This window comes from Cavia porcellus, unplaced genomic scaffold (assembly GCF_034190915.1).
Source record: "Cavia porcellus strain 051 isolate PalLab524CR breed Dunkin Hartley unplaced genomic scaffold, mCavPor4.1 scaffold_3, whole genome shotgun sequence".
Taxonomy (NCBI): domain Eukaryota; kingdom Metazoa; phylum Chordata; class Mammalia; order Rodentia; family Caviidae; genus Cavia; species Cavia porcellus.
This window is the reverse complement of record NW_026947486.1, coordinates 61,855,382-61,982,163: the sequence shown is the minus strand read 5'-3', so window position 1 is coordinate 61,982,163 and position 126,782 is coordinate 61,855,382. Positions and strand designations below refer to the sequence as shown.

General features: G+C 37.8%; 2 protein-coding genes and 1 pseudogene across 8 annotated transcripts; 1 reads left to right on the top strand and 2 right to left on the bottom strand.

Annotated features, from left to right (window-relative positions):
* Nucleotides 1-15,944: 15,944 nt before the first annotated feature.
* Nucleotides 15,945-124,845, bottom strand: LOC100716734 (nuclear RNA export factor 2). 7 transcript variants are annotated; one of them, XM_063246204.1, is made up of 27 exons: nt 124,735-124,845; nt 124,126-124,195; nt 99,339-99,461; nt 39,786-40,083; nt 38,268-38,354; nt 32,991-33,129; nt 30,069-30,107; nt 27,575-27,755; nt 27,202-27,355; nt 26,832-26,915; nt 26,616-26,720; nt 26,426-26,506; nt 26,233-26,302; nt 25,980-26,068; nt 25,752-25,859; nt 25,466-25,575; nt 24,014-24,050; nt 23,541-23,609; nt 23,399-23,454; nt 23,151-23,258; nt 22,972-23,030; nt 22,740-22,855; nt 22,603-22,645; nt 21,949-22,021; nt 21,249-21,431; nt 16,340-16,400; nt 15,945-16,214 (listed from the first exon to the last, which is right to left on the bottom strand). In XM_063246204.1, the coding sequence occupies exons 7-27, from the start codon at nt 30,079-30,081 to the stop codon at nt 16,179-16,181; spliced, it is 1,836 nt and encodes a 611-aa protein (XP_063102274.1). In that variant the 5' UTR covers nt 30,082-30,107; nt 32,991-33,129; nt 38,268-38,354; nt 39,786-40,083; nt 99,339-99,461; nt 124,126-124,195; nt 124,735-124,845; the 3' UTR covers nt 15,945-16,178. The 7 variants fall into 7 exon arrangements, with proteins under 7 accessions (XP_063102274.1, XP_063102271.1, XP_063102276.1 ...); XM_063246201.1 differs by lacking the exon at nt 32,991-33,129; XM_063246206.1 differs by lacking the exon at nt 39,786-40,083.
* LOC101788759 (transcription elongation factor A protein-like 4) lies at nt 110,788-112,924 on the top strand (annotated as a pseudogene).
* Nucleotides 122,974-123,818, bottom strand: LOC100721711 (transcription elongation factor A protein-like 3). The gene has a single exon (XM_063246209.1). It carries the CDS (start codon nt 123,816-123,818, stop codon nt 123,216-123,218), a length of 603 nt encoding a protein of 200 aa, XP_063102279.1. The 3' UTR covers nt 122,974-123,215.
* Nucleotides 124,846-126,782: the final 1,937 nt, after the last annotated feature.

Genomic DNA, 126,782 nt, shown 5'->3' with positions numbered 1-126,782 from the left:
GATGACTGACCCCTGGCCATACAGTGACCTCATAAGGAACCACCTCAGGAGAATAACCCTTTCCAGGGTTAGAAGGGGCAATATTAGTTCATCCAGGAGCTTCAAATGAAAGACCAGAGCTCTGCACCTTGAGCAGACCAAACTAACTTAGTATTTGGAACATCCCAAAATACATAAAAGTGAACAGCTGGCTCAATGTTGGCATTCTGGGAAGGAGTCACCATAAGGAACACATTTGGACTCAAAATACTTACTTAGATAAAAGTCTTCAAGCAACCAACAGATAAGCTTTTAACAGTCTGATAACACTACTACAGAAACTGGTTATTCAAGGCTGCTTACAGGGTATCCTCAGGCAACCCTAACTAATATGCAGGAGTTAAAACTCTGAAATAAAGAATAAAAGGTTTAAGAAGTCCTCCTTAAAACCCAGATATTGCTATATTAACTGCTGATATCAACCTTAAAATTTTCAAACAAGAATCTTAAAATCTGGAAAGATAAATGCTGCGTATTCTCTTGTTTAATGTATGTGTGCATGTTTTTATTTACAACATTTGGATACATCTCATATGATGTCTATATGGTACAACTCTCCAAAAATTTCCTTTAAATTTGCTTATAGGTAAGTAAATGCATACATAATTAGATTCAAATGCCTTCTGTTACTATGACTTAGGTAAATCTTAAGCTAATTTAAAACATTCATGATAGGACCATAATTCGCATGTCTGACTACCAGGTGGTTTGTATTAAAGACAGTTGAATTAGTAGGCAGTCAGACAGGGCTAGGTCCTCAAGACGTCAGTACAAAAGATGAAAACGCAGTACAACTGTCACTGGAAGTGCATCTGTCAATGGCCAGGCCTCAGGATAAAGACAAAATGACCATGAAAAAGTGCCTCCCAAAAGATAAGCAATAAATTAGAGATTACACTATAATTAGTATCATCTGGTCCAAAAAATTCTAGGTAGACAGGTGAGTAACTACAATCTCCAGATCCATTTTTTCCTAAAAAGATCCTTGTTTTTGCAATGTACCCTTGCTATGTGACCTGCCTCCCTACTGGATCAACATTGCCTGGGCAGCTGATCTTATAATCTTATTGGTTGATCATAGTTTTGGCCCACATTGAACTCACCTTATGATTTTGTACCCACCTTGTAATTTTTGCTCTATAAAACTTCCTCTGTGAGGTGGGTGCTGTGATAACCCACTTTTAGATCTCTTATCTCTCAGGAGCTATCTCTCTCAATAAAGATTTTCTACTCTTCACCTCTGTTGTTCCTTAGAATTAATTCTTCAATTTTGAGAAACACAATGTAGAAATATCTGACATCTGGCAGGAGCAGAGTTGTATTTTTCCCTATATCAGTATTACATGCATGACTGTCACATGGGGTACCATTTGATTAATTTCATTATTTTATTTTTATTTAATAAATTAATTTATTAATTTTATCAATTTTATTATATTTATTTTTAAAAACTGATAAAAGTGATTAAAGCCATTTGTAACACTAGTGGTGCAAACTTCTCAATAAGAGTCAGGTATGTTGAAACTGGTGGGAATATTTTAAATGGATTGGTAAGATAAGAGTTACAGTTTTCTTCAAAGTTGTTAACACACCTTTTGTCTAGGTTGTTAGCCAATCAGAATAATGTTTCTTTTTTAACAGTTTTGTTGTTCTGTCCATTTTTAAAATTTAAGTTTATTGGTACAATTTATATATAAATAAGAACCACATTCACTACAGGGAATTTTTAGCTGTATATGATATGTCCTGACTCCTCTTTTTCTTTCGTATTCCAAGCCTCTCTTTTTTCCCCTTTCCAATCCCCTCCCAGTTCACAAAGTTCAATTTTCATTTTATACTTCTTTTCTCTTTTTTCTTTTGGTTCCTTTCTTTTACTTTTCCCCATTCCCCTTTTCCTTTTGAACAGTTTCTTCCTATTTCACAATATCATTTGTATATTTATGTTCTCATTTACATTTCCAGCTTCTCACACTAGGGAGATAATGCAATATTTACAAATGTATGTCTGATTTGTTTTGCTTATAATTATGGTCTTAAGTTCTAATTTTATCTTTCTTTATGGTTGAGTAATATTCCACTATAATGAAGAAGAAAATTGGTGTATTTTTAAGGGCCTTACTCTGTTTCTGGGAAGCATGCTGCAAGCACACTCCCTGATCCCTCTTCCAACCGAGGTTACACTTTGATATGCTAATAGTGTGATTTCACAAGTTCTCTGTAGCTGCTCCTTTCCCTCCTGTATCACTCTCTAATTTGCAAGCCTTTCCCCCACCTCCTCATCTTAGGTTAGATTCCCTACCTGAGTATAGGCAAATGGCTAGAGCTATAAATCTGTTGTTTTTTAATAACTGCTTTTGTTTTGGGCTTGTTTTCTCATTGCAAATTTAATAAAGACTGCTGACACCATCTTCTGGGCTCAGACATTATGAAACAAGCTCCTCTGAGCCAGGATAGTCAAATGAAAACCTTTCTCTACCATTCTGGAGTTCACTCTTGGTTTCTTACACCATCTAAAAAAGTCAGTATTTTGTTTTCCACAATTATAAAAAGTATCTTTATTTATCCATTCACCCATTGGTGGGCATTTGGGCTGTATCCAAGATTTAGCTATTACAAACTGTGCTGTTGTAAACATAGGTGCACATATGTTTCTGTGGCATGAAGATGTTAATTCTTCTAGGAAGATACCCAGAAGGGGAATAGTTGGGTTGAATAGAGTCCCTAATCCTGGTTTTTGAGGCATCTCCACACTGTTGTACCAGCCTATACTCCCACCAACAGACATACTCATTTTTCCCCACAGTTCTGTAGCATTTGTTATTAGTTGCTTTCCTACTGATAGCCACTCTTTCTGGAGGGAGTTGGAAGTTCAGTATGCTTTTAATTTGTATTTCTTGAGTGACCAGTGATGGTGAACATTTTTTCATACATGTATGCACCATTTTAATTTTGAGAAATGTCTATTTATCTCAGATGGCCATTTTAGAATTGGGTCTTTGTATTTGGATGGTTTGATTTTTTTCCATTTTTCATATGTTCTAGGTATTAGTCCCTTGCCTGAAGATCAACTGGAATAATTTTTTTCTCACTGTGTTGGTTGTCTTTTCCCTCTGTGGGTAATGTCTTTTACTGTGCAAAAGCTTCTTAATAGGATGAGAATCAAGTTGTTGGTTCTTTGTGATAGTCCCTGTGAGATCTGGACTTTGTTCATAAAGTCTATACCTGTGTCTTCTGCAGTTCTACTTCTCTTCCATCACATTTGGGGTTTCTGTTTTAGTATTTAGAGCTTTGATCCATTCTGATTTTTATTTTAGTGCATGGTGATATACATGGGTCTAGTTTTAGTCCTCAGCATATAGAAAACCACCATTTGTTAAAGAGGCTATCCTTCCAGTGAATATGTTTGGACCCTTTGTGAAAGATCAGATGGCTGAGTACATTTGGAGTTGTTTCTGCATCTTGTTATCTGTTCTATTGACGCTCAGATCTCAGTATCATGCTGACTTTATCACAGTAGCTCTGTAGCTACTGTGATGCCTCCTGCCTTTCCTTGGCTAACCAGAGTTGCTTTGGTGTTTTTGGGTCTCTTCTGGTTCCCAATGAGTATTTGAGATGGTTTTCTTTAAATATTTGAGTCCATTTCTGATATCTTCTTTTTCAGAATTCGTAGTTTTGAATGTAAAGGCTTGTTTGATTGATTCTTAAATATTTCATTTTTTGATGCTACTGTGAAGGATGTTGTTTCCCTAATTTCACTCTTAGTGAGTTTGGTATTTGTGTACAGGAATATAATTGATTTTTGAGTGTTGCATTTGTATCCAGCTGCTCTAATAAATCTGGTTATTAAATATAGAATTCTTTTGGTGGAGTTTTGGGGATCTTTTTGTAGAGTATCATGTCATCTATACATGATGATAACTTAACTTCTTCCTTTCATATCACTATTCTTTTTACTTCAGTCTCATGTCTAATTATTCTCACCAATGTTTCCAGAGCTATATCAAATAGGCATGATGGTAGTGGATATACTTGTCTTTTTCTTAATTTTAGAGAAACTTTTCAGTGTTTTACCCTTTAGTATGATACTACCTCTTACTTTATCATAGATTGTTTTTATCATACTGAGATAAACAACATCTATTTCGATTTTCTGTAGGGTTTTATCATGAATGGGTGTTGAATTTTGTCAAATACTTTTTTCTGTGTCTATTGATATGATAATGTGATTTTTTTCTTTCACTACTTTGGTATGGTATTCCATTCATTGATTTCATATGTTGAACAAGCCCTACATCACTGGAACCAATCCTACTTGGTCATGGTGTATAATACTTTCATTGATTTTATGGCATTCTTTTTGTCAATATCTTATGAAGTTTTGCATGTATGTTCATTAGGAAGATTGTCCTGTGGTTCTCTTTTTTAGTTAGACACTTCTCTGGTTTTGGTATCAAGGTAATACTTCTTCCAGGAATGTTTTCAGAGTATTGCTTCTCTTTCTATTTCATTGAAGACTTTGAGGAATAATGGCACTATATTCTCTCTAAATGTTTTGTAGAACTCATCTATGAATACACAGGACTTGGATATTTCTTTACTGGTAGGTTTCTCATTCTACTTTCAATTTCATTGACATATTGGGTTACTGAGAATTTTTGTATCTTCTTGATTCAGCTTTGGTAGTTCATATCTAGGAATTAGTCAATTTTATCTGTGTTTTCTATTATATCACAAGTTTCTCAAAGTAGTTATTATTAACTTCTGGATTTTTCAGGATCTTTGTGAATGTACACTTTTTACTGCTGATTGCATGATTTTGTGTCTTTTCTTTCCTTTTTTGATAAGATTGACTAAGAGTTTATCAATTTTATTTAATCTTTCAAAGAACCCTTTGATCCAAAGGGTTCAGCTCCCAGACCTTTGATTTCAACTCTTTGATTCATCAATTCTTTGTATTGTTTTATTAGTCTCAATTGTATTAATTTCTGCTCTCATCTTTACAATTTATTGGTTCAAATGAGCTTTGAGCTTGATTTGTTCTTCCTTTTCTAGAACTTTGAAAGTCTAGATGAGGTTGTTTGACCTTTTTCTGTCTTCCTAACACAGGTATTCACTGTTATAAATTTGCTTCATGGATAATTGGAGTTCTACGTGTCTCACTTAAACTTGATGTCAAATTCCGTTTCATGGTTGGGAAGTTTTCTGCCATTACTTTTGTGAACAGTTTTTTTTTAAAATGTCATTTGTGTTGGTTCCTCCTTTTTTCACTGACCCTAATAAATCTTATGTTATTCTTCTTTGCATCATCTTTAAGCTTTTTAATTGTTTTTTTTCATAAACCCTAGTTGTTTTTTAAGTTATCTTTCTTTCTGTGACCACTAGCCACAATTATATTTTCTAGGTCTTAAATTCTATCTTCACTTCATTCATGCAAATTTGCAAACTTTAAGTGTAAATTTAAATTTCCTGGATATCTGTTTGAATTGTTACATGAACTCCATTTCTTTCCCATGTTGGACATTCATGGTTTCCACCATTTTCTGTGGTCCTGTATTTTTTTTTTTATGTATGCCTACTCTAGACTTGCTGAGTAAGACTTTCATTATATGCATCATCTTTTTTTAACCTGGGATATTACTTCTGATCTGATTCCTTCTATATTGTCATGAACCTCTTTTTGAACTTTTGGAATATCATTTCAGATGGTGGCTTCCATTTTATTCTAACTCATTGTCCCTTGGACTTGTTCTGGGTGAGCTGGAGGTCTGGGGTTAGGTATTACTGCTGTGTCTTGTCATTTTCTATTTATTTTATCTTTTTTTCTGAGTTGATGCTTGTATATTTCTTATATTATGCTATTTCATCACTAACATTGACTCCTCCCTAGGAAATATGTGTTATTCAGAGGTGTCGTCTATGAATATTTTTGGCTTTTGCATCTTTCCCAAAATCCTACCTTCCCAATTTTTTGAGGATGAGTTGTTGCTTTTTGGTTCAGCTCCTAGTCCTTTGAGATTAGACTGTTGTGATAGTTATGATCTCCAAGTTACGATATTTTTATTCAAGGGACAACAACTGATTACAACGAGTATGGCATCCTGACTAATATATTACAATTAGCAATATAATAGCATCACCCACAGCCTAAAAATTGATACTGTGTTGTAACTCTTGATTTGGTATCTTTAATATTTAGATCTTTGATCCATTTCAAATGTAGCTTAGTGAATCATGAAAGATATGGGTCTTATTTTAATCTTCAGCATGTGCAAAGCCAGTTTTCCAGCATCATTTATTAAAGATGCTTTCTTCCATGAATATGTTTAACACCTTTATCAGAAATAAGGTGGCTGAGAATTTCTGCATCTTCTAATATGTTCTGTTGCTCTTTGGGTCTGTTTCTTTCCTAACACCATGCTGTTTTTATCACAGTAGCCTTATAGTATAATTTAAAGTTGAGGATTTTTATGCCTCCACTTTGCCTTTGTTTCATGAAATAGCCTTTGCTGTTCCACATGATTCTAGGTTTGTTTTTTCTAATTCTTTGAGATATACTGTTGCAATTTTGATCGGAATTGCATTAAATCTGTACAACAGTTTGAAAAGTATGACCATTTTCACTATACTGGCTCTTCCTATCCAAGAACAAGGTATAGTTTTTTTTCTTTTTTTATATTATATTCAATCTCCTTTTTCAAAGTTTTCAGTGTATACATCATTCATTAGACTCCTAGGAATTTCATTTTTTCTGCTATTGTGAAAATTTTTGTTTCCCTAACATCTCTCTTGGTGAGTTTCTTATTTTTGTACAGGAGTGCTGAGTAGTGACTTTGTATCCAGACATACTACTGAATTTGCTTATTAAATTTAACAGTGTTTTAGTGGAGTTTTGAGATCTTCTATGTAGAGTATCATGTCATCTACAAAGAATGATAATTTAACTTCTTTCTTTCCTACCCATGTTTCTTTCACTTTTTTCTTGGCTAATTGCTCTGGCCAAAGACTCCAGGACTATGTTGAATAGGATTGGAGACAGGGAGATAAAATTTTCACTTTTGTCCATTTAGTATAATGTTGGCTGTTGGTTTGTTAGAGATGGCTTTTATCAGACTGATATTCTAAATTTCTTTAGGGTTTTTATCATGAATGGGTACTGGAATTTGTCAAAACCTGTTCTGCATCTATTGAGATGATCATATTGTTTTTGTCTCTGGCTCTGTTAGTATGGTGTAGTACTTTTATTGATTTACATATGTTCAACCATCCCTGCATCCCTGGAATGAATCCCAATTGTTTATAGTGTGTAATCTTCTTGATGATTTGCTGCATTCTGTTCGCCAGTATTTTATCGAGGATATTGCATCTATGTTCATTAGGGAAATTTGCCTGTGATTTTCTTTCTCAGTTGGGTTTTTCCCTCCAGTATTACTATCAGAGTAATGCTCAATTCCAGAAATGAATTTGTGAGATTCTTTCCTAATTTCATTAAAGAGTTTGAAAAGTAGTGGTATTAGGTCTCTAAATTTCTTGTGACGTTCTGTAGTGAGTTCATTAGGGTCTAGGCTTTTCTTTGTTTGCAGGTTTTATTCACATCTTCAATTTTATTGATAGATATTGGTTTTCTTACAGTTTTTATATATTCTTTGTTCAACTTTAGCAATTCATATGAGTCTAGGTATCTGTCCATTTCTTCTACATTTCCCATATTATTAGAACAGAAGTTCTCAAAGTGTATATAGATGATTTTCTATATTTCTGTAGGGTCCATTGTGATTTCACTCTTTTCATTCCTAACTGCATGGATTTGAGTTTTTTCTTTCCTTTCTTTTGATAAGCTTGGATAAGGTTTTTTATATTATTTAATCTTTCAAAGAACTAACTCTTTCATTCATTATTCTTTGTACTGTTTTCTTAGCCTCCAACAAATTAATTTCTACTCTAAGTTTTATAATTTCTACCCTCATGTGAGTTTGGGTTTTGCTTGCTTTTATTTCTCAAGAAGTTTGAGGTTGAAGAGTAAGTTTTAATTTGTATTCTCTCTGTTTTCCTGATATTTATATATGCTGCTATAAATTGCCCTCTTAGTACTGCTTTCCTTGTGTCCCATAAGTCCTGATAGTTGTATTGTCATTAGCATTAAATTGTAGAAGGAGCTGGGGATTTAGGTTAGCGGCACATTCGCCTGCCTGGCAATTGTGAAATCATGAATTCGATCCCTTGTACAAAAAAAAAAAAAAAAAAAAAAAAAAGCTACAAATGTAGAAACTGTCTAATTTCTTTAATACCATGTGTGGCAAATTTGTTGTTCAGGAGAGTGTTATTTAATTTTAATGTGCTTATGAAGTTGTTGTGTTTGCTTATGCCATTGGTTTCCAATTTCATTGTAGTATAATCTGATAATATGCATGAGATAAATTGAATCTGATAATACATATAGAATAATTTCAATTTTTTTGCATTTACTTAAGCATGTTCTGTGAGCTACCATGTGGTTTATTTTGGACAAAGTTCTATGTGCAACTGACAAGAATGTGTATTCTGATGTGGGGTGGAACGTTCTGTAGACATGCACTAATTCCATTTGTTCTAAAGTTTGCTTTAGTTCTAATATTTTGCTGTTGACTTATTGTCTAGTTGATCTGTCTTGTGACAGTGAAGTATTAAGATTTCCTCAATGCAATTGTATTAGTGCTTATTTGATTTTTCATAGCCATTGCCATTTGTTTTATGTAGTTGAGTGCTCTGGCATTTGTTGCATATACATTTATGATTATTATATTTTCCTTTTGGGTTGCTCCATTTAGAAGGATATAGTTCCTTTCTTTGTGTCTCTTTATCTGTCTTGACTTGAAATTTACTTTGTCTTCAAATATCATAGCCAGTCCTGATTTTTTTCTGGATTCCTGTCACATGGAGTATTGTTTTTCCATTCTTTCACTTTCAGTCTATCAATTTCTTAGATATGTTTCATCAGATATGTTTCTTTTATGAAGCATGTTGTTGGATCTTGCTTCTTGATCCATTCTGCCAGTCTATGTCCTTTGATTGGTGAATTAAGACCTTTCATATTGATGGTTACAACTGATACATATTGATTTATCCTTGTCATATTATTTTCTTGTTATTGGAGCTACTTTTTTTCCTGTCTGTATAATTTTTTGTCTTGTCTTGTGAATTCTTTCCATTGGGGTTCATGGAGTTGTAGTCCTTGTTATATCTTTGCAACATTTCCTTCCAAACATTTTAGAGTGCTGGTTTGGTGGTCATAAATTCCCTCGGGTGTTCTTGGTTATGGAATGATCTTATTTCTCTATCAGTTTTGAAAGACAGTTTTGTGGCATATGCCATTCTGAGTTGAAGGTCATTTTCCTTTAGAACTTGAAATACTTCAAGCTCTCCTTGACTTTAGCATTTGTCCTGAGAAGTCAGTTGTGATCATGATGAGGTTTCCTTTATAGGTGACTCTTTTCCATAACAGCATTTAATATTCTGGTTTTTGTTGAATTTCTGAAATCTTGCCTATGATATACTTAACTGTAGATTTTATTTTTAATCATGGCTAATTGGAGTACTACATGACTTACTTATCTGGATGTCAAATTCTTTTTCCCTACCAGGGAGTTCTCTGTCATGACATCTGTGAAAAGATTTTTATTTTTAATATCATTTGTGCTCTCTCCTGCTTTTTCAATAACACCAATTAATCTTTATTCTATTTTGTATCATATATCACCTTCTAGATTGATTTTTAATGTTGATTGATAGTTTTAAGAAATCTTTTTTTTTTTCATGAGTGTTAACTGCAAGCCTGTTTTCTATATCTGAAATCCTCTCTTCACATTGACTGATTCTGATGCAGATACTCAGTGCAATTTTTATTCTCCTGGATATCTGCCTGTATCTGTCTTAGGAATTCCATTTTTTCTGTATGCTGAGCATTTATGGCCACCATTATTTTCTTAAAATCATCTATTTTTTTTAAATCTGTGTCTGCCTTAGAGTTACTAAGCATGGTTTTCCCTGTGGATACCATCTATGAATTTATCTGAGAAATTATTCCTGATTTGAGATTTTTCTAGAGCCTCATTCAGTTGCTTTATTGTTACCACTTCAGAGAAACCAGGTGGTTGACTTTTGGATTGCCTCACCTTATTGCTCCGGGCTTTGCCTTTAGTGAACTGGATGTCTGGAGTTGTATATTGTTTTCTTTTCTTTTATTTTTCTTTAATTTTATTTATTTTTAGGGTAATTCCTGGGTTGATGTTTTTAATTGCCTATTGTGAGTTGCTTTATTGTTAGTATTTAAAACCCTTAGGAAATGATTACTTCTCTGAGGTGTCTTTCAGGTGTAATTGGTTTTTACATTTTCAATCTGCTGCAAGATCCTACTTCTTCAGTTTTGGGGGGATAAGAAGCTGCTGCCTGCTTGGCCTGCCCCCTAGTTGTTTGGCATTCTGCTACAATATTTTCTTTGACTCTTAGTCACTTAGTCTTGGAATACCAGAAAAAACAGCTGGTTACAACAATTATGTCACTTTGGGCTAATCAGCAATAACAGTAGCAACAAATAACCTACAATATGCGAAAGTGAGGTAACCATTAGTTTCTTATGTTTAACCATATGAACTAGATTGGTGGTTATATAACAAAATCTTAAAAAAACAAAAAAAAATCATATGCAGTGTATTAATCCTTCGTATGTCAGTTTTAACCTCAGAGGTTAAAATTTAAAAAGGGTTAGGGAGAAAATGGAAATGTACGAGAGGAAGAGATGAGAAGTAAGTCTAGAGGACAAAGGGAGATCATGCTAACTTTGGGAAACTGGTGCAGAAGACTGGAGGTGAAGAGAGAAGAAAGAGATAAAGGGAAGAACAAAATAGAATAACAACCATGAAAAACCAGAGGATATATTAGCTAAGAGGACAGCCAATAATGAGTTACCCAATCTGCCATTCAGGAAGTTTGGAAGAACAGAGAGAAAGATCTCGCCCAAGTGCATTCTGCAATTAGGAAGTTATCAAAAAGCAAAATGTTATCAATATTTCAAAGGTAAACCATAGACCAGAAAGGTCTTACAAATCACACAACTGGTGGATGTAAAGAAGTGAAAGAATTACTGGATCCCACACAAGGTCCCAAATGTAACACATGGGGAGAACTCATTGATAGTAACAAAAATTAAAAAAAAATAATTTTGCCAGATAAAGGGGTTACATATTTTGTTTGAACATCCAGCAAGAAATTACTAAAGACAAATGTGGTTATAAAGGAAAAATTGTACAAAGACAATTAAAAGGAAAAGACAATGTTCCTTTTAATAAAACTCCAGATGTGACCAGATATTGAACTCTTTTTTCCATCCTCTTCAAGGTCCAGAAAGTTTATATTTGTAATCCCATGGAGACATTATTGGAATTCTAGTGAATTAATTCCAACCTATCACTTCCAGTGCATCCCATAGTGAGAATGAAAACACTAAGACATTTACAGTTTCTTGGCAGTCAAGGTGTCCTGGGTCTATTCCAGGTGAGGGTTCATTAAACCAAGGCCTCAACCCAGAGCTTATGCCATTTATTAATTCGTGAATACAAGAGTGGCTAGAGAATGAGTGACAGTGAGAATGGCAGGAATTACATGAGTAATGTGAGCTGAGCTATTTGGAGGGCATAAAGCACCTCTGTAATATACAGAGAGAAGGATATACATAAAGACCAATCTGCAGGACACAATTGAGTTAGCATTTAATGTTTAGGTGTCTGGTGCTTCAGTTATGATATGCAAACTTTTTCTTCCCTGATAAGTCATACCTCTTATCTTGAGGCTCCAACCCAGTTGAAGGTCCTGGAGCAATGGCTCTGCCATCACACTGGGCTCAATCATTATAGTGGGAGACCTTATGTGAGAAAACAGAATGGTTGCTTGGCTTTAAAGATTACACATCAATATCTCAGCTAGCCCTATTTACATTGCTTACAGCCAATAAAAGGGAAAAGGAAATAGCTTAGCCAGCTCTGTACATACCAGTACATCGAGAAAGGCCCAGGTTTAGATAAAGTGAAGGTATCTTCTGTATTTAAGGAAAGCTGTCTACAATCAGGCATTCTGGAAACTCAACACTAAGCATATTCTCTTCTCATATACCACTTTGATACCTGACCAAAAACCTGGCAAAACTAGATTGACCAACCCCCTAAATCCCTCAGGATTGAAGAATTAACTAAGTCCAGGTTGGATTTTTAACAAGGACCTAGTAACAGGACCTGAAGATACACAATGAGTAAATAAAATGAGGATAAATCTTTGCCTTTCAGACTTATTTTTGTCTCCTACACTACTTTAAAAATTTGAGTCAGAGCCAGGCATGGTGGTCTATTCCTTTAATTCCAGCATTCAAGAGGCTTAGGCGGGAGAATTGTTGTAAGTTCAAGACCAGTCTGGGCTACAAAGTGAGCCTAAGGCCAGCTTGGACTGTGCAGTTAAACCCTGTCTCAAAAAATTGAGTCAGAATTCTGCTCAACTCTATCCATAGGCTTGTTTCTCATTTAAGGATTGCCTGTGTTACAAGATTTATTAGTTCTACACTTAAATAGTCTAACTCATCCTGCTTTGAAATTGAGAATACCATGGAAAGAGGCTTACAGGAATACTCAGCAACATCCACCCATAAGGCTCTGTTACCTTAAATCATGGATTTCAGGAAAGGAAGAGCCTTGTGACTAGGTAACACCCCCAAAAGCAAGCAAAATTATGCTATTACAGAAACTGAAGCTGCCCACAGACCTTAGTAAGAATAATCATCTCAAAGGATCCAAATTGCTTCTCAATCCATAGAAACTCCTTCAGAAATAGGAAATCAAGGCTGAGAGAGTGATCAGTTTAACCCGGTTCACTACAGCACCCCACGAAACAGGTCCCCCTTCTTGGGTTGGTGAAAATTATATATATACTTTATACATTCATCTTTTGTTGATCAGTCAGGCTGGTGTCCATGTCTTGACTACTCTAAATTGTGCAGTGATAAACATAGATATGAATGTATCTTCACAGTGAGCTGATTTGAATGCTTTCAGGTATACACTAAGGAAAGGTAGAACTCAGTGAAACTGTAGATCTATTTTTAGCTTATGCAGAATCTCCACAATGATTTTGGTAGTGGTTATGCTAATATACATTATAACTAGGAGGAAAAAGGTTCCACGTTTCCTTGTTAGCACATGTTTTTCTTATACTTTATGATTTCTATTGTGACTGGAGTCTAAGGGAATTTCAGTGTAGTTTTGATTTGAATATATTTAATGATTAAGATGTTGAACATTTTTTATATATTAACTATTTAGACTCGAACATTTGAAAAAAGGCCTGGTCAGTGTACGTGCTTTTTTACTGAGTGGCCTCTTTAAATATTTTCTGTTAAAATTTTAAAATTTTTATTTATTCTAGTTATTAATTCTAGTTCTATTTTCAAATGCACTTAGCTCACTATTATGACAACTTTCTGAAGGAGCTCCTGAATCCTCGTTCGTGTCTCTACTGTGTGATAAAAAAAAAAAAAAAAAAAAAAAAAAAAAAAAAAAAAAAAAACAAAACAATAGGAGAGCGATGCTGTTGAGTATCATCAAACGTAAAGGAGGCTTCTAAAAAGGTGATGGTGTTTCTTTATCTATTTTATTCACTGGATGTCGCTGTGAGACTTCAGGTTCTTCCAAAGTCATAGAAAATGACATTGCTACACAGTTAAACACACACCACGGATTTTGATCACTCCTTGGGAAATATACTATACCCACACAATGGAGTATTTTACAGCCTAAGAGTGAAGCCATCTCATTCATAGGAAAGCAGATGCTCTTGAAAGACAGCATGTGTGTTAGTCAGCTTTTCATCGCAGAGGCAAAATGTTTGACACCACCAACTAAAAGGAGGAGACATTTACATTGGGCTTGAGGTTTTAGAGGAGTCAGTCCGTGGGAAGAGAGCCCCAGAGAAGACACGGCATGCTGATGGACTGATGGGAGGAAAGCTGCTCAACCCATGACAGTCATGAAGCAGAGAGAGGAAAGAGCCAGATCACCAGAGATCCCTCCAGAGGTATGTCCCCAGCCACCTCCTCGACCTCCTGACAATACATGTAACTGCAAACTCATCAATAGACTAATGTAGCACCCCCATGACCAAATAGCCTTTCAAAAGCTTCACCTCTGAACACATGAGACTTTTGTGTGACATTCTGGATCCAAGCTATAATATTGAGAAAAAGAAATCAAATGCAGAAGGACAACTATTATAATATGTTTTTCTCCATATGCATGTGGGGATGTGGGGAACTGGCAAGTAGAAAAGTGTCCATTAGAGACAGGACAGGGGGCCCGTGGATAGGGGATTGAGAGAGGAGATTGAAAGGGAGATTGTGGATATGATCAATGTATGACAGATAGATATGTGTATGGAAATGTCACAGTGAAAACCATTAACTTGTAAAACAAAAATGTATGAATCATAGGAAAGTTATTATAAATAACTTTGTCAGTAAATTTTACATCTTAGATAAAATGCATACAAAATGTATCAGCATTATGACTCCACTCCTATAAAGCTTTGTGTGCACATTCACTTATGTGTGCATTCACGATTACATTATTCCAAAAGATTATGAAAGAATGGCTTACGCCAATTTAAATGCAATCTAAGAGTAGGTCGTGCCTCCTCATCCAATTTGAGAAATAATCTAGGGAAGTGGATTCTTTGCCTCATCGTGTGAGACTGGTTCTGTTACTCACAGTGAAGCTGAGCTATGTAAGAAGACCCTTGATTAAAACAATCACAGGAGCTTGTCTCTGACCACTGAGGCCCTAAGGGAAGTACAGAGTTGATATTATTCTTTGCGTCATGTCATCAATCCCCTCAGTGTCTGCTTTTCAGAAATTGTCTCTCTGACCTATGGCTCCCTGATGAAAATGTACTTCAAGAATTGAAAAGTTACCAGTGCTAAGATAGCAACTTCTGCCAAACACAAAACAGCGCAGGCACAATTTGTCGACCGGTGGTACTTCACCTGTGTCAAGCTCTATGATGGTAACTTGAAAACTTCGTACTGCTACCATCTTAATTTCAAAGCTTAAGGCTGCGTGTTGTCTAAAGAGCAAGTATTACCCAAATGCGGGACATAAATTGTGCAGATGATATTTGCAACACTTGCCTGAAATTCAGACCTGCTAATTGCCAGTTGTTTATTGTGAACGATCCCACAGAACCAACCATAAAGCAAGATTCTGCACTATTGCTGTTGCTGTTTGCAGTTGAAAAACCAGTGGGCAAAGTTCCCAAGAATGTGGAGATGGAGCACTCAGCTGGCATCACCTCTGTGTGCAGGATGCTCTGGGCAGACGGGCTGACTCTTCCTCCCTCTGCAGATTTGTAGAATGAGAGGCCTCACAGAGCACCTTCAGAAAGGGGCGTGGGTGTGGCAATGCACAGGAGGACAGATGAAAGCCTGCAGAGAGCTGGGAAAATGTCCATTTCCCATTCACTTGAGTGAAACTCATAAAACTGATCATGGTGTGCTCCACGAACATGCTCAAATGTTTAGGCATGAGAAGTAAAAATCTGTGTGCCTTCACCTCCCTTACTTCCCACATCCCCTACTACCTAGGAGTCAACTCTTTTGTAAATCCCATTGTGCCAGGGTGTGTGCCTGCTTCCATAAGATCCAATCTGACAGAGGCCCGGGCCCTCCCAAAGGCCAGTCTCTGGAAGAAGCACACGTCCTCTCTTATGAGGATTTCTTCACAAAGTACCTATGGGGACCAGCTTGGTGGATCTGCTTAAGGACAGCCAGGTGTACAAGGCCTTCTGCCCTGATGGCACACAGCTGGGGCAGGGGAAAGAGCAATCCAGGACACGCAATATGCAACCTGCGATGTCACTCTTTATTGTGAGTGTAAACAGCCGTCTTGAACGGAGACAACACAGAGAACTACTGGCTATTTGGATGGTTATATTACTTGGACTACAAGTTAACCTTGGATTATTGGTGAGTCAGGCCTCCAAGCCCAGCTAGGGGTATGATTATGTGCTGGAGAACGAAAAACGATGAGGTAGATGAAGAGCAATAAGACATCCAAAGGCTCCTTTTGGGGCATTCATTTGAAGGCTTCTGCTGGGATCTTGCCCTGGGTCTGAAGGGAAGAAGTTGGGCTGTCAGAAGAGCCAGGAGCCCTGAGTACCATCCCCTGGCCGCCCCAGCCTCTACCTTCCTGAAGGCCCAGAGGCATCCATCTTTCACTCCATTCCCAGACCTCACCTGGAGCACTGTGAAGATCTGACCAGCTTTGCTGTAGTTCCACTCATTGTCCTCAAGACATCTGGAGTGAGAGAAGAAGAGGTGATCTTTGTCACTATAGGACAGACACACTGGCCACACACTGGCAAGTCTTAACCTAGGCCACTCTTTTGCTGGGGCACATTCCAGAATCAGCATTGCTATGACAAAGAAAGAATGTGAAATTCAAAACAACTGTCACTAATATGCGTGCATTGCTAGAATTCAAAGAGGAAAAATAAGTGTCTTCAAAGTAATTAATGAGCTTAATAAGTAACAATAAAAAACGCTCAAGGAAATAACAAATGGAAGTTAAGAACCAAATCATTCCAATCATTTTAAAGGTGAGATCCAAAACACATTCTGTAATACTTAACATTTGACGGTGTAGTTTTCTCATATATTCACAGGATCCTACGTATCTAATTGTGAAACATTTTTCAACTCAAAAAGAAACACTTTACAATTAGAGACCATTTCCTATTTTCCCACTTCGCACAGAATCTGACCACCACTATCCTCCTCCTCTCCTTTGTGTTCTTTATGGATGTGTCTATTCTAGACATTGCATATATATGCAATCATACGGTGTGTGCCCCTTTGAAACTGGTCTTTCAGAGAACACTGCTTTCAAGTTTCACGCATGTCATACCACGCATCAAGATTGTATTATTTTTCACGACTAAACACTATCCTCCCGTATATATGTTCCACACTGATTCCGTCCATGCATCAGCTAAAAGATTAAATTTGTGTCCTTTCCATTTTTTGCCTATTGTAAGTATCAGGGATTTCTTTTGAGGAAATTTATTTTCACAGCAGAGAATATATACGTAGAGGAATAGAATTAAGAGGTTGTATGGTTAACCGTGCATTCAACATTTTGGGGAACTGCCAATGTGTTTTCCCCAGTGACTCCTCCATTTTGTAATACTTCAAGTTTGGCAGGAGATTTCCAATTTCCCCACATCCTCACCAAAATGTGCTACCTTTCATTTTATTGGTTTAAAGCCATCCTACTGGACATGAAGCAGCAATTCATTATGGCTTAGATTTGCATGTCCCTAATGTCTAATGTTGAGAAATTTTTGTTGTGCCTGTTGGCATCTGTGTACCTTCGGGAAAATGGTGAAAATGTCAATTCAAGTCCTGTTCCTATGTTTCAGTTGGGTTGGTTGTCTTTTTATTGTAGATTTGTAAGGATTCTTCATGTATTCCTGTCAGAGTTGGGGCTTGACCATTCTGTCACTTGGCTCTGCACCTTCTTGGGAGTGTCCATTGATACTCAATAGCTTTTAATTTGACAAAGTCCAAGTTAGGTATTTTTCTTTTTGATGGTATGAAATCAATTTTAGTGATGTGCTGTCACTCTTCTCGCCAGGGCTGGTGTGTGTGCACACACTGAGGCCTGTTCTAAAACTGGGCAGCTGAGATAAATTCACACTTCTCAGAGGAAGAAATACAAATGGAAAATAAACATATAAAGTTCTTAACATCGTTGTTTACTAGAGAGATGTAAATCAAAACAATGCTGAGATTCTATCTCACTCCAGAAAGAATGGCTAGTGTCCAGAAACCAATCAATAACAAATGTTGGATAGGCTGTACGCTAAAGATACCTTCTCCACTATTGGTGGGTGTAGACTGGTGCAACTGCTGTGGAAATAAGTGTGGAGATTCCTCAAAAAAACAGGACTAGCTGTCGCATTTGACCCAGCTATTCTTCTTCTTGGTATCTTCACTGAAGAATTAAAAATATCATACTACAGAGATGTATGTGCACCCATGTTTATAACCGCAGAGTTTGTAAATAGCTAAATCTTGGAAACAACCCAAATGCCCATCAACTGAGCAATGGATACAAAAGATGTGCTCTTGTTGTACAACGGAGTACTACTCTGCCATAAAGAAGGATAAACCTAAGACATCTTTAGGTAAATGGATGCAACTTGAAACCTTACACTTAAGTGAAATAAATTGGAATCCTATGTATAAGCTTTGCACTGTCTCTCTGGTGTGAGAAAATCAAAGACCAAATGAGGACCCAAATGTACAACAGATATTAAGAAATGGGAAGAAATTATTCCAAAGGAAAGAGGAACTAAGGTAGTAAAGGGGGGAAGGGTAAAACGGAAAAAATGATTTAAAAGGAATAAACTGACAACAAAGTTTTTTTTTAAATAGGAAGGGGAAGAGGCATTGAAGGGAGGAGAGGGAATCAGAAAAAAAAAGAAGAATCAAAATATACCACGTAGGCGTATAAATTTCCTATGGTGAATATGATCATTATGTGTATCTATAATGTGCCAATGGAGTTAATTTTTAATAAATCAGTTTTACTGTTTAGGTGCTATAGCACAGTCAGAGATTTCAGTTCATCTTTTAGACTCCTACACAGTGTCGTTGATTTTATTCTGGAGTTGTTTTTTTTGTTTGTTTGTTTGTTTACTTTTATTAGTAGATGTTTGCAGTACACGTTTACCTTCACCATAGGCATAGCCCATTTCAGTTCCTTCATTTTGCACACTCCTTCTACTGCTTTTTATTTTATTCAGCATGAGATTGACTTATCTATGATACCATATAAGGTTAATTACCATATGTACACCAATAGTCCAAAGAACATATGAAACATGTAAGATAATTGTATTAAGTCAAGGTACACTTTTACATACACTGTCTGCACTGGAGTATAATACCACTTTTTTCTCCTTTACTACTCTGTCGTAAAAAAAGAATAAATGAGTTATTTGTAGGAAAATGGATACAGTTTGAGACCATTAGTAATGTTAAGTAAACATAGACACAGAAGCTTAAATATTGCATGGTTTCTCTTACATGCAAAAGTCACTCTCTCACTTTCTCTCCCAATATGAAAGAAGGAAGGAAGGAAGGGAGAAAGATAGGGAAAGAAAGAAAGAAAGACAGAAAGACAGAAAGACAGAAAGAAAGAAAAAAGGAAGGAAGGAAGAAAGAAAAGGGAAAGAATTAAAGGACAGATAATAGGATGGAAGAGAAAAAAAGATATTCTAACTTATTTCTTTTGGTGACTTACGGTTTTGGTGTCACATACAATGTATGTCATATTAAGTCTTCATGTTCTTGAATTGTCATGAATTATGTCAATTCAAGATCATGAAGACTTAACATCTGTGTTTCTAGTTGTTGGGTTTTATCCATGTAGCTGCTGATTTTTTGTTATTGATCCATTTTCAGTCAGTGTTTGTGTGCGGTTAGAGTTCGGTGCGGTGCTTAAAAATTCACTGTTTTGCAAGTGGATATCCACCATCATTATTCAGAGGACAATCTTTTTTTATTTTTATTTTTGTAGTCTGCATAACAATGCATCAAACATAAATGTGAGTGAGGGTCAGTTCAGTGAGGGGGTTCTATTCAATTACATCTTGCTGACTCTTGTGCCTGTCTATATGCGCTACCATACAGCCTTGAACACTGAAGCTTTGTAGCAGGTTTTGAAACTGAGAAGTGTGAGTCTTTGAACTTTTTCTTTCTCTTTCAAGATTGCTTTGGCTATTCCAGGTCCATTTCACTTCCTTTGGAAATTTAAGAAGACCTTAAAACTTTTCGCAAAGAAGCCATCTAGGATTTCGATAGGCATTGTATTGGGGCTGAGGATTCCTGTAGGCAATGTTATACTCTAACCACATGAAGTCTTCTGACCTATGGAGATGAGATGGCTATTCACTTGTTTAGGGTTTCTATAACTTTTTTGCAGTCATGTTTTGTCAGTGTCGGAGTGTTAAGTTTTGGGCTTCTGTTTTTCCTTAGGAAGGAAGGAAGGAAGGAAGGAAGGAAGGAAGGAAGGAAGGAAAGAAGGGAGACAGATACTATTGTAAATTCATTTGTTTGTTCATTGCCTAATTGTCACTACAAGTACACAGAAATAGAAATGACTTGGTACATTGTTTATGCACATTGCAACCTTACTGAAATTATTTGTTAGTTCTACTGGTTTGTTGTGATGAATTCTTTTGGATTTTCCACTTGAAAGTTGTCTTGGTTGCTTTCTCATTGTTGGGACAAAATGCCCAACACTCATACAATAAAGGAGGAAATGTTCATTTTTGCTCACAGTTTGTACAATTTTCAATCCATCGCTGGCTGGCTCGAAGGCACAGTGGTATGGCAGTGGGGCATGGCAGAGAAGAAAAGAGTTTATGATGGCTCGGCAGGCAGAAAGCAGAGAGGAAAAGGTACAGACATATATACATATATATATATATATATATTATGAATATGTGTATGTATGTGTATGTATAAATATGTATGTGTATATATGCATATATATGTGTCTGTATATATGTGTAAACATGTATATGTATATGTATACAGAGATGTGTATATATTTATCTGTATTTATGCATGTATAAATATGTGTATATGTGTATGTATATCTATATATCTATATGTATATCTGTATCTATCTATCTATCTCTCTATATATATCTGCAATCCCAGGCCAAGACCACAGTGGCCCACCTCTTCCCACCAGTCTTCGCCTCCCGGCATCACGTCCAGGTACGAAACCCATCAGTGGAATAATATCGTAACACCTACCTGTGATGTAGTATCACATACTCACCACCCAGTCACCTCCCAAAAGCGCCACCTAGGAGCTATGAGTGTAGAAGGCTTTGAGGTGACACCCAGATTTAAGTCATAACAAAAAGAGAATGTCACTTGAGCATCACACTACTTAAAAAATTCTTTAAATACAGCAGTAAAAAGGTATGATGCCATTTTCATGGACCCATGTTTCGGGGAAACAAAACGTTCACACGTTATTTTCCCAAATCTCATACGAGTGTCTACTAGTCACTCCCCTGCTGGTTCAGCTTCACTACACTCATGCGTGTGACCTGGCACTCACTTCTGAGCCCACTGGAGTTTCATTCCAGACTGTATGGAGAAAGCGTGCGCCATTCTCTGATGCTCCTGGGACAAGGTGGACGTGGAGCTGGAGCAAGGTGTGGCCACGGGTATGGAGAAGGCACTCTGGATCTCATCAGGCCTGGCATCCCTCACAAACAGGTGGTCATTCACAATGCATAGACTGGAGGAAAAACAGCCCCTGAAGCAACTGAACAAGGCGACAACCCCTGTGCCACTGCCACCAAGATCCTTCTTAACGACTGTCACTCAGCAATGGGATTCCTTCCATACCCCTACTGAACTTGATGCCCAGGTTACATGGCTGGCACCCATGGAGCCTACCTTTGGAGAGACTGTCTACCAACTTCACTGGACTTACAGATTTAATGCCAGTGAATTTACACTTATACCACAGACCAAGGACGGGGATGTTCTTATCCCTATTTTCAGAGAAAGACACCGAGTCACACAGAGGTCGAGTAATTTGACCAAGGACAGTGTTAGCAAGTTTGGGGGCCAGGAACTGAAGTGGCATTCCAATTCTAGAGCCATTACTCTTAACACCTTAGGCTAGACTGCTCCTTGGATCTATGTGTTGACCTTTCACATTGAGACTACCCCGAGCTCAGCACCACCACATTCCTGTGCCACTGGCCCCAGGCTGAGATGAGTGCTCCCCTCTACAACACAGCACTTACCGGGTGCTGCTGCCAGGAGTAGCGATGAATGTCCGGGTGAAGGCATGAACACAACCCTGAGACGTTCCCTGTACTTCAAGGCCAACAAACAGCAATACCCTCTTAGGGTTCCACATGCTTCACCCACTCACACAGCATTCCCCAGCCAAGGACTTGTACTGAAAGGAGCAGGACCCAAACAGTTGTTCATCCGTAGACATGAAGTTGTGGTGGGAACGGGAAGGCCACAACAGAAACAATCCTCTCCCAGTGGTGGGTCCCCTATACTTTGGGGGGAAAATCACTTCAAAAGTGAAAACCACTTCAAAAATTCACTTGATTCCCACCTCATATCTGTGTGAGAGATGAGTACTAGCTCTTCACAAATACAGGGGATGGAGAGGTCAAGTAAATGCCCATGATCACAGAGGTAACGACCTGGGAGGGGAACCGTCAAACTCCACAGCCCGTGTCCCCAGTGACTGAGGCACAGGCATGGGTCTAGGTCCGACCAGGTTGGTTTGTGTGCTGAGTGAGGGTAGGTGAACACAGAGAGGAGGACGGGCAGGAAAGGCATAGAATCACAAAGGGTGGGAGACTGTTGGGAGGGTTGGGTTCCCACCCAGGGAAGAAGAGCAGCAGGGCATCTGGGCAGGGCCTTCTACAGACACTTACTTTCCTTGAACACTCCATTCACAGAAAAGCAAAGCATCTTTTCCTGAAAGGGGAGAAAACAGGAGCTCAGGGTCCTGCTTAACTTCCTACTGTCTCCAGCTTTCCGACCGTGCCCCAGGGAGGAGGCAGGTGTTTACCGTCTGGAGCCACATGTCCACCACAAAGGTATCGCAGTCATGCCGAGTTTTGGGCAACACACAGAGGCAATCTACAATGTCTCGCTTCGTGTACTTCAGCAGCTGTCTCCGCAAGTCTGTAGAAAAGAGCAGAGGGGAAGATCAGCACACTGCCACATCCGGTCCCTTGGCTCCTATGACTGTCCCCCTCACATGACCTTCCTCTGTACAGTCTTCCCCCTCACACCCGTACCTGGTTCTTTGAGCGTCTTCAAATTCCTGCTATACTTGAAATACTCACACAAGTTGCTCCTAGGGGAGAAAAATAAAAGAAACAAGAGGTGCTCCAGTCTGCACGTGTGTTTCCAGAAGCTGTCCCATGTCTGCTGGGAAGTCACAGGCCGAGACCAGAGTCTGAGCTATAATACTCACGTGTCTAGGTCCATAGCGTTGAGGGGAATGGTCAGGGAGAAGCAGGCTTCATTGTGGTAAGCACTGAGGAGACCCTGTCGCTCTCCATAGTCATAGATCAAGTAATACCTACAGGGGAGCAAAGGGGACAGGGCAACTCTGTGATCAGAACTCCAAATGAGATCTGAAAGGCCCTAGCTATACACCAGTGCTAAGGAGGCCGATCCCATCCCAGCACTCCGCATCCTCGTAGTCCCAGGGAATCTTACTCCTGCAGGAACTGTAGAATCAGATTCTTCAAGGTCTCAGATCCTTTGTAGCTTTCCTAGAAAAACAAATCATTTTTAGGCTCTGCGGCTGACAAAACCTCCCCAGCAACACTCCAAAGCTCTCTTTGTCCCTCTTCCTCACCTTGCAGGATTCTACTAACTTGCGCAGATCAATGTCATTGACAGTTGGTGGGCGTAACTCCTGGCCATCCTGGAGAAGGAAAAGAGGAAGTCAGCAGTGCAGAGCGAGCACACGAGTGGTGCTGGATGACCAAAGAGACTGACAGGCCTAAGGGTGAACAACGGGAAGAGATGAACTGGGCAGTGGTCCTGGAAATTCCATGGGCAAGGGTACCAGGGGCACCTGTGTCATGGGGGTCTTGGAAATCTCTACTACTCGTACGCGGCTTTTGTGTGCATATGTGTCTCTGTGTGTGCTTGTAGGCATGTTTTCCAGGGAGATCACTCACCCTGTCTTTCAGGAATCCACATACTCTGAAATGGATGAGGTGCTGGTGCAAACATGTGGGCTAGCCACATCCCAAAGGGTTTGTGGGCAGGTGTGGAGGCCACGTATGAACAAAAGGAGAGACAGTGACAAAGGTAGGTACTTACCAGGCGTAACAACTTGGGGAAAAAATCCTGGATGGCACTGTCCAAAACCAAAAATCAAATAGAGTGATTTGTCTGTTCAGGGGTGCTCAGTCTCTCTCCTTCTGCCTCTTCCTCTTGCTCTCCTCCCTCTCCATGCCCCTGGGTAGGTCCCACATACACTGGCCTGATCCCCTTCCTCAGGACCAGAAGTTGACCTGGGAACCCAGGCTCCAGGGCTTGCTGCCCCTCCCTGCCTCCCTTACCTTCCTCAGAGTCCCCACAGAAGGCTTTGCAAGGAGCAGGGACCTGGGGTGGGAGCCCAGGGCTCTGCCATGATGCTGAGAGTCCAGCACGGAAGCAGGGCCATGGGGGCCATGGCAATAGAGAGGACTTGAAGGCAGGGAAGGGAGGGAGGGATGTGGGAAACAAAGGAGACTACTACTACAGACAAGCAAGAAAGGGGAAGCAAAGCCCTGTCTTGGCACTAGGGATCAGGGCTAAGAGAGAAAGACAGTGGCTCTCTTGCTGTGGCCTTTTCCTTTACCATCCCTGGCTGGCCCTGGGGCCTGAGGAAGAAAGAGAGTCCTGCTGGCTGAAGTTTGAACCTTTGTCTCCTGTGTGAGCCAAGTCTGAGCCAGACACGGGGAGCAAGGGGGCTGGGGGAGTATGGGGGTAGGGAGAGCGGGGGGTGGGGGGTGGGAGGAGCAGGGGGATGGGAGGAGCAGGGGGTCAATCCCCAGATCCAGAGAGACTGAAGGGTCTGGCTGCTCAGCTCAGCATGGGTCAGAGGGCCTGTGCCTTGCCCAAGGAATCATACTTGTCTGAAGCTGTCCGGGGCTCCTTTGAGGAACCAGCTAGTAGGATGCTGATGTAGCAGAAGAGGGGAGCTGCAGGACCCCTGAAAGGCCTATTCTTCTGCCTCTCCCACCTCCTCTGTCCTGTGCCTTCCCTTCCTCCCTCAGGCTGCCCCCTTGCTCTCTGCTCGCTACTGATGGCCCACTTTCGGCTCACTGATGCAGGGAATGGAGATTCCTCCCTGAGGAAGGCAGAGCTCTCAGCAATGGCCTAGAGGAGTGGACGCCGTGTTGGAAGCCACTCAGGGTCTCAGTGCTCAGCATGGGGCAGGAAAACTTCCATGTTAATCTGGGCCAGGTGGGGGGACCGTTTTGGGGCAAGGGAAGGAGGGCTCCTCTCGGGACCAGGGAGAGAAACCAGTATCATCTTGTGGGAGCTATGGGAGAACATGCTGGAGGAAGAGGAGGACGGGTGCAGAGAGGTGGAAAACACATTCCACACCAGGTCCGATGAAGGGAGAAGATACCTGTAAACACAGCCAAAGAACACAGATGGCAAGGGCAATGGGGTGCGGTGCACCTAGAGGACCGGGTTGCCTCCTAACACACAGTCACATCGGGGGAGAGCTCGTGCTCTTGGGCACACAGGTCCCGAGGCAGGGACAAAGGCATTGCCTACCTCACATAAGCAGATTGGTCCGCGTACTTGCTGCAAAAGGGGTTCCCTTGTAGCCACAACTCTTCAAGCTTCAGGCCTTTCACCTTGTCTAACTCCCTGATTGACTTCAGCTGCAAAACACAGCGATGCAACTGGTAAAGGAGTCCCCGGGAAAGAGGGGCATTTGGCGCCAGGTACCCCAGCCCCCCCCCCCCCCCGCCCTCACCCTGCCTGCCTCTTCCCATCACTCCAGAGGGTGCGCTCAAGCACCTCCCAACCCCAGTTTCATCTGGCTCCCTGTACTCACTTCATTTTCGGAAAGGTTCAGAATCTTCACTTGCGGGCCCTTCTCCACGATGTCCGACAGGCCATCCAGTTTGTATAATTTGTTGTTTTGCAAGTTCAAGGACAACAGCTTTTAGGAAGGGAGGGTTAAAGTGATGATTCCCATCTAGGGCCTGGGGCACAAACTTGCACCGCACCGGACCCCGCCTGCCCCTCTACCTAAATTCCGGTAGTGGGCCTAAGGACTCACCTCAGGGAAATTTCTTTCAATGATCTTCAGGGCGGCAACCATGCAACTTCTTCGATTCAGGATTATGTCAATCTCATGGTCCATCAAGTCTTCAGGAGACCGAGAAAGAGACAGAAGCAAGTGAGAAGGCTGAAAAGGGTCTGGCTGGACCAGCGCCAGTACAGACCCTCTGCAAGTTGCCTTCCATGTGTCGGCCTCCCAGGCAGATCCCTCTGCTCTCACCTGGCCTAGAGTTAGTGTGGGTCAGCCATACCTGGGTCAAAGCGGAGCTTCTGAAGATTGAGAGCCTTCTGGGAGACATCATAGCGTTTCTTCATGGTCAGCTGAGGAGACAGAGGGAATGGCTGTGAGGCTGTGTGGCTGGCAGCGACAAGAGCACCAGGGCCTGAAGGAAGAAGAGGTGTGTAAGGAAAGTGGGTACGCAGCATGCTTTGAGTCTGCATTACCTTTAGCTGCTTCATTTGTTCTGGTGTGAACTTATTCTGCACAGAGTAGGGTACAGCAGAAGGATTGACAAAGATACGTATCTGTGGGAAGGAGAGGATCTCTGATCACCAAGACGACAACCAGCAGTCAGCCTCTGGCCTGCTCACCAGCTCCAAGACTAGGGTGCAAGGAATGGCCCCCAGCACGCACCTTTTGGTTCTCCTCATCATAAATCTTGTTGCTGGCATCTTTTATTGCGGAGGCGGTGCTCACACCCTGGACGAAGAACAGGGCCCTATTTTCGATGTAGTGGAACTACAGGCAGAGATGGCAGAAACAGTGGTGTCAGATGCCAGTGGCCCCTGCGGAGACACGCCTCCCTGCTTCCCTGGGGCCCACTCGGCTGGGTTCCCTGTCCTCTCTTACATCAACCGGGCTGAAGGAGACACTGCAATGGCACTGGATTAAATTCATTAGCCAGGTCTTGTCGTATGTTCTGCCAAGTGGAATCTAAAGGTAAAATCAGGAATAGGAGAAAGAGACACCACACAGGATTAGGATGGAGAACACACTCAACTAAGTGTGCTTTTCTGACTTTCTGCATAGCTTTAAAGGACTTCTGACAGGAATGCTGGCATGATTCCTTGTTTCTGTGCCCAGTAGGGATTTCCTAATCTTCCTTTCTCTCTATCTAGGGGTTCTTCTCCACATTACCAACATACCATGGTTAATGCAATCTTCCTTCTGTTAGGTTCCAAAATACTCTAGCTAAGGTAGACTCTGCCAGGACACTCACTGTGACCTTGAACCAGCTCTGCCGGGTTCCATCCCGTGTGTCCATCTTCATTTCTCTGTCTCTCAGCTGTGGATCTCTGCACACATTAACACGGCTTTTGTGCACATCACACCCTCTCCCTCTGCTCCTGTGGTGTTGTCTGACGTAAGGAATGCTGGCCAAGGGGAGAGAAAGAAAGTGTCCATAGGTGCAAAGAATGTCTTCTATACACCCTCCTCGATCCAATATCAGGGCCACAACTTGGACTGCTCAACAAGTAATACACATCCCCCACTCTTCAGCTGTCCAGTGAGAGACAACAAAGAAGACCGCATGGAGTGAAGGAGTCATGCGGTTCTGGGCCTGCTACTGGCCCACCAGGCTGATCACTTACTATCTCACTCTGCGATCCTCATAAAAATCCTTTATCGCATTTGAATCATCCTTCGGGAAGTGTGAAGACAGAAGCCCATGCCGACTATGTTCATGACGAGTGCTCCTTCTGTCAAAATTACCATAGGAAGCCCTCCCATTTCCCCTTCTTCTTCGAAGAGCACTGGTGCCATCACCATATCCTGAAACAGGGAACAAAGATACAAGCTCAAAGACATGTCCACGGTCCACCTACCAGACACCACATCATGAGCTAACAGTGCGGCAGGATAAGCAAAGGGCCAACCTGCCCGCAGGGACCAAATTGCACAAGCCCCAGAGAGCCAACTTCTCTGTCTGTCCCGACATGAGAAGCTTATCCCAACAGGTTGAACAATCAGGAGAAGTATCTTTGGAGGAGGAAGCAACCATGTTGAACCTTCTACAAAGTGGAACAAGACTGCTAAGGAACAGGGGTGTGTGTGCCCATAGGTCACCTAAACAACAGCTGCACACACCAGGAAGCTGCCCAAATCTTGGCCTCTCTCAGGCTTCCCTCCTCCTAACAATTATGTAACACCAACAGCTGGGAGGCCACCTCTCACACCTCCCAAACCCTCTCAGCCACGGAACTGATTTGGTGAAGGTTCAGGAAGCTGTACTTCCTTTGCAGGTGCACTACCAACTTTAATGACTGGTGGGATGCAGGAAACAGCCTCCTGAACTCTCCCCAGGTCAGGGAATTCGTTCTATATGACTTCAGTTGTTTCAAATTTGTCCAAGTTGACTTGAGGGTCCGGAAGAGTCTCTGTCTTTGTGATTGCAACATGACCCTTTAGTGTATTCTGCTATTCTTGGGTGGAGTTTCTAGCTAGGTGATTTAGATCCTGTTACTGTAACATATTATTCAGATCTCCGACATCCTAGCTGATCTTCTGTCCCATAATTCTAGAGATTAGGGTGTTCAAGGCCCCAGCTCTCCCTGTGGCTTCAGCTATTTCTCCGTCCACCAGGGATTGCTTCACGTACTTTGTGTCTCTGTTGCTTGGTGTGTACGCACTTAGGACCCTTCCAGCTCCCTGGAGGATGATCCTTTTACCATTATGTAGTGCCCTCTTTGTCTTGCTAGCCTCAAGTACACTTATAAAATGTTTTGGTTATATCTCACCCTGTATTCACTCCCAGAAGTTGCTTTTGTTTTTCGATCCCCCCACACTCCCCATCGACGTATCTAATTCACCAGCTACCAAGATTTGGAGGTCTGCTGCTGTTGTTTTTCACACTCAGAAGAAATAATAGCACCTCAGTTCTTTCTCCCACAGGTCGAATCACTACGGACATTTTATTTTGAGCACAGTCGACTGAAACCATGTACCAGCAGCGAGTAATGTTAGTACTTTGGGAGGCATGAGGATTAAGATAAATCAGACCATCATGAACCAGCTTCCTCACAGACTGCAACATTTAAGGTTCTTCATGTTTGTGAGCTTCACGATTTGTGCATTAATTATTCCACATTGCCTCTGGACACACTTATGGATAAAAACTGGCTCATTCCCAATCACTTTACAATGCACTGATGGTGAACTCACTGCTTTCACGGTGCGACTCACCATCAGGACAGTCCTTCTGAGAACTTTAGCACTTCTCTTATGTGGGAGAAGGGGCTGGAAATGAAATCAAAGACAGCAGGCCACTTGACCCACACATTCTACTTGCTTGTCCTCAAAAACTTGGGTGCGGCCTGGAGTGCTCACTTTTCATCACACTCCACATTCAACGAATCCAGATATTTCTCTTAGCCCTCCTTCAAAATGTACCCGGAGTCCATCCAATTCTCACCTCCTCCAGGGCCACCGCCACCACCCTGGCCAGGTCACCATCATCTATCTCCTGGATTATACTGCCTTCCAATTGGGATTGCTGTTTGTACACTGCCCCCCTTACCATCTATTTTTCAACACAGAAGGAAGAGTGATTAAGAAAAGAAAGGAAAAAAAAAAAAAGCACATGTCAAATCTTGTCACTCCTCTGCTCAAAATTTTATAATGCGGGTTTGCAGCCCATTCATATGTTAAACAAACACAAGTCTGTAACAATACTCTAAAACAGAAACAAAAAGATCTTTGTTGGGGACATCTGAAGAATGCCAGGAAAACAAGGTGTTTTCACCATAATTCATTACCAAAAGCCAAACATCAGATATTTTAAGTGCAGGTTAACAAGACACTCGCTCCGTGATGGAGTACAGCAAGGGTCTGAGTCCACTTGGAGAACTAGTATTACTTCACACAAAACATCACCGAGGGAAAAGTGGGAAAGTGAGCTAGCTGAAAGCCACAGCTACAATCTCAGTCAAGGCCCCATGTTGGTAATCACACTGGACAGACAGCATGATAAAAAAACAAAAACAAAAACAAAAAACAGAAAGAAAAGATAAATGAAAGTCACAGAAGGATTCGATAGAGAGAGACAACACTGAAGACAAAACGCACGGTAGACCCGTGCCCACTTACTGAACTGCTGCATCTCAGCCCAGTCCTTGGCTTGTGGCCCTGTGGTGAGAATCAAAAGCAACAGCAGGGTTATTACAAAGTAGCTAGTGCCTCTCACTGTCAGCCTGGGTTGACCTCAGGCTCCACCACCTCCCGCACAGAAACACAATGGGTGTCATTTATGACACCAAGAGGCTTCCTAAGACACCTCCCATGACACTTTGGAATTCTAACTACCTCAGTGCCATGCTGCCGAGTACAGGACAGCAACACTCCTGCTGACCAGGGTAAAAAGGAAACCCTCACTTGCCCAGTGACAACCCCTAGCTGCTCCGTGTTGGGCACACTCTTCTCTGTTTCTCTTGACCTGCTCACAGTGCTCTTGACCTGCTCGTGTGCTCACATGGGCACGTAGCTGTGTGTTGTATTATGTGCTTTTATAATTAGGTTACAGATACATACGTTCCAAGTGTATGTTGCTAACTATGTGGCTACACAAAACAGGATTCCACTACAGTTTCTTTTCATGGCCAAATGTTGTTCCTTGTTTTGAATGTGCTTTTTACATCTCTTCTCACCTCTTGGTATTTTAATATATGTTTGCTTCTAGTTAAGCAAGTAATCAAAATGTGACCATGTGATTATGGTCACAGGGTCACAGGGTCACAGGGTCACAGTAATCAAATTCTCTGTTCAAGACAACAGGAAACCAATACTCATGGGTTGCCCAGAATAACAGAGCATCCCCTTTAGCGTGGAGCACGCTAAAGGGCCCAGTGGACCAGAGCATGGGCTTCAGAGTAGATCCAGGATCTTCCACCTCTGCTCTAGTTTTCCAGGAGACATACATGAAAAAATTTAAGTACAAGCGATAGCTTCCTATGGATACCCAATGACACCAAGCATATTTCATCTACTTGTGTGAGCCTCACTCCCGAGAACACATCTCATGATCCAGAATTCATTCTTTGAAGCAGACATCTCACATTTTGTATTTATCAACAATAGACTCTGTTTAAATACATTCACATACTTTCATGGCTCTGCTTTGAAGACTCTTTAAGACAGAAGTGTTATGGAGCCAAAGAGTGGCTGATATTTTTCAGAACCGAGGCAGAAATGATTGATCTCGCAATGGAATATACACGGAAAAGAAGAGGATGTCATGAGTTCACGACATACAGAGTGAAAAGGGGAGGTCTGCAGGTCAGAAAGATGAGGGTGCGTGCTGCAAAAAGCATGGAAAATACACTGAAAAAGCTCGCAGCGAAGTCAGTTCATCCTGGAGACATGCACCCCTCCACTTCACCCTCAAGTCGAAGACTAGAGAAACAATTCCTGCACAGTCTAAGAAAAACAGAGACACTGCAGGGAAACAGCATTCACTGACGGGTCTCTTGGGAAGAAGACCTGGAGCCAGAGGTCTTGGTCTTAGGAGTCCCGTGTATTCATCACTGTCTGGATATTGAGTCTTGCCCAAACACTCACTTCTGACCCAACACAGATGCATGTGATTATGGTCACAGGGTCTGAGGTCAGATGACGTCGGGGATTTGAAGCCTGATGTTAATTCTGTGGTTCAGGGTAAGTAACGCTGTCCTCACACTCCCATAAGTTCTTGCTTTGTTTGTTCCTTTGTTCTAACTGAGGGGGGGGAGGGGGGTAGGTTGTTGTTGTTGTCATCACCCGTATGGGGTTATTGTGAAAAGTGTGTTAACACGTGAACATACGTGGAAAGAATCTGGAGAAATGTCTGCATATTATAAGTATGTTGGCTACTACTAGGTCAAGTACCTAGCACAACTTCCAATCCTTAGTGAGATATGGATACATGCTAGCTGCACTCCTTGCTAACTAGTCCTAGAAGTGACAACCACCAACCAACTGGGTAAAGGGGAGCAGGCCACATGTCAGCTATTACTGTATTGTACAGAATGACAGTACTAAACACGGCAGTCCCGCTAGAACAGGATAAGGGAACCAAAATGGAAAGTGCCGATACTGGAGCACTTATGTGGAAGGATTCAGCAATGGGGTTGTTTCCACTTCCAATCTTTGGGCAGAAAAGTATTATCACTCCAGAAAGGCCTGAGGTTTAAGTGGTTGACTCTAAGAAGCAAGACAGACTATTCATCACATGACTTTTGCCACATGACACCAGGCCAAAAAAACCCCTGTCAGGTAACAAAGCTGTGCACTACGGTATGTTTCTTCAGAAGAAAGTATGGATGGAAGTTATGGTATTTGTGTGAAAATATAATCCCGAAAAGGTCAGTCAAAGGAACACAGGAGATTGTCAACTGTGTGTCTAAGTGAGCGGTTTGGAAGCAGAACAGTTGCATTTTCACTTCTGTGCTTTCCTTGTCTAAAAGTGTCTTTCTGCCTGTGTTGGAGATTTGCCATACTTGCAGAAAAGCACTATTTCTCTTGACTCCACTCCACATATAACAGAAACAATTTATTATTGATAACCAGATGTATCTTCTCTGTGATAAATGAGCTACCTTTCTTTCAAAGATTCACCCAGCATCTCCTGAGCCCAAGTTCCTGACATGTAAAACTCAGGGATAGGGCTAGCCACCACCTCAGTCAAAGTGTAGAACATACATCACACACACCAGAATGGTCCCACTGAAACTCTTTTTTTGCCCCTGGTCCCATGCAGGCCTTGATTTGCTCTACGTTACTGTATGTCAGTTTTATTCTTTTATAATTTCGTGTAAATGGAATTGAAAACCCTATACCCCCTTGGCTCTGGCATCCTTTAGCCAGCATAAATGCTTTAGAGATCCATCCACATCCTTCCCTTGTTACTGCAGGAACATAGTGCACCATAGAGACACCAGGTGGTGAGCCTGTGGCACCCGTTCTGGAGCCAATTGTTTGCTACACTGAAAGCTCTAAAAGGTGCGCTATCATTAGCATAGACCAAAGATTGTTTACCTTCGATGCCTTTGTTAGAATGAAGCTTCAGGAGGAAGAAGACGTAGGTCTTTTTGTTCAATCAACCGTCATTCTTGGACAGTCTCTAGTCCTTCATTTTCATGAGCATAGCTTCCCTTTTTATTGCTCCTTTATGTCTCTGTGGAAATCGCATCACAAAGTTGTTTTCAGTCTTTTCTGTTCTTTTCTTTTTCATTTCTTTCTTCCTTTTTTCTCTTCCCTCAGAACCCATCTTTGGATTTCATGAATCTGAGCTGTCCCTTCCTTGCTGATCCTGGCTTGGGCTTGTGACTGTCCCCTGCAGCAGCAGCTTCACTGTTGAATCAGCCCTGGTTCCCAGACCCTTTGCTCTAGCCTTGCCAGCAGTTTTGCTTCATCCCAAACCCAAGCTGCAGTGGCTGGTGCTTTACCACTGTGTTTTCCCAATTCCTTGCTCCTTCAAAGAGACAGTCTTTCAATTATGTACGATTCAATTATTCCATTTCATAGTTTTCCAATGTAGCTGTTTACTTGCTATGATTGGAACATTATTAATCCAAAGCCCAATTATAAAAGTTGCAAATACTGTGCCACAATGGAACTCTAATCATTTAAATTGTTCAAGTAGTTGCCAACCCTGAATACACATCACAGCTACTTGGGGAGACGGGAAAAGTCATCAGGATGAGAGGTTCCACCCAGAATGCTGAGAGAGAATCTGGTTCAGACCAGGTGAGCTCCTCTCTAAGCTCTTCCTGTCACTGCACTATGCAACCAATGTTACAAAGGATAGGAGCATGTAGAAATGTTTGCTTTCGAGCTGTTCTTGCCAGATGGTGACAGAAGTGGCTACCACCTCAATTTGATGACCTTATGCTCAGGAATTTCTTAGAAATCTAAGGAGTCTATTAGATTTGTGGGGGGTGGGGATCAGCAAAGTTCATCGTGTGGTCAGAATCTGGCCCACAGCTTCTTGTTGTGCAGCCTGAAGTCTGAGATGTGAGTTATATATTTTAATGGCTGAAAAGGTAAAGAGAAGGGTCTTTTACACAGATGCCTGAAAATTATTTGAAATTCATGTCACCAAACCCAGGCTGATCCTAAGATCCTTCAGCATCCCTTGCTTGCAGCATCCCTTGCTTCCAAAAACTGTCACTGGCCATACCAGCCATATTTATGCTGGGGCTATGACTGCTTTGGCTCTACAAAGGCAGAGTTGAAGAATTTGAGCAGAGACTTAATGGCCTGAAAAGCCGCAAGTGTTCATGATCAGGCCCTCTCAAGGGCAAGTGCTTTGAGCTCTGTCTCAGCCCAAAGATTTGTAGAGCAAGCTCACGGCAACTCTGGGACATGACTGCGAGTTCCACTGGCTAAGCCTAGGAGGAAGTTGCGCTCCAGTTCCCTGTGTCTTAATTGTAGGGTCTTCTGCAGTAGATTCTTCTACAAAGGTGCTCTGGGACAGGTATGGGAGCAGCATAAGGGGTGGTCATTGACCCTCAAAACTTGAAACTCACCATAGAGTTTCTTTCATTCTTATTTTCTTCATTTATTAGAAACATGTCATATTCTAGAGAAATACCCATAATGTTGTACTTATTTTTAATGGATCAAATGTAAACTTAAGATAATATTTGAATATTTCAAGATCCAGGGAACCTAAGGACCAACCAACCAATTTCACAGATCACTGTAGGTCAGACTGTCATTGCTACCCTTCCAGCCTTACTGCCTATCTAGATTAGCAGCATGTTGGTTAATCCCGAAGATTCAGTGCTATCACTGCACCTCTGGCCCCAGGGTGCATTCATCAACAATAAAATGGGAGTGACTACAATGGCAGAATCTCCTGCCTTAGCTGGTGCCTACAGAAGTCTACCACTGCAGAGCACTTTAATGATGACAGCACCCTCCTCAATCACAGGATGCTCAAGACCACAGGGAAAGGAGTGTCACTGGCATCTCTCAAAGTAGCTGCTTTGTCCACCTGTTCACTGACAGCAAACATGTCCTTTCAAGTGACCACAAGTGACAAACTGCATGCCACAGAACACCTGTATCTCTTCCTCTCCTGTGAATTGGACTTTTGTCATCTTTGTGCCTATTGAAGTCACCAAACCCAGGCTGATCCTAAGATCCTTCAGCATCCCTTGCTTGCAGTGAACTTTGGTGTCAGTTATTGTATTAACCAAGGTTCCAATTTGCCTATGCCAGAAATCACTCCAGCTGTTTTATGAAGACGAGACATACTTTAAATATTATGTCATATTGATTACATAAACTCTGTAAGGACAAGAAGAGCAGGATCAGATATTGCCAGGCCAAGGGAAAACTCTTGCATGCTATGTGACTGTCACCACTGAAATGCCACCACTACCTTTTAACTGACCTGTATGACAGAAACTAAATTCCAGAATCTTTTCCCTTAAACTGAGACAGCTCTCTCATTACAAGTAGCTGACTCCGTACGCTGGTCCTACATGACTCAGCGTCCGCTCTGAGACTCAAGTTCGCATATGTGTTTAATGTGATTGATCTTTCCTTTGCAATACAAACCCGAAGGGCTCCTGGAAAATATGCATGCCAGAATGTCCCTGTGAGCTCCTAGGTGCATCTCCGTGTAACTTTCCAGTTTCTACCATCTAGGAAAACATATGAGACTGTTTAAGAGAACGAGATGGTTTCTGAGTGAACCAATGGATCCTATATTTCACAAAGCATTATATATTATATGCTCTTCTAAATGATATATTCATCATGAACATGTCTGTGTTGTTTGGTTTTGTGCATATTACTCTTACACTCAACAAACATGTCAGTGTGTTTACCCTTAATGTTCCGCAGCCTTTCTTGAGGTTTCGAGGAAGACAACCATGTGGGCAGCTCTTTATTTCTATGCTTGTACATGTAATCATTTAAATCTGTATATACACAGGCATGTGACATGCCTTTGCTCTGCTGCCTGTTACAATGTACAGCTTACTGCAGTAGATTCACAGTGATGTTGATGAGAGATCCTCATAAGGAGTCATCCAAATCCAACTGTAAATGGAACACTTTCAATGTTTTACAACTAAGTGTGGTATTTGGTGTGCCTTTTTACTTTGTACTGCCGGTCAATGGACAGAAGTATTATTCTGTTTCTGACTTGGTGGGAATCACTCTTACTGCTATGCTTGCTAATTTACTTCGTGTCTTTTTTTAGTGGGTCTTTACGAAAATCACCCTTTTCTACTTGCATTCTTCCGGTAATGTGTTAAATCACATTGTGAACCTCTTAAAAATGATGAACTAACTTCCTGAGCTTGGGGTTGAACACAATTAAATCAAGCTGTGTTATGCTGCTTTAGTCATGGTTGGCTTGGCTCTGCTACTGATTTCTTTGATCATTTCTCATGAATGTAGCTAATGCAACTACTGCCCAGTAATTTTGCCATTGCATGGATTACTTGCAATGAGTGCTTTAGCAGTGGTAAGGTTTTTCTTCTACATCAGGCTTGAAAGTTGTAATTTCTCCTGGGATAGTATCTACCTAATTCAAAATTTTAAATTCCAAGCACATCTTTATCTTCTGATCTATTCAGGCCTTTCTGTAACTGCATGCACGACACTTTCTTCATAAGCCAAGTGTGGCTTTTCTTTGCCTTTTCTCTAATTTTCTCCAGCCATGGAGAAGGTTTTATTGTCATCCTATCTGCAAAACCCTGATATTTACCATTTTTTTTGAACTACATTTCCTGTGTAACCAGTTCCACTTAATGTCTATGGTTAGTGTTGTTAATTTTCCTGGCAATATGTAAAGACACAAGATCAATAAACGGTCCTTTCACTTACCACTGAGTTTTATTTTTTTTTATAATTTTTATTCTTAAATACAATGGATAGTCTAGTATATGATGTATTCACTTGTTTGGACAAGGCCTGAGGCTTATCAGTATTGGTGTTTTTGACCAGAGTCATCATATCTAATTGAAGCAACTCTCAGAGTATCACAGGGTTAAGCAATATCAGGAATTCTATCACAGAAGTAAAGGAATTTTTATTAGAAATAGGTATGAACCCCATTTAAGAGAATTGCGTGAGATGTGGAAGGAAACATAAAGGACGCCGACTTTGAAATCGCACCTTTCTGGATTCAAACTGTAGTTCTGTCACCTATGGCCTCTGTGACACTAGGCAAGTCCTTAACCTCTCTGAGCTTCCATTTCTCCACACAGCGCAGCGCCGCTGTACACCAAGGGCTTTCACTGTCCCTTCTTCCAGGCACTGTCCTGATAGAAATGCAGCTCCCAATTGCATTTGATTGGGTAGGTTGTGTGAGTGAATAGCTCTGGCCAGGCCCATTGTGAATGTCTGTGCTATTCCTAAACCAGAACATTGGGTTCCAGTTTGACACACTCTGGGGCTCTCTCCCCATCTGGCACAGTGAGTGACCATTTTCAACCTAGATAGTGGCTTCTCCATCAGTTTGGGTGGCCAAAGTATTGCACTAGGAGCCAGCCACTCAAGGCCCCAGCATCCACCATCGATGCAGGATTCACACCTGCCCTGAATATGCCCATGCGCTACAAGGCCCCCAGATGTGGTGCTTGCCTATAACCCTGTCACAACCCAACTTCTCCTGACTCATAAGTAAATTAAGAGAGCGATCTCTCAGAATTTTTCTGTGGGTGACTTGAGACAATTACATGACAGTATTATCATGGTGCTTGCCATAGAACAGGGACTCGAAATACAGCTGCTGTAGTTACTAAAGGTTAGTAAGACAGTTTTCAAAAAGGTGGCTCATTCATATAAAACGAGGGGTAATGAGCACACTCATCCTCACAGGTAAGTTGCTAACCAATGAGACACTTCATTTGATGCAACAGATAACACTTCCTAATGACTTACATTGATGTGGTGATTTTACCACCATGATTTCAGAAGCATACTTAAAATTGGGGGTACTTCTCAGGCAGGAAAAAAAAAAGACAAAATCAAGAGGGAGAGAAACTGCCTAATGAAACAAGATGAATGAAGGAGCACTAAGTAATCTCTCAATGAGAAAAGCAGGTTATAATTATTATAAACATGCACTGCATTATTCTTAGTAAAGAGCAGCACACGGATTTAAGTCGGCAAAAGAGTTACACTAGTTTGAACAACATTTCCTGAAGAACATGAGCACCTCCAAGCCTCTGTGGGAAAAACATTTCATTCCCATAGGAGCTAGAGGAAACTACCCCTCCCTTGGAGATTCCTGTTTTATATCAGTGCATTATGCAAAAAAATTATTGTACAATATGGAAATTTATTTACCTTTATTTCTGAATGTCCCAAACTCCTTTCTCTGTGAACACATTTTTATTGTTGCTGTCTCTTGACCCTAGAGTTTTGCAGAACAGACTTGGAAATGCAGAAATGAGAGAAAAATAGAATAGATTAGTTAAGCTATCTACATCACGAAAGTATCATAACTGACAATATTAATGAACTACCTGCCAACAGTAGTTACAGCCCTCTCCAGGTAAGCAGAATCTTCCTATTGGCTCAACATTACTCACCCAATACCGTTTTCATGATGCACCATGTCTGTCACCTATGATTCCACTCTGTATTTTTCTTAAAAATATGTTAACTCTATTCACTCTAATTTTCCACAAGAACAAATATAAGTTTTGGAGAAGGAGTCTAAGCATGCTTAGAAGAGGAGGGGAAAAAAAATTATAAGCCCAAACTGCATAGCGGTGTGTTTTAAGCCATTCAGAGATTCTAAGAACAGAAAAGCTGTCTCTCTGCCCACCTCCAAAAGTCTTTGTGAAACTGATGACCTTCAAATTAAGTGTAATAACTTCTGAATCTTCACATCTTGCCTACCGTGAAATTTCTGTCGAAATATCCACCATTTAAAATCTTTCCTTCTCTCCTCCACTCCAGTCCTCCCTCTCTCCCTGCACCTCCCTCCGCCTCCCTCCCCACACTGCCCATTCCCTGAGAGTATGTTTGGCTGCAGGAAAGTAAGTCACGGGGGACAAAGAGAATTTTTACAAAATCAAACAAGAGGCGGAGACTAAGATGGGATTTGGAATCGTCTGTGCCACGAACTACCAGACTGGCATCTAGGAGGTCTCCGGGGTACGTAGAAAAACCCTGGGCAGAGGAGGGCATCCCGTTCCAAAGACAGTGAAGTACCCCAGGTGATAAGCAAGGGTAGCTATTTTTCAAGGGATGAGGGAAGGGAGGCTTGTTCTATCAGGCCCCCTGCCGTGCACATACAGACGACTGATGAGCCAGGGCCTAGTATGGCTTTCCACCTCCCTGCCCCAGCCCCAGTGCTCTGCCTCCTTGGCCTCACTCTCTACCAACAACAGATCCCGGGAGTGTAGGATTGGTTCCAGACTGGCATACAGAAGTGAAGGCCTAGGCCAACCCCGCCTCCTCGCCCCGCCCCTTCCTCCGCCCCGCCCCTTCCGCCGCCCCGCCCCTCCGCCCCCTCCCCCTGTTCCCCCGCCGCCCCGCCCCCTCAGCCCCCCGCCCCCCTCCTCCCGCCCTCCCTCACACAGCCTTCCCTGGCGGCAGGCGAGGTGTAAAAAAGTTCTTCTAAGCTCGAAAACTCTTGGCCTCACATCCTCCCAACCACTTTTACTCGCAGCCTGTGCTGTTTGGTAGCCATTAGCTTATCCATTTAAGCAGGACACTCTGAGAAATCTCACTGCTACAGGTCGTGCCCCTCCCATCGGAAAACGACCTAAGAGCCTGTGGAAATTCTGGGACCCAGATCAAAATTCAGCCAGATCAAAATTCAGCCAGAGTGCAGGAACCACTTAGAGTTCTGACCTTTGGTAGTTCCGACTCCTCGGAGTTCCGACCTTCGGTAGTTTCGACTCCTTGGAAGGCCACCTTCTGGAGGCTTCAGGCACGCGAAGGGCAGATCCTGGTACTTGACCTGGAGGGGACGTCCGCTGACGCTCGAGCCACGTGACTCACGGGAGTCAGGCCTGATGGGTCGTTGGTAACTGAGAGGGCCGAGCTTCACGTGACACGACTGCACCATGTGACCCCCGCCACGAGACAGCTCCCCTAGTGGTGTGATCAATAGCAGGACCTTTGCGTGCCGCGCGATGATAGGCGCCCCCTGACGGAAGAAGGTGGAGCTGCAGAGTTCCGTTCTTCACAGTGCTTACTTTAAGGAGTAGGCAATTCAAAACCCATGGTGTTAACAGGTCCAGTAGATCTGGGCTTGAACATGACCTTAGTGTCTACGTTATGACAGCACCCACCTGAGCCACAGCCTTAGAAACTCAAAATGTTCACGGGCTTGGGAGGTCTAGATCTGTGTGTTTAAAAGCTGGAGCAATGGCTTTGGGGTCTCCAGATGTATGTGTTTCAGGAGATCATTCTTCTCTTTTTAAATTTTGTTTTTATTGATTTATTTTTGGTGGTTTTTTTTTTTTTTTTTTTTTTTGCGATACCTGAGGTCGAACTCACAGCCTTGTGCTTGCCAGACAGGCGCTTATGCCACTGAGCTAAATTCCCGGCCCTCTTCTCTTTATAGCGCCTGGAGATCTGAGGTTGCCCACATCACTGGACTCTTCAGTGAGTTCTCCCAACCCCGTTTTTCTATAGCAGATTTTTTTTCACGTACCACATGAAATTTAATACATAACAATGAAATGAAATAGAGCGCCTCTAAAACTGTAATTATAGCAAACTTATTGCAAGAGTCTAAGCAGTTAGTACAAGAGTCTAAGCAGTTCGCGCTGTTGAATTTGTTTCATGTTGGTCCAAAGTAATCTAAAGCAAACCTAATGTGTTTATTGTTGTTAATTTGTCAAACAAAATATGTAGTTATCAGCTGTGGCACGCCATTGAAGGCTAATGTATTTAAGAGTGAGATCTCAAGGAATTAAGTACTGTTGCAGAATTTTATAGATGAGGATGCTGAAGCACAATTGTGTTCAATTAACTGTCTAGGAGGTCGCGAATACAGTAGGTGGTAAGTTCATCTTCTCCTCCAAGGAAGGTGGCTCCCCTCTGTTCTGATAACCCTCCAGGATCAACAAAGGAAATTCAAATTAGTTCAGTCCTACAAATTCACAAACACTGAAGCCAGCAACAAATGTCAGTCACTTAAGATGGTGAGCATTGTCTTTGGAATGAGCTCTAAATAATTTCAAGTACTCTCAGAATTTACCGACAGTCAGTTTGGACTACAATGATGAACTTTAGGACAGTCTTTCTAATGTATTGTGTGTGCATTTGTGTGTGTGTGTGTGTGTGTGTGTGTGTGTGTGTGTATACACACACACACACACACACATTTTATATATATATATATATATATATATATATATACACAAAAAAAAACCCTACCATCAATACGAGATAAATTTTCATGTAAGAAGGTATAAAATGCTCGGCATTCTTGAATGCATTGGCTTTTTAAAAAAATGACACTAATCTTTTTGTTATAAAAATAAGATGTACTGTTGTGGTATATCAGGAACTTGAGCTTTGCATTTAAAATGCTTATATGCCAAAGTGTTGGCCAAGAAGACAGACTTTACATGTATTTTACATGTGTATACTTTTTTAAGGCAGAACGACCCGTATTTCTTTCAGATCCATAATGATCAAACATTTTCTTTTCTCTTTTAAGGATTGCCCAGGTTTTTAGAAAAGGCTACATTAATCCTTCATCCTTCTCGGCGAGATTTTATTTAATTCTTCATGGATTGAACAGATCTTTCTGGTACATGATCAGATGCCACTTTTTCTTCCCGTTTCACCAGTGTTTTCTGTACTACCACACAGGTAATAAAACTAATTTCTCTAATTAAATGAAGAACCCATCGTTAGTTTGTGTCCATTTGTGTATTAAGTATTTGTTATCCTTCTTGATGTCACAATTTCCTAGGTACTCTGTTCTCCTATTAAACAATAACGTGTTATAAGAGAAAATATAATTCATTGTGTCTGTTCCTTGCTGTTGTGAATTTTTCATAAAAATTCAGAAGATATGCAGAAGATGACATGGAATTATTGCTCTTTTGTACCTTAGACGTGCAAGAACAAAGAAATGATCACTTTAATTTTAAGACTATATTTTTGCACATGAATTTTGCATTGAGCCAATATTCGTGCACAATCTTGCTATCCTGAATTTAGAGAATTTGTGCTGACACTGGAAAAATCAATGACATTAGACAGAATTGCCATGTGTGATTGATCTTCACAGGAAACAACTGATCACCTATCCATGTCAGATCATAAGCCAAATTGTTTAGTTGTTTCCTCCCCCAGATTAAGGTTGTTACTCAAATACAATATTTCCTTGCCAAAGTTTTGCCTCCAAATATGCTTGATGAGGTCCTTTGTTTTCGGAATTCATCAGTTTATTCTACTGCTTCTTATAAAAATCTAGTTTATCTTTGATATAGCGTGAAAGTGTTTTAAAATTTGTAATTGAAAAACATACCTTTGACTTAATGTCTTTAGATATGAAGTATATAAAATATTAAAACCTTGGTAGTTCTCTTGTACCTGAAGAAAAGCATTCTCAAACTTTCGTAAAAGGACAAATTTTAGTGTACAGTTTCAGTCTTTTTAAAGATGCTTGTACTGGTATTGTGATGCTATCACAATACCAATTCTGTATTTTTTTATAATTTCATATGTAACACATAATGTGCATTTTTACTCAGTGTAAAAATAGAAAAATTAAAGGAATAAAATTATTATACAATAAAAAGACACTAAAAACAGAAGTATTAGAAAAATCATTGAAGATCATACTTGCCACTTGCCTGAATTGCGGCTATTATAATATAGGGGAATCTCAAACTAACTCAGTTCTGCAGTATTTATATTTTCTGTCCTGCTAGAAACGTTGGAGGACATTACATAGTACCAATTTTTTTTTCACATATCGGTTTCACAAATACCGCTTTCAATCGTTTGTGTGAGAAACTGTACCTCACATGACAAATTGGGTTTACTTTCCGGTTTGCTGACCCGGGCAAGCAATATTATACCAGCCTACGGATTACTTTGCTAGTGTGCTGTGGCATGGCAAGCTTACATAAATAGTCGCAAACACGCAACAGAATGAAATTTCTACTGCAGTGAATGCTGAAGGTGCTAGCAAGGACAACACACTGTTCCTGTGGTTTAAACCTCTCCAAGTCAACCATGATTTCAGAATGAAGACGAGGAAGAGAGAAGAGTGTTTGTGCAAATCAGAAACCAGACATCCTTGTGGCGATTTATCAGGGACCATATAAATAAATATAGGAAGAAACTATGAGCCACATATTTATGCTAGTGCCTCCTATGAAATGTTAAATTATGTTTAGAAAGCAACAATGTACAGTCATAGATGGAATCCTATTTCAAGGTTTGATATCTGTCCCAATCTTATTTCTGTAACTCCATAGAGATGAACCTGTGACCAGTGGAAGACAGGGAAGAATTACACTCAGTACCCCTAGGCCCTATTGACAATCACTGAGCACTGAAGGTGATTGGGTTCCTCCCAGTTCCTGGGGATCTATTTGTAATTCGTGCGTAGATCAGATTTTGCTCTTATCACTGGGTACACATATCATTGGCTTCTTGCCTCACATGATTAGCAGGCGCTTTCTAATATTTTTTTAAGTTACATCACAGGCCGGGGCTTTAGCTCAGCAGCACAAGTGCCTGCCTGGCAGGTGCGAGGTCATGTGTTCGATCCCTCATACAAAAACAAATAAAGAATAAAGTAAAGTTATATCAATGGGGTTAACCCCCTGGTATACACAGGCAATATGCATAATGCAATTCTATGTCATAGATTGTGGTGCCAGGGATCTGGTTTAGGCACTGGACTTGTCTGGCTTTTCAGTTATTTAGGTGATTCAAGTTGATAGGCCATCTATGTTGCATATGGTTTCTCAGAATTTACAGGAAATCTTTTGAGTAGTTGGCCCTTTAGTTTTACGGTTGAGGTCTGGTGGATGTTTTAAATTTAAGTGCTAGTGACTTTAGGAAGAGTGATTGTGTGTAGAGCAGAAAAGCGAAAACAAGGAGAGTGACAGAACAGATGTGATTAGACTTAGATTCTCAACCACGCTTATTTTGCTCAGACATAAGTATGTTGTATTGGGCCAGATATCCTGAGTAAATTTATTTTCAGAAATCAAACTAGCTCACCTAGCCATTGCATAAAGAGGCAGAAATCAGGTTGTGTTCTGTCATTACAGAAGCTGTATTTGAAATGTTTTTTTGTGTGCTTCTTTGAGGAATTCATTGGCTTAGCTCCAGGTAGCTTTATTGTCAATGCCATGCAGTGGGAAAGAAGGGAAACTGTGTATGGCTTTAGATAATAGGACGAACGTTGGGGGTTATCACAACATAAAAACAAAGAGTTCTGTGATGACGAAAGTTACAATGAGAACTTCCTTCAAGAAAAAGATACAGAAATAGAAGGCAGAAACTCCATGCAGTGCATTTAAGCAAGAACTGTGTCATTTTTATGACACGTATCTCCAGAACAATATGAAATCACCCTTCACAGAAAGACCATTAAAAGATTTAAAAAGTCTTGTTCACGTATATTAAACTATTAGAAGTAAGGCTTTAAGTTTCCCAAAATTTCTTCTTGCTATTCACTCATATCAACTCTGTTTTCAAATTCAAAATATAATTCTAAAGTTTCCCTTGAAAAATTTATAGATATAGAGTTATGTGATACAGATATATAGATATAGATGTTACAGCACCATATATCAGTGAAATATATCCATGTTCTTTTTTATACTATATCCAAGCTACATACAGTGCTTCTTGTAATCATGCTATCACTGGGTATTATTATCTGTAATTGGACCCTGTGAAAAATGCAATTTGAATAATGGTTCTTCATAAATTATTGCACTTAAATTCCTGCACATTTTTCTCTACATAGTACCAGACTCCTATATTAAAAGTTTCCATTTATAGTCAAATCAAAACAACAGTGAAAAACACCAGGAGAGGGAGTGGACCCAGAGAAGTCAATTTTCAGGGCATGAAGATGATGAACTGTCACACTCAGACATTAAGAAAGAAGAAAAAGAAATGGTACACGTAGCATTCAAGAAACCTGGGACACAGTTCAAAGCCATAGTTACGAATTTTCGGTGTAAAAGATGGCACCACGATACAGACTAAATACGTTGAGAATGTATTCAGTAGATTCGTAGCAAAAAACTTCCCAGATCTCAGTAAAGATATGGATATCCAGTTACAGAGGCATTTACAACCACAAACAAGCATGAGTGGAAAAGAACCTCCCTGTTTCCTGTCATACAGTGAAAATGCGACAAGTACAAAATGAGGAAATGGATTCAAAAGATGCAAGAAAGTAACACCAAGTCACTTACAAAGATAAACCTATTAGAATAAATACATGGACAGGATTTTATCTTTTCTATGGATGAACAGAATGTCATTGTGAATATGTTCCACATTTTCATTATGAATTCACCAGTAGACAGACACTTAGTTTGGTTTTTGTTTCTTTATTAGTGTGGGTAATGTAGCAATGAACATGAGAATGCAGATGTCTTTTAAATGTACAGAACTTATCCCCCTTAAGTACATATATACTCAGGTATGCAGTGACGGATCATATGGCAGTCCTCTGTTTAATTTTTGGCAGAAGTGCCACAGTGTTTTCCATAATAGAATTTTTTTTTCTGTATCTGTACCGGGGATCGAACTCACAACCATGCACTTTCAAAGCAGGCACTTATGCCGCTGAGCTAAATCTCCAACCCCCATAATAGAAATTTATTTTCCTGTCAATAGTGTGTGTTCTCTGCACTCTCACAGCACTTGTTATCTTTTGTAATTTGATAATAGTTTAAGTATCATGAGATAATGTCTCACTGTGCTTTTGATTTGCATTTTCCTGATGATTAGTGATGTTGAGTATTTCTTAACGTATGTTTTGGCCATCTGTATTTCTTTTGAGAAATTTAGATTTTTATTACTTATCTATTTTAAGTGGAATTCTTTCAGAGTTGATTTTCTTACACATGTTGGACATTAACCTCTTGTTAGAAGTATAATTTGAAGTATTTATTGGTTGTCTTTCACTCTGTTGATTGCTTTGCTGTGCAGAAACTTTTTAATTTGGTGCAATTCAGTTTGCCTTTTTTTCCCCTATTTTGGGGGGATCTTATTAAAAATTCCTGCCAACTCTAATGTCATAAATAATTTTCTCTGTGTTTTCTTGTAGTAGTTTTAGTTTCAAATATTGTGTTATGGGTTTTTATTAATTTTGATTTGGTTTGTGTATGTGATGAGAGGAATCTAGTTTCATGCTTCCACATGTGGATATGAATGAAATTAGTGGAAGCACATGTCTTTGTTTTCTTCAAATCTTGTAGGGAAAGCTTCCCTCCATTCAGTATGGAATTACCTTTTGGCTTGGTCAATGCATCTTTTGTCCAATTGATGCAAATTCCTTATGTACCTAATTCATTTAGAGTTCTTACCATGAACAGATAATAAATTTGATTATGTGCCTTTTATTCAACTACTGAGATGATCATGTGCTTTTTCTTCTTTAGTCCTTTGATGCAGCATATCACATTTATTGATTTTCATATGATAAACCATCAATGTATACCTTAGTGAGTCCCACTTAATTGTGGTGAACAATCATTTTCATGTACTATTTTATTTCACTTGTCAATGTTTTGTTGAGAAATTTTGTACTTATATTCATCAAGAATATTAATCTGGGGGGCTGGGGATTTAGCTCAGCAGCATAAGCGCCTGCCTTGCAAGCAGGCCGTCATGAGTTCGATCCCCGGTACCGATAAAAAGGAAAAAGACACACACAGAAAAAGAGTATTAATCTGTAACTTTCTTTTTTCTTGTGTCTTTGTCATGTTTTGGTATAAGGGTAAGGCTGGCTAGACAGAATAAGTACAGGAAAATTCTCTCTTCTTCAGTGTCTTGAAATAATTTGAGAATTGTTAGTTTATCATTAAGGGTTTGAATTTACAATAAGCTCTTCTGATCCTGGACATAGACATTTCACCAATTCAGTATTTTTAGTCATTATTGCTCTGTTCAAATTTTCTATTTCTTTGTGATTCAACTTTGGTCAGTTGTGTTTCCAATAAGGTGTTCAGTTTTTCAAGGCTATCAAATTTTTCAGCAAAGTTATTGTATAATTGAAGTTTTCAGGTTTTGTTTAATGAATTAGTTGTTCTTTAATGATGCTTTGTGTTTCTGTACTGTCAGTTTTGATGCTTTCCTTATCTATGATATGATTTTTTCTTTATAGCTGATTTTAGTTATTTGGGTCATCTCTCTTTTCATATTTATAACTGTTACACTGTTAATTTTATTTTTTGCCAAAACCAACACTTTGGGTGATTTTTACACTGTTTTTGGCCTCTATTTTGTTCATTTTTTCTCTGAATTTTCTGATAATGATGATGATGATGATGATGATGATGATGATGATGATGATGGCTATTTTTTTTTACCTGTACCAGGGATTGAACTCAGGACCATGCACTCACAAGGCAGGTGCTTACGCTGCTGAGCCAAATCCCCAGCCCGATGACGATGATGATGATGATGAGGATGAGGATGAGGATGATTGTTTTGGTACCAGAGATCAAACTCATGACCTTGTGCTTGTCAGGCAGGCACTTACACAGCTGAGCTAAATCCTTGGCCCTAAACTTAATAATTTCTTTCATCCTAGTAATGATATGTTTTTTTCTCTGTTGAGGTAAAACTGTAAGTTGTTTATATATGGTATTTCTGCTTTATTTGATGCAGGCACTGTTATAATTTTTCTTCTTAGTACTGATTTTGTTTTATGTCTTTTTGATTTAAATCTAGATGTTTCCACAAAGTCTAGTGTTGTAGGTGGAGCGCTTGAGAAGTGATACTTGATACTCATTATACTCATCAGTGAATTAGTCTAGTCATAGTTTATAGCTAAATGTGATGTCATGAGGTGAAGTTTGGTTGGAGGACCAATGGTGGGTCATTGGAGGACATGGAATGGTAGAATTGCATTGGCAGTTTAACTCTGTACAATGCATGTTACCGTCTGGCGGGAAATTCTGCATTTCACTCAGTACTTGATTCTTTGTGGAAGACTGATATTAAAAGCCTTAGACTCATTAATGTGACAAAAGAAATCTTGTGGCAGCCCAATATTGAGGCTGTGGCACAAGTATTGTTGGGGGCTTTTAGCCAGATTTGTATTGAGAATCAGGAGCAAATGGCACAGCCAAATTATACTTAAGTTTTGAGTTGGACAACAAAAGGAAATTCCAGTAGATCTGAGGCCTGTAATGAGGAAGCAGAGAGCAAGACGTGAACTCCAATAGTCTTGGGTATCCCTAACTATCCAGCATTGTCAGTGGTAGTTACAGTCATCATACCCTGTCTTCTGGGCTGGCTTTGCTCACTCTTTGCAGCTTTTTTCAGACAACTCACATTCTTGGATTTTCCAACATTCTAGTGTCTCCACTGAACATCAAATTCACTTTCAGTTTCTCACACTATTCTCTCAGGAGCAAACTGCATGAAATCCCAAGCGATCTTTTGAAATCTGGGTGGAAGCTTCTCTGACCCCACAAAAAGTCTTGTGTTCTGTATGCACGTAAAATGAGCACTACCTGAATGACACCAACACCAGCTGTCAACTGGAGCAGTAGCTGAGTCCATTTGTATATTTCCAGAAGATTCAGAAGCCCCTGAGTGCCTGGATGACTCAGAATTATAAACGGAATCCCAGCAAATCAGTTCTTGGTCTCTATTCTGTCAACATTCTGGAGTGTGTTGCCATGACATATTTAATGCAATCCTGATCAAAATGCTATTAGCGTACCTCACAGACCTAGAGAAAACATTCCCAAAATTCACATGGAACCATAAGAGATCTAGAATAGCAAAGGCAATCCTGGGCAACAAAGGCAAGGCCAGAGGCATCATAATCCCAGACTTGAAATTATACTACAGAGGTGCTATAATAAAATCAGTATGGTACCAGCAAAAAAAAAAAAAAAAAAAAAAAAAAAAAAAAAAAAAAAAAAAAACCCAAACAAACAAACAAACAAAAAACAGACTTGAGAATCAACGGAACAGAACAGATGATAAAGGCCCAGGAGTCTCTTCTCAAATCAAAGTTTTTCACATTTGTAATTCTGAGCCTTCACAGTACGGATCCTTGCTACTTATTCACATTCCCATGAGGCATTTTTATATTGTTCAGATACAAAGTACTTGGCTTCTTTTTAATGCTAATCTTTTGATCAACTTGAAAATTTTATTTGAAATATTATCAAAATAATTGAGTCAATCTCTTCAGTTTCTATATGTTGTACCTTCATTTTCATTTGTTTCAAGATTTTTCAAGTCTTCTTAATTTCTTCATTGATTTTTCAGAATTATGTTTTAAAATATCCATTCATTAGTATAGTGACCAAAATTTTTCTTATTACTCATTCATAATTTTGTACAGTAGTCAGAAAAAGATAATATTTCAAGTTTGGAAAATCTGTTAAGACTAGCTCTGAAACATATCATATAATCTATTCTGGAGACTTTTCCATATGCTATTATTGAAAGAATTCAGGCCAACACCTTGTGACTAATGTGGATCCAAAACACCCCTTCGTTCTCATGTTCCTAATGTTTCAATGTCCCCAAACTTGCAAGCTGCCTGCCTATCAGTCAGCTCCCAGAAAGTGCTACTTTGAAGGTCAGTCAGGCTCTGCTTATTGACAGTACACAACTTGCCAGCCAACTACTTGAAGGACAGTTCCAACTCCCTTTCTCAGCTGTTCCCCACCTTCTTATCCCTATAAAACCCCTGAGTCTGTAAGAGACAGGCTTCTTGGTCCTCATACCAGCAATCTCTCTTAAATTTTAATTCCAATAAAACCTGTCTTTGGCTCTGTACCTCTACTTCCCTTTCCTTTCTTCCTAGCAGTTAGAAATTTGTATTCTGCATCTGATCAGTGGATGGTTCTGTAGATGTCTATTAGGATCATTTACTGTATAGTGCAGTCTATTTTTTTATTTTTATCTAGATAATTTTTTCATTACTGAGTGTGAAAAATTAAAATGTCCCACTATTATTACACTGTAGTATATTTCTTCCTTTAGATCTATTAACATTTGTTTTATATAGGTAAATTATTTCATATTGGGTGAATTTATATTTAGAATCATTATTTCTTCTTTTTTTATTTTAACAGAAAAAAGAAAGGAAATAAAACAAAGCAGTAAAAGGGTACAAGTAATACAGAATTTCAAGAAAAGAATATACAGTAAGAAATCACTAGTTAATAGGTTACACATTGTCTTCTTAGAAACAGTTGTCCAAATTATAAAATTAAAGCCTATAAAGTGGACATTCATACAGTGAGTTTGCAGACAGTTCCATTCAAAGATCCAACAAAAGCTCAGTAATATGGTTTTCCATCCTACACACTCAAACATACATGTAGTAATATCCCTTAGACCACCTTCCTTTCCTCTCTTTTTTTACATTAACAATTACACTTTTTTGGTTTTTTTTACTCCCACAGTTATTATGACTTTTTCTGAAGAGAATAAAACCTAAACTGACTAAACAAAACAGAATTGGTTAGAACAGAAGGATGGGCAGAGTACATGATGCAAAAATAGAATATCAGGTGATCAAAACTGGTTACCATTGTGCCTCTTGCTATTTTTAAAAAGAGTTGCCTATATCATCAGGTATAATAGAATTGTTCAAAACAGTACAGAACAAGACCAATAAAACCTACACTGGAGACCTTACAGGACTTCAAAAGAAGATAACAGTCACACCATAATGGGCATCATAGTAAATCTTATTGCCTTCAAAGTGGTTGCCTATACCCTCAAACTTGATACTATCAAACAAAATAGAATATAGTAAAATCAGACAGAACAAGATGGGGAGAGAAATACTGGGGTTCAAATCAGGTTAATAGGACAACAAAATAGTTACTATAATATATCCCGCTATTTTTTAATTTAGTTTTCCCTTAATTGAAAAAAATAAGAAACAATATGATTAATTTTTAAAAAAAGGATGGAGATTGAGATAAAAGAGGACCTTGTAATAGAACCACACAGGTCAGAATGGAACAACTTAAGCATCATTGTTTTTCACCCCCAGTTAAGTTAACATACTAGTAGTCACTATAGTGCCTCTTTCTCTGAATTATTTGAGAAAGTAACATCAAGTCACTTACAAAGATAAACCTATTAGAATAAATACATGGACAGGATTTTATCTTTTCTGTGAATGAACAGAATTTCACTGTTAATATGTACCACATTTTTTTTAATGAATTCATCAGTAGACAGACACTGTTTGGTTTTGTTTCTTTACTAGTGTGAGTAGTGTAGGAGGCAAGAGAGAGCACCAAAGTTATAGATCCTCTAGGGGAAGGATCTTTAATGACACTGAGCCTTCCAACTGAGGAGAGAGACAACACCAGCACTGGATCCACTTCGTTAATTTCTTAAGTACTGTGTTCAGACAAAGCTAGCTTGGTGCCACCAGACTTCCATGTTGTAGAACGTGATTTTGTAGAAGGTGATTTTGTTCTGCCTAAAATCAAGGACACTCATAGTGTACTCAAGGCTATCTGTACATAATGTTTCTTTCCTAAGAGAAATAGATATTTTCTCTGCAGAAAGACTGCATCCAAGGCCATTTCAGCAAACATCTGCATTTCAGTGACTCTTTTCACTTTTATCCCTTTCCCTGATAGATAAACAGGCTTGATTATTCCTTTGTCAAACTAACTAAAAGTAAGAGAGAAGGGTCCCAAATCATTCAAATTGGAGATGAAACGACAGATGCCAATGAAACCAGAGTTCCTAGCACCTATTATGGAAATGTACATTGCAAGATATTGGGGAATTTCCCTAGGTACTGGTAGCATAACAAATTGGAACCAAGCAAATAAAAGAAAAACCATTAACGGATTAAAGGCAAGTAATGAAGTTGAACTCATAACAAAAAGTTTCCAGGCAAAGGAAATTGCAAGACTGGTCAGGTTCACTGGTAAATTTTACAAGCTACCTAAAGAACTAACACCTGTACTTCTTAAACTTTTCCATGAAAAACAAATGTGAGAAGTGTTTCTGATTCATTGTACAAGGCCAGTTCTACTCCCATAGCAAAACATTATATGGAGACACAAAACAAGGAAACCTATACATCTTTGAGAAACATACATGTGAAAATACTTAGAAAATAATAGTGAACCAAATTCAAAAGGATGTGGAAAAGATTACCCAACATAAATATGTCAGTTGCTTTATTTCCTGAGATACAAGAAACGTAAGTGGAATACTTGAAACCATAAACACTGATAAAAACCTTCCTGCTTTGAATGCCACCAGCACAGAAAAGGATAGCAAGTACCAATATCGATGGTAGGGATTATATATAAGGATGTCACTTTCACAGCAAAGGAAGCAGTCAACAGAGAGAAAAGACAACGTAAAGAACTGGAGACATTTTTGCCACCTATACTATGAACAGCAGAGTGCTATGTAAAATATATAAAAAATACACAAAATCTCAACAGCAATAAATCCCCAAATAATTCAATGTATAATGGGCAAAAAATTGCAAGGATATTTCTCAAAATAAGCAGCAAAATATCTGCTAAGTACACAAAGAAATGTTCAGCATCTTTAGCCATTAGGCAAATTGGAATTTTTTTTTTTTTTTTTTTTTTTTGGTACCGGGAATTGAACTCACAACCTCGTACTTGCTAGGCAGGCGCTTATGCCACTGAGCTAAACCCCTGGCCAAGAAAATTGGAAAATAAACATACATTGAGATTGTATTTAATCCCTAACAGAATGGCTGACATCAAGAATAGAAGCCCCCATAAAACAATAAATAATGGTATGAATGCACGGGGAAAAGAACATTTCTACAATGCTGAGGAAGATTTTACTTATTATTTATTTATTTATTGTCAAGTTGGCACTTGCTGCTGAGCTCCATTCCCAGCCTTGGGTTGTAATTTAGTAGAGCCACATTGAAAGTCAGTATGGGCATTCCTTGAAAAACCAAAACTAGAACTATCATGTGACTGAGCTATATGATGCCCGTAGTAGATGCAAGAGGGAACTTAAGGAACGTATTGGAGGGACACCCGGATACACATTTATTGTGGCATAATTCATAACAGTTACACTTTGAAAACATGGATAATATCTCATAAATGATAAAGAATATGTGGCAGACATAGAAAGCAGAATTCACCGATTTTAATTTCAGGAAAACGATAGAACTGAACTACATCCCATTAAGTGAAAGAAATCCAGATACCAAAATGTAAGTATCGCACATTTCTCCAGATATGTGGTATCTGGAAGAATGATCTGAAAGTTGAAAGAAAGACACTGCTAATGTTAGACAAGAGGAAAAAATAAGAGGAAGGATGGGGAGAGTAAGGGGGGGTCACAGTGTGGGTGGATACGATGAATGTATTATATACCTGTATAAAAATGCCAAATTGAGACCTAATGTTTTGTAAAATTAGTGTGCACTAAGAAAACATATTTTAAAGAAAAGTACCTCTGTTTTTATTTTGGTGATTGATATCCACACCTGCATATTTATAGACTAGGTGATTATTAATTTTTAATTTTCTATTCTCATAAATATTTTGCATTTAAAAATACAACATTTTAAAGCCCAAATATGTGGATTAGAGGAACTCCATCCACATAATTTTTTTAAATTACTCTTTAATTCCCTCTAAATGCCCACAGATTTTGAAGTGCTACATACAGTAAAAATAATATCATCTTCAAAGAACACTGCTGATGAAAACAGATGGTGACAAATTCTCTTAGTTCTGAACATTTGATATCTTTATGAAGTCTGTGCTGTATATGTACAGAAAGTTTCGATTTCAAAAAACAGCAAATTGAAGAAGACACTGTTGAAACTATACTGACACAATAATATTTCAACAGGATAGTGAATAGGAAGTGCTGTCAAAACATTGAGGAGGAGCAAATTTGGATTTAAATGCGTCACTAGATACCTTTTGAGGGTCTTCCAAAATGCAAACTGTACCAGAGAGGGCACTCATATTCTGTAACACGTTCGCTAATTTCATACAGGTAACTCCTGCATGAAAGTGTATGCCTTTGTTTAATAAAGAGTCACTCTATTTGGAAACAAGTACAACTTGATTGTTGTGATTGTTTTATTCACATTGGGATACATGCTTCGATTTGTTGTGTCCAGGTGACATTTTTGTTTACCTATTCAATATCCATTCCTTGTCTTCCTGATTGGCATCAGACTGCCAGCAGTGCTTCTTTTCCTGATTCAGTTTCATGTGTGGAGATTGTCTGCCCAGTTTCCTTACCCCGAGCATAGGCCCCGAATTAGTCTAAACTAGCCTATATGCCAATGTGCCTGGCCACGATTTAGCCTGGAGTTTTACAACTTGTGGTCACTGTCTTAAGCACCCCTGAAAGCCATGGCAATATATGAACTCTAAATTATACAAGCAACTGTATTTCCTTGTTAGATAAGGCATCACGACTTGCACTTTCTGTCTCTTGCAATCATTGACCACCACAATAGAATTTTATGGTTGTTTTGGACAGCTGACAATGATGATTCTCTAAGAAACAGCATGTTGATTTCTTTGTTAAATATTTTTACATCTCATTTAGAGTTTCTACACCTATACTTACCATAATCCAAGTGATTACATTGTCCAGGTAGAAAAACAAACTGATGCCAACTACTGTGATTGTAACATGACTTCCATTTTAATAGTCCTGTTATTAATGTCCATCCCTATTTAATGACTATGTTGATGGTCACTCCCTGAATAATGCTACTGCTCAGTACTGTTCTAATTCTGAAATCATACAAGTTTGTGCCCTAATATTTAACGCTCTTTTTAATTTGGAACATTGTGTTTCACATGTTTGTGGGTTTTTTTTTTTCTAGCTATGTTATGATGTGTGTGGCCATTCAGACTTTTTACCTTTTTGGGTCAATTTTTTTAACTATTAGGTGGTGACTTGTTGCATTCCAATCAGTGCTTGCAATCTTAAAGTTTCTTTGTTTATATATATTAATGTAACTTCCTTTGGTTGCATTGTTTTGGCAGGTTCCTAGATGTGTTAGCCTTTGATTGCCCTAAAAACAAACAAACAAAAACAATAACTGGGCTGACCAACTTAAAAGTATAAAAACTTCATTTTGGCTCATGATTTCAAGTTTCAGTCCATTGTCAATTGGCCCCCTCACTTTGGACCTGTGGCACTCCAAAAAATTATGGTGGTGAGCATGGTACAAAATTAAGCTGCTCATCTCACTGTGGCTGGGAAGCAAAGAGAAAGAAGGAGGCCCAGAGGTTCTAATAAGACCTTTCAAGGTCCACCTTCAGTGGCCTCACTTCTTTCCAATGGGCCCAATCTCCTAAAATGTAAACTACCTCCAAGTAGTGCCACAGGATGTCAAACAATACTTTTCACATGACTTGCAGGAGACATTTGAGATCTAAACCACAACATTGGTAATTTTTACTATCAATTCATTTCCTTTATTTCAAAGACAGGCAAGAGTATTTCCATGATGCCTGACATTTCCCCAAGGAAAAAGGCAAATTGGGAGAAGGGGCAAAGACAAAGCAGGAGTGTGACACGCTATCATAATCCTGTAGCATCTCAGATGCTGAAGAACCTCGTAAATGGCAGTAGTTTCAGGTAGTTGGCATGAATGATCTGACAAAACAGGACCCCAGATTGGGCTAGAAGAAGTAGACTATACTTCTTAACTGAGAGGGTTTCTACTGAGGAGAAACAGGAATAATTAGGCCTAAAGATTTGGGATCAGTGTACACTTAGATCAATGGAAGCAACAAGTTTAATGATGTTTTGTGTAACATATTAAAACAGTAATGCATCACACACATCAAAATTGCTAAGGAGGAGATTCTAAATGGACTCACCATCAAAAATATGACCAGTGAAGTGAATGAAGTGAGGATATGATACATACTTTCATTTCATCTTTCTGCATATACTTTAAAGTATCACATTGTACTTTGAAAGCACACAGAACTATCATTTATCAATTTAAAAATCATGTGGTACATCATAAGTGCATATAAGTTTTATTCATCAATTCAGGAATAAGCAAATAATCAAAATGTAAAAAAAAAGTGAATTCAAAATCCAAAGTCCAACACTTTCCTGTTTCTCATAGTATTTTTCTTTTACTTCAAGTTCTTCACCTCCCCTAGATAGAGCTTCAAGTTAACAAAATAATGTCATGCCCCTGAATTTGCTGTCAGTCAATAGAAATTCAGACATAGCTGTGCATAGAATAAGGGATAACTCATTTTACATTTTGAGGATAGTTGAGTACCACATGTCCCTCCGTTTGCTTCCCTTCATTAAGGAAATCAGCAGTTCCTTGGACAGCAACCACTAGGTATCTACATATCAATAACCTTAAAGGCTAAGAGAGTGCATGCTACTGCAGGAAGGGTACTACTTAACAAGAGTGATAAGTATGTAACTGGGGCTCCCCGCTTAGCTCTTCCCAGGGTGATAATGTTTGTCCTTTCTTCACAACTCACACCAAGATTCATCCCAGGTCCATCCCAGGAGTATTCAGTGCTAAATAATGTCTACATGGCTTCTCCAAACAGTCAGTGTTAGTCACCTGACAAGACACTGTGGCAGACATTTTGCTTGATAGAATTTGAAAATTATATTCACTTTGTCAGGATTTTGCAAAATATTACCATGAATGAGTCATCTAAAATGACAGAATTTTGTTCTCTCATAGTTCTGTTGTCCAATAGTGGGAAATCAAAGGGTCAGGGCCAAGGTGTGTGTGCTTGCAAGTATTTGTGAGTGGGGGGTAGTAGTGGGAGCATGGGGAGTTATAGAGGGAAGCTCTCCCACACTCCACTCTTAGCTATAGATCCTTGGATCTTTGACATTATTTGTCGGTTGGCACCATAACTCTGATCTGTCTGCCTTTTGTTAAATGGGATTCTCTCCATGATTTGCTATGTCCCTATGCGCTCCTTTTATAAGGACATTGATCACTGGATTATCACATATTCTAGTTCAGTATTACCAAATCTTAACTTCATTACATATACAAAGATCTTATTTTCAACTAAGATCACATGCCCAGCTTCTAGGCAGACATGAGTTTTGAAGGGACAGTATTGCACTCAGTACACACCTCACTCTGTACCCCCATTATTGATGTTCTCACAATGAATAAAATATATTCACTCACCCCAAGATCTCAGAAAGCCTTAACATGTTCTAGAGTTACTCCTATATGTGAAACCCCAGCCAAATATCACTCAGTTCAAAACTAAACCAAAAACAACAAAAATAAAACCAAAAACTTACCAACCTCATCTTGTAAATGATTTCAATCTCTTATGGGTTGGACTCTGCTTAAGGTCAGGTCTGGAGCAAAGTGCCTGTCTACATATAGACCTATCATTTGATAAAAAAAAAAATATGGGTACTTACAAAATACAATAGTAGTTAGAGGTAGATGTGTGGTACATATTCCATTTATATGAAGGAAAAGTGAAAGAAACAAAGAGGTAACCTGGAGTCAAATCACAGTACATCAGGAAACAAAAACATATATGTTTCAAGGGCAAGACTAAACATTGGTCACTTAGTTTTCTGTCTTCTGTGCCCTTCAGAGATGCAACTCCCAAATTTGAAATTCCTCTAGGGAGGGAGCCCTATACTACTGGCCTTAAGAGACCGTAGCTCAGCCCACTTAGCCCTCAGAGATCACAGAAATGCCCTTATGCACTTATCTTCTGTTGATTAGAGCTTTCAGAGCCATTTTCTCTTGCTATTGCTCCATCTCTGCCCATTTCAGTCCAGTCTGTCATGGTTTCTGCTTCTATAAAATTGTCAGAAACCTTGCCAGGCTGATGAGGGCGCCAAGGGAATTCACACTAATAGGTATGGGGATCTGCCACAGAACTTTGCCATGTTATCATATTTCCTTTCCTGATTTATGCTGACAATGCTCAATTGGGTACATATACCTAATATTGCTAGCAAATGGCTGTCTGGCCACATTCTTGATCTATTCCCATAGCACACTATTCAGGTAAGCTGAAAAGTTTCCAAGTTGTCAGCTATATTTTGGTTTATTTCTTGTTTGGGTTGTATTTCCCCCTTAAGGTTTCATTATTCAACATATCTGTTTACTCTCATATTTTGCTACAAACAGCAAGAGAGCGCAGGCTGCACCTTCCACATTTCGCTTGGAAATCTCCTTGGATAAACATTCCTTTCAGTGTTCACAAATTCTACTAGTCAAACAGTAGTAAAATACATTATAGTCAGGCTCCCTGTTGTTCCATAGCAAGGATCACCTTTACTCTGCTTCTAATAATAGTCAGTTCTTACCATAAGCATTGCACTGTTCGTATTCATAGCAACGTCCTGCTCACATCCATATATGTTCTCTAAAATGAAAAAGTACCTCTACACTTCTTTTCACTGAACCATCTTGAGAATCACCTTTAAACCTATGTTTTCACGCACAGTTTTCTCACAGCAAAGTCTTTTACCATCGTGTGCTACAAGCCTTACAGCCTCTGGTCTTCTCTCCATTGCAAAGGCGTGTCTGCATTTTTAGGTACTTGTGACAACAGTGACCACTTCTCAATAACAACATCTACAACAGATTCCTAGGGCTGCCGTAGCAAAGCGCCACAACTTAGGTAACTGAACACAACAAGGATTTACCCTGTTCCATTTTTAGAGATAAGAAGTTCAGAGTCAAGTTGTTGTGAAGGACATGATTCCTCCAAAGGCCTCTGGGAAGCAACTGTCCTTGAGTCTCCTAATTTCAGATGAATGCTGATAGTCCTTGGCCCTCTGTGGTTTGTCGATGTGTCTCTTAGTTTCTTCCCTGTCTTCACATCGCTTCCCTATGTGCCTTTTGTCTTGTCTGCCAAATTGATCTCTAGTTGCAGGGATACTAAATATATTGGATTTAGGGCCTACCCTCATCCAATATGCACACAGCTTTACTTGATTGCATAGGCAAAAGTACCATTTCAAAAAAGGTCTCACTCACATGTCCTAAATTTACAGAAATTTGAGGGAAAGGATAACTTAAAACCAAATACAAATGCTATTTAAAAAAAACAATTAAGTTAAACAACTTCCTTTTCATTCTTTAAGTACATTCTACCCACTACTTTGATTAGGTTCTAGATCCATTCATTGTATGCACAAATCGGTCAATAAACTCAATGGGACAAAAATTCTTTCATCAGTCTTATAAATTTAGACACTGAAAGCCCAAAGAAGTCAAGAAAAATGGGAAACTCTGTTAAATATGTAATAGAATAACGTAGGTACAAAGATTCTGAGTCAAATAGTACTAAGCAAAATTGGTACCTGTCCATCATATAAATGGTTTATTCTGGGAATTAAAACACAGTGGCAAATCTAACAATTTACTTGTATTTATTTAGGGAATGTTGAATGAGAATTCTTTCTCGTTCTCTTCTTGATAAAGAAGTAGTGAGTAAACCGGATGGATAAAACAAAAGCTAGTAGCTTATTGCAGTGGACTAAAATTTATGTTAGCAAAGTTTGGAAGCTATAACTGATGATCAAATGACAAATCCTTACAAGACTCCCAAAACTGAACACTAAGCTTTTAAGAGAAAAGTCACAGAACTCTGATATTGAAGGTGTTAGGTGTCACCTACTGCAGAGATCCCAGAGTTTAGATAATCATGGGGGTGGGGAGTCAAGAAAGTAATCACCCTGAGCAGCAGTTTTCCCACTTCGGGCCTAATGTCCAGCCAGGATTGTTCACATTCTCCTTTTACTCCACTGATCATGGTAACAGCCCTTGTGCACCAACATAAAGCAGCTTACTTTTCTATTGCGTGGGAATAAGGGAAGGGTGAGGTTGCTAGACGTTCCAGAACTTCCCTTCTGTTATCCTTTCTATGAATGAAAAGAGATATGGGTTGAGACAATCTCTGGACTAGGTGGAAACTAGAACGTGGCAAGATATGGGGAAACTGTAGTCTCCTGTCCAGAGGTATGGGGCTTGGCGGGAAGGAAGAGCAAGAGACAAAATAAGGGTGCAGCAGCGATCTGGAATAATAAGTTGTTCATGGGGAACAAAAGGCCACGAGGCTCTCAGAACTTTGGTATTCATTCATTGAGGAAAATGGTGAGAGGATTGTGACTTGATGTACCAGACAAGTGGCAAGGTTGGCAAGGCTGGTAACAGAAGGAGCAAAGCATTCTTGCTGAAGGGGCAGGAATAGCCAAGTTTAGGTTACAGTTAAAGAGGAACCTGGTCTGTAGCCAATTCTGGGAAGCAATTTTCCGCTGGAGTCAGGCAGGCCTCAGAGGAGACAGTATCTCGTGTCTTAGCTCCATGGTACCAGAGCTCATCTATCTGAGCTCAGCCATGGCTGTTGATGAACAACAATGCTATCCATCATCAGCTGCCTGATTTCATGAAGACAATCTACACAGCCTTGGCCAGACTCACTAGTTAAACTGAAAGCTAACTCAGGGCTGTCACCTCTATACAGCCTGCACTGCTGAAAAGTAAACACAATCACACATGGGCCTGGGGGAGGCTGATATGTGGGTCCTCCACATCAAAATCTACCTGATGTACTAACACCTAAACCTCTCTGAAGACGACTAGTGAACTTGCTGCATATGTGCTTTTGGCAAGTTGGATCTTCACTGCTTTCTTCAGATGCGTTCTGTTTTTTATGAAACAAAAACCTATGTGTAACCATACAACTGCTGCTGAAATAATTTTTTGCAACTTACGATACTTTTACTGTGCTTAAGTTTTATTTTAAAGAGAAAAAACCACTAAAAATGAAGATGCAGAATGTCAAAAACAAGATAAGAGCAAATTGACAATGATTAATGCATTGCATAATGTTATCTTCAAAGTAAGTGCTTAAATTACAAGATATAGGCATAATTAATCAAACAATATAAGTGTTATGATTTGTGTTTGGATGACCTCTGCAAGCCTCATGCAGTTGTGGAGGTGGCTGAATCTAGCCCATGTGCTGGGCTTGTTGTCCGGCCGCTGGGTTTGGAGATGTGAGTGCTGCGTCTGCCCAGGGGCTGGTGGCCAGCATACAGTGTGAGGGAGGGAAAGAGGCATGATTTCCTCATTTTGCCCTTTTGCTCTTGACACTTTCAGCCACAGCCACACCACCCTGTCTTGGAGTCAGCTGAATATGGACTGAAAGCTCCAAAACTGTAAGATAAATAAATCTTTCCTTGCTTTATTTTGGGCACCAGGAGTTTGTCTCAACATTGAGAGAAAAGTAACAAAGATAGTAATCACAAAACATTTTCTTCAGTGAACTAAGAGAAATCAGTAGTATAATTGTCTTTGGTATCTTTTGTGTAAACACACACACACACACATATACACACACACAAACACATATATATGTTTCTTTTCCTTTCACAGTATCTATTGTAGATTTTGGGTCTTACTTCTTCAGTTTCTTGACCTATGGAGACAATATGATGTTTACACATATGGGTCTGGTTTATTTCTAGAGTATGGACTCTGGTTGTGTCCATTTACCTAGAAAAGCCGCAAGTTTATTTTCTTTATAGCTGAGTAGTACTCCATTGTATAAACATACTATATGTTTTTAATCCATGCCTCAGTTGATGTGCATTTGGGTTGTTTCCAAGATTTAGCTATTTCAAATTGTGCACATGGGTGCACATATATAGCTGTGATATGATGTATCAATTCAATAAAAAAATATACAGAAAAATAGCTAGGTTGAATGAAACCTATAATCTTAAATTTTTTGAGAAACCTCCACACTGATTTCCACAATGATTGGACCAGTCTACTCTCCCACCAAGAGTGGAGAAGGTTTCTTTTTCCTCAGTCTCTACCAGCATTTGTTGTTGGTTGTTTACTTGATGACAGTAATTCTTTCTGGGTTGAGATGGAATTTCAGTGTTGTTTTAATGTACATTTCTCAAATGAGCAACGATGTTGAACATTTTTTTCATATATTTATTTGCCATTTGTATTTCTTCACCCAAGAGTGTGTATTCATCTCTGGCGCCCCCTTTTGGATTTGGTCTTTGAATTTAGGGGGTCTGAGTTTTTTCACTTCTTCCTGTGTTCTAGGTAGAAGTCCTTTGTCTCAGGGACAGTTGCCTAAACTTTTTCCACTCTGTAGTTTTCCTTTCACATTGTTGATGATTATTTTTGAGGTGCAAAAACTTTTGAATAAGATGGGGTCGCAGCTGTTGATTCTGTGAAGCACTTCCTGGGCAGTTGGGCTTGAAAACACCACAGCTAATTTATTGAATCAAGGTACTAGAAGGAGGATGTGGGACATCCCTGCCCCTTCCCCAAATTTCATAGCAAATGTTAAAAATTGTTTTCCTGCCTCCAAAGCTATGATAACTCATATGATTAAAATGTTTGGCACCTGTATTTTTACCTTTAAACAGTGACCAAATGGAGAGATTTAATGTCACATTTCTCAGGAAAATGTCATCAATATTTATGAGACAACTTGCCTTATTTTCTTGTAATCTCATGGAATGGACAGGCATGTGTTTCGGCCCATCTTGAAATGTCTCTCTCCCTCTTAACCCCTTTCCTCTGTGGAGTTATTTGCCTCTATGTGTTTTTCATGGTTAAATTCTTGTACTCATCATGAGGCTTAGCACACCAAGGATCTTTGCATCTTTCCTCTACAGGCTATGGGATAGTTGCATATAAGTTGCTTTTTCCAGTCACATGAATTTGTATCCCATCCTACTCAGAACTTTCTACCACACATCTTTGAACTCAAGGCCCATAAATTATCTGTAGCACAATTTGTGGGCGTTAACTTTGGTACAAGCACGAGCCAAATTTCAGCTCAGATTCCTTTCACTGACCACCAAAAACAAACAAAAAATTGGTTGTGCACACTACAATCTGATCTTAACCAGATCAGGGTTGCTTATCCAGAAAGGCTTTAATTGTGTGCATGTGTATTAATGTTAGGAACTAGACTGAGTCTGCTGGGTTTTCTGTATAACCAACAACATTGGAGTGGATAGCCAAGTTTTCTAATCACATATCCTGAAACCCAGGAAAGTGAACTTCTTAAGGTCAATTTTCCACATATTTCTTCTGTAAGGATTCTTCCTATGAAAGGGGAAAATGAGAAAGAATAGAGGTGATGTGAAACTTCAGACTACAGATCCACTCTAACATAGTTTCGTGTCCTCCTATTGACCTTTATAAGACATTGAAAATCAGAGAGTAGGGATAAGATTTCAAATTTTCCCTCGACATGTGTTTCTGTGATCATCTTTCTTTAGTAATTTTTTTTTTTTTTTTTTGGTACTGGGGATCGAACTCACAACCTCACACTTGCCAAGCAGGCACTTATGCTGCTGAGCTAAATCCCCAGCCCTATTTTTTAGTAATTTTTAATCACCTTTCATTATATTAAACTTCTCCCCCAAATGATCATCTTCAGAGGTTTAAGGTGATCTTCTTTTTTATACGGATTGCAATAATACTACCTAATGCAGACTCTGCCTGATCTTGAAAGAAGGACAATAGAAACTAGTCACACAACACTGTTAGTTTGAGGCAAACTGAATTATGCCACGAGGAACTGCTCCACCAGTCAATAGTTTCCTCCTTTGCCTTTAGACTTCTTCCCCTTGCTCCCCTGTACTCACACTGCTCTCTCATCTTCATTTGTTGTACCTGCCCTCAAATGATCAAGGGTGTTAACTTCTGGTAATAAAAGGAATACATCAGCAACTCAGTGTACTCCCATCAAAGTACCCACCACCTCTGCACAAAAAGAGTGCACCTCCTCACCCACCGCACCTATATATTCTTTATCTCTTGCCAGGGCAACCACTGAGAGCTCAAACCAACTCTTTAGGTTTCCATCATGGCAGCTCCCATGTACTTTACCCTTTGGAGGTACATTACTCTCCACATATTAACATGACATGGTGTTGATAATGCTATTGAGCTCTGCTATATGAAAATCAGTGGGTGATGTGGAAAAGTGGAAAGACAGAAGTTTTCTGTAGTGTGTTTGACCCAGAGATACATTGGATTAAAAAAAAAATTCAGCTGGGTGATCATGATAGACACACATCACTCAGTGCTACATCTTTGACATTTTTGGTGGGATGAAAGAGGAATACCAGGGCCTAAACATTCAGACCAATCACCATACTTCACTGTCAAAGAATTAAGTAGAATTCTATGAAAAGAATAAGTCTGCAAAAAAGTAACACTGTCCGGTTTTCTGAGATGACTTTTGTAACCCCAGTTGAGTAAACATGCAGAATCACAGTTTTTCCACTCTTAAATATGTGTTGGATGAAATCCGTTTGACTTAACGATCCTGATACACATTTTTCCCTAGCTCGTCATATCATTTCTTATAGAAGCAACTATTATTTTCATGGATTTACTGATGTATATTTGACTTGCAGTAAGTTATATTTCTTTGTATTTTAGTACTTCATATGTGCAGCCCAAGAGTGACCTGTACGATAATGAACATATGTATCTTCCCTAAAAGTTGCTCGTGGTCTTCCTTCCCATTCTGTCCTATAGCCTTTCTACCATTCCCTAGTAGTCACTGGCTTGCTTTATATTGCTGGAAATCAGTTTGCATGTTATAGATTTTTAGATAAATGTGATCATATGTTTTGAATCATTTTTGCTCTGGATTCTTTCATTGAGCAAAATTCCTTGGAGGATTTCCCCATGCTGGTGAGTGTATTTACAGATTTTAAAATTTCTATTCCATACACCACAACTGTTTTTCTAGTCGGGCAGTGATGAGTATTCCATGATTCCCAGTTTGGGGCCTTGAGTTACTAAACTACCTATGAAATTTTACATGCAGTTCTTTTGGGAAATCTTTTACTTTTGTTTACCTTTGAATGGAATGAATAAATACTTTCATAGGTGTACATCTTTATCTTTCTAGAAACTGACAGACTGTTTTTCAAGGCTCTTCTCCCATTTCATATCTCCATTCAAATAATGATGATGCCAGGATGGAATTAAAGTCATTTTCCACATCTCAATGACCAAATAAAGACAAATATTCAAGTCTGTATTCAGAAGAGCTGCAGAGTACCCCAAGGTTTTCTGCAGGTAGCAGTCCCTGAGGTGCTGTTTAGTAGGTTGGACTCTTTCAGGAAGTTGTGTGGGATCAACATCAGTAGAAGGAGAAAGAGAAAGCAAATGGCTCTACCAGAAATGTGAACCTACAAATGAAAGCCGAACCACAGCTTCGTTACCCCATGGAAAGTCAGGGATGTCTCAAAGATCACTCAGAGTAGTCTGGCATTGGACAAGGGTGGGTGGACATTTAATCCTGTTAGTCACTGTGTATGGAACACTTCAGGAAGGCCATAACCTTGAGCAAGACAGTTCTCTTGCATAAATAGCAGGAGAGTGATTTGTGTCTGAAATCAATGACAGTTGAAAGATAGATGTTGATATTTATACCAGATGGAGATGCATAAATTGGAGATCTAGTACATGTTCCTCGGCCATTACAGTCTAACCTTTGCACTGATTGGATGCACTTCTCCATATGCATCCAGTGAATGCCTTTCCCAGGACTTGTGTTACTGAGGGAAACTTAAAAGGTTTGTTACCAGAATAAACTATCTTCTAGATCAGTTTGCTACAGTTAATCTTATGGCCAAAGAAGTGCTCATTTTCTCTTTGTCTACTATTAGTTTCAAGTCATCTTCTCTCACCCCCAAAGTATGAAAACTTTAAAGGCTTACAGATGATATTTACTGAGATGCCCATCCCTAGCTACCTTACCCTTCTCTGGCTTGGGTTGTCCCTTTGTCATTTCACTTACAATCCTGGGCAAGGAAGTACCATAAATCATTCAATGAATCACTTGGAAGCCAAACATTTTCTTCACCCTCCGGTGTGTAACAGCTTCTGTATTTCTGATGCTCATAGTCAATTGCCCATGTCACAATGGTGGCTGGTTCTGTTGTCTGATTGATTGGCACAGAGAAGTCAAAAACTGTCAGGTGGAATTTGTAACTTTTAATTCAATAAGACTCTTGTGTTTCCCTTAATGACCTTCCTTTGGACACTAAGACTTCTAACTCTGTGTTACAGTTCTACACTGTTCTACAGTTCAGATTTACAAATTTGGCTAGTCGAGTAAACTGCATGAAGGGCACTGGAGTTTCTCTTGCTTATACCTCTTGTTACCCTCACACATTTTATTTCTTTTCTGCACACAGAACCATACAACGGTGTTTCACTCATGGTGTATAGTGAGGTCTAGAGGATAAATCATAATGCCTGCAGCAGGATTCCAATTTGTTATATTAGAAGCAGTCCATGATCACTACCTTCTCCTTGGGATAGAATCAAAACAAAGACAAAACAGCTACTCTTTGAGATGGATGATCTTGGGAAGGCACTAAAGTTCAATTGTGAACAGACATGGACTTGAAAGACCCAAAGCCTTTGGAGAGCAGAATAGAGAGTGAGAAAGCCACACAGCTTTAAACATCCAGTGTCAAAGAGTGTACAGGGATAGATATGAAAGAAAGAGGCAGGAAAACAGAAAACACAGCTAGTAAAAGTCTGAAAATCGTGTCAAAGTGTAGGCTAAACAGTGAGAAGACCTGGAAGCTTCATAACATAATGGCTCTATGGATGTACTCTCTACTTGCCAGCATATGGGAAGCATGACATAGTGTCAGGGAATCATCCTCAGAAGGTCTTATCTGACTTCCTTGCTTAGGCCAATCAAAGGTCCCTATATTCTTCTGTTTCAAGGTACCAGCAGAATTTGCCATACACTGGTCTAGAAGTGTTAGCCTGGAGAACTAGTTTGGCTGTGGGGGAAATCTTATGAAATAAAACTGCTAATAGCTCCATGTGGTGGAAAAATCAATGTGTACCACATAAGGTAATGAGAGTCTCTTTCAATTTAGGATCATCATCTTGGGAAACTAGCTCTGGGAGCTCCTGGGGAAGCTAGGATTTGCATTGACCACACGTGGGAGCTAGGATTTAGAACATGAATGTCAAGGAGGGTGTATTAAGTATAAGATACAAGGCTACCCTCTCCTCTCAGTGTGGAATGTTGAAACTCATAGCATTTCCACGCTTCCACTGTGGCCCAGATCTGCTGCAATTACTAGCATCAGCTCTTGCCTAGGAGTATGGAGAGAAAATAAAACCAAAGTGAAAACCTGCTGGTGGAAATTTTGGGTTCTACTTAGCCTGTTCTGAAGATTAGGCACATCTGTCACTGCTTCTGGTTGATAGGAGAGCAACACAAACAAAGTAAAGGTTGATACACACACTCTATGCCAGTGATGGTGGACCTTTTAGAGCTTTCAGTGATACACACAGCCTACACAATGCTCTTTCTATGGGGCACATAGCCAAGTAAGTTGTGGAAAGATCTGTTTGGCACATTGTGAGAACATCCTTTTTCACCTGCATCATCCTCAATGATTGGAAAGAAACCCTTACTATTTCTTAAAATAATTTTTGCTTATACCTTTTTGGATTAATATAAATGTATGTCTTCTTCTTTTGCCTTTCCCTCACCTCTTCTCCTTAATATTTAAAGTTACTTTTCTTTTTTCCTCTCTTTGTTTTCTCTTGACATTTTAATCTATAATTAGATCTCTCTTTCTCTTCTCTTCTTCCTCACTTTGCACTGGGTCCAAACCATTTGAAATAAATAACTAAAAGAGTGAGCATTACATCTGGAAAATAAAACCTTGAACATATCCCTAGAAGACAGGACTGTGTATATGAAAAAAATCTTCATGATGGATCCAGAAGGCACTGATGGAGAGAAAACTGAATACTACATAACCAAGTTGCACAGCTCTGCACAGTGACTTAAGAAACATTCAAGAAACGTGGAAAGTGAAAAGAGGACATGACCCAAAATATCATGGCACTATCATGCAAACTGACCAATCTAGACATTAGAGAAAGAAACAAAAATATTGGAAGAACTGAGTAAGATGGTTTAAAACATGAATTACATATTCAACAAACATACAGACTCCCCAAGAAGATATGAGACATAAATACTAGAAATAAAAATTGTACAGAATTCATAAATTGTGGAAATAACCAACATGAAAACAGAGTTTCTGAAATTGAAGATAAAATGGTAAACTTTGACAAATTACTCAAAGAAGCTATAAATATAGTTAGAGAGAAGCTACTAGACGATGGCAAAAGAGCAACATAATTGTAGGTACAAACTAGAAGACTGTACATCTAATAAAAAATATGTTTAACGAAACCATAATAAGAGACTTTTCTATACAAGGAAAGATTCCAACATAGAAGTAAGCAAGGCTAACATACAAAAAAGAAAAAAGAAAAACCTATGAGAAACAAGTAGAGGTTTGCCAATCGTTTTAAGAAAAAATGGAAGGAAGTTGCACTGACACATCTTAGTCAAAATTTAGATGCCCAACAAAAAGTCAGGGTCTGAAAAGCTGTCAGGGCAAAGCAAAAAAATTATGCATAAAGGTAGATTCAGAAGGATGACATTGAACTATCCAACATAAATCTTAAAGGCCAGCAAAGACTGGAGTGAAGTATTTCAAGTTATCTCTCAGTGTTTAATTTCTTTTTATTCTTTTAACCTTTAATTTAAGCTTTTCTCTTTTACTCACTTTCATGCTTTTCTGTTAGATTTTTTGTTTCTCCTCATTTTTAGTACTTAATTTAAAAATTCTTATCTTTATTACTTAGTAATCTGTTGTTTACACTATTTTTTCTCTTACTTTTGTTATTGATGTTGTGGCAAGTGTTTTTATTTGTTACTGCAAATCTGTGCCTGGTCTCCTTACACCTACCAATTGTCATTGCTGTTTCTTTGACTCTGTCAGGTGTCAAGTATTCTAAGACCTCAGATAAAAATAATATCAGAAACCCTGCTGGACAACAAAGATGCTGAAAATATTTCTAATTCAAGAAATGAATGGTTGTCCATTTCACACTAAGGAGACAAAGCCTATGCATTTTATTTTCATATTTGAAGTCATATTTGGAGTTTTTGTTACTGGAACTTTGGGCATTGAACAGTAGTATAGCTAGATCTATTTAGGAAATGCAAAGCCTACTATCCTAGTCTCAGGGCTACGCTCTCTCCTTGTCACTATGGTTTTTTTCTTGTTTTTTATTTATTTGTTTTTCTTGACTTTTTTCTTTGCATGTTTCTCCATGTGAAAATTGAAGTGGCTGTTAAGAGAGGCAACATGACTTCAGCTCACTGAATCATTCCATCTACCTGATTATTCAGTGCCTCTTTTATGAGGGATGCTTTCTATAATATAAGTATTTGTGGTACAAAAATCTTCACACTGAGACACTGGGGCATGGTGGGCTGAATGCGGGAAGAGAGAAGCTCCACCACTCCCCTGCCAGGGACAGCTGTCTGGCCTGCATCCCATAGGGGAGAAGTGAGGTCCCATCCAGCATCCTTTGAAGATACCAGGCACTGCTCGGGACTTCGGGAAAGGAGACAGGCTCTACCTGTCTTACTCTTCAGGCAGAGCCTCTTGGGTCCCACAGGTGAGGGGACAGGCTTCTTAGGTACACACAAACACACACACACACATACACACATACATGCGTGCATGTGCATCTGCACTTCCTCAGGTACCTGAGACTCCTGGGATCTACCTGTGAGGAAAGAGGCCCTGCCACAGCTGTGCACCTGCACCAGTACAAGTGCCTCATGAGCCCAATGTGATGAGAGTCCCACAAAGTCATGGCCTCCAACACCTGCCCCCCTACACACAGTGGGTGAAGAATGAGGCGTTATCCCCTCCTGCCATGGCACTGGAACCCTGAGGCCCATGGGAGAAGACAGAGGGCCTGCTATGTCCCTGCCACAGGTCAAGTATCACGTGTGCCATATAAGTGAGAAGAGAGGCCATGTTCCATCTCAGCTGCCTATTGGGGCACCTATTAGGCTCTGCTGAAAACATATATATATATATTTGTTTCATTTATACTACTACTAGTTTCTCTTAGTTCATTGAAAAGACTATTTTGTGCTAATATCTGTTTTTTTCCTGTGTAAGGAAGAATCTTTTATTATCTGTGTCTTGTATTCTGAGTGACTACTTTGAAGATGATACACCATGTTAGCTATTGTTATTCTCTTATTTTATTATATAAATTGTTTTCCTTTTAAAAAGTTATAAAAATATTAAAAAAATTTTAACCAGAGCATTTTTACAAATACAGGATGAAACAAGATAATACTGAAACAACTTCGTTCTTCTTTAAATGTATTTTTTCATGCAGATTTTAAAAAGAGAAAAAATGCAGAATTTACCTAAACTGACCTACAATGTTTGTCTTTTAATGTTCAAATGAATTAAATCCTTAGCTGGCCATAACGAAGTCAAATAACAACTTCGTTCTCATTTAAATGTATTTTTTCATGCAGATTTTAAAAGAGAAAAAAAAAAAACAGAATTTACCTCAACTGACTTATGTTTGTCTTTTAATGTTCAAATGAATTAAATCCATAGTAAAGTGAATTTCAAGGAAAATACCAGAATGAGAATGGCAAGTCTATTAAACATTCAATGAACATTTTACTCCAAGTTCATACAAATTTTACCAAAGACACAGATAGAGGGATACTATCTGGGATGCAGTTTTTGAATGTATTCTTGACTCCAAAACGAAATAGCAGTCATAGGAGGCAGGACGATTATCATTGCTACCAATTCTGAAAATAGGTTTAAAATCCTACACTAAATATTGCATACATAATAGGATGCATAGAAATGACAACAAACCAGGATAACTTTGGTTTATTCAAGGATTTCAATCTTATCTATACATTAGAAAAAGCATTAATAGAGATCAACCACTTAATGGAAAGAAGTAAGATTGTATTACAACTTCAGTGGATACAGTATTATTTTGTTTTTTAAAAAAAATTATTTTAAAGAGATTAAGACAAATGAGGACAGAACAAAGCAGATCAGAACTATGTAAGTAATACAGTACTTCACCACAAGACAACCCGATATTAATATACCATAATGTCTCTTTCTTTGAAATAGTTGAGCCTACCTTCACATACAATAGTATCAAACATAACAAAATAGTATAAAGCCATGCAAGAGAATGAAAGTATTACAGGACATGCAGAACCAAATAACAGAAAACAAACAGTGGCTAATATATTATCTCATTTTCCATAAAAAATTTGTTTATATTATCACACATATTAAATTCCAATAAGATGCAACATATAGAACCAATACAAACAGAAGAACAACAGCTTGGTAGGACTTCAAAGCACGATGATATTAAATCAGGCTGCCATAATGTCTTGTTTTCTTCAAAATAGCTGTTCATACAATCACACATAATGAAATCAAGCAAAATACAATAAAACTATTGCAACTAATGAATGAAAAGATTATAAAGCGTCAAAGCAATGTAATGGGGAACCATGATTACCATAAAATCTTTTGTACTTTTACTCTTTCTTACACTAGGGAAACTATATGGTATTTATACATGTGAGATTGATTTATTTCACTTATGAGTATGGTCTCAAGTTGTATTCATTTATTTATAAATATCTCAATGTGATCATTCCTTGTAACTGAGCAGCACTCCATTGTATAAAAATACCACAACTTTTTTTTATCCATTTCTCAGTTGATGGAAACTTAGGTTATTTCCAAGATCTGGCTATTACAATTGTGCTGCTATAAACATGGGTGCACACATATCACTGTGGTATGATGTTTTCAGTTCTTCTGGGAATATGCCTAGAAGTGGAATAGCTAAAACAAATGGGACTTCCAATCCCAGCTTTTTGAGGACTCTCCAGACTAACCTCCACATTGGTTGCACCAGTTTACCCTCCCACCAACAGTGCAGAATAGTTCCTTTTTCCCCACAGCCTCTCCAGCATTTGTTGTTGGTAGTTTTCTTGATTCTGGTCATTCTCAGTGAGATGGAATCTCAGTGTGGTTTTAATTTGCATTTCTCTAATGACTAATGCTGATGAATATTTTTTCATGTATTTATTTTCCATTTGTATTTCTTCATTTGAGAATTGTATTCATCTCATATGATCATTTTTGGATTGGGTCGTTGAATTTCCGGGGTCCGATTTAAAAAAAAAAAAAATTGTATGTTTTAGACAGAAGTCCTTTGTCTGAGGGACAGTTCACTAAGATTTTTCCCAGCTTGTGGGTTTTCTTTTCACTATGCTGGAAATTTCTTTTGACATGCACAAATTTTTTAATAAGACGTGATCCCAGTAATTGATTCTGGGAAGTATTTCCCATGCGGTTTGGTTCCTGCTCACGAATTCTCTACTTACCCCTATGTCTTCAAGATTTTTACCTAATTTGTCATCCAACAGATTTAGTATTTCTGTTTTAATAATCAGGTCTTTCATCCATTTAGATTTTAGTTTAGTACATGGTGATAGGCATGGATCTAGTTTTAGTTTTCAGCATATGGGGAGCCAATTTTTCGAGCACCATTTATTAATGAGACTGTTGTTCTTCCAGTGAACGTATTTGGCTCCTTTATCAAAGATAAAGTGTTTGAGTGTGTTTGTAGTTGTGAGTGTATCTTCTAATCTATTCCATTGATCTTCAGATCTGTTTTTATTCCAGTACCATGTTGATTTTATCACAGTTGCTTTGTAGTATAACTTCAAGTCAGGGATTGTGATGCCTCCTGCCTTGCCTTTGCTGGTTAGAATTGCCTTGCTATTCTAGGTCCCTCCTGGTTCCAGATGCTCTAGATCTATGAGGTATGTTGATGTTATTTTCATTGTGATTACATTGAATGTGTATAACAATTTTGGGAGAATGGCCATTTTCACAATATTTATTCTTCCTATCCATGAAGAAGGGATGTCTTTCCATTATCTGAGATTCTTTGCGATTTCTTTTTTTCAAGGTATTATAATTTTCCCTGTATAGATCTTTTACTTCTTTTGTGAGATTAATTCCTAAGTATTTCATTTTTTTGGATGCTAACGTCTCTTATTTCTCAGTGATTTTGCTGTTAGGGTATCGGAATGCTACTGATTTTTGAGTATTGGTATTGTAACCAGCTACATTACTGAATTTATTTATTATATCTCGGAGTCTTTCAATGGAGTTTTGGGGGTCTTCTATGTAGAGTATCATGTTGTCTGCAAATAATGATAATTTAATCTCCTCTTTTCCTATCTTTACTCCTTTGATTTCTCTCTCTTGTCTAATTGCTCTGGCTAGTATTTCCAGTATTATGTTGAATAGGAGCAGTGACAAGGGACATTCTTGTCGTGGAGGTCAGTCTGGAGATTTCTCAAAAAGCTGGGATTGGAAGTCCCATTTGTTCCCACTATTTCACTACTAGACATCTTCCCAGAAGAACTGAAAGCATCATACCAAAGTGATACATGCGCACCTATGTTTATAGCAGCACAATTTGTAATTGCTAGATCATGGAAACAACCCAAATGTCCATCAACCGAGGAATGGATAAAAAAGCTGTGGTATTTCTACATAACGGAGTACTACTCAGCTATAAAGAAGGATCACATAGAGGTATTTATCAATAAATGGGCGCAGCTTGAAACCATATTCATAAGTGAACTAAATCAAACTCGCATCTGTGAACTCCGAATAGTTTCCCTAGTGTAGGAAATGAATTAAATATATAAAAGTACGTGATAACCATGATTCCCCATTATATGGCCCTGAAGCCTGATAAAATTCTCACTCACTGCTTGGAATGGCTTTATTCTGGGGTGTTTGATATCTTGACTGGTGATGCAATGAACAACCACTTTGAAGAAAATAAGACATAATAACAGCTAGTGCGGATTTAATAACATCTTGTCTTAAAGCCATACCAAACTATGGTTCTTCTGTCTCCATTGATTTTATTATGTTGTAACTTGCTGGACTTTATCGTATGTGGTAGTATAAACAAAATTGCTATAGGCAAAGAGATAATATTGAGACCATTGATCATTGTTTTTCTGTTAGCTGGTTCTAAATACTCTACAATGCTTTCATCCACTTGAATGGTGTTACACAGTCTTGATATATTTGATGCTATAGCATATGAAGTTATATTCAAATATTTGAAAGAAAAAGACTCTATGGTAACTACTGTTAAGTCGGGTTATTTGGTGGTGAAGCACTAGGTTGCTGAAAGTGTTATGCTTTAACCTGTATTGTTATGTTGTTATGCCCCCTTTTATCTCATTCTCTCCCTTATTCATTAAAAAATCATTTAATTTTTTAACAAAATATATCAACCAATAAAAAAATGCTCCTGGTTCTGTAGGGAAAAAGAAACCCTTTACAACTGTTGGTTAGAGAGTAGATTAGTATAAACACTGTGGAAATCAGTGTGGAGATTCCTCAAAAAATTAGGATTAGAGGTCCCATTCAACCCAGGTATTCCCCTTCTGTGTATCTTCCCAGAAGGACTGAAAAACATCACACCAGTGACATATGTGAAACCATAAGGTTCAAAATATACAATAGTCACTGTGAAATGGAAGGAAACTGTTTAATAAAAAGAAGAAACTAAGATAGGAGAAAAGAGAAAGGATAGAAGGGAAAAGAAAAAAGTGCAAGTTATTTATACCATTAGTGTCACTTAGTTCACTGAATAGGAAAGGGTATGCTAATATTGATTGAAGTAGTTTTTATGCCCATATTTTGTACTTGAGTGACTAAAGACAATGTTGTGTAATTTATTAACAATTGTTACTTTTTCATTATTTTGTTGTGAAAATTTGTTTTACCTTTTCTTCTTAATAATAATAAATAAAGTAAAAAAAAGGGGGGGGACATTCTTGTCTTGTGTCTGATTTTAAGGTAAAAGCATTCAGTCTTTGGCCATTTAATATAATGCTGTCTGTTGGTTTGTTGTAGATGGCCTTGATCATATTGAGGTAAAGATCATCTATTCTAATTTTCTGTAAGCTTCTTATCATGAATGAGTGTTGGACCTTTTCAGAAGCTTTTACTGTATCTATAGAAATGATCGTGTGATTCTTACTTTTGGCTCAATTGATATGGTGGATTACATTTATTGATCTACATATGTTGAACCAGTCCTGCATGCCTGGGATGAATCCCACCGGGTGGTGGTGTATAATCTTCTTGATGATTTGCTGCATCCTGTTTGCCAATATTTTATTCAGGATTTTTGCATCTATGTTCATTAGGGAGATTGGCCTGTAGTTCTCTTTTTTAGTTGGGTTTTTCCCAGGTTTTGGTACTAGAGTTATATTGGCTTGCAGGAATGACTTAGGAAGAATTGCTTCCCTTTCAATTTCATTGAGGAGATTCAGGAGTGTCTGCATTAAGACTTCTTTGTATTTCATGTAGAATTCCGCAGTGAATCCGTCTGGGCCTGGGCTCTTCTTTGTAGGTAATGACTTATTTACATTTTCAATTTCATTAATAGAAATTGGATTATTCACCAGTTTTACATCTTCTTGACTCAGCTTTGGTACTTCATATGTTTCTAGGAATCTTTCCATTTCTTCTGTTAGCAAGTAGAGGTTTTTGGAATAGGTATTGATGATCTTCTGCATTTCCACAGAGTCTGTAGTGATTTCACCTTTTTCATTATTTATTGCATGAATTTGGGATTTTTGTTTCCTTTTTTAATAAGGTTGGCTAGGAGCTTATCGATTTTATTTATTCTTTCAAAAACCCAAATGTTTAATTCATTGACTCTTTGGATGGTTTTCTTAATCTCTTGTTGCCTTAATTTCTGCTCTGATCTTTATACTTTCCTCCCTTCTTTTGGATCTGGACTTGAATTGCTCTTCTTTTTCTAGATGTTTGAGGTGGACCTCAGATAGTTTATTTATGTTTATTCTGTTTTCCTGATATGGGAACTCAGTGCAATAAATTTTCCTCTGAGGACTTCTTTCATTGCATCCCACAGATTCTGGTAAGTTGTATTTTCTTTTCGTTTATTAGTAGGTATTGTTTAATTTCTTCTGTAATTTCCTCTGTGACCCATTGATTGATCAACAGTTTATTATTCACTTTCCATGTGTTTGTGGGATTTTAAAGTTTCTTTTATCATTCATTTCTAGTTTCATGGTGCTGTGATCTGATAACATGCATGGAATAAGTTCAACTCTTTTGCATTTACTTAAATATGTTCTGTGGGTAGTATATGGTCTATTTTAAAGAATACCCTATGTAGTTCTGAAAAGAATGTGTATTCTGATCTTGTTGGATGTAACACTTTGTGTACATCTATCAAGTTCATTTGTTCACAGATGTGATTCATTTCTGCTATTTCTTAGCTGATTTTTGGTCTGGTTGATCTGTCCCTTGGTGTCAATGGTGTGTTAAGGTCTCCTGTTATAACTGTATTATTGCTTATTTGATTTTTCATTTCTGTTAATACTTGTTTTGTGTAGCTGGGTGATCTGCAATTTGGTTCATATAAGTTAAGCTTGTTATCTCTTCCTCTTGCAGTTTTCCCCTAACCAGTATGTAGGGACCTTCTTTATCTCTTCGGATCATTCTTGGTTTGAAGTTCACATTGTCTGCAAACAGAATAGCTACCGTCACTTTTTGGGGGGTTCCTGTTGCATGAAGTATTATTTTCCATACATTGACTTTCAGTCTGTGAGTTTCCTTTTGGTTTACATGGGTTTCTTTTAAACAGCATATGGTTGGATGTTGTTTCTTGATCCATTCTGCCAGTTTGTTGCTTTTAATTGGTGAATTGAGAACATTTACATTAATGGTATAACTGTTACATGTTGGTTTATTGTTGACATATTATCTTTCTGCTGTTGCATCTTAACCTTTCCATTCTGTTTAATTGTCTGCCTTGCTTAGTTTTTTTTTTTTTTTTCCTATGTGTATCTATAATGTCTTTCAGTATTCTTTGGCAGGTTTGGTTTGGTGTTCATGAAGTTCTTCTGCTGTTCTCTGTCATTGAAGTATGTTATTTCTCTGTCCATTCTGAAAGACAGTTTTGCGAGGTACATCAGTCTAATTTGGAAGTCATTTTCCTTTAGGATCTGAAATACTTCACTCCATGCTCTTCTGGACTTCACTGTTTGTGTTGAGAAGTCCGCTGTGATTCTGACAGGTTTTCATTTGTAGGCGATCTGTCTTTTCTCTCTAATAGCTTTTAATATTCTATTCTTAAGTTGGATTTTCTGGGATGGTGACTAGTATGATTCCCTACCACATCTGCCCCAATGTTGGTTGCATGTGAGCCCACAGTATCACTGGGAATGATGTGATGTGATGATATGGAACACTGCCATAGTTCCTGCCACTGATATAGGAAGTAGATACCATATTTCTTGCTGCCAACCACCCAAGCATGGATTATGCACATGCACTAACTCTGGGAATAATAGTAGGGTCTGGGAAGGGTGCTGGAAGAGGTGACCAGCACCTCTCCCTACGTGGGCATCACATGTGGGCCTATATCACTTGTTGGACTGAAAACAGGTGCTTCAAGTACCCCCACACTGCTGGGGATATCAGAGCCAGAGACCCTTGTTGGAAGAAGAGATTACCTCAGTAATGTTTGAGGAAACATTCACCACATGCCTGGTTACCACTCTGGTACCCCATATCCACAGTGGTGTTGATGTGCCATCCCTGTGTGGCTTCCTGGAAATAGATTATTTCTTCAAACTGGAAACAGCGCACACTGGCCAAAAGCCATTGATTATAAGCAAGTGAATTACAGTGAGGCTACGCTACCCAGCTAGAACCAAAGGCAACATTGCTCAGTAAACGCACCACAGGATACATCACTGGGCAGTCATTCATTATGAGAACCACCTTGCAAACATGGTAGAGAGAACTGATCCTCCAGATGTACAAATCTCAAAGAAATATGAAAAATTCAAATCTCATAAGAAATATGAAGATGAAACCCAAAATAATGTAATATCTCAAAAGGATACTTTATAGTAACATAATCTGAAGAGAAGCATATTGATGAAATGTTTGATAACTAATTATGTGATTATAAAGAAACTTAGTAAGATTCAGAAGAATAGAGACAAACAATGGGACAAATATAGGATGTGAATGAGAAACTCAGCAAACAACAGAGTTCTTGGGAATGAACCGAGCAGAAATCTTGAAAATTAAGAGCTTAACAGGTAAAATTTTAAAAATACAAGTAAAAGCATTAACAAGAAACTGGGTTAAGCACAACAAGCATTATCTGAAAATTAAGACAGCTATTTTGAAATATTCCAGTCCAATAAACAGAAAAATGAGGTGGAAGAGGAGGAAGGGGAGGAATAGGAGGAGCAGTGGAGGGGAAAGAGGAGAGAATGAGAAAGAGAAGAGACTAGAAGGAAGAGGGGTAGAGGAGGAAGTGTGGCGGAGGGGTGGAGTAGAAGAGAGGAAAAGATTGAGTAGGGAAAGGGGGCAAAAGTGGTCCCAAAAGAGGAAGTTGAGGAGAAGGAAGAGGAGGAACAGAAAATTGCAATTTCTGAGAATTTTGGGATGACAATGAAAGGGCAAATTCTCACACTTTGTGTGTACCCAAAGGAGAAGAAAAGAACAAAGTCATAGAAAACTTATTTCATGAGATAGAAACTGAGAGCTATTAATGGTATTAAACTAGAAATAAACAGCAGCAAGATGCTTCAGATTCTGTATACAAACATAGAGATTTAAAGTGTTATTGAGAGAACAATGGCTCATGGAAAAAATCAAAAGCTAAATTTAAAATCTGTTGAAACAAATGTAAATGGAAATACAACCGACCAAAACCTGTAGGATGCAGCAAAAAATTACTAACAAGAAATTTTATAATAGTAGAAGGCTGGATCAACAAGTACAAGGATTTCCAGTAATGTAATATTCACTGCTAGTTTCTAGAAAATCAAGAACAAGTGAAATCCAAATTTAGTATACTAAAAGAAATAGAAAAGTCTAGAGGAGAAAGAAACAAAACAGATGCTAAAATAACAGAAAAGATCAATGAAAGGGAAGTTCAAAAAATGCAATCCAATAAATGTGATTAGCCACAATAACAGTAAAAGAAAAAATGTAACTTATCTCAGTAGTAGATGTGAAAGATCATTTGACAGCATTCAGAATATGTATATGTATATGCATATATATGCATATATATATATATATAAAACGTGTGTGTATGGGCATATATATATACATATATATATATAGAGAGAGAGAGTTATTGATCTTTCATGATACATATAAACATATATATATGTGTGTGTGTGTGTTTGTGTGTGTGTGTGTGTGCTTTTACCTTAAAATCGAATAAATGGCATTCTATGTAGTTTTGGAATCTGGCTTCATTCCTTCAGCATAATGTATTTAAATTCATCCTTTCTGCTGTAGGTGTTCCCAATGCTTAGACTTGTTTTATTGCCAAGAAGTTTGCCATATATGTTCTACACAAATGTAAAAATGTATATACAGTTATATAAATACACACATAAAGAATATCTGCATATAAATGAGTCTACGTATATGTTCACATAGAACTCATATATCACTAAATTACATAGTTTTTAATATATACATGTTTGTATATGTACATGTAAATACATGTGTGTACACCACAGTTTATCCATTACCCTGTTGATTGATATATGGGATATCCAAGTTTTGTAGTTCAATATAGAGCCTCTATAAAGCCTTGCTTATAGGCTTTTATGGAAAATAAGATTTCATTCTCTTATATCTTGGAGTGGGGTTGTTAGTTTGGACAATAAGCACATATTCAGATTGTTTCAAAACTACCAAATTATTTTCTAAAATATTGGGACCATTTTGTATTTCCACCAAGAATGTAAACAATTCACTGTGTTCTATTTCCAGCATTTCAAAATAGACTGTTCCCGGTAAAGAGTCATTCACTTCTTTTTCTTTCGTCCATCTGTCCCCAGGAAAAATAATGAATGTTTTGTCTTTATAGATATACCGTGTAGGATATTTAATAATAAGTGGAATCACACAACATGTCACCTTTTGTTTTTGGCTTCTGTAAGTTAACAAATATTTTTTCCTAAATTCATAAATTTGAAGCATCTATGCATATTTATTTACTTTCAATAAATAGATACCTAATATTCTGTTATATGGATAAACCACATTTTCTTTATCCGCTAATCAGTTGCTTAACATTTGCTATTTCTTCTACTTGGCATTGTTTATAGTAATGTTCCAGTCATCTGCGCACAAGTATTTGTTTGCAAATCTGTTTTCAATTCTTTTGAGTTCAATTCCTTGCAAAAGTGAGTTGGCATAGTCACATAACAATTGGATGGTTTGCTTTTCGATGCACCTTCCAAGTTGTTTCCCAGTGTCTGTACCATTTTACCTTCAATCTTGTAATGCATGAGCTTTACTTTGCCAAATCCTTGCTAACAGCAGTTATATTTTATTCTCTTTGGTTACATACAACCTAGTATGTATGAAGCAACATTTCTTTGTCCAATTGGATTTACACTTCTCTAAGGACCCATGATGTAGAGAATCTTTTCATGCAATGGTTGTCTCCTTTGTCAGTATTAAACATAATCCCCAAACTTGGAATTCTGAATAATCTACTCCTGAATGTTACAATTTCAAAGGGTCAAATTCCATTAAGTCTGAAATCCATTGCATCTAAACTCCCCAAACTCACAATACCTAAAAGTTAAAATCCCACTGTGAATGTGACAAAAGCCTAAAACCCAAAATTGTACTTCCTATGGAAAAATAAATAAAAAGGTATTTAAAAAGTAAGTAAAACAGAATTTGGGGAAAGGATTACTTGGATTTTCAGTTGCACATATGATTGCCACAATCTGTTAAGCAGAACAGATGCCTAGAAACCTGATAATGTATCTTCACCACGTAGAATACAAATGTGAACATATTCTTTAAGCAGAGCCATGCTGTAAAAAAAAAAACTTACATCGTGATGAAAAAGTTCCAAATATATTTAATGATCATGAAATTCTAAAGCTCTCAAAGACTAAATCTGTGCAATTGTTTATAACCAATCCCTGAAAAATACTGCTTTATATATTGCTTTAAAATTTTTTTTGTTTTTCATTTTTTGTTTCAGTACTGGTGTATGAAATTGTCAGCTTTAGCTTTTGCACTTTGCTATGAAGTGCATTTCTTTACAGCATTATTTTGAATACTGAAAGTGTAGAATCTGTAACGAGTTTCAGAAAGTGTTACTTTTTATGAAGTTTTTTTTAATTTCACTTAACAGAATTGCATTATCACAATATTGATTTTTTGCTTAAGCACTGAGCCAATATGCATTTATGTAAAGGTGTTGAAACGTCCATAGATGCACAGATGTTGTTTCTCTGCATTCACCGTTGTGAACAATACTTTCTCTAGATATGAACTCTTTGAGAAACCGCCTGTGTGGTGATGACCCATCATAATATCTGACTGGCCTCATCAAAAGATTTGGTTGTCCATCCTTGTCCTAAAGATGGTCATTGTGACACAGCTCAGTGGAAACAATTACCACTTATATTTAGTGGGATGTTAGGTATTTGTGATTCATGCTTTGTTGTTAAAATGTCAAGAATATCTCTAATGGGTCTTGTGGTAAAAATATTTTGCAAGTGTCACTTATGCTGAAATATCTTAATTCTTTCCATCAAAATCATTCTACAATTTCATTTACAGTCATATTTCTTGCGATTTATTTGCACACTTTAATCTTTGTTCACCAATCCCACTTATTTATTTTTTGAATTTGACTATATATTTGTTTAACAATTCAGAGCAATTTTGAAATATAGAAAATAATTTTTATTTGTTCTAAGTTGCAGTCTCAAAAATAATAAACAATATTTCATGTAAAAACTTGGATTCTTCAGTGAAACTGTAAGTAATGGTAAGAAGCTTCTGGTCATGTTTGAAATAAAGCACCATATTCACAACGTAAAGTCAAGAAGAAAGAAAGTGCAAAAATGCAGTAACGAAGACTAATGGCTGCCAGATCACATGGATTAAAATTCAAAGTTTCAAGAAAACAAGGTTTTTAGTGAAATATTATGTGTGTTAATCACTGGAAGAAAAGGAAGCAGTGCAACTTCATTCTTATCTGTCTGTATGTGAAATAAGTGACAAATAATAACTAAACACAAAAAGGCTTACATAGATGTGTCATGATTGCTCACCACATATGATGCTCTTTTGTCATTTATACAATGGTTTCTCAGCTGATGCAAACAGATTTTGAAAGAGGTACATAATAGGTTGTTGATCCTGAAGCTGAGTTTTTATTTAAATAGCAATTCATGGGCTGAACAACCAGCAGGGAAGTTTGATCCTAATGAAATTACATTTAATTCACCATGGTAACCGAAATACGACCCATCTTGTGCAGTGACTGGTGTTAATCAAGCCACGGTAAATTGCATCACTGCATATCTGAACTATGCAAAATGAAGATTGCATGTAAAATAGAGTTGATCCTTTGTAATATTAACATAGTATGCAGTAACCTGGATGTACTGCCACAGATTTTTTTTATAGATTCCCAGGAAATTTCTATACACTAAAGCAACTAAACAGATATTTCTCAAAAACACATACAATAACCAACAGATATGTGAACAATGGTACAATATCACAGATCATCAGGGAAATCCAAATTAAAAATACAGTGAGGTACTCCTACCTAGCAACTATTAGAATGGCTATTATAAAGCATCATGAAAACAATCAAGAGCTCTCTATAATGTGGACAAAGGTAAACACTGGCACACTGTTGATGAGAATGTAATTTACTGAAAAGATGGAAAAGAAAGAAGAGTTTATCAGGGACATGTAAATAAATATAGGAAGAAACTATGAGCCACATATTTATGCTAGTGCCTCCTATGAAATGTTAAATTATGTTTAGAAAGCAACAGTGTACAGTCATAGATGGAATCCTATTTCAAGGTTTGATATCTGTCCCAATCTTATTTCCTGTAACTCCATAGAGATGAACCTGTGACCACTGGAAGACAGGGAAGAATTACACTCAGTACCCCTAGGCCCTATTGACAATCACTGAGCACTGAAGGTGATTGGGTTCCTCCCAGTTCCTGGGGATCTATTTGTAATTCGTGCGTAGATCAGATTTTGCTCTTATCACTGGGTACACATATCATTGGCTTCTTGCCTCACATGATTAGCAGGCGCTTTCTAATATTTTTTTAAGTTACATCACAGGCCGGGGCTTTAGCTCAGCAGCACAAGTGCCTGCCTGGCAGGTGCGAGGTCATGTGTTCGATCCCTCATACAAAAATAAATAAAGAATAAAGTAAAGTTATATCAATGGGGTTAACCCCCTGGTATACACAGGCAATATGCATAATGCAATTCTATGTCATAGATTGTGGTGCCAGGGATTTGGTTTAGGCACTGGACTTGTCTGGCTTTTCAGTTATTTAGGTGATTCAAGTTGATAGGCCATCTATGTTGCATATGGTTTCTCAGAATTTACAGGAAATCTTTTGAGTAGTTGGCCCTTTAGTTTTACGGTTGAGGTCTGGTGGATGTTTTAAATTTAAGTGCTAGTGACTTTAGGAAGAGTGATTGTGTGTAGAGCAGAAAAGCGAAAACAAGGAGAGTGACAGAACAGATGTGATTAGACTTAGATTCTCAACCACGCTTATTTTGCTCAGACATAAGTATGTTGTATTGGGCCAGATATCCTGAGTAAATTTATTTTCAGAAATCAAATTAGCTCACCTAGCCATTGCATAAAGAGGCAGAAATCAGGTTGTGCTCTGTCGTTACAGAAGCTGTATTTGAAATGTTATTTTGTGTGCTTCTTTGAGGAATTCATTGGCTTAGCTCCAGGTAGCTTTATTGTCAATGCCATGCAGTGGGAAAGAAGGGAAACTGTGTATGGCTTTAGATAATAGGACGAACGTTGGGGGTTATCACAACATAAAAACAAAGAGTTCTGTGATGACGAAAGTTACAATGAGAACTTCCTTCAAGAAAAAGATACAGAAATAGAAGGCAGAAACTCCATGCAGTGCATTTAAGCAAGAACTGTGCCATGTTTATGACACGCATCTCCAGAACAATATGAAATCACCCTTCACAGAAAGACCATTAAAAGATTTAAAAAGTCTTGTTCACGTATATTAAACTATTAGAAGTAAGGCTTTAAGTTTCCCAAAATTACTTCTTGGTATTCACTCATATCAACTGTGTTTTTAAATTCAAAATATAATTCTAAAGTTTCCCTTGAAAAAATAGAGTAATGTGATACAGATATATAGATATAGATGTTACAGCACCATATATCAGTGAAATATATCTATGGTCTTTTTTATACTATATCCAAACTACATACAATGCTTCTTGGGATCATGCTATCACTGGGTATTATTATCTGTAATTGGACCCTGTGAAAAATGCAATTTGAATAATGGTTCTTGATAAATTATTGCACTTAAATTCCTGCACATTTTTCTCTACGTGGTATCAGACTCCTATATTAAAAGTTTCCATTTATAGTCAAATCAAAACAACAGTGAAAAACACCAGGAGATAGAGTGGACCCAGAGAAGTCAATTTTCAGGGCATGAAGATGATGAACTGTCACACTCAGACATTAAGAAAGAAGAAAAAGAAATGGTACACGTAGCATTCACGAAACCTGGGACACAGTTCAGAGCCATTGTTATGAATTTTCGGTGTAAAAGATGGCACCACGATACAGACTAAATACATTGAGAATGTATTCAGTAGATTCATAGCAAAAAACTTCCCAGATCTCAGTAAAGATATGGATATCCAGTTACAGAGGCATTTACAACCACAAACAAGCATGAGTGGAAAAGAACCTCCCTGTTTCCTGTCATACAGTGAAAATGCGACAAGTACAAAATGAGGAAATGGATTCAAAAGATGCAAGAAAGTAACACCAAGTCACTTACAAAGATAAACCTATTAGAATAAATACATGGACAGGATTTTATCTTTTCTATGGATGAACAGAATTTCATCGTGAATATGTTCCACATTTTCATTATGAATTCACCAATAGACAGACACTTAGTTTGGTTTTTGTTTCTTTATTAGTGTGGATAATGTAGCAATGAACATGAGAATGCAGATGTCTTTTAAATGCACAGAACTTATCCCCCTTAAGTACATATATACTCAGGTATGCAGTGATGGATCATATGGCAGTCCTCTGTTTAATTTTTGGCAGAAGTGCCACAGTGTTTTCCATAATAGAATTTTTTTTCTGTATCTGTACCGGGGATCGAACTCACAACCATGCACTTTCAAGGCAGGCGCTTATGCCGCTGAGCTAAATCTCCAACCCCCATAATAGAAATTTATTTTCCTGTCAATAGTGTGTGTTCTCTGCACTCTCACAGCACTTGTTATCTTTTGTAATTTGATAATAGTTTAAGTATCATGAGATAATATCTCACTGTGCTTTTGATTTGCATTTTCCTGATGATTAGTGGTGTTGAGTATTTCTTAACGTATGTTTTGGCCATCTGTATTTCTTTTGAGAAATTTAGATTTTTATTACTTATCTATTTTAAGTGGAATTCTTTCAGAGTTGATTTTCTTACACATGTTGGACATTAACCTCTTGTTAGAAGTATAATCTGAAGTATTTATTGGTTGTCTTTCACTTTGTTGATTGCTTTGCTGTGCAGAAACTTTTTAATTTGGTGCAATTCAGTTTGCCTTTTTTTCCCTGTTTTGGGGGGATCTTATTAAAAATTCCTGCCAACTCTAATGGCATAATTTTCTCTGTGTTTTCTTGTAGTAGTTTAGTTTCAAATATTGTGTTATGGGTTTTTATTAATTTTGATTTGGTTTATGTATGTGATGAGAGGAGTCTAGTTTCATACTTTCACATGTGGATATGAATGAAATTAGTGGAAGCACATGTCTTTGTTTTCTTCAAATCTTGTAGGGAAAGCTTCCCTCCATTCAGTATGGAATTATCTTTTGACTTGGTCAATGCATCTTTTGTTCAATTGATGCAAATTCCTTATGTACCTAATTCATTCAGAGTTCTTACCATGAACAGATAATAAATTTGATTATGTGCCTTTTATTCAACTACTGAGATGATCATGTGCTTTTTCTTCTTTAGTCCTTTGATGCAGCATATCACATTTATTGATTTTCATATGATAAACCATCAATGTATACCTTAGTGAGTCCCACTTAATTGTGGTGAACAATCATTTTCATGTACTATTTTATTTCACTTGTCAATATTTTGTTGAGAAATTTTGTACTTATATTCATCAAGAATATTAATCTGGGGGGCTGGGGATTTAGCTCAGCAGCATAAGCGCCTGCCTTGCAAGCAGGCCGTCATGAGTTCGATCCCCGGTACCGATAAAAAGGAAAAAGACACACACAGAAAAAGAGTATTAATCTGTAACTTTCTTTTTTCTTGTGTCTTTGTCATGTTTTGGTATAAGGGTAAGGCTGGCTAGACAGAATAAGTACAGGAAAATTCTCTCTTCTTCAGTGTCTTGAAATAATTTGAGAATTGTTAGTTTATCATTAAGGGTTTGAATTTACAATAAGCTCTTCTGATCCTGGACATAGACATTTCACCAATTCAGTATTTTTAGTCATTATTGCTCTGTTCAAATTTTCTATTTCTTTGTGATTCAACTTTGGTCAGTTGTGTTTCCAATAAGGTGTTCAGTTTTTCAAGGCTATCAAATTTTTCAGCAAAGTTATTGTATAATTGAAGTTTTCAGGTTTTGTTTAATGAATTAGTTGTTCTTTAATGATGCTTTGTGTTTCTGTACTGTCAGTTTTGATGCTTTCCTTATCTATGATATGATTTTTTCTTTATAGCTGATTTTAGTTATTTGGGTCATCTCTCTTTTCATATTTATAACTGTTACACTGTTAATTTTATTTTTTGCCAAAACCAACACTTTGGGTGATTTTTACACTGTTTTTGGCCTCTATTTTGTTCATTTTTTCTCTGAATTTTCTGATAATGATGATGATGATGATGATGATGATGATGATGATGATGATGGCTATTTTTTTTTACCTGTACCAGGGATTGAACTCAGGACCATGCACTCACAAGGCAGGTGCTTACGCTGCTGAGCCAAATCCCCAGCCCGATGACGATGATGATGATGATGAGGATGAGGATGAGGATGATTGTTTTGGTACCAGAGATCAAACTCATGACCTTGTGCTTGTCAGGCAGGCACTTACACAGCTGAGCTAAATCCTTGGCCCTAAACTTAATAATTTCTTTCATCCTAGTAATGATATGTTTTTTTCTCTGTTGAGGTAAAACTGTAAGTTGTTTATATACGGTATTTCTGCTTTATTTGATGCAGGCACTGTTATAATTTTTCTTCTTAGTACTGATTTTGTTTTATGTCTTTTTGATTTAAATCTAGATGTTTCCACAAAGTCTAGTGTTGTAGGTGGAGCGCTTGAGAAGTGATACTTGATACTCATTATACTCATCAGTGAATTAGTCTAGTCATAGTTTATAGCTAAATGTGATGTCATGAGGTGAAGTTTGGTTGGAGGACCAATGGTGGGTCATTGGAGGACATGGAATGGTAGAATTGCATTGGCAGTTTAACTCTGTACAATGCATGTTACCGTCTGGCGGGAAATTCTGCATTTCACTCAGTACTTGATTCTTTGTGGAAGACTGATATTAAAAGCCTTAGACTCATTAATGTGACAAAAGAAATCTTGTGGCAGCCCAATATTGAGGCTGTGGCACAAGTATTGTTGGGGGCTTTTAGCCAGATTTGTATTGAGAATCAGGAGCAAATGGCACAGCCAAATTATACTTAAGTTTTGAGTTGGACAACAAAAGGAAATTCCAGTAGATCTGAGGCCTGTAATGAGGAAGCAGAGAGCAAGACGTGAACTCCAATAGTCTTGGGTATCCCTAACTATCCAGCATTGTCAGTGGTAGTTACAGTCATCATACCCTGTCTTCTGGGCTGGCTTTGCTCACTCTTTGCAGCTTTTTTCAGACAACTCACATTCTTGGATTTTCCAACATTCTAGTGTCTCCACTGAACATCAAATTCACTTTCAGTTTCTCACACTATTCTCTCAGGAGCAAACTGCATGGAATCCCAAGCGATCTTTTGAAATCTGGGTGGAAGCTTCTCTGACCCCACAAAAAGTCTTGTGTTCTGTATGCACGTAAAATGAGCACTACCTGAATGACACCAACACCAGCTGTCAACTGGAGCAGTAGCTGAGTCCATTTGTATATTTCCAGAAGATTCAGAAGCCCCTGAGTGCCTGGATGACTCAGAATTATAAACGGAATCCCAGCAAATCAGTTCTTGGTCTCTATTCTGTCAACATTCTGGAGTGTGTTGCCATGACATATTTAATGCAATCCTGATCAAAATGCTATTAGCATACCTCACAGACCTAGAGAAAACATTCCCAAAATTCACTTGGAACCATAAGAGATCTAGAATAGCAAAGGCAATCCTCGGCAACAAAGGCAAGGCCGGAGGCATCATAATCCCAGACTTGAAATTATACTACAGAGCTGCTATAATAAAATCAGTATGGTACCAGCAAAAAAAAAAAAAAACCCAAACAAACAAACAAACAAAAAACAGACTTGAGAATCAACGGAAAAGAACAGATGATAAAGGCCCAGGAGTCTCTTCTCAAATCAAAGTTTTTCACATTTGTAATTCTGAGCCTTCACAGTACGGATCCTTGCTACTTATTCACATTCCCATGAGGCATTTTTATATTGTTCAGATACAAAGTACTTGGCTTCTTTTTAATGCTAATCTTTTGATCAACTTGAAAATTTTATTTGAAATATTATCAAAATAATTGAGTCAATCTCTTCAGTTTCTATATGTTGTACCTTCATTTTCATTTGTTTCAAGATTTTTCAAGTCTTCTTAATTTCTTCATTGATTTTTCAGAATTATGTTTTAAAATATCCATTCATTAGTATAGTGACCAAAATTTTTCTTATTACTCATTCATAATTTTGTACAGTAGTCAGAAAAAGATAATATTTCAAGTTTGGAAAATCTGTTAAGACTAGCTCTGAAACATATCATATAATCTATTCTGGAGACTTTTCCATATGCTATTATTGAAAGAATTCAGGCCAACACCTTGTGACTAATGTGGATCCAAAACACCCCTTCGATCTCATGCTCCTAATGTTTCAATGTCCCCAAACTTGCAAGCTGCCTGCCTATCAGTCAGCTCCCAGAAAGTGCTACTTTGAAGGTCAGTCAGGCTCTGCTTATTGACAGTACACAACTTGCCAGCCAACTACTTGAAGGACAGTTCCAACTCCCTTTCTCAGCTGTTCCCCACCTTCTTATCCCTATAAAACCCCTGAGTCTGTAAGAGACAGGCTTCTTGGTCCTCATACCAGCAATCTCTCTTAAATTTTAATCCCAATAAAACCTGTCTTTGGCTCTGTAGCTCTACTTCCCTTTCCTTTCTTCCTAGCAGTTAGAAATTTGTATTCTCCATCTGATCAGTGGATGGGGTTCTGTAGATGTCTATTAGGATCATTTACTGTATAGTGCAGTCTGTTTTTTATTTTTATGTAGATAATTTTTTCATTACTGAGTGTGAAAAATTAAAATGTCCCACTATTATTACACTGTAGTTTATTTCTTCCTTTAGATCTATTAACATTTGTTTTATATATAAACATTATTTCATATTGGGTGAATTTATATTTAGAATCATTATTTCTTCTTTTTTATTTAAACAGAAAAAAGAAAGGAAAAAAAACAAAGCAGTAAAAGGGTACAAGTAATACAGAATTTCAAGAAAAAAATATACAGTAAGAAATCACTAGTTAATAGGTTACACATTGTCTTCTTAGAAACAGTTGTCCAAATTATAAAATTAAAGCCTATAAAGTGGACATTCATACAGTGAGATTGCAGACAGTTCCATTCAAAGATCCAACAAAAGCTCAGTAATATGTTTTTCTATCCTACACACTCAAACATACATGCAGTAATATCCCTTAGACCACCTTCCTTTCCTCTCTTTTTTTACAATAACAATTACACTTTTTGGGTTTTTTTACTCCCACAGTTCTTATTACTTTTTTTGAAGAGAGTAAAACCAAATGCAACATATCAGAACAGAGTCAGTTTAGAACAGAAGGATGGGCATAGTACATGATGCAAAAATAGAATATCAGGTGATCAAAAATGGTTACCATTGTGCCTCTTGCTATTTTTAAAAAGAGTTGCCTATATCATCAGGTATAATAGAATTGATCAAAACAGTACCGAACGAGACCAATAAAACCTACACTGGAGACCTTACAGGACTTCTAAAGAAGACAACAGTCACACCATAATGGGCATCATAGTAAATCTTACTACCTTCAAAGTGGTTACCCATACCCTCAAACTTGATACTATCAAACAAAATAGAATATAGTAAAATCAGACAGAACAAGATGGGGAGAGAAATACTGGGGTTCAAATCAGGTTAATAGGACAACAAAAAAGTTACTATAATATATCCCGCTATTTTTTAATTCAGTTTTCCCTTAATTGAAAAAAAATAAGAAAAAATAAGATTAATTTTAAAAAAAGGATGGAGATTGAGATAAAAGAGGACCTTTTCTTGGAACAACACAGGTCAGAATGGAACAACTTAAGCATCATTGTGTTTCACCCCCAGTTAAGTTAACATACTAGTAGTCACCATAGTGCCTCTTTCCCTGAATTATTTGAGTATAACTTCGTATATTATAGACTCAAGCATAACAAGATAGTGTGAAGCCATTCAAGAGAATGAAAGAATTACAGGGTGTTGGTTAACAGAAAACAAACAACGGTTTCTGTATTATCTTTTTGCCTATAAAAATATTGTTTATATTATCGCATATAGTAAAATATAGTAAGATACAATATGTTAAAACCAGTGGAAACAGATGTACAACAGCATCATGGGACTTCAAAACAAGATGATATTAAATCAGCCCTAGCTTTTCTGATGTGTTGCTTTCTTCAGAATAGCTATTGGTACTATCACCGATACTAAAATAGAACAACCCAGGTTAAAACTATTGCAATTAGTGGGTGAAAACAGTATACCGTTTCAAAGCAATATGATTGGGAATCATGATTACCACATTATTTTATGTATTCTTATCATTTGGTATTTATACATATGAGTTTGATTTATTTCACTTATGAGTATGGTCTCAAGCTGCATCCATTTATTTATAAATATCTCAATGTGATCGTTCTTTATAGCTGAGTAGTACTCCATTGTATAAAAATACCACAATTTTTTTATCCACTCCTCAGTTGATGGATACTTAGGTTATTTCCAAGATCTGGCTATTGCAAATTGTGCTGCTATACACATGGATGCACATATATCACTGTGGAATGATGCTTTCAGTTCTTCTGAGAATATGCCTAGAAGTGGAATAGCTGGGTCAAATGGTGCTTCAAGTTTCAGCTTTCTGAGAAACCACTAGACTGACCTCCACAATGGTTGCACTAGTCTACACTCCCTCCAACAGTGCAGGAGCGTTCCTTTTTCCCCACAGCCTCTCCAGCACTTGTTGTTGTTGGTTTTCTTGATCTTGGCCATTCTTGCAGGAGTGAGATGAAATCTCTGTGGTTTTCATTTGCATTTCTCTAATGACCAGTGATGGTGAACATTTTTTCATGTATTTATTTGCCATTTGTATTTCTTCATCTGAAAATAGTTTATTTATCTCAGATGCCCACTTTTGGATGGGGTCTTTGAATTTTGCAAGTCTGATTTTTTTAATTCTTTATATGTTTTAGACAGAAGTCCTTTGTCTTAGAGGCAGTTCACTAAGATTTTTTCCCAGTTGTGGGTTTTCTTTTCACTATGTTGGAGATTTCTTTTGACGTGCAGAAACCTTTTAATAAGAGGCGCTCCCAATTATTGACTCTGGGAAATATTTCCCGTGTGGTTTGAGTCCTATTCATGAATTCTCTACCTACTCCTATGTCTTCAAGGTTTTTACCCAATTTGTCTTCCAATAGATTTAGTGTTTCTGTTTTAATATTTAGATCTTTGTTCCATTTAAATTTTATTTTAGTACATGGTGATAGGCATGGGTCTAGTTTTAGTTTTTGGCATATAGAGAGCCTGTTTTTCCAACACCATTTATTAAAGAGACTGTCATTCTTCCAGTGAACATGTTTGGCTCCTTTATCAAAGATAAGGTGGTTGAGTGTGTTTGTAGTTTTGGTTGTATCTTCTAATATATTTCACTGATCTTCAGCTCTGTTTTGGTTCCAGTACCATGTTGATTTTACTACAGTTGCTTTGTAGTGTCATTTCAAGTCAGGGATTGTGATACCCCCTGCATTGCCTTTGTTACTTAGAATTGTCCTTATTCTAGGTCTCTTCTCGCTCCAGATGAATTTTAGGAGTGATTTCTTGAGTTCTATGAGATATGTTGATGGTATTTTTATTGGGATTGCATTGAATTTGTATAAAAGTTTTGGGAGAATGGCCATTTTCACAATATTTATTCTTCCTATACATGAGCAAGGGATGTCTTTCCATTTTCTGAGGTCATCTACAATTTCATTTTTCAGTGTGTTATAATTTTCCCTGTATAGTTCGTTCACTTCTTTTGTGAGAGTAATTCCTAAATATTTCATTTTTTGGTTGCTAGTGTGAAGGGTGTGGCTTTTCTTATTTCTCTCTCTGTGACTTTATTGTTAGTGTATAGCAATACTATTGATTTTTGAGTATTGATTTTGTATCCAGCTACATTACTGAATTTATTTATTATATCTAGGAGTCTTTCAATGCAGTTTTGGAGATCTTCTAGATAGAGTATTATGTCATCTGCAAATAATGATAATTTAACTTCCTCTTTTCCTATCTTTACGCCTTTTATTTCTCTCTCTTGTCTAATTGCTCTGGCCAGAATTTCCAGTACTATATTACATAGGAGCTGTGATAAGGGACATCCTTGTCTTGTGTCTAATTTTAAAGTAAAGGCCTTCAATTTTTGGCCATTTAGTATGATATTGGCTGTTGGTTTGTCATAGATGGCCTTTATGATATTGAGGTAAAGACTGTCTATTCCAATTTTCTGCAAGTTTCTTATCATAAATGAATGTTGGACCTTATCAAAAGCTTTTTGTACATCTATAGAAATGATCATGTGATTCTTCCTTTTGGCTCTATTGATATGGTGTATTACATTTATTGATTTACATACATTAAACCATCCCTGCATGCCAGAGATGAATCCCACTTGGTTGTGGTTCTTGGTGATTTGCTGCATCCTATTTGCCAGTAGTTAACTGAGGATTTTTGCATCTGTGTTCATTAGGGAGATTGTTCTGTAGCTCTCTTTTTCAGTTGGGTCCTTCTCTGGTTTTGGTACTAGAGTAATATTTGCTTCTAGGAACGATTTAGGAAGGATTGCTTCCCTTCCAATTTCATTAAAGAGTTTGAGGAGTGTTTGCATTAGGTCTTCTTTGTATTTCTTGTAGAATTCTGCAGTCAATCAATCTGGGCCTGGGCTCTTCTTTGTAGGTAAAGATTTAATTATGTTTTCAATTTCATCAATAGAAATTGGGTTATTCAGTAGTTTTACATCTTTGTTACCTAGCTTTGTGCTTCGTAGGCTTCTAGGAATCTGTCTATTTCCTCTGTGCTATCAAACCTTTGAGAGTAGAGTTTTTTGAAATAGATGTTGATGATGTTCTGTATTTCTATAGGGTCTATAGTGATTTCACATCTTTCATTCCTTTTTGCATGAATTTGAGCTTTTTCTTCCCTTTTTATTATAAGGTTGGCTAGGGGCTTGTTGATTTTATTTATTCTTTCAAAGAACCAACTCTATGATTCACTGATTTTTTGGATTGTTTTTTAGTCTCTATTGCATTGATTTTTCCTCTGATTTTTATAATTTCTTCTCTTCTTTTGACTTTGGGCTTGACTTCCTCTTCTGTTTCTAGATGTTTGACGTGTAACATCAGGTTATTTATTTGTATTGGTTCTGTTTTTCTGATGTGGGAGCTCAGTGCAATAAATTTTCCTCTGAGGACAGCTTTCATTGCATCCCACAAATTCCGGTAAGTTGTATTTGTATTTCTGTTTGGTTGTAGGTATTGTTTAATTTCTTCTTTAATTTCCTCTGTGGCCCACTGATTACTCAATAGTGTGTTATTCATTTTCCATGTGTTTGTGGGAATTTTGCAGTATCTTTTATCATTAATTTCTAATTTCATAGCTCTATGGTCTGATAGCATGCAAGGGATAATTTCAACCCTTTGCATTTATCTAAATATGTTCTGTGAATTAATATATGGTCTATTTTAGAAAATGACCCATGTACTGCTGAGAGGAATGTGTATTCTGTTGTTGTTTGGTGGAATATTCTGTATATGTCTATTAGGTCCATTTGTTCCCAGGTGTGATTCAGTTCTTTTATTTCTTTGTTGATTTTCTGCCTGGTTGATCTATCCATTGGTGTCAGTGGTGTGTTAAGATCTCCTGTTAGACTTGTGTTACTGTTAATTTGGTTTTTCATTTCTGTTAGTACTTGTTTTATATAACTGGGTGCTCTGGAGTTTGGTGCATATATATTTAAGAGAGTTATCGCTTCCTCTTGGAGTTTTCCCCTAACCAGTATTTAGTTACCTTCTTTGTCCCTTGTGATCATTATTGGCTTGAAGTTCACATTGTCTGCAAACAGAATGGCTACCCCTGCTTTTTGCGGGGAGGGGTTCCATTTGCATGAATTATTTTTTTCCATCCTTTGACTTTTTAGTCTGTGAGTATCCTTTTGGGTTAGATGGGTTTCTTGTAGACAGCAAATGCTTGGATTTTGTTTCTTGATCCTTTCTGCCAGTCTGTTTCTTTTAATTGGTGCATTGAGACCATTTACATTAATGGTTATAACTGTTATATGTTGGTTTATTGTTGACATGTTATCTTTCTGCTGTTACATCTTTAGATTTCTGTTCTGTTTAATTGTCTGCTTTGTTTAGTGTTTTTTTCCTAAATGTATCTAGGTTGTCTTTCAATATTCTTACAGGGTTGGCTTGCTGATCATGAAGTTTTTTAGCTGTTCTTTGTCATGCAAGTACCTTATTTCTCCATCGATTTTGAAGGACAGTTTTGCAGGGTGCATCAATGTAGGTTGGAAATCATTTTCCTTTAGGATCTGAAATACTTCACTCCACGCTCTTCTTGACTTTATTGTTTGTGCTGAGAAGTCTGCTGTGATTTTCTTTATAGGTGATCTGTCTTTTCTCTCTGACAGCTTTTAATATTCTATTCTTTTGTTGGATTTCTGGGATGGTGATTATTATATGTCTGGGTGTAGTTTTATTTTGGTTATGGCTATTTGGAGTTCTATATGCTTCACTGATCTTATTATCAGTTTCCAATCTCGTGTTTGGGAAATTTTCAGCTATTACTTCTCTAAATATCCTCTTGACATCCTTTATGTTGTCCCCTTCTTTTTCATGTATCCCTATCATCCTTATTTTGTTCCTCTTTGCATCATCTTGCAGGTGTTGAATTGTTATTTCCTGATTTCTTGTTATTTTAAAAAGACCTTTCCTTTCTTGTCACTGGCTGCAATCTTGTCTTCAAGGTCTGAAATTCTCTCTTCACATTTTACAACTTTCAATGGAGGTTTTGATTTCCTGAATATCTCTTTGCATCTGCTTTATATATTTTGTTTGTTTCTTATATTGTTCATCCAGGGATTCTATCTTTTTGCTTAGTTCCTCCATTTTTTTAACTGTGTCTTCTTTAAATATGTTCAGCATCTCCTTCATTTCTTTTATCATTTCTTCTTTTACCTGAGAGATTATTTCTAGTTTGCATTCCTTTAAGGCTTCCCAGAGTTGCTTCTTTATTTGAGTTACTATTACTTCAGGTATTTCAGGTATGTGGCATGTGTTTTCTTCTATGCATATGGCTCCTAAGCTTTCTTGGGATGGGCTGGAGTTTTGAGATTGCATTTTGGTCTTTCGTTTTGTCATTTTCCTATATTTTCGAGCTTCAAGTATTGTTCCAAGTGAGGACGAGATTTCCTCCAGACTGGGACTGGATTCTGTGCCATGGTCCCCCTCACTGGTCCCGGCACAAATCATTATTTCTTCTTGCTGAGTTAGCCCCTGTGATCATTATATAATGATTTTCTTTGTCTCTACTTACAGCTTTTGATTGAAACTCTATTGTATCTGATAAAGTATGAGTATTTATGATTTCTTTTAGATTCTATTTGCATGGAAGATGTTTTCTCATTGTTTCATTTCCTATTAATGGATATCCTGTGATTTGAATAATTTATTAATATTAATAATTTATAATTATTAATTATAATAATTAATTCTATAAGCAAAATGTAGCTTGGCCTTGTTACAATGTATCTTTAATTTCGGAAGTTAATCTATTTCCATTTACAGTATCTATTGATAGTTAAGATCTTACTAACATAAGGGAAAAAACTCATCTTGCTAGATGTGCAATATGAGTTTATGTTGTCTAAATTGAAGAATAAATTTTAGGAGCAATAGACGTTAAAGACAGAATATATTTATTGAGAGAAAGAAAGCTTCTGTCTGAGCAATGCAAAAGGAATCCTGAGTGGGTTGCCTAGGACACTAGGGATTTTTATAGAGCAAATCCTTGACATAAGGCAGGTCCAAAATGCGGGGAAATGGAAAATCACAAGGTGGTCATAATGTGGGACACAACAATTGTATAATTGCTCAAGTAAGTTTGATTAAATGGGAAAGTGAGTCAGGTAGCAAGTGGTTATGAGAACAGAATAGGGTTATTTTTGTAGGGGGTTGGGTTAGTAGGTCCTTCTGGTTTCCTCAGGTGATTGGTACCTGTTTAGAATATCAATCCTTGATGTTTATGCTTAGGAAATATGTGGGTGCATTTGTTTTATCTTTTGTCTTTAGGTCTGGCCCATAGCCTGAGGTGTTAGTCTCCCCCACAGACTCAATGTGTTTGGTCTTCTGCACTAACTCCTTTGAGATCCTATCCTTATCTCATTGCTTATATTTCTACATAACTTAGCTTCCTATAACATTACTACTGACACTTTGTTATCTTTTTCTGGGGTTTTATTTGCTGTTCCATTCTTTCTTTCTCCCTCTTTTATAAGTTTACTTTATGGTTAAATTGTTTCTCTACTAGTGTGTTTTGATACTTTCACTATTAGTTTTTAGTGTCTGGGCAAAATAAAGTTTACAAAAACATCTTTTGATTATAAAATACATTTTGAAGAGACAGCAAATTAGCACTGATCTTGAAAATACAGATAACAAAGGAAAATGCTGATAGTTTCCACATTTGCACTCCATTCCTGCCCAATATTTTGAATTTTTGATCTCCACATTACATATTTTTGTTGATTACCTACAGCATGTTAATAGTTATTAGTATTTAAATCATTATATTTTTATTTTTATTATTTATAAGTGATTTGCAAATCATGTTTACAGTAACAGAGCATTTTTAATTTGTCAGTATAATTAGTCTTACCAATGAGTTTTATAGCTTTTGAAGTTTACTTCTTACTAATAACTTTTCTTGTTTGAGAAATTCCCCTTACTATGTTTCACAGGATAGGTCTATCAATAATGAATTCTCTCAACTTTTGTTTGCCTGGGAATGTGCTGATCCTTTAATTTCTAAAATAAGCTTTGTTCTGCTCAATTTTATTCCTTTACATTGATAGTCTCATCCTACTTCCACTTCCACTTAGTCTGTAAGTTTCTTGCTGTTAACCTTTTTTTTTGTACCAGCAAGCTGATAATTATTCCAGGTGAATTGAGACACACTGATGAATTTTTTCTGCTTTTTTATTTCTTTGGTATCTCTCTTGGTTACTTATCTCTACTTGCTGGAACAAAATACCTAACACCCAAAATGAAGAAAGGAGAGATTTAGAAAGGAGTAATAAATATTAGTTCACTGTGGAAGTTTCAGTCCCTAATTAGCTGGCTCCAAAGCAGGGTAGCATGGCACTGAGGCAACAGTTCAAGGCAGCAGCCAGAGTAACAAGCCTCTCCTCCTTTATATTGTACACAGGCCACCATCCCTCCAGGGAGGATGTAGCATTTACAAATTCTCTGTGCCCTCCTCTTGTACAGGATGAGGATATTTACAAGTAAGGGTCCTGACTCCCTACTGAGTCTCTCAGTTAAACTTCTAAACTTCTCAAGTTGACACAGTCTCTGTCCATGTCACGCTGCCTAGCGTTGGAGGAGCATTGCAGTAGGAATTACTAAGGCACCAGTGTTGCAACACTGATTCATATTCAGAGCCTGTAGCCAAAGGAGACAAGTATAGCAAAGGGAAAAGAACAGAAGTCTGTGTTGATATCATTTACATGATTTGAGACTGCTGTGGTCAGCCAGTGATGTTGTTTGCCAGAATATGACTTCATCACATTGAAGCAACAGGTCTGTCTGTCCAGCACTGAGGTAGTTCCTAAGACTCTATAGGCACAGACCCAGAGACAAGGACTTTTATCATCTGCATAGTGTTTTGCTTCACCAACCCAGCATTAAGATCCAAAGCAAAGTCCTGCACATAATCCCCTGGCTAAGCCCTTAATAGATGCATTTTTTTCTTGACTACATTCCCAAGGTTGAGAAAGGGGTGGTAGAGAAAATCCTTTAGCTATCAAGTTAGGGCCCATCTGTGAACACTGCCCTGAGGGCAGGAGCCATGAGGCTCTGTCCAGTATTGGCTTTCACTGTGACAGGACTTGTACTAAATTCTAAGATTAGAGTCTAGAATTCATTCTATTTCCCTCCTCCAAAAGAGGTTTTTTTCTTCATGTTGCAATGAATATTGTTTGGAGAAGGCTAGTACATGCAACTCAGTTTTTCTTAACTTCTTCAAAGTTTTTTATTATTATTATAATAAAACCAAGTACTATAACTTCTTACTACTTTCACTGAGCTTTTGTACATGAATAACTATTCTCATTAGTGTTTCTGCAAGGAGACAAGTACTAAAGGCTCTTATGTTGCCATCATTTTACTCTGACTTCAGTAATATTTCTTTTCTGTTTTTTTTAACTTCATTTTTATTTTTAAAGACGGTAAAATTAAACATAACAAAACAGATCATAAGATACCAATGGAAGAGACACAGATTTCAAAGCAAGACAGTCAGAGATCTTCACTGTTTATCATTCATTTTGGAATTTTTTAGACAGAGTCTCACCATGTAGTTCAAGCTGGCCTCAAGCTGGCAGTGATCCTTCTGTTTCAGCCTCACAGGTGCTGAGATTACAGATGTGTACCACCATACCTGGTCTCCAGTAATATTTGTGTGCACAACTGTAAACTGTATGAAAAAGAAATCAAGAAAATAGTGTCATTCACTGTCGCTACCAAAAAAAAAAAAAAAAAAAAAAACAAAACCCACAAAAAATACCTTGGAATAAGTTTGGCCAACGTGAAATTTCTAATGAAAAAACTGATGAAGACAAAAAAACAGTTGAAAGTCTTGATTTAGAAAAGTTAATAACAGTAATACATTTATGCTACATGAAATGATCTGCAGATTCATTGGAATTCCTGTCAAAATACCAATGATACTATTCAAAGTAATAGAAATACTAATCGTAAAATTCATATGGAAATACAAAGAAGCCCAAATAGTCAAAGCAATCTTGAGTAGGATGAACTAAACCACAGTCTTCATGCTACCTGATTTGAAAAGCTATAGCAAGGTTAAAATAATCAGAACAATATGGTTCTGGCAAGAAAAAGGACACATAGAGTAGTGAACCAGAATAAAGGTAACAAAAATTTAACACACACTTCATGGTTGATTTGATTTTGACAAAGCTTTCAAAATTACATTGGGCATAAAGCATAGTCTTCTCAATAAAGATTTCTTTAAAAAACTGAATTACCACATGCAGAATAATAAAATTAGAAATTAGATTGCATCAAAGTGATATGTTTCTATAAAGGAAAAAATCAACAAAATGAAAAGACAACCTGTGAAATGGAAGAACTTATTTACAAACCATGCATGTAATATGGGATTAACGTCTAAAATCTATAGGGAACACAAACATTCAATGGCAAAATAAAAATTTTTATGTGAGAATTTTTTTTATTTTAAAAAAAAAGAAAGCTATAAATGATAAAGAATTTTTTAAAAAATTGTATGAAATTAACACTAGTTAATACAGTGCATATTATTATTTTAGAAATAGTTGTTCAGGTTACAAAATTTAGGCAAGAAAAATTATCAAAAAATCAGAGAAAGCACAAACTGTTCTTTTAGATGAACTTGTAGATATTAGTAGTGTGATTATCTATCTTGTGTGTGTGTGTGTGTGTGTGTGTGTGTATATGTGTGTGTGTGTGTGTGTGTGTGTGTGTATAAATTGTAATGATAAAAGTACCTGAATAAACTTTTCCCAAAAATGACATAAAATGGCGAACTTTTGTATGAAAAAAAAATTTCAGTATCACTAATCATCAAGGAAATGAAAAAAAAACCAGATATTATTTCAAAGTTTTAAAAAACACTATTAAAGATGAAACATAAAAAGCACCAGTGAATAGGTGAAGAAAAAGCACCATTGTTCATTTTTGTATAAATGAATATTAGGACAGTCATTATGGAAAACAACATGTAGATTCATAGAAAAATTAAAAATAATGCTAGCACATGATCCAAGCCTCCCATTACTGGATATATATTCAAAGGACATGGAATCAGTATGTGAAAGAGACATCTGTACTCCTATGTTTGTTGCAGCACTATTTACAGTTATTCACAATAGGCAAGATACAGATACAACTTGGTTGACTACCAGTGAATGAATGGATAAAGGAAAATGTGTGAATATACACAGAATGCAATTTAGCCATAAAAATAAGGAAATACAAGCTGGAGGGAGTGGAATGCACCCGAAATCTCAGCATTCTGTGGGATAGAAAATTCAAGCACAGTCAAGGTAATGTAATGACTTTAAGAGACCATGTTTCAAACTATAATAAAAGGCTAGAGACATAGCACAGTCCAAAAATCTTTAGTTGAATCCCCAGTCCTCTCACACCATAGAAGATATTTTCATTTGTACAATAAAATAAACCAGGCACATAAAGACAAATGCTACATGCTCTTATATGTGTAGCATTTTAAAAAGTAAAAGTCCCAGAAACATAGAGTAAACTTGATGATTACTGGAAGCTGGGGTCAGAGGATTTAAGATATCAGTAAAAAAAAAAGCACAAAATTTCAGTTAGACACCAAAGAGATTGATTGACCACCATAGTGATGACAATTAATAATATATACTCATAATGAAGTATTATATTTTTGAAAATTGTTCACAGTAGATTTTAAGTGTTCTCATCAAAATAGTGGTGAGTTTTAGGTTTTTTGGCATGGTAGAGAAACAAAGGCACAAAAAGGAAAAAGGCCTTTGTTGCAGGCAAGGGAGGGCTGCAGAAATATGCAAGAACCCTTGTGAGGCAGATGAAGACACCATGTGCCTGGGACTCTGGAGTTCTGGGCCTGCTGGCGCCATCGGTTCCAGAGGCTGGGCAGCCTGGGGTGAATGTCCCGCACCATCCCCCAAGCCCAGCTAGTTTGGGATCCTTGCTTGGCCCAGGACAGGGTACTTGGCAGCTTCCTGTTGCACTGGACCAGCTCCGCAGGTCTTGAGCCAGCCTGCCCAACCCCCAGTGATCCTCACTCAATCCAGGGAACTGGGCAGCCAGAGTCCCAGGAGCTGAGAGCATAGAAGAGGATTTCCAACAGGCCCAGGGTAAGCCTTAGAATAACACTTGAAACACAGAAATATAGGAAAATGACAAAAGACCAAAATGCAATCTCAAACCTCCAGCCCATCCCAAGAAAGCCTAGGAACCATGTACATAGAAGAAAATATATGCCATACACCTGAAATACCTGAAATAATAGCAACTGAAATAAAGAAGCAACTTTGGAAAGCTTTAAAGAAATTCAAGCTAGAAATAATCTCCCATAGGGGCTGGGGGTTTAGCTCAGCGGCATAAGCACCTGCCTTGCAAGCAGGTGGTCGTGAGTTCGATCCCCGGTACCGATAAAAATGAAAAAGACAAAAAAAAAAAAAAAAAAAAAAGAAATAATCTCCCAGGTAAAATAAGAAATGATAAAAGAAATGAAAGAGGTGATGAACATATCTAAAGAAGACACAGTTAATAAATTAGAGGAACCAAAAAAATAGAATCCCTTGATGAACAATATGAGAAACAAACAGAATACATAAAGCAGATGCAAAGAGATATACAGGAAATCAAAAGTTCCATTGAAAGTTGTAAAAACTGCCTCAATGAAAGTGAAGATATAATTTCAGACCTCGAAGACAAGATTGCAGCTAGTGAATAGGAAAGGAAAGATCTTTTAAAAATAACAACAAATCAGGAAATAACAATTCAACAGCTGCAAGATGATGCAAAGAAAAACAACATAAGATTGATAGGGATAAATTAAAAAGAAGGGAACAACATAAAGGATGTCAAGAAGATACTTAGAGAAGTAAGAGCTGAAATTTTCCCAAACATGAGATTGGAAACTGGTATCAGGATCAGTGAACAGATAGAACTTCAAATAACCATAATCAAAATAAAACTACACCCAGACATATAATAATCACCATCCCAGAAATCCAACAAAAGAATAGAATATTAAAAGCTGTCAGAGAGAAAAGACAGATCACCTATAAAGAAAATCACAGAAGACTTCTCAGCACAAACAATAAAGTCAAGAAGAGTATGGAGTGAAGTATTTCAGATCCTAAAGAAAAATGATTTCCAACCTAGACTGATGTACCCTGAAAAACTGTCCTTCAGAATCGATGGAGAAATAAGATACTTGCATGACAAAGAAGAGCTGAAAAACTTCATGATCAGCAAGCCAACCCTGTAAGAATACTGAAAGACAACATAGATACATTTAGGAAAAAACCACTAAACAAAGCAGACAATTAAACAGAACAGAAATCTAAAGATGTAACAGCAGAAAGATAACATGTCAACAATAAACCAACATATAACAGTTATAACCATTAATGTAAATGGTCTCAATGCACCAATTAAAAGAAACAGACTGGCAGAAAGGATCAAGAAACAAAATCCAAGCATTTGCTGTCTACAAGAAACCCATCTAACCCAAAAGGATACTCACAGACTGAAAGTCAAAGGATGGAAAACAATACTTCATGCAATGGGAACTCCCAAAAAAGTGGGGGTAGCCATTCTGTTTGCAGACAATGTGAACTTCAAACCAATAATGATGAGAAGAAATAAAGAAGGTCATTACATACTGATTAGTGGAAAACTTCAAGAGGAAGAGATAACAATCTTTTTTTTTTGGTCTTTTTCTTTTTTATCATTACTGGGGATCGAACTCATGACTGCCTGCTCGCAAGTCAGGCGCTTATGCCACTGAGCTAAATCCCCAGCCCTGAGATAACAATCTTAAGCATATATGTACCAAATTCCAGAGCACCCAGTTATATAAAACAAGTATTAACAGAAATGAAAAACCAAATTAGCAGTAACACTATTATAACAGCAAACCTTAACACCCATTGGCACCAAGGGACAGATCAACCAGACAGAAAATCAGCAAAGAAAAAACAGACCTGAATCACACCTGTGAACAAATGGACTTGATATACATATACAGAGTGTTCCATCCAAAAATATCAGAATACACATTCTTCTCAGCATTACATGGGTCATTCTCTAAAATAGACCATATATTAGCTCACAGAACATATTTAAATAAATGCAAAAGAGTTGAAATTATCCCTTGCATGTTATGGGGTCATAGCCCCAGGAAATTAGAAATTAATGATAAAGGATCCTGCAAAAATCCCACAAATACATGGAAACTGAATAACACATTCTTGAGTAATCAGTGGGTCACAGGGGAAATTAAAGAAGAAATTAAAGAATACCTACAAGCAAACAGAAATACAAATACAACTTACCAGAATCTGTGGAATGCAATGAAAGCTGTCCTCAGAGGAAAATTTATTGCACTGAGTTCCCACATCAGGAAAACAGAACCAATACAAATAAATAACCTGATGTTACACCTCAAACATCTAGAAAAAGAAGAGCAAGTCAAGCCCAAAGTCAAAATAAAAGAGGAAATTATGAAAATCAGAGCAGAGATTAATGCAATAGAGACTAAGAAAACAATGCAAAGAATCAATGAATCAAATAGTTGGTTCTTTGAAAGAATAAATAAAATCGATAAGCCCATAGCCAACCTTATTTAAAAAAGGGAAGAAAAAGCTCAAATTCTTGCAATAAGGAATGAAAAAGGTGAAATCACTACAGACTCTGTAAAAATATAGAAGATCATCAACACCTATTTGGAAAACCTCTAATCTCACAGGTTTGATAACACAGAAGAAATAGACAGATTCCTAGAAGCATATGAAGTACCAAAGTTGGTCAAGAGGATATAAAACTGCTGAATAACCCAATTTTTACTAATTAAATTGAAAATGTAATTAAGTCCTTACCTACAAAGAACAGCCCAGGCCCAGACGGATTCACTGCAGAATTCTACAAGAAGTACAAAGAAGACTTAATGCCAATACTCCTCATACTCTTCAATGAAATTGAAAGGGAAGCAATCCTTTCTAAGTCATTACTGGAAGCAAATATTACTCTAGTACCAAAACCTGAGAAAGACCCAACTAAAAAACAACTACAGACCAATCTCCCTAATGAACATCGATGCAAAAATCCTCAGTAAAATATTGGCAAATAGGATGCAGCAAATCATCAAGAAGATTATACACCATGACCAAGTGGTATTCTTCCCAGGCCTGCAGGGGTAGTTCAACATACATAAATCAATAAATGCAAACCACCATATCAATAAAACCAAAAACTGAGATTGGAAGTCCCATTTGTTCCAGCTATTACACTTCTAGGCATATTCCCAGAAGAACTGAAAGCATCATACCACATTGATATATGTGCACCCATGATTATAGCAACACAATTTGTAATAGCCAGATCTTGGAAACAACCTAAGTGTCCATCAACTGAGGAATGAATAAAAAATCTGTGGTATTTTTATACAATGGAGTACTACTCAGCTATAAAGAATGATCACATTGAGATATTTATAAATAAATGGGTGAAGCTTGAGACCATACTCTTATGTGAAATAAATCAAACTCACATGTATAAATAGCAAATATTTGCCCTAGTGTAAGAAATGATAAGAATCCACAAAAGTGTGTGGTAATCCTGATTCCCCATTATATTGCTTTGAAGACTTATAATGTTTTCATTCATTATTTGGAATGTTTTTATTCTGGGTTGTTTGATTTTATTGTCTGTGCTGATATGAACAGCTATTTTGAAGAAAAAAAAAAGACATCATAATAGCTAGCACTGATTTAATATCATCTTGCTTTGAAGTCCCATCAAGCTTTTGTTCTTCTGTCACCATTGTTTTTATTATGTTGTATCTTATTGGATTTTATTATATGTGGTAGTACAAACAAAACTTTTTATACACAAGGAGATAATACAGAAACCATTGTTCATTTTATGTTACTTGGTTCTAAATACCTTGTATACTTTCATTCTTTTGAATGGTTTCACCCTGCCTTGATATGCTTGACTCTATAATATACGAAGTTATACTCAAATATTTTTAGGAAAGAGACACTATGGTAACTACTGTTATGTCGGGTTATCTTGTGGTGAAGCACCATGTTGCTTAAATTGTTCTGTTCTGACCTGTGTTGTTGTGTTGTTATGTCCTTTTTCATCTCAATCTCCTTTTTTATTTATTTAAAACAAATATAAATTAAAAATAGCAGGATATATTATAGTAACCCACTATGATTTCCTATTAACTTGATTTGAAACCCTGCATTGCTCCCACCATCTTGTTTTGACTGATTTTACTCTATTCTGTTTTGTTTGATAGTATCAAGTTTGAGCATATAGACAACTACTTTGAAGACAATAAGATTTCCTATGATGCCCATTCTGGTTTGACTATTATCTTCTTTTTAAGTCCTATAGTGTCTCCAGTGTTTCAGTTTTATTGGTTTTGTTCTTTACCATTTTGTTCAATTTTATTATAACTGATGATATAGGCAATTCTTTTTAAGATAACAAGAGGCATTATGGTAACCACTGTTGATCACCTGGTATTCTGTTTTTACATCATCCTTTTGTTTTGACCTACTCTGTTTTGTTTGGTAGCATTTAGTTTTATTCTCTTCAAAAAAGTAATAAGAACTGTGGGAGTAATAAAACCCAAAATGTGCAATTGTTATTGTAAAAAAGAGAGGAAAAGAAAGTGCTCTACAGGATATAACTGCATGTATATTTAAGTGTGTAAGATAGATAACCATTTAACTAAGTTTTTTTGATCACTGAACAGAACTGTTTGCAGCCTCACTGTTTGAATGTCCACTTTGCATGCTTAAATTTTGTAACTTGAACAACTATTTCTGAGATGATGATATGTAATCTATTATCTAGGGATTTCTTACTCTTTATTTTTTTTTGAAATTCTGTATTACTTATACCCTTTTTCTGTTTTGTTTTTTTTTTTCTCTTTAAATAAAATTTTTAAAAAAAGAAACCATGTGCCTTTTATTAGGTGTGACAGGGAGTGGAGTTTGAAGGGGTGGGCAAAATGACATATTAACAGCTGCCTCCTGTGAAAATAGTAGGAAATGTAAATAGGGCTTGAAAGAAGAACTCAAAAATCAATATTGGAGGGACACACTGTGGTTTTAGAGTTTAGCCCCACGTTGGGCATAAGCACACTGGGCCTGACAGAGTTTCATAGGGGTAAAACCCATTAGTGAATACATATGTTAAATAACCCAAAAGTATTGTGTTGCACATCATAAATATATACAGTTTTTAGTTGTCATCTAAAAATTAATGAAAGTATAGCCATTAGGACTGTGCTTACAAGAAGAAAAGCTAGGTGCAGGCAAAATAAGAAGGGATCTATTGGCAAGCCAGAAAATAAAACAAGAAAAAAATAAAACTATGATTACAATATACTTTGAAAATCAAAACAGAATTTGTCAAAACTTATGAGATACAGTTTAGCAGTGCCTAGATGAAAATGTGTATCTGTAAATGCTTGCACTAAAGAAATGTAAATCTCATGTCAAAAAGCTAAACTTTCACCTTAAAAATCTATAAAAAGATGATCAAGTTAAATCAAAGAAATCAGGAAGAAGAAGGAGATAAAACTGTAATGGTAATAAATGAGAGAATAAAATATTAATGAAATTCAAATTTGAGTAATTGAAAAAATATGTATTTTTAAAAACTGACCAGAATTTACCCAGACTTACCAAGAAAGAAAACAGAATTATTAAAGTTGTTAAAATCTGTAATAAAAGAGGGGGCATCAGTCCCAACCCTACTGATGTAAATCAGATTATAAAGTAATACTATGAACAACTGCATGACATCAAATAAGACAAAATAAATGGGAAAATTCCAAGAAAGTTGTGGCTAAAAAAACTGACTTTAAAAGAGACAGAAAGACAAATGTCATCACTGAAAATATCACAGTATGCAATTCCAGGGCTCCATAATGTGCAAACTGAGGTAGAAATTTCTGTCACAATCAACTTTCTTAGAACTCAAGAATTTATTCCAAAAATTATCAACCAGAAGCTGCTTTTTTGTGGTGAGAAATTTTCAATTTCCTTCCTACTGTTCCCTAGATTGTCAGTAATCTATTGATTGCTAGACAATGTTCTTGTGTTTGGAATGCTAATACTAGAGTTTTGGGATTTGGATTTGTTCTCTTAAACTTGTAGTTGTGGGTTGTGACCAGCCCAAAAGTTTCTCAAGGACCAGCACTAAGATTTTCCTTTATTCCACTGAATAAGGACTACTCTTATGATAATGGTGAATTGACCTTTGGTGGCTTTTTGGCAAAGGTATTTAAAGTATCAGGTGTTAACAATAGCAGTCTAGAGCTAGAGTAATACTCAGGTTCCTGTAAACAGGCTAAGAACCCTGGCATTCTATAGGGAACAAACACTTTTAAAAATGCTTATTCACATTTGGGCTGCGGTGTAGCTCACTGTTAACATCTACATGCTTGATCCACAGTACTGCAAAAAAATGTGTCTAATGATGATAAAAGGGCATTATTTAATGATTAAATACTCATATATTGAAGAATCAAGGATATGTATGTCAAGAGTGGCATACATTCAGAAAAGACCAGGGAATATATAATTTTCAACTCTGGATTGACGTTCAGGCTCAACACAAGTAGAAAGTAGAACATTAAAAATGTTGCAACTCAAAGATTATCTGCAAAAACTGAGAAATGATTTTTGTGTTTTATTCTTTTGCTGGATTTAGGCATTTAAAATGACTAACGCTGAATAATAATCTAATAAAACACATACTTGAGTAGTTACACATGAATACAATTTATAGAAATATTTTAAATAATACTAAAAAACAGTAACCTACAATAAAGAGCAATGACAAAATACAGGGAAAAGGAGGAATTGGTTGTCAGAGTGAACATATTCCAAAAATATACAAATTCCAACAAAGTTTTGAGATGTACAAAGAATTAACAAATCATAGACTGATCACAGGAAAAAATTATTATTAGAAAAATAATTATTAGAAGCTATCCCTAAGAAATCCACATATTTTACCAACCAGACAAAGCCTTTTCATGAAGTATCACAAATACTCATAAAATGATAAAGAAAACCAAAGAAATAGGATAGAAAAGAAAACAATGTCTGACCACATATATATGAGTATCAGCAGAGACAGAGTTAGAAATAGAAATCATAAAATAAATAGATTTTGAGACTAAAAACTATTGAATTCAATGAAATTAAACTGAAATGGAAAGCTTACTGAAGAGGTAAAACAGAAGTTAAAATAAGAATGAATTTGAAGATAGGTGTTAGTTGAGAGTATTAAGGTTAAGGAGTAAGAAACAAAGAAAAGGAGGAAAGAATAGAATTCAAGAAACTTATACGTCTTCAAGCAAGAGAGAAAAAAATAACTAATGGCTGAAAACTAATCAAACTTGATATAAGACCTTAATTAATGTATTAAAGAATTCAATGAATTCCAAATAGGTTAAATTCAAAGGGATAAAAAGACTTGTTTTTTAAATCTTGTCAAATCCACAAACTATAGCACTGCACTGTAGCAATTATAATGCTGGAAGTTTTTTAGTTCTTTGAATCAGATGGTGATTTTACAAATGTGAACAAAAATTTAGAAAGAAAGAAAGAAAGAAAGAAAGAAAGAATAAAGAAAGAGAAAAGAAGGAGGGAGGGAGGGAAGGAAGGAAGGAAGAGGAAGTGAATGAGGAAAATCATGGGGCAAGAAGTCAATCATAGGTGATCGCTGAATGAAGAGTTACAATGAAGTTGCGACCAAAGTCCATATTAAAATACTGTAATACTTTCTATGTTAGCTATCCAACATTCTCTTTCAGTGAGAGGCCACAAGTTTGAGGGTATTTGAAGGGAGGTGAGAAGCCAAAAGAGGTGACAAGAAGGAAGTTGGTGAAATCATTTTGAGATACATAGACTTGTGTCCACAAAAGTGTTGATTGCATAAAATGTCCCTAAGTGTCATTCAGGTAGTGAAGCAACACAGATAGTTTACAGGGAAGAACTGAGACAGTGGGAGGCAATAGCATAGAGCTATAGACTGGGGAGTCATTTTTGGTTAATGAGCGCAAATCAAGTCACCCAGGGTGAGAAAATAATGTGAACCTAAGAGAAGACAGAAACACTGGGAACAATTCCATTCAGGGTGGCTACTTAACTTTCTGGCAGGCACCACCACCAAGTCAGGCAGAGCTGGCTTTGAAAATGGCTATAGGGTTCGAAAGCTGATCACACTTGGCAAAGTAGAATGCCATCTCAGAATGGTGGCCACAATTGGTGAAAATGGGCATAAGAGAGAGAGGGGGTGGGAAGATGCTGTGAGATGACTTAACGTAAAGCACCTTAAGTCAAGAAGCTTTACCTTTTCTGTTCTGTGATACTGCCCACCTTTCACAACTTCTTGGTCCCCCCGGGAGGAAGTAGTGCAAATTTGGATGATGCTGCACTCACATGACTGTCTGGGGACTAACCTGAGCTGTGTTACTGCCTGCTAAACCTGTGACCTTGTAGTTGGATCCTATAATCAGTTCCCAGAACTGATGAGCAGCAGCGAGCAGAAAGCCAGCTTCTGGGAACCTGAGAATGGATAGGCATATCTCCAGACCCTGCAAATCAGTAAGGGGGTGAATGCTGCCAGTGGACTCCTAGCAAAGGTGGGAGTCCATGGCAGCAATGTCCTTTAGCAGCAGAGGGAAGAAGGTCAGGGAGAGAGGAAAGAAAAAGGGAAGGAGGGCACCCTCCAGTGACCATCTGTCTCTAAATCTCCCCTCACCCCACTATTCATTTCAGAATGATGGGAGGATACTCAGAGGCAGTACAAAGATGGACATAATTCCTTGTGGAAATAAAACCTCCTTTCACTTACATTTTGCATCTATGGAGACAAATTGACCTGGGCAGAAAGGGGGAAGAAGGGGGCCAGATTGTCTTCTGGCTCTAAACCTAGTTTGGAAAACATACTGGTCTGCGGGCTAAATGCCGAAAAGAAATGGCATCTGGGGTGTGGGAGGATGGGGTGGTCAACAGAAAAGTGAGAAGGACCCAGATTCGGGAAAGGGACCTGAGTCTCTGTGAGCTCACTTGATTGTACAACCCTTGCCCATGTCCTGTGTGTTTGGAAGTGTGCACGTCTGTTGTGCCAGTGCCCTTTAAGGCCTGGAAAAAAAGAAGCAATGTTTCCAGGTTCCTAGCAGGTCAGTAGAAGGGTGGAAGCATGCACGAGGACTCAGAGGGTTGATAATGTAGAGGGTACCATGCTGCCACCCTAGACCTGGACATAATGTGGGGCTCAGAATGTCTGCTCCCACCACATATAGTGCACATACCTTGCTGTGCCAAGGGACCAAGGGATCAGAGAAAGAAACAGAGTCTGCCAGGGAATTGTCAGCTTTCAGTGTATAGGATGAATGTGGTGTGAGTGCTGGGCAGACACCATCCTGGGAGATCAGATGAGCTTAGGAGAACCCTCACAAAGGAGATGCAAGTCCTATTTGGACCTAGGTTCCACCCTTGTGTGCCCTCAGTCTCCTATGTCTCCCCTTCCCTCCACTCTTACCCCCATGATAAGACCAGAGGGAAAATTTCAACATAGAAAAACTGTGCAGTGAAAATGATAGAGTGCCTTCAAGCCAAGGAAAGGTGAGAGAGAAACAAAAGCAATAGGATGAGAGAAAGCCAGAAGCTTGTACTCCAAAAGTGAAGATGCCAGAAAATGAGAGCATAATAGAAGATAAAGAAATGCTAAAGGATGAAGAACAGCCAGAGAGTGAGAAAGGAGCAAACGAAGGAAAGCTAGAAGCCCAGGGGAAGGAAAATAATAAGGGGAAATCAAATAAAGTGGTAAAGTTCAAGACTGACACAAAGGCAAAAGAGAGTGGAAAATCAAAGAGTCAGAGAAAGCCAGATCCCAACAAGGGCTGCAGGAAAGCACTCTGCTGAGGATGATGTACAGATACTCTTTGTTTAACAGCCTACCTATTTAATGGCTGCTCAGACTTATGATGAAGGTGTGCTATTCTGACTTACCACACAGTGCTCAGACTTACAACCTGCCACTCAGAATGATGGCCCTCATTGAGACGTACAACATGGGAATATGAGGGGTGATGCAGTCTTCTGGTGGCTTCTTCTATTTGTACTCAATTCTATGGCTGAAACATCACAGATTTCTTAGCATTTTGTCTACAGTACACTGTCTATTGTGTGTTCTCAAAAGTAAGTGCAGCTATGTTAGAACTAGAGGCTATGGTTATAAATGTGGCACAGTTAACAAAAGTGGAATGGCATTTGAGTGCTTTTATGATGGCATCATGAACATTATGAAGCAAAAAAGAAAATGAAAAGATAAATCTCACTAATGAGATTCTTCTCAAAGGATACACCCAGGACCCCTATTACTTGTTCTTCCATTTGCACTTCGTCATTTTTCTTACCACGTCCTTGTACATCTGGTCATAATTCCTATAAAGACACTGATTGACACTGATGAGGATCTTTGAAACATTTGATGGCTAAAACATTAGCTCAGATGTCATTTTTTTGTACAGTGGTACATATCTTGTTGATAGACCTTTGATGTAGTTTTTGTACAGTATACCTTTTTCATATGGTACTGTAATTTTTGCTGATTGTACTATTTAGTACAATTGTGTAGCATTATATTCCATTATACATTATAGTACTTCATATAAGTTATGCAAAGGAAACCAAAGTCATTAAGTTTGACTTTCCTTTGATCATTTCTTTGTTCTTAATATTTTAATGTTCATACTACATACAGTTCCTCATTCAGCAGCCAATTCATAATAACAGGCTCAAGTATGGCACTTAGTCATTAAAAGAAGAATATTTGTACCTAGAAAAGAAAGACCAACAAATGACTGGCTCAGTACTTTAAGGAATATGAAGAAGGCCATGCATGATATGAATTTCAGCAATGAGGATTAGATAAGAAAAATGCCAATATGACTAGGATACAAAAAATTTACAGACCCCCTTCTACCCAAAGGGCCTTCTGGAATTCAGAGATGACTATAGAGCCCTATAAAGAGACATTGAAGACATCCCCTATATGCGGTGCTCCCACGGGCATTTTCCAGGCACAGTGCTTTAATGTTTCAGTAATACTTTGCTTAGCCATTCCTCCTTTTACCAGCAACCATTTTGAACCAGCGACAGCATTCACTCTACATTTTAGTTGGAATTCCCCCCCGTATACAATGATTCTTGAAAAAACAAAGTTTCTTATAATATCATTTTATAATATATTTTTATAAAAAAATAGATATACACATGGAAGACAAAACATTATTATCACTAAAGGGTTGGAAGTGGTTTTTTCAGTAGTGATATTAAGAGTGATTTCATTGGTTTTTATTTAAACTTGTCTGTTTATTTTTTCTTAAAAAACACAAAGCACTTTTCTCACAAAAACATAAAATATTTTAAACTCAGAAAATGGTACACAAATATCAATGTAAAGAATTTTTGGTGGCCTTATAGAGGCAGTGTAAACTCTTAAAAAGTCTAATTGTCAGAATTTAAAATTGTAGGTAAAATTCATACTACATCGGAGCTCATATCTGGAGGAATCAATTCAGGATTATTACAGTCCATTACTCTAACAGAAAGTCTTGTCACCTATCAAATGGGGATTACTCTTGTTTTCTAGAACTGCTGAGTGGATACGATGAGGTACAAAGTATATCTGTTATACTGAGCTTATGTCTACCTTCTATGCTATACTAGTAGAACCAAAACCCTATCAGATACTTGGAGAACGACAGTGGTACTTCTCACCTGCACCTAAGAATAAGTCCAGCATGCTGAAGGGTGGGTTGCATCTTTCCCCTCTTCTGGACACTGTCCTTTTTCATGAATTTTGCACTCTCTTAAGTCTCCTAATCCTGAAAATAAGTTAGATTCTTCATGGTGACAAAGTCCTACTGATATCTTTGGAGTCCCCAGTGAACCAACTTCATTTTACCCTACTTTGTGACAACTATAAAAGTGTGGATAACATTCTTTTCCTCCCTCTAGAGTTACATTTAATCAAATGAGTAATATGTCAGTGATACTTTTGAATGAATGGCAGAACTTTTTTTGAGTAAAAGAATCCTGACTGTGTTTTTTGGGCTTTGATAGTGTTTTTGCCTACAGTCATCTCTCTATCAGATTCAGATGTGGGAGGTTGGAGCAAAATTTGAGTGACACACAATGTTGTTCTCATCTGTCAATGTCTTGTCTAACTCATTCCATATCATTAGAGGAAATTCTATGCTAGGAAACTCTTGCCAGGTCACCCCTTACCAATTTAACACATCAGTGATTTCTTTTAGAGAATTGCTACTCAAAAATTGACTCATGAAGCCGGCCATGGTGGCATATGCCTGTAATACCAGCACTTGGGAGGATGAGTGTATTAGTCAGAGTTTCACTAAAAAAAAACAGACATAACCTGAGATATACAAATATATAAAAAATGACAAGATTGGTTTATGATGGCCAGGCATAGCATCGGATGAGGAAGCAAGCAGAGGGTATCTGCACACTGGAGGCCAAAGGATTCAATCCAAGGTCTGGAGTTTACCCTAGTGTTTCATGCAAGTCTACATCAGCAGGTTTATGGGTCTGCAACAAAAGGCAGAAAGATCTATGATGGAAGGCTGAAGAGTCTATGCCGGAAAGCTGAAGAGTCTACACTGGAAACCAGGAGACAACGTCCAAACCAAAGGTGAAGACTGGAGCTTCTCCATAGAATGGAATGCATTCGTCTTTGCTCCTTCACTTTTATACCTCCATATGAAGAGCCACCCTTTTGTTAACTTTCTAAATTTTGTTAACTTTCTAAATGTCTCAAGTTGACAACAGTCAATCAACCACTACAGTAAAGCAGGAGTGCTGCAATTTGGAGACCAGCATGGGCTACGTAGTGAGTTAAAGAAGTCTGAACTACAAGTCAAAACTCTGTCTCACAAAAATAAAGTGGCTCATGGGCCAGCTTCACAGGGATCATCTGCAACAAAATTAGAAAATATAGAATCCCTACTTCAAATCTTCTGGATCAGAATCTTCATTTTAAGAAGATCTATAGTTGATTCTTTCACACATTAAATTTTGAGAACCTCAGTTAATAAATAGACAGCCCTTAGCTTCCCCACTCCCCCCTCATGAAATATATGCCTAGAAAGATAAGTATATATATTTTACTATATATATCACAAGTTATTAAACAAATCTGTGTTTTTAGACTACAGTTTCAACATTATACACTATTATAATTTAAATCTAGTGAGTCATGGCCTGAAATATTTTAATGAGTTAAGATACAAGAGAATCAGAGCCAGAGAGTAATTATCAGATCGTATTACAGGTAGAAGGATGAGTATTACTTTGTGATATTTGTAATTCTCTTATTTTCACTGTTATGGTTGGGATCCAAAATTTCTCCCAAAAGTCTCATTGTGTTGAAGGCTTTGTTGCTGATGGACTTCAGGTCATGAGTACTCTAACTTCATCAGAGGATTAAACCACTGATGAAATCATAATTTGTTGGGAAGCAATAGAAATGGTAGGTGAGGCATACGTGAAGCAAATATATCAGGGAGACATGGCTTTGGGAATTTTACTGATCCCTAGCCTTTTTCTCTCTGGCTTTTCCCATCTCTCTGCTTCTTGGCTGTTCTGAAATGAGCAGTTTTTCCATGCCATGCCCTTTGGCTGGGACATTTCTGCCTTGCCATAGGCCAAAAGCAATAGAGCTGATAGATCATGGACTAAAACCTCTGAAACCATGAGATAAAATAAATCTTTCTCCACTAGGTTGTTTGTGCTAAGTATTTCATCACAATAACAGAAAAATCGGCTGTAACTTGTATATGAACATGTACAGCTGAGTTACTTTGAACTATGTCTTTTTGACTAGGCTGCACTTTCAAATAATTGAGAAATATTGAGTTCTACTTCTCAAAGTACAACCAAAACTTTGTCCTGGATTCTCTTTCTCAATGTACAACCAGAACTTTGTCTTTAATGCCTAGCACAGTGCCTGACAAGTGACAAGTTCTTAATAAATATGTAAATAATAATAGCTGAGTCTAGAGTTCTTGTCCCAGATCATTCCTAGTTAATACAAATAACTGGATTCTACTTCCTTAGAAGTATTTACTCACAGTTTCAAGAAGAACATCATGGATAAAGGTATATATCACAAATTTAACCCCATATGATTTTATCAATGCATTTTTAAAGTGTGGTGATGTTTGAATGTAAGATCAAGGGACTTTGTTAAAAATGTAAAGTCCTGATCACCACTTAAGTTCCACTGAATGGAATTACCATTTAAAACAGGCTCCTTAAGTGATTTTCCTTAACACTAAAGGATAATAGGTACTGATTTAAATATTATGATGATCTCAGCTACATTAAGTGTAAACCATGAAGTAAGTGAAAGAAATGATTTGCATGTCTCTTTTATTTTTGTGGGCTGGGAGGTGGGGAGCAACGAAGGCCTTTCTAAAATATAAAACAAAGTTTGAGAGTAAGAATTTATAAAGGCAATGATTGCTATACCTACTTCACAGAACATGAAGTATCTTTAGAGCAAATGATGCCTATAAACAAAGGCAAAGCAAGGCACCTAACAGTATGCTATACTTTCTGCTCCACTTGCTGTGATAATCATGACAGCCAACCAGTTGCATTACTAAAGAAGATACTTGAAACCTCAAATACCAGTGCTTGCAAACCTACAATTTATTGCAGAAAAAAAGATGCAGCATAGCAGTGGCAATAAGAATATATACCACATTATAGTAAACATTGCTGATTGCCTAACATCTTGCTTTGAAGTCCTATCATGTTTTTGTTCTTCTATTTTGATTTATTTGATTTTATTATGTGTGATGGTATGGACAACTTTTTTGAGGAAAATGAGATATTACAGTAACCATTGTTCATTTACTATTTTTGAAGTCTTGTGATGCTTTCATTCTCTTGAATGTTTTTATACTATTTTGTTATGTTTGATATCATTGTGTGTGAAGGTATCTCAACTATTTTGAAGAAAACAAGAGACATTATGGTAGCCACTGTTGATGTCCTGTTATCTTGTTGTGAAGTGCTATGTTGCTTGCTTTGTTTTGTTCTGATCTTCTTCGTTCTGTTTGTTTTATTCTCTTTAAAATAAAAAAAGAATATATGACACAGGGCAGAGGATGTAGTTCAGCACCATAAGTTCAGCACCATAAGCCTGGCAAGTGTAAGGTCCTGAGTTCGTATCTCGGTATGAAAAAAAAAAAAAAAAAAGAATATATGTCATAACCAAGAAGGGCCACCTGACAGAAACAAATCTAGTGTGGCTAGATTGTCTTTCCTCTCTATAAAAATTGGCCAATTGTCTTTCCTCTCTATAAAAACTCTGACTAAAGGTACTACTTTGGAATCAGGAACCAGTGAGTGAGTCAATAAGTGAGGCTCAAAATGGGTTCTAAGTCCAGGTCTCTAGTTCATTGCTGGTAATAAAGGCATATTCTTGCTATATATTCACCCCCTAACAGCAGAGGCCCTCAGTAAGAAAGTTCATCTACACCATGTACAGATTAGAAATATCAATTTAGTCAGTGCCGCCAGCAAAATACCCCAAACTCCTCAGAACTCTCTTTATAAACATGGTTATTACATTCTTAATTCAGCAATAAGAGTTGATTGACATCATGAGAGTATGTTTTATCTTCTTTTGGTAAAATAGCTCAGAAAAATCCTGCCTGAGTTGATCTTGGCAAAATAATATCCCTTTTACCTTGTTCCTTATAATATGAATGAAGTTAAATAGAGGTACTTTTTAACAACTCCAGGTATAACCCTTACAAAGTACTATTTACAATGTTCTCACTTGTCTTCTAAGTATCTCATCTTCTCTCCATGCTTTATGTTCCAAGGAAGACTGCTTTTTGGGGGGCCACATCAAAAAGCCCCCTTCTCTTCTGGGAACCACTGATGAAGAATGTAGTTAGTAAATTTTCCTACCCACTTACTGCCTACAGTATCACCAGATGCTGAAAAAATTCTTCACAGTTCTTAGAAGGTAACCCTCTTCACAGGTTCTGTGTCTTTAGTAACCCCTTATTCTCAATAATACTGTCTTACTAGCGATGGACTATTGCACTATCCCTAAGGTTCTCCAATGTTCATTCTGCATCTTTGTATATCATCTTTGGTTACAAACTCCTCTCAAATTTTCCAATGTGAGCACAGTCCTATTTCATACTACACAAGTCTTAGCTAGGGTAATAGAGACCATAATTTACTACATGTATTACATAGCTTTCTCTTTTTTGCCTATTTTCTTTGATGAAAAAGTAAAATTTCTGAATAGCAGAGGTCTTCATAAATGAAGATAAAATAGACATCAGGGAGTAAAAGTTGCAATGTATTTTTTCATTTTAACAACAAACTTGCTTTCTAACTTGTTTTTATTTTTTGAGTTTTTTTACTAGAATGTTTGCAATACATAATGGATACTTTCATTAATGATTTAGATGATATTTTGACTTTTGAGTTGATTTTGTAATGGGGCAATATTATTGCAAATCTTTTGAAGAGTTAAGTGGATTTTGCATTTGAAAATGACATGAAATTTGGGAAGTATAAGACAGACTATGCCAGGTGGAATTCTAAGGCCCTTCAAAATACTAGCCCATGATATATACATATCTTTTCTAAGTTAATCAAATACTACTCTGTTCTGCTAACAAGAAAATTTACAGATTTAAATAGAGTGTGATATTGCTTGCATCTAGATATCTCCCCAAAGCCTCATATGGTTATAAGTAGGACTTTTAAAAAGTAACTGGATCTAGAGTGTGTGATGCTGGGGGTTTGTGATGCTGGAATCAAACGTATGTGGTTACTAAATTAATCCATTGATTGGTTTGTCACAGTTCTGTGCAAGATTAATGTTGCCCCCACCCCCCACCCTCCGTGTGAATGCTACTGCCCTGAAGCAGGTAAACTGGATAAAATATAAGGGACAGAAAGAGGGCTAGTGTTGTTTGTGGTTTGCTGATTTGTTACTTCACTTGCTGCCTTCAGATAAGAACTCAGTCTGGCTGATGTCTTGATTTGAGCTTTGTAATACCTTGACCAGAGAATAAGGGCATATAATGTCATTGTCCTAATTATGACCTACAGACTTGTGAGTTAATGAGTGTTTTGTTAAGCTTCTAAGTGTGTGGTAAATTGTCATGCAAGACTAAGTCATTACATGATGGCATGAAAATATCTTTAATATTTGTGTAATTCATTAGTGATTGATCTACAGACCTATTCACCGAACATTTTAATCATTAATTTTCTTAATTAATTGTCTTCAAGTCCATGATCAGCTGATCTTTTAGTCACTGTGAAAGGATAAGTGTTACACAAAATGAATCATCACATGAGGCACACAAAATCCTTTCCACTGGAAACATTTCTTTCACATTGTTATGATTATGATTATGATTATGACCGAGTGACCTAAGGTGAAATGCCTCTCCATTTGCACCTGCTATCAACATACGAAGAAGATGCATCCATGACTTGGGGCACTGTTTTATCTCTTTTTCTAATTCATCATGAGTAAGAGGAACTTTGCACAGGGTCCTAAAAGACACATGTAATGTATTACTCAGCTTTCCAATACTCTAATATCTGAGATAAGTGAATTCACAAGAAAGTTTATTTTTTATTCATCATCATAGTTTTGGAGGTTTCAGTTAATGGTTGGTTGGCTTTTTTGCTGGGGGACCATGGTGACACAGTATAATATTATAGAAACACATGGTTTAGGAAGCCAGTTCTCTTGTGTGTGCCAGGCTCTTGGCAAAGTGCAAAGGAGAAAAAAGAGACTTTAAAAGACCGAAAGCAAACATCGTCTTTCAAGGGAACACATCCAGTGACTAGAAGACCTCTTAATAGATTTTTTCCCAGTAGTGCAACTCTTGGGAATGAGAACTTAATCCATGAGCATTGAGGGACATTCCAGTGCCACACTACAGCATGTAGGTTGACAGAGGCAATGAAACAGCAGAAGCATGCATTGAAAAAGTTGGATCCAACTACATATAAGTTATATTTGTGCCTTCACAACTTTCGTATGACCTATATTTTAAAGCCACCTGCAATTAATAGTGGAAAGCTAGGGCCCACACCAAATACTATTATTCAAGAGTAGACAGAAACATTCATAATATGTGGTTTATTTGTGAAGAAAATTAGTAACTCATGATCACTTGTTAAATCTCTACTAGGGTTTAATAACAAGTCAGGACCAGTGGTTTCTCTCCTAGCACCCTAGGGCTTAGTAGTCTAATTCTGCTATTAGAGCTTTCAAAGATTTTATGAAGCACCTGAGTCAAACTACACACAGTACTGTTGGATCTGCAGGATCAACAGACTGAATCGTTACAGAAGCTTAAGCTGTAAGTGTGGACATACTGTGGATTTTTTTCTTGCTCTTGGTACCATTTAAAACTGGAAATCACATGGAACCTAAGCGTAAAATCAAAATGATATGTGCTGTTCATAAAACCCAGGGCCCTATTTCTGTTATGTTAAGTGGAGCCTGATGATATGCAGGTACATATTTAACTGCAACTCCTGCAGTGCTGGCCCTGATGCTCTGAACTCCCACCCTAGCAGGCATGTTTTTGTATCTTTCTGAAGCTATGTTTCTGTAACCTTCCACTGGGTCTGTTTATAGTGCAGATTCCAGAACTGGTTAGTTCCAAGTTGCAGAACCTGTCTTCTCCCAAGGTTGAGAAGTTTGACACACTGCAGCCCAGGGGCATTTCTTGTTTCTGCTGAGAATTTATCCTTTCATGACGGCAGCTTTCCTGTCCTAGCCTGCAATGTCTGAATAACAGCAGTCTCTGTCCAATCTTTGAAAATAATGAATCCCTAATCATTTGGGAGCTGCAAATAAACTTTACTAAACAATTCATTTGTCTGAGGCTAGCTCTGTAGATACGGGCTAAACTTGAAGAATTTGTGGTTTCTATCTTAATAATTATTATTTACACTTTTACTAAATACCTAATAGTTGTCAGATATTTGTGGTGGGCACTAGAAATACATAGATGAAATGGAGAGGTTAATCTTTAGGATTCAAAGGGTCGAATGCAGTATTTCTTAAAATATTTAACCACAACCCTCAGAAATAATTTTATCACAATTCTTGATATACACACATGCATGCATACACAGCTAAAATATACTTTTCACAAAACAACATTCATCCTACTTATAATTTGATCTTTCATATGTGGCTTTGTTTGACTGTGTTGTATCCTATTTCATCAAGAAGTTGTAAGCCTAGAACCACTAAACTGATTCTAAGATCAACTTTGAACAAGAAAATTAACTGCATTTTGACAAACATAGGCCAATTTAATAATCTGTGATGTGTATCCTATATGATTCATGTACATATTTCATGTGAAGGTGAGAACAGGAAACCTGAAAAGAGTCATCTTTAAAAGAGTCATCTCAGACATCTCAAGGATTTTTCAGACACTTTGAGATCTTGCTAAAATCAAGATTTTAACTCAGTAGGTCTGAGATTGAGCCTGGGATACATTTTTTTTTAAAAATGTAATTAGCTTTCACTTACTGCTAATGCAGCTGCTCTATGGACCACATGTTCACCAGTAAGGACTTAAAGCTCAGATTGATGGGTTTGTTGAGCTGATAAGGTTGGACCTAATGACAATTTCCTGGAAATAAAAGAGTTTTTCAGACAAGATACTAACAGATGAGAACACAGCCACTATCACAGATATATTTTTCTGGCCTAGCCTGAAATGTATGAATTTTTTGAAGTTATTGAAGTTTGTAAAAACACATGATCACATCAACAAAACTCACATAAGTGATCATTTTTCTGAGAAAGGATCTGTAAGATTTTTACTAAGACTCAAGCAGTTACCCATGACACTCACCAGTAACTGGTGACGGTAACTCCTAAGTGATGAGAGGACTTTATCCACTTCTGTTGGGGCCAAAGGTGGTAAGCACTGGCTCACCAGTGGTATGTTGACACGGCTTTAGCCATTGTAAAGCCATATCAGGAAAAAGTGGAGGACCTACTAGAAAGGGAGCTATGTTTAGCAGATATGGAAATATACAGGACAGTGTGGCATCTACCTCTTAGCTGCCTGGACTTATTCATGGGCCCAAGTGAGACTTTCCTCAGCCTCCCTCAAGTGCCTGGTTTCATTGATGATTCTGTTACTCCCAAGTAGTCACTCCTCCCAAGTTTCTGGCATGGACTATTTTAAGCCACAACTCATACATTTAGCATGTCATTTGATTCACTAGGGAATCCTGTAAAACAAGTACAATCCTCATTTCACGATCACAACACTAATCCTTACAGCAATGGATCAGTAACTACAGGATGAGTCTTTTACCTGTAAGCCCAAGAGGAAATGTGACTTTTTATTATTTTCCATTCTGACAACAAAAATTGTGTCATATTGCCTGCAAAACTTCCTCAACAGTTCAATTGTTTTGTTGACTTCGCCTTTTAAAGATTATGATTATGGCAAATGTAATCCATATTGATTGGGTCAAAAATGGAGATTAGTTTAAAAATGAAAAAAAAAGCAGAACAAGAAAAGACAGTTTGGCATGATGGTACTTATCTGTAATCTCAGTACTCTTAGAGGCTAAAGCAGGATGATCATAAATTTGAGCCCAGCCATTGGAAACTTAGCCACTTAGTGAGATTTGTCTCAAAATAAAAAAAAAAATTAAAAAGGCTGAGGATGTAGTACACTGCAGAGACAGTAGTTCAGTCCTCAGTACAGAAACAAACAAATAGAATCACACAGAGAAGAACCATAAGATGGCTGAGACTCCAGAAAGAAGGGCAATAGTGCTCACTGGCCTAGATACATCTAGAGAAAATCCAAGTGGCAACAGCAGGAGAGGAATGGCATAGAAGCACTTAACCAACAGGTATTTAGTTGCATTTCTAAGTATAAGTGAGACCTGTTCTTAGTCACTGCATAGGAATAGTTATTGCCTATATTTTAATGTATACTTGTTCAGAGTCTTGTGTACAATTGCATTATGCAAGCATATGTTCAATTTTATAAAAGGGGGCTGATACTATATAAGTGGTTCTGCAAACTTCATTTTTATTATTATTTTGCAACATACCATGAACATCTCTTCCATGCACATGGGAGAAAATCCAGTACCAAAAGACAAAAGACAAAGCGCAGTAGGTGGGAAGGAGAGTGACACCTAGAGCAAAGTATCAGTTTAAGGTTAAACCACAGGGCATGGCAAGTATCTACCAAGGGAAGCAGAGCCAGCAGTATCCTCATCAGAGAAGTCTGGATAGAAGACCAAACGCATTAAAGATATGGGATATCTGGCAAGCCTCTTTGGCCCTTACTGCCACCTCTCATTCCCCTGACACCCCTTGGGCCTCTTGGTGGGTATGCATCCAATAACTCTCTTTGCATCCAATAAAAATTATTTATCCTCTGTTTTTTCCTTAGCTCTTCCTGACCCCTTGACATATCTGCAAACTCTCTCATCATCTCCTCCCTGCTCAAGTGGGTATCCTGTAAATTCTCTTGAGAGTCTTTGGGGGAATCCTCCGTTCCCCTATCAGTTTTCCTTTTTGCTTTGCGGGGCACATAATCCTCTGCCAGGTGCTTTTCAGCGGGCAACTGCTTGTTTTCTGGCCGTGCCTGAGATTCTGCATTGCCTTCACCCTGTGGGCTGCCCTCATCTCCCAATTTGCTCTGCATTTCAGGCTTGCCTTCATTTTTCCCTTGTCTCTCAACATTTGGCTCTCCCTCACCTTCTAGCTTCCCCTCAAATGCTGGCTTCCCCTCATGATCAGTCTTTTCTTCCTTTTCGATCTTCCCTTCATCGTCAGGCTCTAATTTGTCTTCTGCCTTTCTCTCTTTTTCTGGCTTTCCTTCATTTCCACTGCAGAGTTTTTTCATGTCGAGTTTTCCCCTCCTGTTCCTGTCCTAGGGGTTAGGGTGGAGGGGAGAGGAGACAAAGAGGAGACATGGGAGACTAAGGGCATAGAGTGAAATCCAAGTAGAAAACAAACTTGTATCTCCTTCATGATGGTTCTTCTAAATTGACCCAACCTCCAGGTGTGCCTTCCATGCACACTCATCTCAGATGCTTCCCACACAAACCAGGGCCCCATATTCCACCTGGGCCTGGGGAGAGGAGGGAGGCAGTGCCCTCTGCACTCTCAACCCTCTGGGTCCTTGTGCATACTGCTGCCCTTCCACTGACCTGTGGGTATCCTGAACAGGTTGCTCCTTTTCACTTCACACAGAGCGCTGGCCACAACAGATGCACACACCTGCAGACACACGGCACAGGGACAGAAGCTGCGCACTCAGTGAGCTCCCAAGGACTGGGTCCTTTTCCTGAATCCGGGCCCTCTTCACAGCCATTTTCCTCCATCACCCCCTCCTCCCGCACCTCAGTCGCCATTTCTTTTCAGGATTTGGCCACCAAACCCGGACGCTTTCCAAACTATAATTGGGCGAAAGCAGAAAACTTGCCCCTTCCCCCACCCTTATTTTGTCCAGGTCCTAGATGCAGAATGTAAAAGGAGGGTTATTTTCATAATGAGTCTAGGTTTCAGTGTCGCACTGCGGGGCATTTCCCTCCTCTGCTTGTTCTAAAATCGGTGGTGGGGGCAGAGAAGCAGAGGACTGCTGTGGAGTCTTCCCTCTGGTTCCCTTTCCCATTCTCTCTGGCTCAAATTGCGCCCGCTCCTAGCCTATCTGGCTGATTTGGCTCACCGCCCCCTCCCAGTCGTTGTGGGATGCTGCTGCTCACCATCTCCACTTCTGCTCAAGGTCTGCCGGTGGCGCCCGCAGCTTTCACACTAACCTGCAAAAGCCTTGGACAGGCCTGTGCCTTCTCGGGCTGCCAGTAGCCCAGAGAGCTCAAGGAACTGGTTCGGAATGGGAGCCGGGTCCAGGACCAAACTGTAGGGCTGGCGGGAGCTGGGGCAGTTCCCACGTAGTCGCCAGGCGAATCACGTGAGCTCCGCGTCACCGGATCTTGATATCCCCCACACCCACCTCAGTCTTCCACCTATTCTGTGGGAACTGAGGATGGTTGGGGTATTACAAAGGGGAGTGGAATCACCAAGCAGTGGAGGAATATAGAGCTTCTTGACCCCACGTGCTTTAACTGAAGCATGTCACAGCACCTTCCCTCAGCGTCCCTCTCAGGTGCCTGTGACAGCAGTTCCAAGTTGATGCCCCACAGTTGTCAAGAGCACTCAGCTTTTGAATCTCGTAACACTTTCAAAACCAGCTCTGTGTAACTCCTGATCTTGGTGGTGGTGCCTTCCAGGAACCTGAGCAGATACCATAAGAAGCCCTGTTCCCAGGGTTTCTATCCTGAGTTCCTTGGGTTCACAATGTTAAGCCTTGTTATGAATAACACTATGAATTCAGTTAAAAAAAACTCAACATCACTGTACAGATAAAATTATATGTTATGTGGTGATGATGTTGAAACGACATTGTAGGAAGATAAATGTTTTATTAAATAAAGAGCAATGTAATAGCACTAAAATCAGAATTGTTACTGCTGCACGCATAATTCGTAATTGTACAAACAAGATATTTTTGAAATAGAAACTGGCTTCTTGTATTTATAGACACAAACACATTATGCACACATATATGCACACACAAAACCCACACATACTTGCATATGTCGATATGTTTGCATATGTATATATGTGTAACTGTGTATTGATTGATTTATAGTTATATTGACACTGCACTGTGTAAGATAAAATATTGTTGATTTTCTAGATTTGGGGTTGGATGACTCCAAAAACAAAGAAAGACAAGAGAAGAAAAGGGAAGTAGTGAAGGAAAGGAAAAAATAGTATAAGACAAGAGACACTCAAAAGAGTATGCTTTGAAACATAACTATGAATCTGTTCATCTGAGATCCACTTTAAAACATGTTCTAATGCTTTCTTTCTTAGCTCTTTCACATTCTGTTTCCTGAAAACAGGTCATATGTAAGAGGGTAAGTTTCAAGTGTGGAGAAAGACCAATAGGAAGTTGGTGAAATCAGTTTGGGGTAGAGAATTCCAGGTTCCTAAAAGCCATTCAGTCAGTGATGCTCCACAGATAGCTGGCAAGAAAAACCTGAGATTTGGGGAGGGAATAGTGTGGAGAAGAATAATTGGCAAGGCTGAGCATTGTGAACAATTATGAATTATGTGTGTAGCAGTAACAATTCTGATTTTAGTGCTATTACATTGCTCTTTATTTAATAAAACATTTATCTTCCTACAGTGTCTTGTTTCAACATCTTCACCACATAACATATAATTTTATCTGTACAGTAATGTTGTTTTTTAACTGAATTCATAGTGATATTGATAACAAGGCTGAACATTAGTGTAAACTTCCTTGAAATTGTTATTATTTTATGAATTTGATGAAAATATTATCAAATCACTGTTAGAATTAACTAATTATATTTTAAATCTAATGATATTAATTTGCCATTGATAATTGGTATATTATTTGCTAATAGAGTCTAATAACTATCTCTTACCTTTGAAATGCTCACAAAAACTTAAAATTGAACGTTAGTATACAATGCTTAGAGTAAATACAACGTAATCTAGATCAGAAGTTCTATTCACAAAATGAGAGGTCTGCATTGTTTCATCTGCATGTTACAAGCTGACACATCCTTCTTAAAGTAATCACTATCTTATGAAATGTATGTAAATGCTTCAGCAGGTTTATAGATTTTGAATTTCATGAAACTATCGCTGCAGTCCCCTTGATGCACACCAAATGTCAACAAAAATGTTTTGCAAATTAAATGTTTAACATCAACTTTGTTTGAAAATTAAATGTGACTTAATTTATTATTTAATAGGCACTTTATTTCAT

Bases quoted from the DNA above. Each gene is read 5' to 3' on its own strand.
- LOC100716734 (XM_063246201.1), bottom strand. From the start codon at position 38,310: ATGTGTTCACAGAGAAAGGAGTTTGGGACATTCAGAAATAAAG. The intron at 22,646-22,739 runs GTAAACACCTGC...CTCCCCTTTCAG, and splicing joins TGGACATGTGGCTCCAGACG to GAAAAGATGCTTTGCTTTTC. The intron at 16,401-21,248 runs GTGAGTGCCAGG...CTCTCACTCCAG, and splicing joins AAACTCCAGTGGGCTCAGAA to ATGTCTTGAGGACAATGAGT.
- LOC100721711 (XM_063246209.1), bottom strand. From the start codon at position 123,818: ATGAAAAAACTCTGCAGTGGAAATGAAGGAAAGCCAGAAAAAGAGAGA.